Genomic DNA, 132,811 nt, shown 5'->3' on the forward strand with positions numbered 1-132,811 from the left:
GGCTCAACAGTTGGTGGAGGCTCTGCTGTGAACTGGTCTGCCTCCATCAAGACACCAAATTCTGTTCTCAGAGAATGGTCTGTGGATCATAAGATTCCTCTTTTCGGGAGCTCTGACTATCAATCTGCAATGGAAGTTGTCTGTAAGAGGATCGGTGTTACAGAAACTTGTACCGAGGAAGGATTTCAAAATCAAGTTCTTCGAAAAGGGTGTGAGAATCTTGGTCTAAAAGTCGAATTGGTGCCGAGGAATGCCTCAGCAGATCATTACTGTGGTTCTTGCAATTATGGTTGTAGAACAGGAGAAAAGAAAGGGACTGATAGTACTTGGCTTGTCGATGCTGTGGACAATGGTGCTGTGATTCTTACAGGATGCAAAGCTGAAAAATTCATATTGGTAAACAACAACAATGGCAGTAGAAGAAAAAAATGCTTGGGAGTGGTTGCAACAGCTTTGAATAAGAATATCACAAAGAAGCTGAAAATTAAGGCTAGAGTAACAGTTTCAGCTTGTGGGTCTCTCTTGACACCCCCTCTAATGATATCTAGTGGTTTAGTGAATCCAAATATCGGCAGGAACCTTCATCTCCATCCCGTCCTTATGGGCTGGGGATACTTTCCAGAGCAAATGACAGAACTAAAAGGCAAAAGTTACCAAGGAGGAATCATCACTTCGATCCATAAGGTGGTTTCAGAAGAATCCAACGTTCACGCAATCATAGAAACCCCGGCACTTGCACCGGCTTCTTTTGCAGCACTATTTCCCTGGACTTCAGGGCGTCAATTGAAGGAGACGATGGTTAAGTACGGAAGAATTGCTCACCTTTTTGCATTGGTTAGAGACCAAGGTTCGGGAGAAGTTAAGAGAGAGGGTACAATTAAATATCGGTTGAAGCAAGTTGATAAAGAAAATCTTAGAGTGGGGTTGAAGCAGGTTTTAAGAATTTTGATAGGGGCAGGAGCTGTAGAAGTGGGTACTCACCGGAGTGATGGCCAGAGCATTAAGTGTAAAGGAACGAAGGAGGAAGAGTTAGAGGAGTTTTTGGACACCGTTGATGCAGTTGGAGGACTGTCGTCTAAGGACGAGCTCTGGAGCTTATATTTTTCAGCCCATCAGATGGGAAGTTGCAGGATGGGTGTTAATGAGGAAGGGAGTGCTGTTGATTTGAACGGTGAAAGTTGGGAAGCTGAAGGCTTATTTGTGTGTGACGGCAGTGTTCTGCCAACCGCAGTCGGCGTCAATCCAATGATCACAATTCAATCCACTGCTTATTGCATTTCGACAAAGATTGCAGAGTCATTGCACAAAGATAGACCATTGGCACAGAGATGATTTGCTCTTGTAAATCATTCGCCTCTTTATTTTAAGTTATGCATTAAGAAAATAATAAAAATGATTATTATCATTATCATTATCCTTTTTCTCGTGCCATTTCCGCTGGATGAAAATACAATGCAAAAAACTATACAATCTCGCTAGAAAGATTTTCTCAAGTCTTTATTTCATTTCCGGGCAAGATAGTTCTTTACTCACAACTTTAAGAACTCCAATTTTGGAGACAAACTGGGAATTTAATACCAAAATGAAAAGAGAACTAAGTGAAAGCAAAAGATATTAGCAGAAATAATCGGAAGAATTTGATTGAGGTATAAAATATCCCAACAAACACAACTCTTTTCACCACGGAACAGTCAATTTTGAAAGGCAGCAGAAGAATGTTTTCTCCCTCCTGCTTTATCATCGCAAAAAGATTCAATGGGATTTTTTTCATCAAAATTCGTAAGAATTCTAAAAATTATGAAGAATAGGAACAACAGGCTTTGTATCTTTGATTTACTCATTTAGCAATTGATTTGACTGCCTTCTCAGCAGCATCATCCAGATCTTCGGCTGTTACTAGTGTCATACCACTTTCCTGTAGAGCCATTAGTTAAAATGAGTACCCATTAAAATTGTCAAGTCAAATTACTTTTGTTCATAAGTTTCATAGGAACAAATTTCTCCTTCAAAAGAGGTTTCATATCAGATAAATTCTACATTTACCTTCAGTATTCTCTTTCCCTGGTCAACATTGGTACCTTCGAGACGAACCACCACTGGTACTTTTAGGGCAACCTTGTATACAAGACCAAACAAAAATAATTCTGTTACTATAACTCCTGAAGATAATTGAAATATTCAATGTTGGCCATCACCAACAAATTCTCCATTGTTCTTTCCATTTTCATTTTATTGGAGAAAATAGGTCAAAATCTTTAATTCCTCCCCCTTCAATTTCATTACCACTTACTTCAAAATTAGAATTCATTGAAAAAGTAGGAAAAAAAAAAAAGGTGAGAATTGTAAGTGTTGTTACAGAATGAGTTGATGACCGAAAGTACAATTCACCTGTTGAAAAGGGGAGATAGTTTAAAAAGCAGAATTGTTTCTGTTTATTAATGAGATCTGAACCTAAAACCTGTCTGATATAATTTCAACCATTTAAAATGGTAGAAATTGGTTGGAATGAAATCCAAAATAATTTAATGCACTGCTCACCTGTTTGGCAGCATTGACAATTCCACTCGCAATTACATCACATTTCATTATTCCTCCAAAAATGTTCACCAAAATTGCTTTGACTTTATCATCGGAAGTTAATATTTTGAATGCCTCAACCACCTGTTCCACATAATTTGTGAATCAAATAATGAATTAGTTAGCAACAGATTGCACAGTGATGGGACAAAGAAAAAAAAAAACTGGTGGATGGTCAGACAAGCCTGCTTATTCAAAATCATTGTCTGAGCAGGATAGTGACATGACAAAAGCAGTAAAAACCGTCTTGAATAGTTACCTGCCCTTCAGAAGCATTCCCACCTACATCTAGAAAATTGGCAGGAGTTCCCCCATGTAATTTGATTATATCCATAGTAGCCATAGCTAATCCAGCACCATTCACCATGCAACCAATTTCACCATCTAAGCCTATGTAATTTAAATCCGCTTTGGCAGCAGCCACCTGTTTGGAGAAAAAGAGCACAACCAAAGAATGATGAATATAGCACCACAACACTGTTCAGTTACTCTTATGCACTTAAGAATCTTTGTAATTGACAAAAATTTCATCTTCTAATCAATTCTTAGGTTGCAAATCAATATCACAAGCAGTTAAGAATAATCATTCAATGTGAATAGTAAGATAAGCAATAAATGTATCCCAACCTCTCGAGGATCCTCCTGTGATGGATCACGCATAGCAAATATCTCTTTCTGCCGGAAGGCAGCATTATCATCAAAGTTCAACTTAGCATCAGCAGCTACCAACTGTTTGCCAGAAGTCTCTGCAAGGGGATTAATCTGTTCCAAGGAATAAAGATTCGCACTAAGATATCCATTGGTAAACATAAACAACTAATGAAGAGATTATATGTCACCCAGGCATATGACAAATAGCACTTGTAACCCACCAAACAAAAAATATACAGATAAGGACAGTTCAGATATAAAAATGTTTATGCTCACTTCCAGTAATGTGCAGTCAGACTTGCAAAAGAGTTCATACAATTTCTTCACTTGTTCAATAGCGTCCTTTCTATCAGCAACCTTGGGTGCCAAACCATCTACAACCTTACCAGCATCTTCATCTGTGATTCCTTTGAAAACATCAATAGGGACCTATCAGAAATAAAGATGCGTCAGCTATACCAATATAGAAACTTGATGGTCATGCTAAATCAGCAAAGATGAAGATGAGGATATAACCTTAACAATCATGTCAGGGTATTTCTCAGCAAGATCTTCAATGCTAGTTCCTCCCTTGCTACAGCCAATTATTAGCTGAAAGCAGGTATGGAAACATCTTTAATATAAAACAAAGTAAGAATTATCAATAAGAGGCTGACAGCATTGACTGAAATAGAGATGATTAATGTCCTTTCAAAAAGAATATAAAGGTAACACACTAAGTTTGGTAACATACTGGACCAGCAGTATTACGATCCAAAGTGATAGCAAAGTACATCTCATTGACAAGAGACAACTTTTCACAAAGATAAACCTGTAAGCAAAAAACATATATCTATTAAATGAGATTCAAATAAATAATAGTTACATATCCATTTAAAGATGAAAACTTCTATACGTAACTATGCTGTTCACAACAAAATCTAAAATAAAACCTTCATTCACTGTTAATTGATTTCATATATCTCAATGCTTGCTAAAGATACAATAAATAGTAATTCGCTTAAAACATAAATATCAATTATTGATCACAATCATCCTCAAGCACTAGATATAAGCCCAAGAAAATAAAAAGTAGAACTGCATGAAATATGAATATTTTGTTTCCTAGTAACACTGCTAATATGAGCCAAGAGTGTTTGCTGAAATGTAAGTGGGAAGCCAACCTTGCTGACAATTTTGCCTTGTGGACCAGTTTGTTTGGTAACAAGTATCTGCCCAAGCATCTTTCCTGTAAGCAACAAAACCATAAGATGCATATTGTACAATATGAAAAAAAGATATCAGCGTATAAAGTCAAAGAAGCACAATTGAAGTTTCTTACAATAGAATAAACAAAATATTATAAAAAAACTCCCAGAAGCAGAAATCTCAGAAAAGGAATATTTCTTACACAGAAAGGGGAAATAATAAACCTACAGCAAGTAATAACTGTAAATTAACATGTACGCATAAAAATAGTTTAGTCCCCAAACCAGAAAGCAATCTGAAATGACCAGTTGAGGCATTGAACCAAATTGGTCATCCAAAATTCTCTTGGGTTGATTCAAATTGATTAGTAAGGGTCTACTTTTCTAATCTTATAATGCATGAGCTGACGTGTTACAACATGAACCTGGGATCAACTGTTCCTTAAAAGGAGAAAGGAAATTTTATTTATAGTTGATATTTCCAAGTACAGGACATTAGGCAAAGAGCCAAAAGTACTCAACTTCAGTCCCAGTACAGTAAGATGAGAGTTCAAGAACTGATTACGGAAGGTCATGTAAGAATAGCATCTCATACAAGAACTTCTTTATAAATTGCAAACATCTCCTATATTATAGCCTCATCCAGTGCAAACAGGCTTACAATAGAGCATAAACAAACCCAAAAAGAAAAAAAATATGTTATAACTGAAGAAAATAGACATTACCCGCTATATCTTCAACCTGATCAGCCTTAACAATGTGAACTCCACCCTTAAGACCGGATTTAAATGTTCCCAAACCTCGCCCACCAGCCAAAATTTGGCTCTTAACCACCAGCTGCACCAACCCAACGTTAGCATTACTAACTTGTCATTACAGCTTACTTTTTAATAAATTCACAAAAATTAATAATCCACCATATTCATTATTTCAAGAGTTAAAAACTTTTCAAACAATTACCTCACTTTCATTAGGAAAAACATCCTGAATAGCCTTTCTGACTTCCTCAACAGAAGAAACAGCCACACCTTTCGGGACATTGACTCCATATTTGCCCATTAACTCGGCTCCCTGATTCAAAAGACTAAAAGCTATCACTTTTCACATTTGATCAGAACAAAAACCAACATTTCTAAACAGGAAAAATACCTAAATACTTAACGATCACAAAGATCTAAAAGAGGTGCGCCGTTTTGTATATTGTCAGAAAAGCTCCCATTTCTTGGTAGGGAGACCAAAATTTTAAAAAATAAAATAAAAAACAAAAACAGTAAAGAGAATATTATTTGAAGTGCGTAAGTATAATCTATATGAGGAAGGTAAGGGCGAGATAGGGAACCTGATACTCGTGGATGTTGAGACGGCGGAGCTGGTGGTGCTGCCATTTGCCAGCGACGGAGAGAGAACGAGAGACAAGCTTGTTCAACAATCCTCTCACCATCACGCTATAATTGAGAAGATTGCGGAAAGTGAGATCTACGCCTAAGGAAACCCTAACGGAGAGAAATAGAGTATGTCGCGTTTGCCGATCAAGTCAGCGAGCAGGAAAAAGAGGGGAAGGAGGTGAAAGGAAAGGACCCTAGAGATTTTTTTTAATATTTTCATTTATTCCCTTTCTTTTATGTTTTTATACGAATCTACCCTTTTTTTTTTTTTTCTTTTAATAGGTAATAACAATTTGGCTTTAAAAAACAATGTGTTATGAGAGTATGGTAATTAATTTAATATTATTGTTGTCAAGGAAAATTTTTTTAAATTACATTTGATGGGAGAATTTTTATAATAAATGTTATTTTTAATAATTCTCTTCCGTTAAAAAAAAAATAATAATAATACATATATATTTAAGGGTATCTCTCTATCTCACATGTTGGACACATGTTTTAGTTTTGTTGAGACAATTAAAGGCAGAAGCACTAACAAATGGAATAATCATATTCAAGGCAGAGTGTAAATAACATATATTTATTAATTATATTTTGAATAGTCATATAGATCTTTTCTTTAAGAAGTCTTATACCAAAATTGGGTGTTTTAAAGGAAAATCCATAAGCACGTATGGTGGTTATTCTTTTATTTTGAAATGGAATAAATGATAGAGAAGCTCAACCTTTTATGATAAAGATTAATTTATTGATTTTTGAAGAGCAAATTGATGGATCTATTTACATACAATCATAAGCGCATAAGCAGACGCTTCCAGTCTTGTCTTCTTGGCAGAATCCATAACCATTAGGATAATCACGATTGCACTGCTCCTTGCAAGCTTGAGTAGTACCAGGACAAGGCCATGATGTTACACACTTTTCACCCTCTTCTTCTTCACATACCACCACCCCATCTTCAACTATCACCATTACCAACACCATCAGGCCTGAACTTTGTTTTGCAATCAATATTAATATCAGTATTGAGATAGATAGAACACAGACCTGTTGCCAGCAATAGGAGCAGGAGAATACAGGAGATCGTACATAGCTTTTCCATTGCTTCTACAACTATCTTCCCTTCAACGCTTGCACTTCAACTTTCTGAATACTTTACATTTCTCAACCCAGTTTTTATTTATAGTACATTATTAGATATTAAAAATAGTAATTAATGAACTTTTTCATTTTATTTAAGGAAATACTTGAATTCTTTTAAAAAGAAAATTAACATTTATTACTTACCATTTGGATATCATGATATCATATCTTTATTACTGTATGTTGTTACCGAATTTGGATGAGGATCTGATTTTCAAATTATACATAAGATATCACACATTAATGATCATAATTGAATTCTTGATATGGTACACTCAACTGAATAGCCTCTTATGGTATTTGTGATTATCTTCGTACATTTCGTATGCCCAAACACTAGTTCAGCTGTTAAGAATAATCTGACAACTTTTGCATAGATGGCAAACAAGAGGGAGATTCAGGGTAGATTGAAAGAAAAATGTATAATTTATATGTGATAGAAACTGTTGAGTTAGTATTAGTTGAGCCAGCAGATAAATATGCCTTCAGTTCTGGTTAGTTAGTTTTGTGTTCCTCAACTCATTAGCAGATGGTTTTATCCTGGTATTGTTTCATTGCGGTGAACCTTGAAAACAAGTTTATCAGAAACAGAAAGTTAAATGACTGAAACAGTTAAGAATATAGCATGAATTTTCGATAAGAGAAGTCACCATTGCATTGGAATATGAACATTACAATTATCTAACCAAAATTGGTCAAATTTACATATAATAATGGATCTTAAATTCAAGATCCAGAACCATCCATAAATCATAAGTGGAACTGATTTTGCAAGAAAATACATTAACTTTTGGTCCTAAGGATATTTCTTTCGCCTCTAACCTTCGGTTTTGCACATTGTATTGTAGCCTCCAAACAAGACTGACGCCAAAGAGCCTAACTCAATTCAACCATCTAGCACTGTTTTAGAGCACATTGGATTCTACAGCATAAGCGACACTAGATCTGCCCAATAAGTCTTTAGTCAAACAGCTTCAATCTACCAAATCATGTTACTCTTAATTATTAAACCACACTTATTATATGCATGCCAAGGAACTACAATCACAATACATAAGAAAAACAATTATACAGGAAAAGCTGAACAAGTGAAGAAAATGATCAACTAAAAACAAGCACAACATAATTTTTTTCCTTGAAAGTTTAGATTGGATAACAGCTTTATACTAATAACGAGATACAGCTTCCTTATTGATCCATGAAGGCCTCTTTGCTTTGTAGTAGAAATGTGCAATCATTTGGACCAACTCATCTGCTGTGCGAAACTCTGCAAAGACCATCATCAAATGAAACTTACCAGAGAAGAAAAAAAAAAAAAACCCACTTAGGGCAAAATGAACAAAACCATGCTCCACATCACTCTAAAGAGAGCAAACTTTGTCTTACCTTTCTCTCTGTACATGATCCTGCTTCCCAATAAAAATAAAATTTGAGGGCATTCTTTAACTTTAATAGCATATGCCAAATCTCTCTCAATATTGATGTCTATCTTGACTGCCTGTTTCCAAGAAATTTCAAGGATGTTACAATCAGCATAGAGACAAGTGAAAACAATCCGAGGAAATCCAAGGCCAGCTAAGTTTTTAATGGCTAAGGTTACCAAGTACTATAAGTAAAAATATCAGGAAAATTTGACAAATAGAAGTACACAATACCCGAGGAGGTAGTCGATCTTTGGCATTCCAATATACTTTGATTGCCTTCTCCAGCTCTTTCAAAGTTTTCCAGTTATCAGTTGCCCTGTTAACGAAACCATGATGAAATGTTATCTCATATGCTATAAGAATTTGTTAAAGGAATGTAAAGTTCAGAAATTCTCAAGGGATAATTTCTTAATCAAATATATTTTTCTTCTCTTTCACTATTTTTTTCCATAAACAAATCAGAATATATAGATCACCTTGAGGTGGAAACAATTAAAAGCATATCCTCCAAGGACAAGTTCAACATAGATCAAATCTGCTAACAATCTACTGGCCAATTAGATGGAGCATAAGAATGCAACCTTCAAGACAATCAGTTTACTTATTTCGACCAACAAGAAATGAACAAGATGATTATACTGAAGCTAATAAGAGACAAACTACATGGGCACAAGCCTACAATCTACAATACCTATGAAAATTTTGCAGAAATTGCAATTAGGCATAGTAAATCATACAGACACGAACTAGCAGCACAATGCACTTTTAACCACTTGATTCTTTAAACACATATCTACCATCATCGGCAATTTTACACAAAAACTAAAACATAGATTTTACACATTCTGCCCACTTCTAATGGCTCATTTTGACATGAATTTCTTATACAACCACCATTCTAACTATTTCCAGTCAAAAAATACTTTTGGTTCCACATTGTTACCATTTGTGTTAAAACATATCCACCATTATCTTTCAGAATTAATATAAATGGTTTATTAAAAGGAAGTTACCTATTGTATCTCTCGAAAACAAGAACGACCAGCGGGCTTGGATGGAAAGCAAAGCTCTCCCACTCCAGACAGTTGATCTCCTTCACCCAGCTCTCATCAATTTCTCCTTCCCAATCAATCTCAAAACCATCTTCCCCAACAACATTCTTGATAGAATGTTGCTCAAAATACTCAGAAGCTCTAATTCCCCACCCAACATCAGCATCTAATGGCCAGTTTGGATCATCTTCCTCGACCACCATCTTCTTTTTCCTTCTCCCTTTACCAATACCTTCCTCCTCCTCTTCCTCTTCATCATCATCATCATCATCATCATTTTCATCATCACTGGTTTCCAAATCTACATCCTCTACAACTCTGTCTTTCAGCACATTCTCCTTATTCTCTAAAACTTCAGAGTTCTGCTGTCTAATAGATGCAAAGGTACGCTCAAGCGAGTCACGCACAAATTCTTCAACCGCAGCCGCTTCACTCTTACGACCCCGCCTTGGCTTTCTTGGGATAGTTGTTGGGAAAATTATTTCACCATCAGGATTTTCATCTTTGCCTTCAGAAAGTTCTGTTTTTCGTTTGATCCTTCTAGTTTTCGGTTTACTTCTGGGCTTGGAGCCAGGTTCAGGGTCAGGTTTTGAGTCAGAATTTCTTGAAACCGCAACACAACTAAGAGATTTACGAGTGTAACTACGATTTCCGAAAAAGGGGAACATGGGTCCAGAAAAAGAAACACGAAGAGTGGAGACCGAGTTTGGCATAACGAAACTCTGTAAGGTAAACATTTTTCCCAACACAAAAGTAGAATTCAATCGGCACAACACAGAGGTGAGTTGCAGATTATAAAAATCTATCACCCATAAAAATTTTCAGAATTTTGTTGTCTCATATCCAATTTAACCAGCTGCTAAAGCGGTTCACCTGAACCTGCTACCAACGAAAGTAAATACTACAATTTAATAAAACGGAACAGCGAGAAAAGCTTCATAATCATGGAAAATTCATGGCCATTAAGATTAAAAATAAAAAAAATAAAGTAATTTAAGCATTCAGTCTACTCAACTGGTAAGAAGTTATGTTTTTGGTTGTGTTTAGGTTGAGATGAAAATTATAACTGTGATTGAAGAAGCATGGTAAACAATAAACCTCTAAGGCTGGTAGTAAAGCTCGAGTGGTTCAGAAATGATTGTAAAAGAGAAACAAAGAGTGAGAGACTAAAGAGCGATACGGATTCTTCTCGTTCACCATGGCGAGGACTGAACCAGTGAACAAAAGAGAAAATTTAGCTGCCCGGTCCCCCCAAGTCTGCATTTAAGAAAATGGCCTTGATACTGTTCATAAAATATTTTATAATTTAGAGAAGATGACGTGGCATAGTTAGGATTAATTAAACACGTAAAATGGGTTAAAATGAAAAGATTAAAACATATGTGGGCCGAATCAGAAATAATGAAAGTTTTCAAAATTTGAAATTTCGCAAAACAAGCCCCACACTCTATTCACGTCGCTTAATCGAAATTCATCAGTTGAAAACGCGATTTCTTGAACGAAAGGGAGACGCGATTTTTTCCGATCCAACACCAATTGATTTGCACCCTAAATCAATTTCTTGACCCTAAACCGAATACAGTCGCGATTTTCGGCATATAGTCGCGTTTTCGATCGATTTGTTGAACCCTAAGAACGATTTCAACTATAAACAGATCTCTCGCGATTTCCGGCGATACAGCCCATATTTCCAATCCAAACTACAAATTTTCACACCAAATTCAATCCAAAACCATGGCTGCACCTCACAATGACGACGACAACCCAACGCCATTCGAATCCTAGATTCCGGTGGCTCAAGCAGTTCAATGGCTGCTCCGGTCGATCATCTGACCATTGAAGTGTCCACACGTAGAGGAGACGCCGGCGGCACAAGAAAGATGAAGAACCAGCACAGGGGTCTAGACGAGGAGTCGCGAGACTTCAGGCCAGAGGAGGATTCCGGAGAGAATGCAGGCCAGGAGGTGGATTCCGCATAATTCAGGGCAGGAGGAGTCCCGGAGGATCCAGGCGACGAGGAGAAGGCCGGCGAAATAGGTACGTAGTTTGGGATTTTGCTTGTAATTTCGCTTAAGCGATCATTAGTATCGCTTAAGCGATTATTCGTTTTTACCCATGATCGCAGCAATGATCGCTTAAGAATCATGAGTGTTTACTCTTGTTGGCTTAAGCGATCTTAGGTCTGGGCAGATCACATTAAGAGATTCTCAGTTAACTTTTGATCGCTTAAGCGATTTAAAATCGCTTAAGCGATCTTGCATGAGACAGTAAAGATCTCTTAGCGATCCATGATCGCTTAAGAGACTACATGGTTTTGGTTTATTTTTGTTGATGACATTTTATTTATATCGATGGGCAGATTGTGCGGACCGTAAGCTGTAGAGAGTACGAGTTGGAGCCTATAAGTGAGAAGGTACCCTACTTCCCTGCAAGGGTGACGGTGAGTCGAGCTGGGAGGTTTTTGACAGAATAGGGCCATTTTAGCTAGAATGAGGCATGGTGAAAGAGATTTTGGTGACACTTGTTTGGTCAGTTTTTAAGAATTGGAAAAAAGTGGAAAAAGTCATTTTGGGGCAGGAGTGCATTACATGTTGATGCACTCAGTAAAAAGCAAGAAAAAAATAATGTGTGGTTGTGGTGAGGGAAAGCCACTCGGTTTGGTATGATGGAGTATCGTTGGTGACGGGCTTAGGATGCGGGAAAGTGCCAACTAAGGCGGAGGCAGACGCAGTAAGGAGAGTGCGGGAGCCATAAACTTTTGTAAAAAGGTTTTGAAAGGGGCAAAGTCTATTACAGGAAAAGTTTAGAGAAGAGGCTATCTACAGTTCGGTTTATTGATGCAGAGAAGATAAAAGTGTGCTTGATATTGTTTTTGCATTCTATTTTATTGGCTGGTGACTCAACAAAAGCTATTGAGAAAGATTGGTTGCTGTTTGTAAGCGACTTGGAGTTCTTTATTCTTATCCGTGGGGACGGATATCATTTGAGCGAACCATCAAGAGCCTGAAAAAAACAACATGGCGTTAAGCATGCCGAATGGGGCGGGAAGGCTAAACCAAGCACGTATATTTTTTTTGGCTTCCCATGGGCAATGCAGGTAAATATTAATAGCTCTATGTTATATTTTTTATAATATGTGTGTTTGAATAATGACATGGACTGTTTTTTTACATGTAGGCTTGGATGTACGAGGCCATCCCTGTCTTCCCAAGGCGGGGGGAGGAGCAAGAATGTAATGTGCAACAGCGATTTCCTAGGATGTTGCGGTGGCATGTCGAGAGCTGTAACCATTGGGATTATGGCCAATTAGAGATTGAATTCAGCCTGGGGTAAATTGAAGGATTAAGCTTTTGAATATGCGTTGGTTTTTTATTTTGCTTCAATCTGATTGATTTTTTTTCTTATTGCAGGGAGTCGTCCGCCCTTTTTGACCCCTATTGGGGATGAAGCGGAGAGGACTATGTCACATCTTTCAAAGCAATGGAGGATGAAAGGGATAACAGATAGACCGCCTGATGCGGGACCTAAAGGGGTCCCGCATGTGATGGCAGTTGCAGGGCCATGGCTTGACAATGTCGTTGATGCTGAGGATAATGAAGCTCGGGGCCGAGGATGAGGAGAAGAGGGAGGAAGAGGTTCGATGCCTCAGCAAACCGGTACACAAGTACCGCTTTGCCGAGACATCGGCGTAGGGAGAATGAGTTGTTGACCTCTCACGGCCTTTTTGAGAGTTTTACAACAGCCGTTTATGCAAAGCTTGAGAAGATGGAAGAAACAATGAAAAGGGTGGAGAAGAAAGTGGATAAGGTGGGAGGGAAAGTACTAGAATGGAGGCGAAGTTGGTACAATGGGAGGAAGTTGGTGGAGAATTAAAGGCGGTTGAAGTGCAAACTGGCTTAAAAGAGAGAGCCGAAAGAGCAAGTTTGTGAAATCGCCTTACATGGTAGTGACACAGGTAAGAAAGAAAATGAAGAAACAAATGAGGAACAACCAGAAAGGGAGGAGGTTGAGGAGGTTGGTGGTGGAAGTGGGGCGGTGATAATGGAGGTTGAGGAGGTTGGTGGTGGAAGTGGGCGGTGATAATGGAGGAGGGAGTTGGGAGGCAAGGAGGGGATGTAAATTGGAGGAAGGGGGAGAAGTGGGGAAGGGAAATTGGACTCAATGTCGATTTGTATAGGCCAATAGAGGAAAGGAAAAAACTCTTTATGCCTATTACAATGGATCGGGAATTGATGGCCATATAAAGTGTAGACAGGGGATTATCCCCGGGAATGGTTTAAGAAGTTTTTGACGATGGGACGTGGCTTGAGGACTCGGTGAGTTATGTTCACTTAATTTTCCTTATTTTTTCCTGTGTTTTCCATACTTATCTTGTTTTTTTTATGTGATGTAGCACATCGATGAGATATTGGCGCTGATGAGGCTACGCAGACTAGTGATGGTGATCTGTTGTATCCTGACTGTGCTATCACCGATGTGGCGTTTGGGCAAACCTTGTTTCGGCATATCGGTCTTTAATTAAAAATGCCGTTGCTAGTGGTGTAGCAAAAGGACCGAAGCGAAAACGATTGGCTGACCAGAGTCGGATTGCATCCCTGATGATTTCCGTTTTGATGATAGATTATGCAGTACGTAAGGGGGGATCGGCCCAATATGGCCACGGTTGGCCTTTGTTAAAAGAGTGTACTGCATCATCCTCGTCAAACAGATGCACTGGATAGCAGTCGCTGCGCATCTAGAGGAGGGGTGTCTGAAGATCCTTGACGTGCAACCCAACCATTTGTCGAGACAAGCAGTTGGAGGTCGAGTTGGAGCCACTGTCCAGGTTGTTCCCGCGGCTGTTGCGTGACAGCGGGATGTTTGGGCAGTTGGGTGATCAGGTACTAACCGGAAAGTGGCGAATTCAGCGCTCTACCTGCCCAATAAATGAGTCAAGGTAAATTTTGTTTAAAACTAACTTACATAATACATGGTTCTATAAGTTTATTATAATGGTAATGTCTTCTTCCTATTGTAGCGCTGAATGGGGCATGCCCTGAAATTTATTCAGTTCGCATGACCACCAGCCCGATGGACAGCTTGAATGACGAAACATGATAGAATGTCGGACGCTGGGCTGTCGCCTGCTTCCATGGCGATGGGATCCGTTTTGTGATGCCCAGAACCCAATCAAGGGTATGAAAGTTGGACGCTGAATTGTGTAGTTTATGTGATGTTATGTTCATACTTGGGTTTTTTGAGTTGAGTTTATGTGATACCTGTTATAATTATCAATAGGGTGTATATACATGTTCATTTTCAATGGTGTTTTGATGTGTACTTCAGAACTGCTTATTTAATTTGTTCTCATTGGCTTGGCTATTTTCTAATTCATGCCTTTCTCATATTATGGTGTTTTACACTGCAGGTCACTAAGATGGAATGGTCAATCTCCACAGAAAGTCAACCGAGGCACCATATTAGCGCCCCTTGTATATATCATCTTGAATTTGTTGTAGATATCATGTAAAGAATTGGATCTGATATTTGGGATATATTTTTGTTTGTCCATATATAATTCATCAGCAGTTTCAATTTACTATGTATGGTTTGTCCATAAAAGATCATATGTCTTTTAGTAATATCGCTTAAGCGACACGAGAGGTCGCTTAAGCGATCATTCGTATTTAGTAAAACGCTTAAGCGATCGAGAGGTCGCTTAAGCGATCATAGCCTGGGCAGATGTCATTCTGCCTCGGAAAAGATCGCTTAAGCGATCATAAATCGCTTAGAGATCATGAGTCTTTTAGCAATTATCGCTTAAGCGATACAGGTGGTCGCTTAAGCGATCATAGTCTGGGCAGTGGCATTCTGCCTCGAAAAGGATCGCTTAAGCGATCAGAAACGCTTACGCGATCATTCGTATTTTAGTAATAATCGCTTAAGCGATACGTGGTCGTCGCTTAAGCGATCATAGTCTGGGCAGATGGCATTCTGCCTCGGAAAGGATCGCTTAAGCATCAGAAATCGCTTAAGCATCATGGGTCTTTTAGTAATAATCGCTTAACGATACAGGTGGTCGCTTAAGCGATCATAGCAGATGTCATTCTGCCTCGGAAAGGATCGCTTAAGCGATCATAAATCGCTAGCGATCATGCGTCTTTTAGTAATAACGCTTAAGCGATATGGTGGTCGCTTAAGCGATCATAGCAGATTTCATTCTGCCTCGGAAAGGTCGCTTAAGCGATCATAAATCGCTTAAGCGATCATGCGTTATTACATTATATCAAACATATAGTTCCTTTACACGTCAGAAGATCGCTTAAGGGTTTACGATTCGTTCAGAGCACTTGTTCCGTTATTACATTTATATCAAACATATAGTTCCTTTACACGTCAAAGATCGCTTAGGGGTTTACGATTCGTTCAGAGCACTTGTTCCGTTATTACATTATATCAAACATATAGTTCCTTTCCACGTCAAAAGATCGCTTAAGGGTTTACGATCGTTTCAGAGCACTTGTTCCGTTATTACATTTATATCAAACTATAGTTCCTTTACACTTCAAAAAGAGTCGCTTAAGGGTTTACGATTCGTTCAGAGCACTTGTTCCGTTATTACATTTATATCAAACATATAGTTTCCTTTACACGTCAGAAAGATCGCTTAAGGGTTTACGATTCGTTCAGAGCACTTGTTCCGTTATTACATTTATATCAAACATATAGTTCCTTTACACGTCAGAAAGATCGCTTAAGGGTTTACGATTCGTTCAGAGCACTTGTTCCGTTATTACATTTATATCAACATATAGTTCCTTTACACGTCAGAAGATCGCTTAAGGGTTTACGATTCGTTCAGAGCACTTGTTCCGTTATTACATTTATATCAAACTATAGTTCCTTTACACGTCAAAAGATCGCTAAGGGTTTACGATTCGTTCAGAGCACTTGTTCCGTTATCATTTATATCAAACTATAGTTCCTTTACACGTCATTCAGTATATTTTTATATTTGTTTGCTTAATTATTTAGAAATATCAGTATATTTTTAATTATTTTCGACCCATTAAGTGAATTAATTTCATTAATACCAAGAAAAGGTTCAAAAATTAACAAAACACCCCCACCCACCCAACTTCCCAGATTCTGCTACCGCCGACGCAACGAACGACCGGAAATGGCCGGTAAGGCCAGTTGTGACCTTTTCCGGCCAATACCACCTTCGATGTGCCGGAAAAGGCCACATCTTCCCGTCATGGACTTTCAATGAAATGTCCGACTTTGCCGGTCAACGACGGCCACTTTGGCCGTCGTTGACCGACAACGACGGCCATATATTTGGCTGTCACAGACGGCAACCTCTGGATTTTTCCGTTCCTCACGGCCAGTTCTGGCGGATCGTGGGCCCTTTTCCGCCACATCCGTGGTCGATCTGGCCGAAAGCCCATATAGAGCCCTATCGCCAGATCCGACCACTGTGCATCGAAACGCCCTTCCCCGTCAGATTCCGGCTCCGTGGCCGGGTAGTGGGGGGTGTATCTGTTAAATTTTAAAACCATTTGCAGAAGAATCGGTTAAGCGATACAATGATCGCTTAACCGATCATGTGATTGGCAGAAGCAGATCTGCCCATGTCATGATCGCTTAAGCGATCAGTGATATTGCTTAAGCGAATATTGCCTTTTTCCCCTGGTCGATTACGATCTGGGATCTCTTAAGCGTCATGCACCTGGCAGAATCAATCAGTCCAGGTGAAATCGCTTAAGCGATCCTTTATCGCTTAAGCGATCATGCACCTGGCAGAATCAATCAGTCCAGGTGAAGGATCCTTTAAGCGATCCTTTATCGCTTAAGCGATCATGCACCTGGGCAGAATCAATCAGTCCAGGTGAAGGATCGCTTAAAGCGATCCTTTTCGCTTAAGCGATCCATCTGCGAAAACACTTTGTCGCTTAAGCGATACACTTAGTCGCTTAAGCGATCGTGGGCAATATATACATTTGCATCTTTTCTCCTGAATTTTGACAAACTAAAATTACCAACACGTATTAATTCATACTTTTTCCTCATTTGACAGCCTAATTCCAAACTAAAATCACCAACAAATATTTAGACCATGTAATAGAATACACAATATAAAGGATATTTTATTAAAGGTAACAATAAAATTTAAACATCAATAATTTCATCCTTCTTCGAATCGACCCTAATTACTTCTGGCAACTGCTTCTCTGTGACCAGTTGCTTGCAAATTGAGCACTTATTCATCTTCCGGGGAACCTCAAGGCTGATGGAATACGCTTAACCCTTTTTCTCCCCTTTGGCGTCTTCTTCAATGGCGGCTGAGGATAATGTCAGCCACCTCTGGCGGCACTACCCCCTGCTCTCTGGAGGCACCGAGATATCGTTTCTGAATATGCTAGCATGTAGTGATCTGTCTATAGAAAGGGGAGCAAAGTTCCATGTAAATTCTTGAACCAAAATCCGCTTCCGTTGGTGTTCAGTGCTGCTAGTGCATGAGGACAAGGTAAAGGTTGAATGTCAAGCACTTTACACTGCAAGTTTTTGTAACAAGGTTAACTAGGCATCCGGACCATAGCCGCCACAGTAAACTCTTGAGCATTAAGAGTAGGCAACAGTGCATTTGACAGTTCCATATGTTCTCGCAATATTTTTTCAGCTGACGGAACAAGGTTGTAGAAAATTATCTGACTCCATACGACGCTCATGGAACCACCGCGCCAGTGTCCTTTGGATTGAATCAAAAAGTGCACCTATTGGAAACTCTCTTTCTATCTAACTTCGAATTTATGGACTCAGCTTGTTCGTGGTCATGACATCAACCTTCTCCGGGAAAGTAGCTCTACTCCATCTCTCGAAACCAACATCATCATGCTCAAGATACTTAGCAACTCTAACATCCTTGATTCGGATTTGCTGGAGTGTTCCTCGAACTCATCACCGGTAAGCTTTTGCTGCCATGTAGTATGTCTGAAGGAGGCCACACTTAAACTTTTGTTTATGTTCTCACCAAGGTGCCTCATACAGAATCCGTGATGTGCTTGACGGTAAATAGTGGCAATCCCCTTCTTTATAATTTGTGCCTATCGGATATTATGCACAACTCGTCACTGTCAGGCACTATCGTACGTAACTGCTGAAAAAACCAAGTCCACGACTCGCATTCCAAGTCAACCACACACCATGCAACAGGATATGTGTGATTCTCGCTGTCCTGTGCAGTGGCCACCAACAATGTACCTCCATACTTTCCCTTTAGAAAGCAACCATCAACAGCCAACACCTTCCTCATGTTTACAAAACCCCTTATACGCACCATAGCAACAAAAAAATATTTAAACATCATTCCTGTCCCACTTCAAAGCCGTCTTGCTACCTTGGTTTGTCAACTCAAGCATATAACGGTACGCTTCTAATACTGCGTACCCGTGCTCCGGCGTGCCCCTCACAAAATCTTGTGCATGTTTCTACCTTTCCAGCATTTCCAGTAACTAACACCACATCCCAACTCTGTGCGCACAAGTCTCTGAATGTCTTTAGGAGATGGACCTTTCCCTTCGACGAACCGACTTTTGACAAATTGTCCATAACATCAGCGGACCTTGTCGATGCTCACCTGAATATGTCCCAAACCACATGTGTGCTCACGGGTATATGTGCTAAGAATAACTTTTCCGACTCCGCCAACCTTCTACAATAAACCCGCCACTTGCAGTTTCGGTCACGACATGCAACCGTCACAGCCAATGAATTTGACTTTTGGTGATGAACTCAAAATTACCTTTCACAGCAACAAGTTTTAGCTTCCTCACCACTTCCCTTTGTTGTCAAATAATACCCTAGGCGCAAGTCCATCCATCCGTAAAGACATGAGCTGATCCACTACACCTCCAATTGCCCCCTTTGAACTTGCATAAACGACCATAGTGTTCTCTTCCTCACAATCTACCCTTCTGCATAATCTGTATTTAAAGGAATCTCTACATCTGTGGGAACATCTCCGGGGTCCTCCTCCTCAACATTTTCATTCTGCCCCCCATCACCAACCTCTTCTATAGTGTCCTCCTCACCACCCAATTGACCGTCTACTCTTGATTTTTCAGCTAACAAATCAATGGCCTCGTAGTTCAAATTACAACCAGGCAAATCTCCGCCTACATCCTCGTTATCCCCTTCCTTGGAACCAACTTCCAACGGTTTTTCTACTAAAAACCCTTAAATCGGCCTCGAACCACTACGGCCATATCAATCATAAATAAGTTCACCCTTTCTCCGACTTTAATACAGCAGGAGGTACCTTATAATTTTCAGGAGCTCTGCTTAAAACATACCTCACAACTATATCACTACGCACGCGAGCAACTCAATAACCTCTTCTAATTATTTCATCAATCAACTCATCAAAACTAACCTCTGTGCTCACAGCAATTGGTGTAACTTCTTTGCTCTTCCCATCCACTTCCACCTACTTTCTTCCTCCACCCACTCACCAAAATATTCAACACCCAAAACAATTTTTCCCATGTATAATAATAGCCACACCTGTATGCAAGAAAAACAATATTCTTAAATGCTGTACTAAGGGTTCAAATAGTTTAAAAAGAATCTGCACATTCGCATATTTGGTCTGATGTTCGCTTGAACGATCATGGTTATTTATACTGGATCGCTTAAGCGATACACCTGATCGCTTAAGCGATTAAGTATAAATAACCTTGATCGCTTAAGCGATCTATGCCATTTCTGATCGCGTAAGCGATCTGCTCCCATACAACAGACTTTAACCAGATCGCTTAAGCGATCTTATGCCACATACCTGATCGCTTAAGCGATCTATCTGCTGCATTACCAGACCTACCGGATCGCTTAAGCGATACACCGGATCGCTTAAGCGATCCTCGTGCCCAGACACTTTTTCAGTCATCTCCACCTACAATCGATCCATCATACCCAGAAATAAATACCCAGAACTAATTTTCAACAAATTTCACTCCTTTCAACCTACATTACATCAAACACAACCCAACAACCTAAACAACTAAATCAAAATCATAACCCAAACCCCATCCATTTAATCTTTGTAATCTAAATATAAAATGTAAAAAGGATACACATACTTAGGCGAAATGTCAGGAGAGGAGGAGAATCTTTGCCGGAGAAGATGTTAATGTGAGGAAGAAGAAAGTGTAATGCGGTAGGAGATGCGAAGAAGAAGATGTAGAGGAATGAGGAAGAAGAAGTGTACAGGAAGAAGAAGAAGATGCAGAGGAAAGAAGAGATGTTGACGACGCCAAGAAGAAGAGAAGAAGATGCAGTAGAGATGCGTTAATGGCGGGAGGAAGAAGAAGGTTTTTGGTTTTATTTGCAACAATTTCGGATTTGTGGAAATATAGATAATTTTGAAAAGATTACATTAATCCTAATTAAGCACTAATTACCCTTAATCAATATATGGCTATTTAGTTAACATTTCAAAACTTATACCTTTTAATTAAATGTAAACTTCAAATGTCTTTTTAATACTTCCCCCTGAACAAAACCCAGCCTAAATCTCTTTCCAAACGACACCGTTTGAATCGGTCGAGATTTTGTCCTCGAGGCAATCTAATCCATTCCTTTCAACGACGCCGTTCCAGGTTAACACGACCTTTTTTTTTTTTTTTTTTTGTTCAGATACTCGTTTTTTATTTAGAGAAATTAATTTTGTTGCATATTTTGTAAGGTTATTGGGTTATGTTTTTTAAGTCCCAAAAATGTTTAGTGTAAAGATTAAAGAGAAAATATTAAAAACTTAAGCTCCGTTTGATTCACTCTTCCAAATAACATTCTGCGTTTTCCCAATAAAGTTAAACACTAAAATTGACTTACTCTCAAAATATTATTCAATTTCTTTTAAACTCCCCTAAATTTATTAATTTAACTAAACACCCTCAAATTTTTTTTAGAAACTGCAAAAACACCCCAGCAACCCACATTTACCAGATTCCGGCCACCATTGCCGAAAACTGGCCGAAATCTAGTATAATGGCGTACTACCTACTGAATCTTGCCAGTAGTGCACCGATCTAGTCTTTTCCAGCCAGATCTATGACCAGATCTTTTGTCGTCGCCAGTCCATCAACGATGACCATATTTTGGCCGTCATTGACGACTAAATGCGGCCAGATCTAGCAATAGATTTGGTCTTTTTCAGTCAGATCTACGGCAAAAAAGGTCATATCGGCGCACGACCGACAAGATCTAGTCGGTCATGTGCCGATATGGCGACTCCAGCCACTCTCCGACGGTTGTGGCCGGCTGTTTGTATTTAATGGGTGTATTTAATGGGTGGGTTAGGAGTGTTTTTGTTAACTTTTAATATTTTATTATAAGGGTGTTTAGTAAATAAACAAACATAGAGGGTATTTTTGATAATTTCTAAATCTTAAATCATAATACCCACTCAATTTAACTTTTTTCAAAACATTATTCTTAAAAGTATCATAATAATGAACCAAACGGACCTTAATATATATATATTTAGATATACAGAGGAGTATAAAAGGCATAACATGTGCATCACCTAAATATTTTTCCAATTTTATATTACCGTTTGAAGAGCATGTTCAAATTAATTAATGTTTAGGAAAAACATAATATCATTTACCTATTTTTACAATAACAATAAAAATGTAAGGCTAAAAAGTGATGGAGATTTGACAAGTGAAACACAGCTTTCAGTCCTTCACTGGATTCATGTGTTGTAGTCTATATTCAAATCATAAGTGTTAATACACACTTTATATCTCCAATTTATAATATAATACATGATATTTACGACCTTTAAAATATTGTTTATGTAATTTTATTAGAGTTGACAATATTTTCTCACCAAAATAATGATTTAATAACAATTTTTTACCCACAAACTTTTAAAATACAATTTTACTATTTAAATTTATATTCCGACAACAAATAAAAAACACACTTAGTCTAGGTCATGGGAGTTTTTGAAGAGAGAAAGCCAATGAGTCTTTTGATGGTAGAAGGTTGAATTTTGGTAGTTAGGATTGATTAAAATTTGACTTGAGATGAGTGGAGCACAATAGCTTGATCTGTCTAGGTCGACCAGAGTAAGGTTTGAGGGGTTTTGGTGAGTGATGATCGAGGAAGAGAATGGTGATGGTGTGAGATTGCAACGATGCCGGAATCAGAAACATAATATAAATTTAGATAATAAAATGATATTTTAAAAGTGTAGATAGAAAAATGTTATTAGGCTATCATTTGGGTGGGAAATAGTTTTGTACTAAATTTTATTACACACAAATTGTATTTCAATATGATAAAGAATCAAGAGTTTTAAATTAACTCATATTCAATTTTGACCTAATTATACAACATGCACTGTTACTGAAAATGTAAAGGAAAAAAAAAATTAATTAATTACCTAAATTCGATATAAACGTCCTGTTGCTCCATTGATTGAGAGTATTAAAAGCATGCATGCATGTGATGAAATAATAATAATAATGATAAAATTAAATAGGAAAGAAAAAGCAATTTTAATTTTGATTGATGTTAACATTGATGATACATGAGATGAAATTTACTTTACATGCATGATTGACGCCTCCCTCATGCTCATCCTCTTATCTTATCACTCCAATATTAACACTCTAATCTCCTCTAATTACCTTTACCTATCTCCCTTAACAGTCTCTACCGCTTTACTACCACCACCAAGTCCAACGTCCTCCTTTCTTCTCCGCGAGAAAATTTTAATCCCCAACTTCACTGGAGAATATGACAACCAATCAGATTTCTCCACGTCCTCAACGCCACCAAAAAAAAAAAAAATGAATGAAAAAAGATAATACTAGGTAGTACATCACATGTGTAAGAAGCGCGCTAGCTGTGTAGGGTTGACAATGCCCGGGATGTGGGCCCCACCTGTCTTTAGCAAACTTGCTACTTCCACGTACGTTTTCAACTGCGGCTCGGCTTCATCCTTCTTTCCCAGCTTAACCTTCATCGGCTCCACAGCTGATACTTGACCCGAACCATGACCCGAACCCGCTTGATCTCCCGCTGCGTCAAAAGGTTTACCAAAGAGCGTGCCCTTGGTAAGGTATTCGTGAGCCAAGTACCCGGCTAGTAGCTGATTAGACGACGAAACCGGGTCGGGAGCTTTGTAAGATTCGGGTTGGGCGGGAGTCGGCTTGAGCGATTTTGTAGTTGGCGGTTTGTAGTCGTCTCTCTCTTTGCGCTTGGTTGGCGTCAAAACGCGCCGAGGGGGTAGACGCATCGTTTTGGTATTCATATCTCTTTTCTCGGTGCATGCCACGTCAGCACCAAATATACCATAAAATTGAAAAATCCCCTTTTATCGGGGAAGTATTTTTAAAATAAACCAATTAATAAAAAGTTTATTTAATCCAATAATGGATGGACAGTAAAAAAGTAAAAACCCAGAAAGGGTATAAAAGTAAAAAAAAAATCCCAGAGAAACCGTAGTCTAAAAAGAAAATAAAGAAAATATTTAATTTTCCCCAAAAATTAAAAAAAAAAAAAAAAAGATCAGAGAGATGGATGCAAATAAAATCTGGAAGATTAGTAGGAATTTAATAAGTTGGGAAAGAGATTAGAGAAAGAGAGAGACGGAGAAAGAGACGGGGAGAGAAAAGAGCGAGAGAAATTAGAAGAGGTGAAGGAATGAGAAGAGAAGCGGATTGTGAGTATATATAGAGGTTGGATCAATTAATAACCTCTTGTTTTCCTACTTATTTACAAAGACTACCTCGGAGATGTAGAGTGACGGATGTACCCTTTTTGTCTGGACCATGATTTTATAACCTTTATGTCAATAGGTTATGTTGAAAGATTCCAATAAATCAATTAAATTCTATACCTAAAAACTATATATAGAATTATTTTTATTATATTAATGTCAAAAGAGAGTAAATTTATATATGATATGGTATTGTAATGAATATAAGAATTATTTTATGTATTTGGCTTCAATTGAAATTTATGTCTCCTGTATATTATTCATGGAATTACCATTAACAAGTTTTATATTTTCTTTACTTGTTCTTAAATAAATTAGTTGACAAAATAAACTTGACACGTGATATAAACATGTCTTAAACTAATTAAATAATGTTGGTTTATTGAAAATTCGTCCAATTAATATGAGAGGCCAACACCCCTTTAATTAATGTGGACCGCCCTTTTTAAACACAAGTTGATTTAATTATAATTGCGACTACAACATTTTAAAATAGATTTAATTATATAAAAAATTGTATATATGTAACATCAAATCTCTTTTATAAATAATATATATCACCGGGTGATAAATAATAACGTAAGCTTAAACTTATTAACGACCTATTAATTGCTAATTATTTTTAAAGGATAGTTTGTATATTCATAATTAAAATATATATTTTTAACATATTTATCATAAGTTTTTTTCTTTTCTTTCTTTTTTTGTCATTTAAATTTTTCTCTAGATTGACGGTACCAGCAACAGAAGCCAGGAGTAGGTAGCTGTTGGGTTGTATACAGTTGTATGTATAATCATTTTAATGTCTAATTATTTATCTAAATGCATTCTATTATTTACTGTACTATTAATTGTCCTTTTTCTTAACTTGGAAATTTTGATGTTTAATTAGCTTTATTGTATTTGAAATACGACTGATCAATAATCAACTTCCTGCTTGCTCTTGGGCACAAAATGATGGAAGCAAGTCGGCATTTGTTATATTTTTCATCCTTCGAAAGTAAGTCTAAAACTATTGCCGCTATAGACGCATCGGGCCACTTTCTCCCTCCCATTTTGTGAAGTTGAACCACTTTTGAAGTCTCATTATTTGGTAAGGGACCATTCATAAGCGTATGAAATATGAATACATTCGGAGCAATTCCTTTTTGCTCCATATCTAATAACAGATCATTTGCCTTTTCTATGAGCCCTTCTTTACAAAGACAATCCATCATAGTGGTATATGTCACAGGAGTTTGAATCAAGCCTTTATTATGCAATCTGTGAAACACTTCCCAGGCAATTTCGAGTCTCACCGTTATGTAAATTTGCATCTCATTGAATAGGTTTTGTGCATGTCCAACTTTATAAATTTGAAAAAGATCAGTTAACAAGGTGTTATAAGTGAAAACATCTAGTCTAACTCCCTTTGAACTCGTTTCCTTAAAAAGACTCGTAACTTTACGATTCTTGTAATACCAATAGATCAAAGTAGTCTAGCTAACTGCATTAGGCCTGATCCCTTGCTCATCATAGATAGAAAATACTCCTTAACATTCTCAATTCTACTTGCCACTCAAAATTGTGTTATAAGTAATTGTGTTGGGATGAACACCTCTTTGAATCATTAGTTAGAGCAACGAATTAGCTTCGATCATCTTTCCATTCTTATAAAATTCATCCATTACGACATTAAATGTCACTACATCAGAGGTTGTACACCTTCACCCAACATCTCCATAAACAAAGTTTTAGCTTCCCCTCAATTACATGTACAACATAAACCATGAATTGGAGAGCTGTAAGTAACTAAAATTGGGTTAATTCCCCTTGTCTTCATTTATGAAAATAATTGTTTCGCCTTGTCTACTACCCCATGTTTTACAAAGCAATGATACTATTATAAACAACAATGGGTGCGATTGGTTCATTATTTTGGATAAGATTTTGGGAATAATATTGGGTAGTTGAATAAGAGAGTATTACGAGGTAAAATTTAAAAATTTATAAAAAAGCTCCTAGGTTTACTAATTTAATTAAACACCCTAACATATAAAATGACAAAAATACCCTTACCACCTGCAGTGCCAGATTCCAGCCACCACCGGAAAATCGCATTACGACATAGACCGGTCGGATCTATGTCGTAATGTGTCGTTATAGCCTTTTCCGGCCAGATCCACCACGAATCTGGCCAGAAAATGCAAGATCTACGGCCTGCTATGGTAGTCGACGGCCGAAAAAGGCCAAAATGATGGCCATCTTTGACCGTCAGTGACGGCCAAAGATATGGCCGTCGTTGATGGCCAGATCGGTGAATTACCGGCCAGTTCCGGTCGGTAATTCACCGTTGTGGCAGATTCCGGCTACCACCAATGGTGGTTGCTGAAATCTGTCAAGTATGGGTCATGGGGGTGTTTTTGTTATTTTTTAAACTTTTTATGGGTGTTTAATGAAATTAATAACCTTATGGGGTCTAAAATTAATTATAAAAAATTGGATAATATTTATGGAATAATGTGCCAAAGATTATTTACAGAATAGGATTAGGAATAATGAACTAAACACGGCCAATATTAGGCTTTCTTAACAATTGAGTTGCTTCCTTAATCTTACCCTGCTACATGTAGGACCTTTAATCAGACAACTAGAAGTCACAACATCTCGACAAAAACCCTTCCGAAAAATACTTCCAAAAACTACAAAACCATACAAACCCATTTCTCAGTTGAAAGAGCTATTAATCAAATGCTAAAGTAAAATGCTGAATGAACTTCGTGGACAGCACGATAACTTGATCAAGATGCTTTTTCTTAGCAAGAGCAGTAAACAAAATACTGATTGCCCACATAGGGGAGTGGGCTGCATATGAATCATGTATCAAAGAAATCAACAGCTTCATTAGGAGACAAGTAACATTATCTGCAGTTAACATGGAGAATTTATCAGTTGAGCTTGGTGTTGGGGTTTTATGAGTTGATTGGGTTAGTGAAATAGGTTCTGAAAAGGAGTGGACGAAGAAAAAGTTTTAAAGAAATGAATCTAATCCCATCTTTTATTTGACTAATCCCATTTAACAATTTTTTTTTTTTTTTTGGAGAAGTTCATCTTACATAAATATACCTATAAGTACATCTATAATTATATTTATATATTTATTATTGATCGTGTCATATAAAATAATTATCTAATTCTTTTCACCTACTAAACTGGTGGAGCAGGGTCATATTAACATGAAATCAATGAAATTAACCTAAATATATAAAAAAAAAAAAAAAAAACCTTTTTTTAATAAGCCCGCACCTGAATAAACATCATAAGTCCATAACGCATAGAGATAGAGATGTTAAAAGGCATGGCTTCGGTAGGCCCACTGGGCCCGGGGTAATATATGAAATTCTAAAAATTACGAGAACCTCCTGGAATTATTACAACTTACTAAAAAGTTCGACAGCCTCCAAACAAATTTCAGAAAGCCCCCAAATATTACACGGAGGCCCCCACACGTAAAGTAAATTCAATCCCCCCTCATCATTTCAATTCAACTCAGGTCTAGAGCCCCCTAATTTTACATTTTCTTAACTAAGAAACTAAAAATATTTCTAAAGCTATATTTTTATAAGCTCTATCTAATACATTAATATTCATAAACTTTACTGTAATAAGCTACATATCAACACAAACTCAATAACAAATTGAATAATAAAGACGAATGTTAAATAATTATTATATATAAACGAAAAATTACATCTTTACTAATACAAAACTAGCTTAATTTACAATATGAAATGCTTACTACAATATTTTTACTAAATATGTTATATATATCAAATTAGTAGACTTACTACAAAGGACCATATTCATATTATACAAATTAGTGTATTATTATCTTTTACTCGTTATTTTTTATTTCGAGTATGAAAATTGTTTATATATAATCTTAAAAGGCAAGAATAAATACATTTACTGTATCATTCATTTTAATAAGGTGAAACTTAAATATTAATCTAAATTTTACTTAAATAGTTTTAATTATTAAATAAAATAATTACTAAATAGAATCAAAGCTTAAGTTAATAAAGGTAAAGTGGGAACTTAACAAAAGTCAAAGGTAAATATATATTTTTTTTTTTTACATTTTTCAAAAAAAAATCTCACACAACCCACTTGCCAACTACTCATTTAAATAAATAAAATTTCACCATGCACAGCAGCACATGCAGAATGCTGTCATTTTTCCTTTTGACGAGTTCAATCGCCGTCATTCAAATGAAATGACTCTGGTTAACCGCCGTTAAAACGCCAGCACAAGAACGCATCGGCGCGGTAAAAACTTCCTCTCTGCCAACCGTAAACAGTAAAAAACATTCGTATTATGTTAATGGATTCTTGATTTTTTATTCTTTTAATTACATTAAATGATTTATTCTTTGAAACAAAATTCAATACTAATTTAATATTCCAATTAAAAATAATAATTCATGTAGGACCTAGAACAGGACAGAACAGAAGAGAGTTCTCTTGATTTTCTTTATTTTGATTCTAAAATCTTCTGGTTTACGATTCAATTCAAATTCTATCCTTTGTAATTTTTCACGGCCAGAATAACACTATGTTTGGATGTTCTTTTTGTATTGTATATCAAAGAAAGTTGTAAATTTGATAAAGGGGACAAAAGAGAAAAAAAAGAAAAAGAAAAGAAGACAGGAAAATATTTTAAGGGGATGATCTTGAAACAGTTTTGCTTTGGATGCTTTAATTCATTCTAAGAATAAGCGGAATGGGGATATGGGTATTGGTGTTGATGGTTGTGGGCTCGTTTTGTCTGCTTTTCTTTTTGGAAAAACAAAAGGTGGTCCTTTTTGATTGTTTTTTATGTTTGATTGGGATATCAGTTTTAGGGTTAGATGTTGCCATTTTGGTGAATTTTCACCACGTTTTGTTTGAAGCTTATTCTTTTATGGAATTATCACGAGGTATTGATAGAGGGATGTTTTAATTGAATTTGTGCAATTCTTGAAGTGGGGTTGGTGAAACATGTATGGTTTTTGGTTTGGATTATTAATTTCTTGTTGGATTTAGGTTTTGGGGATTGAATGTACTAAAGTTGCATTTTTTTGTTTGTTATTCTCTTGAGATTTCTAAGTCCCCTGTGTTTTAGGGTGTTGAAATTCATTCCCCATTTTGTTTCAGTACTTGGACAATTATAGTGCATGCAGGACATAACTCTTGATTAAGGTTTTGATTTGTGTAATTGTTGTTGTTGACGGCGTGATGTGCTTGTAGATTTTTGAGTGCTGTGGAACAAAATGAAGATTAAAAATAAGATAATTAAGCAGAAAAGAGGCAGAATCAACCGAAGTTTGAGAAGATTATGAAGTGCATCTTCTCAGGACAGCAACTAAAGCAGCGAGCAAATGGTACCATCTTCCGATCTCTGTAACCAAAAATTATTCACAAGTGGGTATTCTTCTAGACCTTGTGAGGCTGAGAAGCAGCCGATACGGGCAATATAGAAGAACGGAATGGTCTCTGCGTGAAAGTGTTCTTTGAATTATGAGGTTAGTTTTTCTCAAGCTTTTCAGCTTCTATCTTTTCTTGTCTCTTGGGTAAATTTGTTGTCTTTCTTTAGTCAAATCTGTGATATTTTTATTTTGTTTTTACTTTTAGTCTGAATGAAAACTTTTACAGGAATCACTGAGCATGTTTAGACCTAGTTTGAGGTTTTTACAAATTTCTAGCAATTTAGTTTTGTTTTCGTTGATTGTCTGATGCTTGTGAACTTTTCCCATCTTTCGGTACTGTACTGTCTCTGATTTCCCACATGTGCTCTAGTTTCTTCTTTTCCGTTAATGTTTGGCCCCTTATCCATCTTAACATTTCTATGTCAAAAAACTGAATCATACAGTTTTCTAAGTTGATTCATGAAACAGTGACGATAGATCTTCTTTTTTGGAATTAGCTTCAGTTTTTTCTTTTTCCCTGCTTTTCATGATAAAATTGTCTGCATTTTTCCAGGAAGCAGAGCATTGTTAGGGAGAATAGAATATCAGAAGGAAACATAGAAGCTGCACTACATGTATTTGAAGGAATAGATATTGCTGCAGCAACACCGAAATGAAAATCACACTTGCTAGTAAAAGAGGAGATTGGCATAAAGACGTTCCAAATATGCTTCGCCCACCATGTCGATGCATGCTGTCACTTGCTTTTAGAAGCAATCTTTCTTAAAGCAAAATCATTGCAGTTTCTTGGGAGATTTACAGGTACTTTTTGCATCGTTCTCTAATTTTTTGGGAGCTCTAAGTTTTAGTTGTACTTTCAATTCAATTGTTATCATAATCTGGTCTCCTTGGTCTATCATTGTCATGATTCCTCAGTACCCTTTATATTGTTTTTTAATTGGAATATGACAGTTTTTCATTACCAGTAGAATTTATTGAAATCAGGAGCTACTTCCATTTTTTAATTTAAATATGAGGAACGGTCTCGTTGTTTCAATGGCAGTAATTTCAGTATGTAAGAACCGATTTTTTTTTTTTTTTTTTTTTTTATTACAGTATAGTGGTTAAAACTTAAATGACCTTTTATTATTGTTATATTATTATTTTATGTTTCTCTAGGAAATTCAGTTGTTCAAAACATTTTCATTTTCCCCCAATCCAAAATGGAATTACACTTAAATATTTACTCTTATGGTCTAATCTAAATCTACGCATTGCTTCAAAGTGAAAACGGACTTCTTTTTTTAAGATCCTAACTTTTAATCCATATTTCTCCAACCACCACAGCTGTGGTCGTATAAATTTTTGATGACATATCACTCAATATCTTTTATATATAGCTCAATATCTTGGTGTTCTGCTTTTGCCAATGTTTTGCATTATGTTAATCTATAGGGACACTTCATATGGTTTTGGTTGTGTTCATTGCCTTAATATTGTCTTCATTGCTCAGTGCCCTCATTATACTCTCTCTTTTCGTCTCATTGACATGCGCACTTGTAATTAAGGGCCAAAAAGCAAAATAATATTTCTGAGATATACAGCTTCAATTGAATCCCATTGCATCTAAATTATATTATTTTCAATCATCTTGCAGAAGCTGCTCAAGCTTGCAAAGTTATTCTGGACATTATTGAATCTTCATTACCCGAAGGCTTTCCTGAAAACCTTGTTGCTGACTGTAAATTGCGGAGACAGTGAACAAGGCTGTTGAGTTGCTTCCACAATTATGGAAACTTGCTGATTCTCCCCGCGAGGCAATCTTGTCTTACCGACGAGCCCTCCTCCATCATTGGATTCTTGATACTGAAACTACTGCAAAGATTCAAAAAGAGTTTGCTGTTTTTTTGCTGTATATGGGTGAAACATCCCTCCAAACCTACGCCCCCAAAGGTAGTTCATTTGTACCCAGACAATATAGAAGAACTATACTTCTATTAATGATACTATTACGAAAAGTTTCTCTCAAAAGAGTTGTTTGGGATCCATCAATCTTGGATCACCTATCATTTGCTCTGTCCATTTCAGGTGACTTGAGGTCTTTAGCTAATCAATTCGAAGAACTGCTTCCTGGGATTATCAGTAGGAAAGAACTGTACACAATTTAGCTCTGTGTTATCATGGAGCAGGTGAGGACTTGGTTGCTTTGAATCTGTTGAGGAAATTGTTGAGTATAGAGAGGAGCCAAGGTGTGTTTCAGCTTTATTATTAGCGTCAAGATTTGTGGGGAAAACCCTGATCTTGCAGAGGAAGGGACAAGTTTTGCTTGCAGAGCCTTGAGTGCTTGGAGGGTGAATGTGATCAGTTTGAACAACTGCTAATTGTTTGTTAGGTATATCACTTTCAGCACAATGTAAATTAACCATCACTGATTCTGAGAGGATCACCAGCAGTCTAAGGCACTTCAGTTTCTGGAAAGCGCTGGAGAAGTACAGGTATGAGAGACCCAAATATCTTACACCACCTCAGCCTTGAAAATGCCGAGCAGAGGAAGTTGGACCTGCGCGTCATTATGCCAAATCTTTTCTAAAACTAGATGGTGGGGCTAATGTTAAAGGTTGGTTGCTGATGGCACGGATATTATCAGCTCAGAGACGTTTTGCAGATGCTGAAACATTATAAGTGCTGCTTTAGATCAACTGGGAAATGGGATAAAGGAACTTATTGCGAACTAAGCTAAGCTTCAAATTGCACAAGGTCGGTAAAGAGTGCTTTTGAAACATATACTCGCTTCTCGCTGTTCTTCAAGTTCAGAGTAAAACCTTCAGTTCTGGAGGAAGCTCCACAAGTCGTTTTGCTAATAATCCATTTCTTATTCAACTTATTGCTATAAATTCATTATTTTATCAATTGGAAAAATTTAATGCTTTAGAAACTACTTTACCCAAAATCTATTCACTTTGCATCGTTGTTGGTGGTTAAATGAGATTTTTGTTTGAGGAATCAATGTTCCTTTGAGGTCACTTGGTTTAGGGGGAAAACATAGAGCTTTATGGAATGCAATAAATGAGGTTACTGCAAAAGCTTAAATAGTGGATATCTTCCTTCTAGATTATCTGGCAAAAGCCCTCTGTTCTCCGTGGAACTCAATATAAAATGACGAATCGTTGTTGGTGGTGTAGTGGGCTGTGTAATCATATGTCAATATTAATTGGTTGGCTTTGTTTTCAATAATAGTGTCTGTTGGGCTATGATGTTTAATTAATTCGCCCTGGTGCTTATATTAAATTTAAATAACAATAAGACCTCTTCTACTTTGAAGATGCAATTGTTGGGGCTATATACCAAACCTTTATTTTTTTTTTTTAATTTGTTATGCTACATTTGGAGTACATTGCTTCAAGGTTATAAGTTTCTAAACTACTTTCTTTATTCTATTTATGATAGGGCTCTGAAAATCCAGCTAAAGTTTGGAATTGGATGTATGGCATGATCTTGCTTTTGTCTACTAAGACTGTCACAGTGGCGTGATGCGGAGGTGCCTTTCCAAATCCAAGGCCATTGGTTTTTCTCTTGCCACAAGATGTCATGCAACGGGTAGACTTTCATCCCCCAGTCTATATATCTTCACAAGTTATTTTAATTTGACTCCATGCTTTTGATTTGCAACAACTATAAACTCTGGACATTTGCTGACCGTTCAAATTTTTTGTTTGCAAATATTTTCTCCTATTGTCAAATTTTAAGTACAAATTTTTTATTTTCAAGTATTCTCACCTAGATATCTCAAAAATATACGTAAAAATTTTAGTATGTTTTTCAAATTTTTGCAAACTCATATGCTTTTTCATCTAGTCAAATTGCTTATTGTTCTTTTTCCCACTGGGATCAAATAAATCCATTGTTATTCAGAATTATTCATCTTCTTGTCGCTTCTGTTGTTTTAAAATGATTGAGGAGGATGAGAAGGGTTTGTCGTTCTGTGGAATAGACTCATTTTAATGTGGTTTTCGAGTGATATGAAATTTGTTGATTTCACAGGTCTACTTCATCAAAGAAAGGGTCTTCATAAAGACTTTACAAGCTTTTGGAATGCCTTGGATATTGATCCCACGCATGTACCAAGCTTGATATCAACAGCCTTAGTTCTTAGAAAGCTTAGTGAAAAATCAAACGCAGTCATCAGGAGCTTTTTGATGGCTGCTCTTCGGCTTGATAGAATGAATTCAACTGCATGGTAAAATCTTGGCCTGCTTTGCAAAGCCGAGGTACTGAATGTTCAGCGCTAGAAGCCGCTGAATGTTTTGAGGCTGCAGCCACTCTTGAAGAGTCAGACCCGGTTGAACCCTTCAGATGACCTGTCCCCGCAAACTTTGTGTCTGTAAACCTTACATTTTTTTTTCTTTCCACTAATATGTATTTCATATGATCCTCACACATTGTATTACGAACCGAAATAGCATAAGAAAAATCTCTTTTCTGATGTGTTCTAGATTTCATCCACGGGCTCTTTTGTAATTTTGTGATTGCCAATCTCTTGAAAAAAATAAGCTTTCTTGTCCATATCAAATTTGGAAGTGGTTAAGATACTGTCGATGACGCAGAAACAATCCCAAAAAAAAAAAAAAAAGTTGAATTTGGACAAATTGGAGTGAAGATGAAAGCAACTTTATGGAAATTTCCTTGTTTTTTTTTGATAGTGGATTCTTTATAGTAAAAATTAGATTAGATTTGATTCCATGAACAAAGTGCTTTGTTTATGTTCATCTATAAGAAAATAAAAAATGTGTTTTTTATTTATATTTCTTGGATTATTGGTGGGCCCAATTAGGTGATCCATATAAAATGATAAAACAAACTTATGTTGGATCCAATGCCCATTTCAATCAACATCAAGCTACCTATTTAATCCTTTGGATTAATGAATAAATAATTTGAGTGTGGTGGTTGTGGCTTTACATTTATAAACTGACCGTTCACGAGAAACACGGGCTACTATTAATGCCGGAAATGTAACGAACATGGGCTGAAGCGCCTGAGGCTTCAGTTATTCTGTGTTGTACCTATTGTCTGTGTTCTTCATTTTTATTTCTTGTCCTTTGTACATTTATTCTCAGTAACAAAGTTTTGCAGAAGAAGTTTTCGTTGTCTCCTCACTGTCACATTTTCTTATTCAAAACCTTCATATTTAATCTAATTACGTTATTTATAAATTGTTTTTTTTATTTACTTTTGGGATTGTTTTTGTATGAGGATAGGTACCTTCATATTTAATCTAATTACGTTATTTATAAATTGTTTTTTTATTTACTTTTGGGATTTTTTTTGTATGAGGATAGGTCGAGCGACTTACACCTACCCAAAGTTTGCCGTAATAATAGATTGGTATCCAAAAGGTTTAAAAACGACAAACAGATACCTTTTGTCATGTTCTGTTAGTGATTTCTGTTTATTAATGGTGAAAAGACTAGAATGCCCTTAAAAATTTGATATTTTAGTTTTTTATAAATTTAAAAATAAAAAAAAAACCCCCAGGTTTACTAATTTAACTAAATACCTAAATATATAAAAATTTTATAAAATGACAAAAACACACCTACCACCCACAGTGCTAGATTCTGACCACCACCGTCGAAATCTGGTCAAAAAATTATGGTACGACAGAGACCCGTTAAACCTGTGTCGTAACGCATCGATCTGGCTATCGAGGCTGTAAAACTCCATCTTTCACCGTCAGTAACAGTCAAATCTTGGCCATTGATAGACAACGACAACCACATCTTTTGAACACCAATTTATCATTATTAATAACACATGATAAAAGTTCCTATTTGTTGTTTCCAAATCTTTTGGATACCAATCTCATTATGACAAATTTTGGGTACATATAAGTTCCTTCGGCCCATGAGGATAATATATATTAGTATTCAGATACATTGTTGATTGTTCTAACACTAATATTATTTTAAAATTATAAGACCTCATTAATGTTGATGCGTCTGCTGTTTCACAATAAATATTTTAATAATTAATTATATATCACGAGAAATTCGTTAAAAATTAAAAAAATAAGAAAACCAAGCACAACATGTCATGTGTCATGCCGGTACTCACGACCATAGTCAAGACCACACACCTTTTGATTTTTTTGACCGCCTCACTTTTTCCCCAAGCCCTTACTTTTGTTGTCTTTTCTCCCACATAACACTCTTTCTTGTTTTCATTGCTGCCCCCTATATTTTAACATATTTGTATGATACTCCTCCAAATTTTTTACTTTCCATGAAAATTAATTGATAATAAAAAGGAAATTTCAATAGAGTTGGGTGGGAGGTGGGAAATTGGCAATGGGAAAGATTTGAACTTTGTGGTCTTCACTGTAGACTCTGACGCCGACACTATCCACTCATCATCAGTCACTTTAAGACAGCACATAGACAGACAAGCTCGCTTGTAAGAAAAAAGAGAATGTGTTGTCAGAGTCAGGGAGGGAAACATATACCATTTTCAGTTCTGTCTGTATTTTTACTGTATATTTATACGTTATTTATGTTTCTCTAGGAATTATTGTTCAAAAACATTTTCATTTTCCCCAATCCAAAATGGAATTACACTTAAATATATTATCTTATGGTTAATACTAAATTGCATTGTTAAAGTGAAAACGGACTTTTTTTTTTAAGATCCTAACTTTTAATCCATATTTCTCCAACCACCACAGCTGTGGTCGTATAAATTTTGATGACATATCACTAATATCTTTATATATAGTCAATATCTTGGTGTTCTGCTTTTGCCAATGTTTTGCATTATGTTAATCTATAGGGAACATCATATGGTTTTGGTTGTGTTCATTGCCTTAATAGTGTTTCATTGCTCAGTGCCCTCATTATAACTCTTCTTTTTTCTTGACATGCGACTTGTATATAAGGGCAAAAAGCAAAATAATATTTCTGAGATATACAGTTCAATTGAAACATTGCATCTAATATTATATATTTTCAATCATTCTTGCAGAAGCTGCTCAAGCTTGCAAAGTTATTCTGGACATTATTGAATCTTCATTACCGAAGGCTTTCCTGAAAACTTGTTGTGACTGTAAATTGCAGGGACAGTGACAAGCTGTTGAGTTGCTTCCACAATTATGGAAACTTGCTGATTCTCCGAGAATCTTGTCTTACCGAGACCTCCTATATTGGCATCTTGTACAACTTGAAAGATTCAAAAGAGTGTGTTTTTTTTTTATTATGGTCTGACAACCTCACGAATGTGCAATGTGTCTATCAGAACAATATGGAATCGTTTCTATAATATATTTGATAATTGAGAACTATAAAAATGCTATCGATCCATTGGCTTGTAGACTAAGCACATAGATCGATCATGTCATCGCACTCGCTCTGTCCATTTCAGGTGACGAGGTCTTTAGCTAATCAATTCGAAGAACTCTTCCTGGGATTATCAGTAGGAAAGAACTGTACCACAATTAGCTCTTGTTATCATGGAGCAGGTGAGGACTGGTGCTTTGATCTGTTGAGGAAATTGTTGAGTAGTAGAGAGGAGCCAAGGTGTGTTTCAGCTTTATTATTAGCGTCAAAGATTTGTGGGGAAAACCCTGATCTTGCAGAGGAAGGGACAAGTTTTGCTTGCAGGTCTTGAGTGCTTGGAGGGTGAATGTGATCAGTTTGAAAGCACGCTAATTGTGTTTAGGTATATCACTTTCAGCACAATGTAAATTAACCATCACTGATTCTGAGAGGATCACCAGGCAGTCTAAGGCACTCAGGTTCTGGAAGCGCTGGGAGAAGTACAGGTTGAGAGACCCAAATATTCTTTACCACCTCAGCCTTGAAAATGCCGAGCAGAGGAAGTGGACGCTGCGCGTCATTATGCCAAATCTTTTCTAAAACGATGGTGGGGCTAATGTTAAAGGATGGTTGCTGATGGCACGGATATATCAGCTCAGAGACGGTTTGCAGATGCTGAAACTATTATAAGTGCTGCTTAGATCGACTGGGAAATGGGATCAAGGAGACTTATTGCGAACTAAAGCTAAGCTTCAAATTGCCAAGGTCAGGTAAGAGTGCTATTGAAACATATACCAGCTTCTCGCTGTTCTTCAAGTTCAGAGTAAAACCTTCAGTTCTGGGAGGAAGCTCCCCAAGGTCTGTTTGCTAATAATCCATTTCTTATTCAACTTATTGCTATAAATTCATTATTTTATCAATTGGAAAAATTTAATGCTTTAGAACTACTTTACCCAAAATCTATTACTTTGCATCGTTGTTGGTGGTTAAATGAGATTTTTGTTTGAGGAACAAATGTTCCTTTGGGTCACTTGGTTTAGGGGGAAAACATAGTTTATGGAATGCAAGCATAAATGAAGGTTACTGCAAAAGCTTAAGATAGTGGAAGTATCTTCCTTCTAGATTATCTGGCAAAAGCCCTCTTGTCTCGTGGAACTCAATATCAGAAAATGAACGATTGTTGTTGGTGGTGTAGTGGGCTGTGTAATCATATGTCAATATTAATTGGTTGGCTTTGTTTTCAAATAAATAGTGTCTGTTGGGCTATGATGGTTAAATTCAGCCCTGGGTGCTATATTTAAAAAATAACAGATAAGACCTCTTCTACTTTGAAGATGCAATTGTTGGGGCTATATACCAAACCTTTATTTTTTTTTTTAATGATTATGCTACATTTGGAGTACATTTGCTTCAAGGTTATAAGTTCTAAACTACTTTCTTTATTCTATTTATGATAGGGCTTGAAAATCCAGCTAGAAGTTTGGAATTGGATGTATGGCATGATCTTGCTTTTGTCTAATAAGACTGTCACAGTGGCGTGATGCGGAGGTGTGCCTTTCCAAATCCAAGGCCATTGGTTGTTTCTCTGCACAAGATGTCATGCAACGGGTAGACTTTCATCCCCAGTCTATATTATCTTCACAAGTTATTTTTAATTTGACTCCATGCTTTTGATTTGCAACAACTATAAACTCTTGGACATTTGCTGACCGTGCAAATTTTTTGTTTGCAAATATTTTCTCCTAGATATGTCAATTTTAAGTACAAATTTTTTATTTTCAAGTATTCCACCTAGATATCTAAAAATATACGTAAAAAATTTTAGTATGTTTTTCAAAGTTTGCAAACTCATATGCTTTTCATCAGTCAAATTGCTTATTGTTCTTTTTCCCACTGGGATCAAATAAATCCATTGTTATAGAATTATTCATCTTCTTGTCAGCTTCTGTTGTTTTAAAATGATGAGGAGGATGAGAAGGGTTTGTCGTTCTGTGGAATAGATCATTTTAATGTGGTTTTCGAGGTGATATGAAATTTGTTGATTCACAGTCTACTTCATCAAAGAAAGGGTCTTCATAAAGAAGCTTTACAAGCTTTTGGGAATGCCTGGATATTGATCCCACGCATGTACCAAGCTTGATATCAACAGCCTTAGTTCTTAGAAAGCTTAGTGAAAAATCAAACGCAGTCATCAGGAGCTTTTTGATGGGGCTCTTCGGCTTGATAGATGAATTCAACTGCATGGTATAATCTTGGCTGCTTTGCAAAGCCGAGGGTACTGAATGTTCAGCGCTAGAAGCCGCTGAATGTTTTGAGGCTGCAGCCACTCTTGAAGAGTCAGACCCGGTTGAACCCTTCAGATGACCTGTCCCCGCAAACTTTGTGTCTGTAAACCTTACATTTTTTTTTCTTCCACTAATATGTATTTCATATGATCCTCACACATTGTATTACGAACCGAAATAGCAATAAGAAAAATCTTTTCTGATGTGTTCTAGATTTCATCCACGGGCTCTTTTGTAATTTTGTGATTGCCAATCTCTTGAAAAATAAGCTTTCTTGTCCATATCAAATTTGGAAGTGGTTAAGATACTGTCGATGACAGCAGAAACAATCCTCCAAAAAAAAAAAAAAAAGTTGAATTTGGACAAATTGGAGTGAAGATGAAAGCAACTTTATGGAAATTTCCTTGTTTGTTTGATAGTGGATTCTTTATAGTAAAAATTAGATTAGATTTGATTCCATGAACAAAGTGCTTTGTTTATGTTCATCTATAAGAAAATTAAAAAATGTGTTTTTTTATTTATTTCTTGGATTATTGGGTGGCCCAATTAGGTGATCCATATAAAATGATAAAGACAAACTTATGTTGGATCCAAGCCCATTTCAATCAACATCAAGCTACCTATTAATCCTTTGGATTAATGAATAATAATTTGAGTGGTGGGGGTTGTGGCTTTACATTTTATAAAACTGACGTTCACGAGAAACACTGGCTACTTAATGCCGGAAATGTAACGAACATGGGCTGAGAGCCTGAGGCTTCAGTTATTCTGTGTTGTACCTATTGTCTGTGTCTTCATTTTTATTTCTTGTCCTTTGTACATTTATTCTCAGTAACAAAGTTTTGCAGAAGAATGGTTCGTTGTCTCCTGTCACTGTCACATTTTCTTATTCAAAACCTCATATTTAATCTAATTACGTATTTATAAATTGTTTTTTAGCAGCAGCACATGCAGAATGCTGTCATTTTTCCTTTTGACGAGTTCAATCGCCGTCATTCAAATGAAATGACTCTGGTTAACCGCCGTTAAAACGCCAGCACAAGAACGCATCGGCGCGGTAAAAACTTCCTCTCTGCCAACCGTAAACAGTAAAAACAATTCGTATTATGTTAATGGATTCTTTCATTTTTTATTCTTGTAATTCATTAAATGAACATTATTCTTTGAAACAAAATTCAATACTAATTTAATATTCCGATTAAAAATAAATAAATTCAAGTAGGACCTAGAACAGGACAGAACAGAAGAGAGTTCTCTTGATTTTCTTTATTTTGATTCTAAAATCTTCTGGTTTACGATTCAATTCAAATTCTATCCTTTGTAATTTTTCACGGCCAGAATAACACTATGTTTGGATGTTCTTTTTGTATTGTATATCAAAGAAAGTTGTAAATTTGATAAAGGGGACAAAAGAGAAAAGAAAAGAAAAAGAAAAGAAGACAAGGGAAAATATTTTAAGGGGATGATTCTTGAAACAGTTTTGCTTTGGATGCTTTAATTCATTCTAAGAATAAGCGGAATTGGGGATATGGGTATTGGTGTTGATGTGTTGTGGGCTCGTTTTGTCTGCTTTTCTTTTTGGAAAAACAAAAGGTGAGTCCTTTTTTATTGGTTTATATGTTTGATTGGGATATCAGTTTTAGGGTTAGATGTTGCCATTTTGGTGAATTTTCACCACTGGTTTTGTTTGAAGCTTATTCTTTTTATGGAATTATCACGAGGTAGTTGATAGAGGGATGTTTTAATTGAATTTGGTGCAATTCTTGAAGTGTTGTTGGTGAAACATGTATGTTTTTTGGTTTTGATTATTAATTTCTTGTTGGATTTAGGTTTTGGGGATTGAATTGTACTAAAGTTGCATTTTTTTGTTTGTTATTCTCTTGAGATTTCTAAGTCTCCTGTGTTTTAGGGTGTTGAAATTCATTCCCCATTTTGTTTTCAGTACTTGGACAATTATAGTGCATGCAGGACATAAACATCTTAGATTAAGGTTTTGATTTGTTGTAATTGTTGTTGTTCACGGTGTGATGGTGCTTGTAGATTTTTGAGTGCTGTGGAACAAAATGAAGATTAAAAATAAGATAATTAAGCAGAAAAGAGGCAGAATCAAGCCGAAGTTTGAGAAGATTATGAAGTGCATCTTCTTAGGACAGCAACTAAAAGCAGCAGAGCAAATGGTACCATCTTCCGAATCTCTTGTAACCAAAAATTATTCAGCAAGTGGGTATTCTTCTAGACCTTGTGAGGCTGAGAAGCAGCCGGATACGGGCAATATAGAAGAAGCGGAATGGTCTCTGCGTGAAAGTAGTTCTTTGAATTATGAGGTTAGTTTCTTCAAGCTTTTCAGCTTCTATCTTTTCTTGTCTCTTGGGTAAAATTTGTTGTCTTTCTTTAGTCAAATCTGTGATATTTTTATTTTGTTTTTACTTTTAATCTGAATGAAAAGTTTTACAGGAATCACTGAGCATGTTTAGACCTAGTTTGAGGTTTTTACAAATTTCTAGCAATTTAGTTTTGTTTTCGTTGATTAGTGCTGATGCTTGTAGACTTTTCCCATCTTTTCGGTAATCTGTACTGTCTCTGATTTCCCACATGTGCTCTAGTTTCTTCTTTTACCGTTAATGTTTGGCCCCTTATCCATCTTAACATTTCTATGTCAAAAAACTGAATCATAACATGTTTCTAGAGTTGAAGTTCATGAAACAAGTGACAGAAATAGATCATTCTTTTTTGGAATTAGCTTCAGTTTTTTTTTTTTTCCCTGCTTTTCATGAATAAATTGTCTGCATTTTTCCAGGAAGCAAGAGCATTGTTAGGGAGAATAGAATATCAGAAAGGAAACATAGAAGCTGCTCTACATGTATTTGAAGGAATAGATATTGCTGCAGCAACACCGAAAATGAAAATCACACTTGCTAGTAAAAGAGGAGAACGGCATAAAAGACGTTCCCAAAATTATGCTTCACCACCAATGTCGATGCATGCTGTCAGCTTGCTTTTAGAAGCAATCTTTCTTAAAGCAAAATCATTGCAGGTTCTTGGGAGATTTACAGGTACTTTTTGCATCTGTTCTCTAATTTTTTGGGAGCTCTAAGTTTTAGTTGTACTTTCAATTCAATTGTTGTCATAATCTGGTCTCCTGTGTCTATCATTGTCATGGAATTCCTCAGTACCCTTTATATTGTTTTTTAATTGGAAATATGACAGTTTTTCATTACCAGTAGAATTTATTGAAATCAGGAGCTACTTCCATTTTTTAATTTAAATATGAGGAAACTGTCTCGTTGTTTCAATGGCAGTAATTTCAGTATGTAAGGAACCGATTTTTTTTTTTTTTTTTTTTTTTAATTACAGTATAGTGGTTGAAACTTAAATGACCTTTTTATTATTGTTATTATTATTATTTTATGTTTCTCTAGGAAATTCAGTTGTTCAAAACATTTTCATTTTCCCCCAATCCAAAATGGAATTACACTTAAATATATTACTCTTATGGTCTAATACTAAATCTACGCATTGCTTCAAAGTGAAAACGGACTTCTTTTTTTTAAGATCCTAACTTTTAATCCATATTTCTCCAACCACCACAGCTGTGGTCGTATAAATTTTTGATGACATATCACTCAATATCTTTTATATATAGCTCAATATCTTGGTGTTCTGCTTTTGCCAATGTTTTGCATTATGTTAATCTATAGGGACACTTCATATGGTTTTGGTTGTGTTCATTGCCTTAATAGTGTCTTCATTGCTCAGTGCCCTCATTATACTCTCTCTTTTCGTCTCATTGACATATGCACTTGTATATTAGGGGGCCAAAAAGCAAAATAAATATTTCTGAGATATACAGCTTCAATTGAATCAACATTGCATCTAATATTATATTATTTTCAATCATTCTTGCAGAAGCTGCTCAAGCTTGCAAAGTTATTCTGGACATTATTGAATCTTCATTACCCGAAGGCTTTCCTGAAAACCTTGTTGCTGACTGTAAATTGCAGGAGACAGTGAACAAGGCTGTTGAGTTGCTTCCACAATTATGGAAACTTGCTGATTCTCCCCGCGAGGCAATCTTGTCTTACCGACGAGCCCTCCTCCATCATTGGAATCTTGATACTGAAACTACTGCAAAGATTCAAAAAGAGTTTGCTGTTTTTTTGCTGTATTGTGGAGGTGAAACAATCCCTCCAAACCTACGCACCCAAATGGGTAGTTCATTTGTACCCAGAAACAATATAGAAGAAGCTATACTTCTATTAATGATACTATTACGAAAAGTTTCTCTCAAAAGAGTTGTTTGGGATCCATCAATCTTGGATCACCTATCATTTGCTCTGTCCATTTCAGGTGACTTGAGGTCTTTAGCTAATCAATTCGAAGAACTGCTTCCTGGGATTATCAATAGGAAAGAACTGTACCACAATTTAGCTCTGTGTTATCATGGAGCAGGTGAGGACTTGGTTGCTTTGAATCTGTTGAGGAAATTGTTGAGTAGTAGAGAGGAGCCGAGGTGTGTTTCAGCTTTATTATTAGCGTCAAAGATTTGTGGGGAAAACCCTGATCTTGCAGAGGAAGGGACAAGTTTTGCTTGCAGAGCTCTTGAGTGCTTGGAGGGTGAATGTGATCAGTTTGAAAGCACTGCTAATTGTTTGTTAGGTATATCACTTTCAGCACAATGTAAATTAACCATCACTGATTCTGAGAGGATCACCAGGCAGTCTAAGGCACTTCAGGTTCTGGAAAGCGCTGGGAGAAGTACAGGTATGAGAGACCCAAATATTCTTTACCACCTCAGCCTTGAAAATGCCGAGCAGAGGAAGTTGGACGCTGCGCGTCATTATGCCAAATCTTTTCTAAAACTAGATGGTGGGGCTAATGTTAAAGGATGGTTGCTGATGGCACGGATATTATCAGCTCAGAGACGGTTTGCAGATGCTGAAACTATTATAAGTGCTGCTTTAGATCAGACTGGGAAATGGGATCAAGGAGACTTATTGCGAACTAAAGCTAAGCTTCAAATTGCACAAGGTCAGGTTAAGAGTGCTATTGAAACATATACTCAGCTTCTCGCTGTTCTTCAAGTTCAGAGTAAAACCTTCAGTTCTGGGAGGAAGCTCCACAAGGTCTGTTTGCTAATAATCCATTTCTTATTCAACTTATTGCTATAAATTCATTATTTTATCAATTGGAAAAATTTATAGAAACTACTTTACCCAAAATCTATTCACTTTGCATCGTTGTTGGTGGTTAAATGAGATTTTTGTTTGAGGAATCAAATGTTCCTTTGAGGTCACTTGGTTTAGGGGGAAAACATAGTGCTTTATGGAATGCAAGACATAAATGAAGGTTACTGCAAAAGCTTAAGATAGTGGAAGTATCTTCCTTCTAGATTATCTGGCAAAAGCCCTCTTGTCTCCGTGGAACTCAATATCAGAAATGAACAGATCTGTTGTTGGTGGTGTAGTGGGCTGTGTAATCATATGTCAATATTAATTGGTTGGCTTTGTTTTCAAATAAATAGTGTCTGTTGGGCTATGATGTTTAATTAATTCAGCCCTGGGTGCTTGTGTTTAAATTTAAATAACAGATAAGACCTCTTCTACTTTGAAGATGCAATTGTTGGGGCTATATACCAAACCTTTATTTTTTTTTTTTTAATTTGATTATGCTACATTTGGAGTAAATTTGCTTCAAGGTTATAAGTTTCTAAACTACTTTCTTTATTCTATTTATGATAGGGCTCTGAAAATCCAGCTAGAAGTTTGGAATTGGATGTATGGCATGATCTTGCTTTTGTCTACATAAGACTGTCACAGTGGCGTGATGCGGAGGTGTGCCTTTCCAAATCCAAGGCCATTGGTTGTTTCTCTGCCACAAGATGTCATGCAACGGGTAGACTTTCATCCCCCAGTCTATATTATCTTCACAAGTTATTTTTAATTTGACTCCATGCTTTTTGATTTGCAACAACTATAAACTCTTGGACATTTGCTGACCGTGCAAATTTTTTGTTTGCAAATATTTTCTCCTAGATATGTCAAAATTTTAAGTACAAATTTTTTATTTTCAAGTATTCTCACCTAGATATCTCAAAAATATATGTAAAAAATTTTAGTATGTTTTTCAAATGTTTGCAAACTCATATGCTTTTTCATCTAGTCAAATTGCTTATTGTTCTTTTTCCCACTGGGATCAAATAAATCCATTGTTATTCAGAATTATTCATCTTCTTGTCAGCTTCTGTTGTTTTAAAATGATTGAGGAGGATGAGAAGGGTTTGTCGTTCTGTGGAATAGACTCATTTTAATGTGGTTTTCGAGTGATATGAAATTTGTTGATTTCACAGGTCTACTTCATCAAAGAAAGGGTCTTCATAAAGAAGCTTTACAAGCTTTTGGGAATGCCTTGGATATTGATCCCACGCATGTACCAAGCTTGATATCAACAGCCTTAGTTCTTAGAAAGCTTAGTGAAAAATCAAACGCAGTCATCAGGAGCTTTTTGATGGCTGCTCTTCGGCTTGATAGAATGAATTCAACTGCATGGTATAATCTTGGCCTGCTTTGCAAAGCCGAGGGTACTGAATGTTCAGCGCTAGAAGCCGCTGAATGTTTTGAGGCTGCAGCCACTCTTGAAGAGTCAGCCCCGGTTGAACCCTTCAGATGACCTGTCCCTGCAAACTTTGTGTCTGTAAACCTTACATTTTTTTTTTCTTCCACTAATATGTATTTCATATGATCCTCACACATTGTATTACGAACCGAAATAGCAATAAGAAAAATCTCTTTTCTGATGTGTTCTAGATTTCATCCACGGGCTCTTTTGTAATTTTGTGATTGCCAATCTCTTGAAAAAAATAAGCTTTCTTGTCCATATCAAATTTNTATGATCCTCACACATTGTATTACGAACCGAAATAGCAATAAGAAAAATCTCTTTTCTGATGTGTTCTAGATTTCATCCACGGGCTCTTTTGTAATTTTGTGATTGCCAATCTCTTGAAAAAAATAAGCTTTCTTGTCCATATCAAATTTGGAAGTGGTTAAGATACTGTCGATGACAGCAGAAACAATCCTCCAAAAAAAAAAAAAAAAAGTTGAATTTGGACAAATTGGAGTGAAGATGAAAGCAACTTTATGGAAATTTCCTTGTTTGTTTTGATAGTGGATTCTTTTATAGTAAAAATTAGATTAGATTTGATTCCATGAACAAAGTGCTTTGTTTATGTTCATCTATAAGAAAATTAAAAAATGTGTTTTTTATTTATATTTCTTGGATTATTGGGTGGCCCAATTAGGTGATCCATAATAAAATGATAAAGACAAACTTATGTTGGATCCAATGCCCATTTCAATCAACATCAAGCTACCTATTTAATCCTTTGGATTAATGAATAAATAATTTGAGTGGTGGATGGTTGTGGCTTTACATTTTATAAAACTGACCGTTCACGAGAAACACTGGCTACTATTAATGCCGGAAATGTAACGAACATGGGCTGAGAGCCTGAGGTTTCAGTTATTCTGTGTTGTACCTATTGTCTGTGTTCTTCATTTTTATTTCTTGTCCTTTGTACATTTATTCTCAGTAACAAAGTTTTGCAGAAGAATGGTTCGTTGTCTCCTGCCACTGTCACATTTTCTTAATCAAAACCTTTATATTTAATATAAGAATAATGCTAGTCTTACTTATTTCTCTTACTTACTCATGTTAATCTCTCTTCTTACTTCCTTCTCTCTTTTCTTATACCCACCTACCACATGAGTGAATAAGAGAAAGGAGTAAGAAGAGGGAGTAAGAGTAACATTACTCTTAATCTAATTACATTATTTATAAATTGTTTTTTTATTTACTTTTGGGATTGTTTTTGTATGAGGATAGGTCGAACAACTTACACCTACCCAAAATTTGTCGTAATAACAGATTGGTACTCAAAAGGTTTAAAAATGATAAACAAGTACCTTCTGTCATGTGTTGTTAGTGATTTCCATTTGCTAATGATGAAAAGACTAGAATGTCTTTTAAAGTTTGATATTTTAGTTTATTATAAATTTAAAAATTTCCAAAAAACCCCATAGGTTTACTAATTTAACTAAATACCCCAATATATAAAATTTTTATAAAATGACAAAAACACCCCCATTACTCGCAGTGTTAGATTCTAGCCACTACCGTTGGAATCTGGTCAAAAAATTGCGGTACGACACAGACCCATTGGATCTGTGTCGTAACGCATCGATCTGGCCGTCGAGGCTGCAAAACTCCATTTTGGTTGTCAGCAACGGCCAAATCTTGGTCATCATTGACGACCACATCTTTTGGGTACTAATTTGTCATTACTAACAATACATGACGAAAGTTCCTATTTATTATTTTCAAATCTTTTGAATACCAATCGTTATTATGATAAACCTTGGGTACGTGTAAGTTGTTCGGTCTGAGGATAATATATATTAGTATTCAGATCCATTGTTGATTGTCCTAACACTAATATTATTTTAAAATTATAAGACCTCATTAATGTTGATGCGTCTGCTGTTTCACAATAAATATTTAAATAATTAATTATATATCACAAGAAATTCGTTAAAAATTAAAAAAATAAGAAAACCAAGCACAACATGTCATGTGTCATGCCGATACTCACGACCATAGTCAAGACCACACACCCTTTCATTTTTTGACCGCCTCACTTTTTCCCCAAGCCCTTACTTTTGTTGTCTTTTCTCCCACATAACACTCTTTCTTGTTTTCATTGCTGCCCCCTATATTTTAACATATTTGTATGATACTCCTCCAAATTTTTTACTTTCCATGAAAATTAATTGATAATAAAAGGAAATTTAATAGAGTTGGTGGGAGGTGGGAAATTGGCAATGGGAAAGATTTGAACTTTGTGGTCTTCACTGTAGACTCTGACGCCACACTATCCATCTATCATCAGTCACTTTAAGACAGCACATAGAACAGACAAGCTGCCTGTAAGAAAAAAGAGAATGTGTTGTCAAGTCAGGGAGGGAAACATATACCTTTTCAGTTCTGTCTGTATTTTTACTGTATATTTATACGTTTTAATATATATATGCGTGGGTTTGATTTGTCATTATCATCCATTTGAGTACTAAAGTTTTTATTTTTGTGTTTTAGTGAAAAACTTTAAAAGGGTTAGTGCCCTTTTGCGGATTGTTAAGTTACTGTAGTAGAAGAGAGAGAGAGGGAGAGAGAGATGGAGGCTGGAAAGAGAACAGAAGCTGGGACATCAAGCGGTGGTGGTGAGAAGCAAGAAAAGCTAAGAGAAATGAAGAGTGAGAAACCATCAAGTGAAGTGTTTGATGATGGAGATGATCATGAATATGAAGATGAAGAAGATGGTAAGGAAGGTGCTGCAATTGCTACTGCTGGTTTTGTTCCTGGGCCTTTGCTTTCTCTCAAGGAACAGATTGAGAAAGACAAGGTTTTTTTCTTCTCTTTCATTTCTTTACTCTTTCAAGATTCCATAAATTTCTGGGTTTTTGCGTGGTTGTTCATATAATGTGTGAAAGGAGTTACCTTTCCGTTGTTCTCAATTTCACAGCCGGCTAAGTTCTGAACTTCGTGATTTTGTTGGTTTCAGTCTGATTGTTTTACGGGTTATTAAATGTCAAACTATATTTAAAAACTAAAACAATTTAAGAAAGTTGAACGTATGGATGTTGGATGAGCTCTAATATGGTTGAAATCTGAATTTTTCTTTGCAGGATGATGATAGCTTGAGGAGGTGGAAAGAGAAGTTGCTTGGTTGTGTGGAAGGCGATTTAAATGGTTTGTCTTACAGGGTTTTATGGGTTAATCTTTTACTTCCTAATTTCATTTCTCCTTCACGGATAATGCCTGTTTTCTGTTTTTCAGGCCAAATGGAACCTGAAGTCAAATTTCATTCAATTGGAATCATATCTGATGACATTGGGGAAATTAATACTCCTTTACCTGTAGCTGAAAATCAGAGTCGAGTTCTTTTCACTCTCAAGGAGGGATCGCGGTATCAGCTGAAGTTAACATTCACTGTTCTGCACAACATTGTTTCTGGTCTAACTTACTCCAACACAGTGTGGAAGGCGGGACTCCAAGGTGAAGCTCCTTCTCCTTAACATCTAAGGTTTAAATTAATGTCGGAGAAGGAATAATTGTGTTGAAATTGTGGAAGCCTTGATCTGATTGTAGTTAAAACTTGAAAATTATGGCCAATTTGAATGATGGTTTTTACTTTTAGGGAATTTGCCAACTTGTTTCCATTGAATTGAATGTTGTATCTTAATGTTTAATAGGGTTACTGATGATGAAGTGTTTGCCATTCTTCCTATTGCACAATTAACAAGTTAAGCCAAACTTTGAGTTAACCGGCAAACCTCAGGCTTTTTAGTTTTAAAGAAACTCTTGTTGATCATATTTTCTAATGTGATTATTTCCTTTGGCTGATAGTGTTTTGGTTTTCCTTTTTCATTGTTTGGTTATCAGTTGATCAAAGCAAAGGGATGTTGGGCACTTTTGCTCCTCAGCGAGAGCCATATGAGCATACTTTGGATGAGGAGACAACTCCATCTGGTGTGCTAGCTCGGGGCATTTATTCAGCAAAGCTTAAGGTTAGTCTAAGTGCCTGCAATTATTAATCGATATATGAAATAAATGGCTCTCCTACCAAGCCATTTTTGTGCTCTCTCTTTGGAAATAAACGTAATATGTTTTTGCGTTGGTTGCTGTTTAATGCAGTTCGAAGATGATGATAGAAGATGTCATATGGAACTCAAATATTCCTTCGAAATCAAAAAGAGCAGCTAGCCCAATTTTTTTTTGTGTTTTGCAGTCGTTTCCCATATACTGTCATATTACCTTCACACCTGTTTGTTAAACTATTGTTGAACATTGCTTTGTAGGCATTTAAATTACAGCTTAGTTCCTTTTACTGATTTGTGAATTTGAAAACACAGCTTTCATCGCTAACCATGTCTCCCTATTGCCATTTGCCATCGACTAATAAGTAATAACATCTGTGAATTTAACTTATTGTCTGAACAGATGAGCAACGGAAGATTTTAGGAACACAGTTTTGAGATTTTTGGTAATGGAACTAGATTTCACAAAGGACGATGAATTCGCTACACTTGCACAGTCTGCACACTTCAATGAAAATCGAGGCAAAATAGCCCATTAATTCAACTAAAAGAATCTAAGTTAGCTGAATTACTACACCTAATTTTTTGCAGTGAAAAAGAATCAATCATCATTAGCTTATAAAACGAGCTGAAGAAAAAGCGGATCGAATATTCCTCTATATAGCATCATTAAAAAACAAGAATTTGAAAAATGAATTACAAGAATCGTAAAAGACTACTCGGATATACAAACCTCAATGAATATCAGGGTATAACCCTATTTAATGAAGTTTTGACTGTCGACGGCTCTGCCCAGGCCTCGCAAATATGCTAACACATTTCTCAATTAATATCTGAATCTACACTATACTACGGTGAACATCTGAAATATACAAATCTACTTTTGTGCCCAAAAAAGGATCGGACCTAAGTTCAGTTTATCAGATCTTAGATGATTCAGCAACAACCAGACCAAAGATGAGGCTTACCTGGTTCCGTGTTATACCAAAAAATGACGTGCTACTCTTCATGTTACAGGAGACTAGATCCTTTTAGGCTTCATCATTCAAAGCAACAATAGTCAATGATGTGTACAGTACATATGACTTGTCTTGAGCGAAATAACCCCCTGAAAGAAACAACAATGTAAGGTATTCTAAATAGCATAAATTACGAACGCCAATATCCACTTGAAAACTGACAACGTGCTTTTTGTCCAAGAGTGATGACAAGACTGAAGGGGACCAGCCATCAAGTTACAATATTTAAAAAAAAAAATTGTATCTGTATTCCATGATTTGAAATTTCAGAGTAGGTATTTCATTTAGCTTTTGTAACGAGAAAGAGTCTAATTTGCATAAGCTTTTGAAGAATAAAATTATAATACAATGACAACAGACCATGGTGTATTACTTCAAAAGATAAAGGAGTGGTGGTGAAGTTATGGTAGGTTTTAGTTGTAAAAAAAAAATGACTTCAAGCTTAACAAAAAAGGAAGAAATATTGCACTGAAATCCAATATAAACCAAAATCATGATAAAAAATTACTTTTATATTAAGAGAGGTGCTTTCAACGGGTTTTTTAAGTACAAGCTCTCCACATGGTTAAAGCTTAATAGTTAAACTATATTTTAGACGGACAAAGAAGAAGAAAAGCAGAGTTACCTTCTCATTTTATATATAATGCAAGAGCAGATCAGCTGAGGAATTCTTTAACCTACAGCTCTGTCCTAGGTGAACATCTCCAAAAACATACCTGTCTCACCAAAAAAAAAAAAAAATATATATATATAACATGCTCTATAAAGCTCAGCTAAACAGGGAATAATTATAAAAAACTAATAACCTGTATTCACAGTGTTCGGGCCATGCACAGCGAGCTTTTGCATAATCCCAGTAACAGTCCTCATCCCTCAGAGGTCCCCGCTTAGCTGTTAAATATTATTTATCAGTTAACAATAATCAAGGTGAATCCCAAGAGAAGAAATAAAAACATGCAGCAAGATTCACCTTTTGTAACAAATTTTGATGTTGCATCAGGATGAATATCATGCCACATCTGGAGCCACAACTCCCGCATTAGAACTGGGGATCTAACAATGTTCCTGTGATTTGCTACATGAAGATAGTGCCAATTTGATGTGTAAGTCATAGTCAAAGATAAAGATAATGAGTATTATGTAACTATTCCATCTACCTTTATCAAGCTCCCAAACTGCTGTCCTCCTTCCTGGAATACTTTCAGAATCTTCATAGTACGTTATGTACTTAACCCTTGGGGATCTTGTCATGTTGGGAACTATATCTGCATCATGATGATGTTCTACATTCAGTTCAACTTGTACATCAGATCCATCATGCTCAGACTGCAATTTTAAGAAGAGACAAATAAATATTCTACTCTCACAAAGTCAACTCTCCGGCAAAGAAGTGTTTCTTCCCTCCCTACTCCCTAGTACTGAAAGTCATTAAAAGAAGAAAAGGCAAAGCCCACCCAAGCATGCACGCATGCATGCACACACACACACACAAAAATTATTTGCTGCACCGCCTTCAATACCTGAGGAGCCCTAGTTATGTTTACTTTTGGTCCAAGCCAACTCTTACACCAAGAGAGAGAATTGTATGGTACCTGTAACAGAAATATCTGTATTTACTGAAACTTAATGCATATATGCAGTTTGGAAAAGTATATAGCTAATCATAAAATGATGCCAGGAATCTTAGATAAAATTAATGATTGAAGGAACAATAAAGAGTTCAATTTCTTAGGCTTACCGTCTCATCTCCACTTGCTCTTCCTGGATTTCCTTCAACTTGATTCCCTGACCTGCCCCAGATCAATACAGAAATGTATGTTACCACTTACAGAGTGACTGATTCTAGTATGCTTTACATATTGGTACAACTCTGCTTAACCCACAAGCAACTTTCACAACAAGGCTGTTTTGAGTATTAAATATATAATGTATTATACATTCATATCTATTTCCAATATACAAGTTCAAGTTACTGAAATGGAAAATTGGTATGCTGTTTACTAATGGAAAAGTTACAGGTGATATCACCGATTCTACAAAGCAACTAAGCATAAATAGGAATGGATACAAAGAAAATAATACAGGCAGAAATTTTAGTAGTAAACAATTCACAGCACCAGATGTCTAGAAGAAAGTTCCATATTAAAAGAAGCAAGGAGAGTGGTGTATTTTCTACTCTCATAATCTAATATGACATTCATTTATACAAAAATTTTCAAAATTCATAATTGTTTGTGTAGAAGATGAAATCATGAGCACAGGTAGAATCATTGTCTAATCACTTGATTGAGCTTTCAAAAGCACATTGGCAGTTAAATTTAAAGCATAAATAATTAAGTATTAATCATGCAGCTGCAATTAGTATTAGTATTTCTTCCATGAGTTTCCTATTGGAAAAGGACATAGAACATTGTATTTCACATGAGATTTTATACATATGCTCAAGGATGTAGAGTATTTTGCTGGATAATAAAAATGTAAGAGTACTCTGGTCGATACTATCAAGAAATTCTTCTTTATGTTATGGTATGTGTATAGATCCTGTACGGATGATACTTACCTTGAGAACAGAGATCCTTCAATCTCATAAATGACATCTGTTATGATCCAATTATCAGGGTAAGGCTTGCCACTTGGTGCAAAGTAGTATCCCACCTGATTTCCCATTGCCAAGAATACAGAACTATCATTCACCACAAGAAGGCTATAATCTAAACATAGCATGGCAAGCAACATACTTGTCAGTCATAAAGGAAAATATAAAGAAATGGATTTGTAAATGATGTGCAAAAAATATGACCAATAATGACCACAAAACCTGTGGTCCAGTACACACTCTGTAACTCCTTCAGAACCAAACAAGTAGATAAATCCTTGATAGACTCCACAAAGCTACATATTGAAACTGGATATCCATTTTTAAATAACCAATCATAAGCAGAATGGCACATAGTATACAGAAAAATATATTCCTCACTGAAGCCTCGCCATCTTTTATGACTCAAAGATAAATTACTTTGCAACTTGTTTCAATTAAGGAAAATAATATGAAGGCCAAAACATATATATTATATCACAACCCATCATCCAAATTTTAAAGTTATAAACAATGAAGCGTCCAAGACAATTACAATATCATATCTATTTGGAAAATGCAGTTTACCTCAGTCTTTGAGTCTATTCCATAGATGCAAAAAATATTTTTTATAGGTGGTCTCTCCCAAGGTGTGAGAGGATTTAGAACAGGATCGCCATGATATGACCTGAAAAACAAAGCATTGCAAACACAGGTATGTTAGAAAGCAGAATAAAACACATCTTTTACATTCGATATCACTCCAAAAATGTCAAGAAAGAGAAGTAGTAGAAACAGAAATTTTTATTATAGAATTAAATCACCAAAATACGACCACAGATTGTGAATGAAACATTTGAAAATAGTTTCTTTGCCTGGATATATCTTTGTGCATGGCATAAATGCAAATCAATGTGAAACAGTTGTAATAAAACAACAACATAAAAGTTGTGGAAAGCTTCTATATGGCAACTATAAAATACAATTCAGGTCCTAGATAATTTTTTTCTTCCAGTACAAAATTCACGTAGCAGAATTGCACCTAGGGACTGCAACTCCAATGAGGGGTGTTAATCATGAATATCCTTCCTTCCAGAAAAGACAAAAAGGTATCCAACACCATTATAATCCTCTCTCCCATTAAGAAGCAGAGGGCACCTCAGAATTGGAGTGAGAGGAGCCAAAAACTATAGCTGATTACTAGCATGGATACTGAGCATCTGATATAGTAACCTCCAAAAAAGTAAGTAACAATGATTATAAAAATAAAATGAAGTTGTTGAGCTCAAGCAAAAGATGTAATCTTGGGGTTCACCAAAATGTTGCTCAGAAGATAAGTAGATTCTTCCGTGGCCAGGGTAAATAAAAGGGAAAATCTTATACTTTGATCTTTCACACTAGAGAGTTGACAAATAAAGTATAACAAACTGAATTAACTATTAGTAAGAGCACACCCACTTTTCTAATCGATACAAGAGCCTTTTGCTTTCTGGGTCATAATCCTGTATCGATTTGAAAAGGGTACCATCTGATACTTCACGAGCAGAGAAGGATAGTTGAGTAGGGAGTCCACATTCCATGCTCGACAAGTTGGTATCAGCGATTTCTGAAATTGATGGATAGGCATCAAATCCTGCTGATATAAGAGGTAAACAGAACATATAAGCAAGATAACAACATTCTACTCATAAATCATTCTTAAAAGAGCCCAAAGTCTTACCACGTACTGAAGGAATTTCAACATTGACTATATTAGTCGGCCATCCAGAGTAGTTTAACTGAAACTCCTGCACATCACACTGATATGTGTGATGACCCTTTCTGGTATTCCCAGAAAAATGCTTCCAGTAAGTGTTATCTCCTTTACAATGCTTTGAAAATGGCATCATCCATAATGTAGAACCAAATGAATTGGACATCAATCGAGCTGTTCCCTGATACCTTGCCGAATTTAATATTATCCATATGTTAATAGGCAACCAAACCAAGAGCACCAGATAAATATAAATTCCACCAACTTTGAACAAACTAGCAAAACTCACATTGGTTCAATTTAAATTAAACTAAACTGTAAATAACCTAATTTAATGCAAACAGAATAGTAAAATATTTCACAACATAGGGAGATAAACATTTGAACCCCCAAAAACATTTTGGTACTCAACCATAATGACAGTTCCACTTAACATCCAACAAAGCAAGTTAGGTTACTAAATCCCAGACAAGCTAGCTGCTATGTCAAGACACCTTAAACTACAGACTAAAGCAACTTTCCTTTCAAAAATTTCATGCTCAGGGGTACAATTAAAAGATAATGAAAAAGGTCAAGCTAGTAATTTGTTAAATCAAAAGCAAAACACAATTACATGTTGGAGAAGTAACTTTTTTTGTTTCCAATAAAAAAAAAAAATAATACATGTTGAAAAAGGAAAATAGACCATCAAGTTATCAAACAAAATTGAAACTAGTAGAAGTAAAATCTAAAAAGAAAACCTCAGAAACAGGAAGACCAAACGTAAGACCAGAGAGTGCTGCTTTAACTATCTCAGTTGCACCAAGAAAAGGAGATCCTGGACCTGAGGAGCCCTAGTTATGTTTACTTTTGGTCCAAGCCAACTCTTACACCAAGAGAGAGAATTGTATGGTACCTGTAACAGAAATATCTGTATTTACTGAAACTTAATGCATATATGCAGTTTGGAAAAGTATATAGCTAATCATAAAATGATGCCAGGAATCTTAGATAAAATTAATGATTGAAGGAACAATAAAGAGTTCAATTTCTTAGGCTTACCGTCTCATCTCCACTTGCTCTTCCTGGATTTCCTTCAACTTGATTCCCTGACCTGCCCCAGATCAATACAGAAATGTATGTTACCACTTACAGAGTGACTGATTCTAGTATGCTTTACATATTGGTACAACTCTGCTTAACCCACAAGCAACTTTCACAACAAGGCTGTTTTGAGTATTAAATATATAATGTATTATACATTCATATCTATTTCCAATATACAAGTTCAAGTTACTGAAATGGAAAATTGGTATGCTGTTTACTAATGGAAAAGTTACAGGTGATATCACCGATTCTACAAAGCAACTAAGCATAAATAGGAATGGATACAAAGAAAATAATACAGGCAGAAATTTTAGTAGTAAACAATTCACAGCACCAGATGTCTAGAAGAAAGTTCCATATTAAAAGAAGCAAGGAGAGTGGTGTATTTTCTACTCTCATAATCTAATATGACATTCATTTATACAAAAATTTTCAAAATTCATAATTGTTTGTGTAGAAGATGAAATCATGAGCACAGGTAGAATCATTGTCTAATCACTTGATTGAGCTTTCAAAAGCACATTGGCAGTTAAATTTAAAGCATAAATAATTAAGTATTAATCATGCAGCTGCAATTAGTATTAGTATTTCTTCCATGAGTTTCCTATTGGAAAAGGACATAGAACATTGTATTTCACATGAGATTTTATACATATGCTCAAGGATGTAGAGTATTTTGCTGGATAATAAAAATGTAAGAGTACTCTGGTCGATACTATCAAGAAATTCTTCTTTATGTTATGGTATGTGTATAGATCCTGTACGGATGATACTTACCTTGAGAACAGAGATCCTTCAATCTCATAAATGACATCTGTTATGATCCAATTATCAGGGTAAGGCTTGCCACTTGGTGCAAAGTAGTATCCCACCTGATTTCCCATTGCCAAGAATACAGAACTATCATTCACCACAAGAAGGCTATAATCTAAACATAGCATGGCAAGCAACATACTTGTCAGTCATAAAGGAAAATATAAAGAAATGGATTTGTAAATGATGTGCAAAAAATATGACCAATAATGACCACAAAACCTGTGGTCCAGTACACACTCTGTAACTCCTTCAGAACCAAACAAGTAGATAAATCCTTGATAGACTCCACAAAGCTACATATTGAAACTGGATATCCATTTTTAAATAACCAATCATAAGCAGAATGGCACATAGTATACAGAAAAATATATTCCTCACTGAAGCCTCGCCATCTTTTATGACTCAAAGATAAATTACTTTGCAACTTGTTTCAATTAAGGAAAATAATATGAAGGCCAAAACATATATATTATATCACAACCCATCATCCAAATTTTAAAGTTATAAACAATGAAGCGTCCAAGACAATTACAATATCATATCTATTTGGAAAATGCAGTTTACCTCAGTCTTTGAGTCTATTCCATAGATGCAAAAAATATTTTTTATAGGTGGTCTCTCCCAAGGTGTGAGAGGATTTAGAACAGGATCGCCATGATATGACCTGAAAAACAAAGCATTGCAAACACAGGTATGTTAGAAAGCAGAATAAAACACATCTTTTACATTCGATATCACTCCAAAAATGTCAAGAAAGAGAAGTAGTAGAAACAGAAATTTTTATTATAGAATTAAATCACCAAAATACGACCACAGATTGTGAATGAAACATTTGAAAATAGTTTCTTTGCCTGGATATATCTTTGTGCATGGCATAAATGCAAATCAATGTGAAACAGTTGTAATAAAACAACAACATAAAAGTTGTGGAAAGCTTCTATATGGCAACTATAAAATACAATTCAGGTCCTAGATAATTTTTTTCTTCCAGTACAAAATTCACGTAGCAGAATTGCACCTAGGGACTGCAACTCCAATGAGGGGTGTTAATCATGAATATCCTTCCTTCCAGAAAAGACAAAAAGGTATCCAACACCATTATAATCCTCTCTCCCATTAAGAAGCAGAGGGCACCTCAGAATTGGAGTGAGAGGAGCCAAAAACTATAGCTGATTACTAGCATGGATACTGAGCATCTGATATAGTAACCTCCCAAAAAGTAAGTAACAATGATTATAAAAATAAAATGAAGTTGTTGAGCTCAAGCAAAAGATGTAATCTTGGGGTTCACCAAAATGTTGCTCAGAAGATAAGTGGATTCTTCCGTGACCAGGGTAAATAAAAGGGAAAATCTTATACTTTGATCTTTCACACTAGAGAGTTGACAAATAAAGTATAACAAACTGAATTAACTATTAGTAAGAGCACACCCACTTGTCTAATCGATACAAGAGCCTTTCGCTTTCTGGGTCATAATCCTGTATCGATTTGAAAAAGGTACCATCTGATACTTCGCGAGCAGAGAAGGATAGTTGAGTAGGGAGTCCACATTCCATGCTCGACAAGTTGGTATCAGCAATTTCTGAAATTGATGGATAGGCACCAAATCCTGCTGATATAAGAGGTAAACAGAGCATATAAGCAAGATAACAACATTCTACTCATAAAATCATTCTTAAAAGAGCCCAAAGTCTTACCACGTACTGAAGGAATTTCAACATTGACTATATTAGTCGGCCATCCAGAGTAGTTTAACTGAAACTCCTGCACATCACACTGATACGTGTGATGACCCTTTCTGGTATTCCCAGAAAAATGCTTCCAGTAAGTGTTATCTCCTTTACAATGCTTTGAAAATGGCATCATCCATAATGTAGAACCAAATGAATTGGACATCAATCGAGCTGTTCCCTGATACCTTGCCAAATTTAATATCATCCATATGTTAATGGGCAACCAAACCAAGAGCACCAGATAAATATAAATTCCACCAACTTTGAACAAACTAGCAAAACTCACATTGGTTCAATTTAAATTAAACTAAACTGTAAATAACCTAATTTAATGCAAACAGAATAGTAAAATATTTCACAACATAGGGAGATAAACATTTGAACCCCCAAAAACATTTTGGTACTCAACCATAATGACAGTTCCACTTAACATCCAACAAAGCAAGTTAGGTTACTAAATCCCAGACAAGCTAGCTGCTATGTCAAGACACCTTAAACTACAGACTAAAGCAACTTTCTTTTCAAAAATTTCATGCTGAGGGGTATAATTAAAAGATAATGAAAAAGGTCAAGCTAGTAATTTGTTAAATCAAAAGCAAAACACAATTACATGTTGGAGAAGTAACTTTTTTTGTTTCCAATTAAAAAAAAATACATGTTGAAAAAGGAAAATAGACCATCAAGTTATCAAACAAAATTGAAACTAGTAGAAGTAAAATCTAAAAAGAAAACCTCAGAAATAGGAAGACCAAACGTAAGACCAGAGAGTGCTGCTTTAACTATCTCAGTTGCACCAAGAAAAGGAGATCCTGGAATCAAGAAAACAAAATATAGCCAAATAAATGGCATATATCATCACCCCAAGCAACTCTGCCTTCTCGGAAAATACATTTGATGTAAATCAATCATACCAACAGCAAAATAGGCATGAATATGTTCATCCAGCCACTGCACATAATGTTTTGGAGCAATTTCTAGCTTTAACCACTCCAGAAAGTAACGGAACACATTGTTACCCATTGAATGGGCAAACACTAATGAAGGGCCACCACGAAGTTTCAAGGCAGTTTCTAATGTCAACCTGTAATGACAACAAAATATTTGGAAACTCTAAGCATCTTCATTCAAACACTTGAAATCCACGTTTGTAACACAATTTAAGGACAGAAGATTAACATAATCAGGACTTTAGTATTCTTAAATTTATTCTTACAACAAAAAGTATTCGTTGACATCAGTATCAACGACATATACTTAAAACTTCAACTTAAGCATTTTCATTTCAGTAGAAAAACGCTGTTGTTCTTTTCTGTGTTTTAGAGATGTAACAACAATTAACCAGTGTCACCATAATCAACATTCAATTCAATTTCAATTCTCAGGAAACAACCATATGATGTATCATATCTTCTTGCATCAGGAGGAATTGGTCAAAATGTGGGACAAGGTAAATAAAAATATATAAACAAAAGCTTTATGGACAATTAGAACAAGTTCCGTTGCTCAAATCTTGTTTTTGGGTCCAAATGAGGAAAGACAATTGTTCGATTTGAACTAATTTCATAATCAGTGTCACATGTTTCAATTCAGTAGCAGAATGTACTTTGATTAGACTAACATATATGTTGTAGCAAACAAGCAAATATATCTTAAGGTGTTTCCTATAGCTACAAACAACAGTATGCATTAAAGATATATATGTAGGAATTATACAAACTTTAGCTTGTGAAAATATAGGTCTCGCTCTTCAAGCTTTGATGGTGACAATCTCCAATCATATGGAACAGCAATGATTGCATTAGCTTCGATACCAAACTCAATGCACCACTTAATCCATTCTTTCCATACAGAAGATAGAGGACCTGAAACCATGCAGCAAGTTTTAGTTAAACATGTCATCACACCAAAAATCTGAGGAAAAAAGAAAAAAAAAAAATCAAATTACCCCACACACATATTGCAAGCAGAAAAATTAGCAAAATGGAATGCAGAATAGAAGATTACCTGTTATATAGCCTGGATCAAGTTCTGTAATCGCTGAAAGACCACTATCTGGCCGAGATTTGCATTCAGGATGATCTGTTTGATTGTAAGGATCTAGTATCATGCACTTAAGCCAGCAGTTCACAGCAGATAGAAGCTGCGTGACACATGAAGAGAAACTGTCGGTTCACGCAGTACAATTTATCACCACCTCTTTTACTAAACAACTCTTCTAAGTTAATGTTGTTGAGAATTCATCATAACGTCTAAGTTACATCTGGCCTCACATCTACTCTCTACACAAACAGAATTATAGTGACAAACTTAAAACGTCTGCACTTATGCCTATCTGATTAACCTCACGTAAAATGTCTAAGAACAACACCATAACTAAAAAGGCGAAAAGAGGGAAATGCAAAAACAAAAAATTATTGAAGAATATGATCAATTAATTTCAAGTGACACAAACAATGGAAAGACAAAATAGGATTATGAATCTTTCTAAACTGTTCATCTTTACACGAGAGTTCTGACGAATGTGAACAAGCAACATAAAGTAGCAATACGCAAGCAAACCATATGATAAACACAATTAGAAAGAACAATACAAACAACAAAAGAGTGAACAGAGCAGTTATAATGGTGAAAATTTACTTTGGTTGAGTCAAGCCAGACGAGGTCGAGAGGATTGAAATCAAGAGGAGAGTAGGGACAGTCGAGGATCGACCATGCTCTAAGCTGAGTGGAGGCGAAACCTGGTATAATGATTCCTGATAACTTAGAGTAGTCTCCGCTGAACTCGCCTCCATCGTTTGCGGAGGTTTTACGGAGAGTTAAAAGGAGAATGAGGATGACGACAACGGAGACCGAGACTAAACGACGTGGTAGAACTCTCATTGGAAGAGCGGAGTTTGTTCTGACCATCAGTTGGGAGAGAGGAAGTTTGGTGGTTTCTGACCTCTGTGCCATGAAAAATCTTTTACTTCCTAGAATGCCCTTTCTTCGTTTCGTTCGTGGACAACATAATCATGATTCGCTTTTATGTGATCTGTAAAGACGGTACCGTTTAGGACTTTGGTTTTATTGATTTGGAGTTGGACCAGCGAAAAGTTGATAGAAAGGGGTAGCTCATTTAATACAAGATTTGATTGGATATCTAGAAGTGTTGAATTATGACATTATTTTATTTGATTTCCTTAATATACATGTTGTACTCAATTTTGGACTTCACATTGTTGATTGCCTTTTTTTCTTTTCCAACACCAAAAAGGCAAATCTTAAATTCTTTTGTTGGTAAAGATAATACAGGGGTTATGTCGTATTACCTATGTGGTAACATTTGAACATAGCTCTTAATTCATCAACATATAGTTTATTTGTTTGAAATTGATACCTATAATCACCTATTTTAGATGACACTTTCTTTTTACGCTTGTCAACAATCAGTAAACAACACATTTTAGCTGGGTGGCCTAGTTACACGGGTTTCTTGCCCCGAAATGGTTGGGTTCACTGCAAACAAATTTGAGATGGATAAATTAATCATGTATTATGCGACTTCTTTCTAAATAAATCAAACGAGAATAATATTTTAGTCGTAAACTACTTTTTTACACTCAAATAATAGTTTAATGACACTTTTTCACCCATATATTTTTAAAATACCATTTTATTACCAAAATTTATATTTCATTTTCGATTCTGATATCATTGCGATCCAATACCACTACTATTTTTTTTCCTAGTCATTATTCACTAAAACCCCTCAAACTTTACTCCCGTCGACCCCACTAATCACTAACAATTGAGCTATTAGGGTTTATATAGTTGTTATTTCAAGTCAAATTCTGATCAATCTTAACAATTAAAATATAACCTCTCACAACTAAAAAATTCATTATCTTCCCTTCTTCAAAAGCTCTAATAGCTTGAACTGAATTTACTCTGTTTGCTATCAAAATATATATTTAAATAATAAAATAATATTTAAAAAATTTGTTGATAAAAATATGTTATAAGCCATTATTTGGGTGGAGCAAGACGTTCTCTATAATCTAACAAAAGAATACATTCAAATCAAGTAAAGCCATTTCAATAAGGGAGTTGCTATTCTTACAAAGAAACCTACAAAGGAGGCATACAAAGTTAATCTTCACCCTTCATCTTCATCATTTCTCTCTCTCTCTTTCTTTTTTTCTGTTTTTCTTTTGTTTTTTTCTTCACTTTGTAAGTTACTTTGTAAACTTATTTGTAAGAAAGGATTTATCCTTTCAATAAAATAGTAACGGCGCCATTGGTACAACAGCGTAGAACAAAACGACGAGTGAGCGAAAACAAAACGTTGATTCTGATTGGCTTAGTTTTCAATTGAACGAAGAAACCAAAGTTTTCCGAAGGAAACAATAGCGCAAAAAGACGTCAGAGAGCTGAAACCGTACCTTTTCAGTTCAACTCTCCTCCATTGGATGTCGCTCGCAATCAATTTCCATGGAAAAGTCTTCCACGTCATCAAGATTCCGGTTCAGAGATCACCAACTATTGGAGAACTCGGAGCAGTCCAGCACCAGTTCCGATATTTCCTCCGATCCTGATGACGAATCTGAGCTCCAATCGATGACTGCAAAGGTAATTTTCTTTCTTTCTTTTGTTTTTCCTTGAGATGTATCTGTAGTAGATATGAGTTGATTTTGGTTTGTTGGTGCATTCTTGTTATGTGGTGTTGGTCATAGGGGATAAAACATCTTTGTTTAGAATTGCTTGAGTTAAAGGCGGAATCAGATGAAGATTTTCACAGGAATATCTTTTTAAACTATGCGGCTTTTGTTAGGTAATGTACCAATATTTTCTTCTTATTTATGTTTTGACTCTGTATAGTTAGCATCATCGATCTGCATCAGTTTATTAGAGTTTTCAACTGATATTTCTTCCCCTATTTTTCGGATATTGTTTTTGAATTATATCTAGAAACTCTAAGTGTCCATGTAAAATCATTTTGGTTTATAATCTAAAACATATAGAATGGATATGCCATTTTCTGTGCAGAGTATTTGAGGAAGTAGAAGGTGTGGAAGACCAACTGATGCAACTAAAATCCCAAGTTAATCATCAGAAAAGACTTGTAAATAACCTTATAGATGACATATATTTAAAGGCTTTGTCAAAAGAGTCAATTGAATCGATCATTGAGGAATCTGTAATTGCTGAGCCATCTGTCCCAAGCGAATTGGAGGCTCACATTGGTGATTTATCAGAAGCCATGGGCATTCTCCTGGCAGAAAATAGAATTGATGAAGCCATGAACATTTTAGAAATGGAGGATGAGAATTTTCAGAGACTACAGTATGATGACAATTATGATGAATCCGATGTGTTACTGTTATATGACTCTGCAATTTCTGAAAAGAGGGATATGCTCATGCTACAGTTGACATTGATGGCTGAAAATCCCAGAATATCTGCACCAGAACTTCAAAAGACACTAGTTCAAGTTTGTAGACTGGGTGATAGCCATCTTGCAACTCAGTTATTGCTTAAATATTATCATTCACGTATTGCAACTGGAATACATAATTTGCAGGGTTCAAAATCATATTTACATGGGGTATACATTAGGGAGCTAGCAAAGTTTGTATTTTCTATGATTTCTCAAGCTGCAAGGAGTTTTGCAATGCTATATGGGGAAACTTCACCTTATGCTTCAGAACTTATTCAGTGGGCCTGTGAGGAAACTGAAGTGTTTGTTGCTTATTTTAACAAGTATGTTAAGCCCATCTCAGAAATGAGTGGTGGATTGTCCACAGCAGTAGAAGCTGTACAGTTTGCAATGTCAATTTGCACTTTGTTAGAATCTCACCGATTAGTTTTGCGGCCATGTTTGATCAAGGAAATTCGGCCTTGTATGGAAGAAGTTGTACAGATACATATAGACCATTTTAAGAAAGTAATTGTTATCTTTACAGCAACTGATGCCTGGGTTTTGGGTAGATATATTGTGTCAAGAATCTTGAATGAAGAGGGATCTTCAGTTGTTGTTGGGCAACAACCAGAATATTGCTTGCTCACTAACAGTGGCCGGAAGTTTATAACGCTGTTGCAGGTTTGTTTGATTTGCTTTCAATTAATTGTGAGAACAAAGTCTCTTAATTTCTATAAGCAAAACGTAAATTCAAAATGTAAACTACTAGGCAGTGTTTACGTTCTTTCATGTAACTCACTTCTTTTCATATCCTTTCTTCTTCTTCAGACTATCACTGCTGATGTTATCCCTTTAGTTTCACTTCAAATGGAAGGTTCTATCCTCAGAGGACTCATGGACCTTTTTACAGAATATATTGGCATCCTTGAAAAAGTCATCACCTGTGAAACTAGTGACTCAGAGAAAGGAGGTGCCAGGATAAATTTGGCAGAGTCACTGCCACAACAGGTTTCTGTTCTGGCTAATCTATCAACATTACAACATTTCTTCTCTGGCACTGTTAGAAGCATCTTTAGGGACATCAATGAATTGGTTGGCTTTCAACAGAGAGAACTTAATAGTTGTTTAAAGTTCATCCAAGCAGCTAGCGATCAGCTCAGATTTCATTTCTGCCAGAAATCATTATATAGAATGATGTCTCTCCAAAGTGGTCTTGGAAGTATACCAGAAGCTTGCACTGATAATGCTGTTAATCATGACATGTTGCCTGATGTGATGCCCTCTCACGTCTTTCAGGTATCTGCTTCTTTTAGAGATCAGTACAAATTCCTTACTTTTGTAAAAGTCTTGCTGTGATCCTTAAACTCTTGATTAGAACTTAAAAGGAGGAAGAATTATACACAAATGGAAAATAAATATAAAAAATTAACATCGCTAAGTCAGAATGATGTATATCTTCATACTTGGAACTCTTGGGAAGCCTTCTTATAAAGTGTTTACATGTTTCATACTTATTCCAATAGAAAAGCTGCTGAAGTTGTCTTAATTTGATAATCTTCTGCACATGGTGATCAGAAAATTGTACTTAGAGATGAAAAAATGTTAATTTCCGTATTCAATGCATAATAAACATGTAAAATTAAGAGACAGATTCATTGATTTGTTAGATTGAAAGGGAAATAATGAAAAAGGAGTCCTAAGGCTTTATATGTATTAGTTTATGAACATCCACCAGTAGAGAGATACTTACTGCATTAATATTTGGGTAAAAAGCGGCTCATTGATTTGTTTGTGCAATGATCAGGTTTTGTTTTTAGAGCTAAGAGCATTAAACAAACTTGCCGAAGACAATGCTTTTGAACTGGATTGGTTCAACGAGCTGCTGAGGGAACTAATAGAGGCCATATTTGATTGGATTTCAAGCAACAAACAGATCTGGGCACCCATTGAAAAAAATTTGACTGGCCAAAATTCTTATGTTTTCAATCAGGTATATATTGTTATTATTGGCTTTAAGAATTTCTGGAACTAAATCTTGTTATATTTGTATTGGAATTGCTTTCTTCTGTTCATTCATATATTTTATGTTTGCTGCCTTATTCGTACTTTTCTTCTACCTGTTTACCCCTTTTATTGTTATATTTTAATTGTCCAACCTGCTGAGTGAGTATATTTACATGGAATCTGTAATTTAGACTCCGGAACTGGGCTGGAGAAGACACATCTGTGTTTCCAGTGAGCTTCTGGATAGGAAAATTGACCATAATTTTGTTTAAACATGCTTTTCTTTCATGAATTTGCTGAATATCCGATCTTAGTCAAAGAAGAATTCTATCTAGTAATGTGCCATTGCTTTCGTCAGAATAAAGCTTTATAACAAATCCATTTCCGTATTGGAGGCAAACTTCTATACTTAATCCTAATCTTTTTCAGTATATTCTACATAAATTTTAGTCACCTCGCATGTAAATATTAGTTAGGCGTAATAACTTTCAGTCGCATTTTAATGAGGCATGTGTTGCATCCATTATCTCATGTTCATTGTTATTGGGACAGTTTGTATTCGACATTCATTTCCTTGTCGAAATCGCAAAGCATGGAGGGTATTTCTCCAACAACCCCTCAGTCCTTGTGGATCTCATGAATTCAGCTTTTATTTCGGCAGGACTGGATCCTAGAAGGTAATATGCTATAATTTGCTTTATTGATGATTTGTTCTGATAAATCTTAAAAATAATGTTCTTTTATCAATATCTGAACCATCTTTAAGGAATTTGTAGATTGAAATTTTTGTTAGTTATAGTTCTGTAATTGTTTTTAACTTTTCATAGATAAGTCACAACTTACAAGCCTCTTTGGCTTCACATTCAATCATTTTATTATATAACTTTTGCCAAAATTTCATGCTTGCTTTTTAAATTGATTTGCTCCGAAGAAACCATTTATTTACTTAACAAGTCTTTTGTGCAGGGATGTTAATGATGATGGATGGATCAAGAATTCTGCAGAAGCAATTCAAAGGCTAATGGAGATTCGGGAACTGAAATCTCTTGATGATGGTACAGGAGAAAAACAAGATGATGATAGTGTAGATTTAGGAGATGAAAACCAAATAAATTATGTAACTGACTCTTTCCAGGATGATGATAGAGGTTCTTCAGAGGATTCTGAAGTGTCCACAGATGCATCAGAAGTTGCCAGTGATACAAAGTGACATTGGATACAGAATCCAACCCCCTTGAGGGCGTTGTTGAAGCTTCTGAAGTAAGGGAGGAAAAGGCAAGCAATGAACCTAATGCAACTGAATTTTTTATCAGCAAGCAAGGAGATGATGCAGAAATAGAATTGTTAGGATTTGAAGTCACTTAAACAGAAGATTATGCCCCACTACAAGACAAAGATGGAAGGATCTCTGAAGAGAGATGAATGCCTTGGTTTCATGGAAGATTGTGACACAGGCAAACAGAAATTCTAAAATTGCAAACAATTATCTGTGAACTACGACATACGATTATTTATTTGCATAAATTTGAGATCTTAATTTTTATTTTTAGTTCTTTTAATATAATATGAAAATTATAAAAACATGTGATCATAGAAAATAAAGTTACTTAAGACACAAAATCATGTCTTTTGAATTTCTTACCTCAATAACTGGTCACACATTCCTTTTGGCAGAAGTACTAGTTAATCATTATAAGTTCAATATGAAAAACTAACCAATTTTTAATATATAAAACAATAATACTATGCGTACTTACGATCTTACTAACCTTTGTAAATATATAGTATAATACGGATACCACAAGTATTGTACGAGTACCATATACAATTTTTAACAAAGGTTAGTAAGATGGTTAGTAAGATCGTGAGTACGCATAGCATTATTCTATGTAAAATAAAAAATTTCATCAACTTTGTAATAAATAATTTTAATATTTTATTTTTTTTATCTTTCTTATTGTTTGACCCTGTTACTCTTTCATATTTTTGGGTTCCGCAGTTGTATACTAATTGAAATTTTTTCAAGTGATTGTTTTTTTATTCTGAAACCGTATCCACTACGAGATTATGTACAACATATTCCGAAAATAATAAAATACCATATATATATATATATATATATAGATGAAAAAAATATAATGGCAAGTTTCTCTTTCATGGTATTTTTTAATGTAAAGTATAGATTAATACTACTTAAATACAAAATTTTAAATATTAATGATATAAATATAGTGAAATAATTTTGTTATGCCTAAAAAAGTAAGGTTGACGCGGAATCTTGTTAACATGGGGTGGTCAAAACTTAGGAAGGTTCCACGACCGTTCAGACGTAGCCACGCGCATTATGACGCAACCATGTCGCATGATGACGTGAGTGACATGCCTCTGTCAGTGCAGTGGGTAAATGTCAGGTTAGCGGATGGTTGAAAATCGTCCATGTGTCTAAACCCTGCACAAATCGAGGAAATCACTCAGGTAGGTGAACAATAGGATGCAGAGAAAGATTTACACAATACCCATCCATTTACAGATTTAGTAATCATTACCTTGATTCATCCCACTATAAATAGGGGACTCCTATTTCATTTGCAGGATTGACTAATTTCACTTTAAAATAGCTTACTCTCTCTCTCTCTCTATCTTTTATATCCTTTAAGCTGTAACTCAGCTCGTTGAACACTACTTGACCTTATTCTCATGAATACAACATCAGTGGACGTATGATTCATTTTTAAACATCCGAACCACTTTAAACATTACCTGTCACTCATTATTCAACTAAATATTCTCATATCGCGTGTGACTTCTAAGCCAGCTTAACATTTTTCACGTGCGAATAGTTGATGTCAAAATTAAGCATCAACAAATTTATTAAATTATGTATATGATTAAAGTTTTGTCTCCTAAGGAAATTAATCTAAAAAAGAAAAAATGTGTATGTTCACATTTTCGTTTGTTGTCTATGTTGGTTTTTATTTTTGTGAAAATAGTAAAATACAACATGATATATCCATATTCCTTTGGAATAACAAAAAAAAGCGTGCTGGCGGGAGTTCCTCACAACCATTAAATAAAACGCGCGCGAATTTCAAAATCAAGTTTTGGTTAATTGGTCCTTTTGGCTCCTTGAATCAAATCTCATTTACCGCTTTCCGCTTATTCCTCAAAACCAAATCCCACCCCTCCACGTGTCTCCATCTCACCTTTCTTCCAACCAGAAAACGGTCTCACTCACCACTCTATAATAATCTCCGTTCCCACTACACTCTAAACATTTTTTTTACTGTTTTCGTTTTCATTCCTCTTTCATTCGACTTCAGGCGCTTCCTAACAATGGCGGAGTCTACTAAGGCGGGCCGCCGAGCCTTAAATCCGTGGGTACTTCACGTTCAGAAGCTTGGTCTCGAACTCAAATGCCCTCTCTGGTTTGTATTTATCAATTTATTTATTTTCTTCTTAATTTTTTATTATTTCCGCCACGGTGCATGGTTAACAGATATTTTTTAGCCAAGAATTTTTGTGCTTTGATACGAGTTCATGATGCACTGATCTTAGTGGTGCCCTTACAGCATATGTCAATTAATTATGTCCCTTGTTTGTTTAGTTTTTCACTGTTTTAAGATCTAGTTACCGCTGATTTATTCACATTTAGGGTTTACATGGACGGTCTAGGGCAAATTCCTGAAATGTGGATATGGCAACCTTGGGTTTTGTATTTTGTTTGGATGTTTAAGGTTATGGAAATTATAAATCTTAAACTAAATAATGATGTTAATTCCTTGCAGCTTAAACCTATTTAATAGACCATTGTTGCTGCCTTGTGATCACGTATTTTGCAAGTATGTAACTTGCCCTTTGTCTTCATATGGAATTATTTTTATTCTAGATTTTTTATGGGAAAAATAAGTGTTGTATTTTGAATTATCTTTAATGAATTCCCTGCAGTTCATGTATGCCCAGATTAGCACGGTTTGGTTTAGAGTGCCCTTTATGTAAATTTGAATGTCGTGAAGCAGGTACTATTGTTTATTTGTGATCTTGATCAAATCCTTGGATACGATTGAAGTACAATTCAAAAAGAAAATAAGCACTAGTAACTTTTGTAATGTTGTAATATGTTTGGCAGATTTAAGGCCTTTGCATTTTGTGGAAAGTATAGTGACAATCTTTAAAGGATTAGATGCTTTTTCTGGGGCCAATCTGAATCATTCTCTTTCTTCTGGTAGGTTTAATTTTTATATCATTGTTTGTTTGATGCATTGTTTAATTTTTTTTTCCTCCTGTATTTTATGTTATTCTGTTCTGTGAATCAAATATTGCAGTTGCTGGGAGGGTTTTGGACCAATGCCCGTCTCAAGAGTATAATTCAAGTGACCAATCTGTGTCAGCAAATATGCTGGGTCAAGTTACATATAATCATGACGTTGGAGGTAGCAAAAGTAAAGGATTTGAGATGCTTGGTAAGGGACCAATTTTATGTTATAATGGTCAAGGTCCTGTATCATCACAGCCAAGTACCTGGATACAGAGTGAAGGCATTCAAGAGTGTGGAGCTGGGAAAATTGATATGAATCGTGTGGAACAGACATTGCTTGGCAGTCCTCCTTCATTTGATAATATTAAGGGTTCAGACAATGAAAGTAGTGACCAGGGAAGTGAGCATGTGAGTATCTGATGATTGTTGCCTTCCTATTGATGCCTTTTTGGTTGACCACGGCAGTGAGCATGTGCATTAATTGTATGGATTTTCTTTTCTCATTGTGTGGCTTGCACTTGTACAGGGTTAAATATTGTTGGCTTTTTCATTGCTTAGCTTGGGTATACTTCTGTTATCATGGACTAATCAGATCATTAATGTTAGATTTTGTAGTTGAGTAGCATGCTGCCTTTTGCCTATAGGATAAACATTTTGGATTTTTTTTTCTTAGTTATTTGAACTTAATGTGATTTATGATAACAGTGTCAAATATGAGTTTTTCTATGCTTTAGCTTATGGATAGACCTTATTGTTTTTACAGAGTCCTGAAACTTATCCAGCCAATAGGCCAATCAAGAAAAGTTTTAGTACAACACTGGAACATGGGTTTTCTGCTTCTGAAATTGAAGGTCATTTGAGGGACCCCAAGAGACAAAAGAAATTGAACTACAGTTGCAAGGATATGGGTGTGAAAAATGCTGGTAATATTCAATCAATGGTTTTGCCAAGTGAAAGCATGGTGGCTTCAACTACTGAATTGGAACCTAAATCTGGAGGACCCCTCGTGGGTGCAACACTGCCTACAATTTCAGATGGCTCTCATGCAATTAAATTTATTTGTGGATTTTGCCAGTCCAGTAGAATCTCAGAGGTAAATCACTAATAATGTTATGCTTGCATAATAAGCATAATTATTTTATTAACATTTTAATGAACGTTTCCAGGCAACTGGCTCCATGTTGCATTATGCTAATGGGAAGCAAGTAATGGGAGATGCAGCAGCCTGTTCTAATGTTATTCATGTTCATAGTAAATGCGTTGACTGGTATGTCATCTTGGCACTTCAAAGTTAAGGATGCTTAAGTGAGTCAATGATATCAGCTTATTATGTTTCTGTAGGCTTTAATTTAAAATACAGATCAGATCCACTTATCTTCAAAATAACTAGTCAAGGCTATTTAGAATGATTTGCATGACAATGATTCATTTCAACTGCATACTGCCAGTTTGTATTTGTTGTTAGAGGAAGACATGAACATTGTGACATTTAAAATTTCAGGGCACCACAAGTATATTATGATGGCGAGACAATTAAGAATCTGAAAGCAGAATTGGCAAGGGGTTCGAAGCTCAAATGCACTGCTTGTGGGAAAAAGGGTGCAGCACTAGGCTGCTACATGAAATCTTGTCGGAGAAGTTATCATTTTCCCTGTGCTCTGGAAATTCCCAAATGTCGATGGGATGATGTAAGTGCTTTGTGCTGATCTACATGGTATTTGTGTGTAGTGCTTGATTTGAAATCTAATTATTTTCTTTCTGTGATATGAATCAAGCTTTTTGTTAACAAAAATAAGTAATGCTTGTTATCCTTGGTTTCTTTCAGGAAGACTTTCTTCTGCTCTGTCCAGTGCACTCTTCAGTCAAATTTCCAAATGAGAAGTCTGGAAACTGTGTTGTAAAGAATGATCCTGCATTGCAAATGTATATTCTTGTTCCTTGTTCTTTCAATACTCATCAGACTTTGGCACATTTTACTGCTTGGATAGCTTTAAATAGTTGGTTATTATCTGGATTTACCAAGCAGTGAAACCCTATGGTTTCATGTTTTTTGGTATCTAGTGTCTAGCATTGGCAATTGGTGAAAGCATAATATAAATATGGTGAAAGAAATATTGAAAATTGCAAGTGCAACGATCTGAACTCTTATTTATAAGCACAAGTCTTACCTACTTGTTTTGAGTTAAATTTAGTCATCCACAAAAAATAATTATGCTTTGGTCTGCTTTAAGGTACTAAATTGGTATGTTTGTCTGCATGCAGAACCCCACAGCAGTGTAACTTTTGGGCTGCCTCACCTGACAAAGCGAAAAAATGGGTTTTATGTGGATCTGCTTTGTCTACTGATGAAAAGGTTAGTTCATGTAGCTTGATTTCTGTTATCTAAATTAGCTTGGGAAACATTTATTTCCATTTGTATTCCTCTAAAGCATAATCTAAATCAACTTGATCCCAGAAATGACTGCCAGTTACTGGTTGCAACATCAATCATTAATGCCACCTGATATATGTACGGGCAAAAAATCTTAGGATCACAGAAAATGTTTGCATTGTGGGTGCTATGTTGTCAATATTCTTGTGAAAAGTATTTCATAATTGTGTGGCTGGAAAGGCATGCTTCAATTAGTAATTGTGATGTATTCTGTTATTTAACCTGCTAATATGTAGTTTTGGTGCCCTTGCGCTGGTGCAGATTCTTTTGGTCAGGTTTGGGAGCATGGTTGGTGTAACTGTGTCCAAGTTCTGGAGGCCAGATGTCACACATGTGATTGCAGCCACAGATGAAAAGGGTGCATGCACAAGGACATTGAAAGTTCTCATGGCCATTGTGAATGGTTGTTGGGTTCTTAAGATCGACTGTAAGTTAGCCCGAGAATCTTGCATTGCTTCCTGTTGGATACCTTTTTTCCCTAAATTTTTTACTTTTCTTTACAACATTCATTGCATGGTTCCACAGATGTCTGGAGATTGCATGGAAGATAAACTATGTTTTATATTTTTGGAATATTAAGTTGCAATTCTTGATCCTCTACTCATGTGGGACACAGTTGCATGGCAGAACAAAATTTTGCCTTGATATGTTGATAAAAGTTTTCTTGTTGATCTTTTAGAAAGATTTATATATGACTGCTATGTTGTGTTTTTTACACTTTCTCTCAATATTTGCTGAGTTGATATATTATGTTTGTTTCATTGATCTGCAATTGTTAATAAAACTTTTAATTGCCCCTTGCAGGGATAAAAGCTTGCATGGAAGCCTTGCATCCTGTATATGAAGAGCCTTATGAAATTAGTCTTGACAATCATGGATGTCAAGATGGCCCAAGAACTGGCAGACTTACGCTGTTGGAAAAGGTAAGTCTCACAAAAAATTTTCATGCAATATGACAGGATCTGATCTCTTTCATCTACATGTTTTTTGCAATTGTACAGTTGCACTTAGCAGGAAATTCTGTTTCATCTATTTGCTGCTATATGCTTAATGACTTGTGTGGTCTCTTTGTAAGTCTTATTCCCTTTCCTTTTCAGGCATCAAAGCTCTTTGATGGCTTAAGTTTCTATTTTGCTGGTGACTTCATTTCGGGTTTTAAGGAAGATCTTCATAGTTTGGTTATTGGTGCGGGAGGATTTGTTTGGAAGAGTGAGGTAGAATTGCTGGCACAAGCAAAAGATGACAATGGAGCTTGTTCTAAGATACTAATTGTTTATAACCTTGATTCCCCACAAGGATGCCAATTAGGAGAAGAGGTTTCAATAATTTGGAAGAGACTAAACGAAGCAGAGGAATTGGCTAACAAAGTTGGTTCCCAGGTGATTGGTCACACATGGCTTTTGGAATCAATTGCTGCACATAAGTTGTGGCCTCTTGTCAGCTAAAAACTTTAGCATTCACAACTGATAGTTTTTGGTAAGTTATGATGCCAAATTGTCAGTTGCACTTGTTGAAGATCTCAAGTTTTGTATACAATTATGTCATTTGAGTTATGATCTTTAGTCTGCTGACCAGAATTCACAGCACAGATAGCATCTACTCTGTTAGCTTAGTTTGTAGGCTGTGCATGTTAAAGCCTTAGTGAAATAAGTTAAGTTTTCTTGTTAAAAAAGAAGAAATCCTGTATCTTTAGTTGATGTGTAACAATTATAAAACAATTATAATGCCTTGAGGGGGTTGTATTTGATATTACCTCAGTACCTCACCATATTTGCATGCCATTTCATATTTTCATATGTTCTGTTCTTTTTCACCTCTTACTAAATGTGTAAATGCATTAAGCTTGGACAGGTATTGTTTATATAATCACGTGTGGGAAGTGATAAGAGCTAGCAATGGTAAGTTGATTTGGTGCCAATACGTATATGTATACTGTAACAGATATAATTGGAGTACAGTACACTGTTCTATCAAAGTTTTTAAGATACAGGGAGTTTTATCTGTTGAGTTTCCATGGCTTCAGGTAAACCTTTATCCTGTGAAGTTTCCATGGCTTCCTGCAAATCCCTTCTGGAGTTGACATCCACATTATAAACAAAGAACTTTGCTACAAACAAATAGAAGAGGAAATTGATGAAGCTCAACCCAGCCAAGAATGCATAATAATAGTCGAAGTGAGAAGTATTTAGATTATCCAAAATCCACCCTTTGTGTCCATTCTTCTTGGTCATATCAGAAACTGTTTGTAGTAGAAAACTACTCAGGAAATGCCCAATTCCCAAGCTACTTGTAAAATAGGAAGTCCCCAAACTTTTCATATCTTCTGGAGCTTGGTCGTAGAAAAACTCAATCTTAGCAACTTCAACGAAGTTATCAGCAATTCCCATCAAAGCAAACTGAGGGAGAAGTATAAAAATAGTCAATGGCACAGTGTCATCTTTACCAAGAGTGCCATGTGTTCTTGCAACATCAAGTCTCCTCCTCTCAGCAAAGCAAGCAATAAGCATGATAACAACATGCATGAAAAGACCAGTTCCCATTCTTTGAAGCAATGTGATCCCTCTTGGGTTCTTTGTGTAACGCCTGAGCATTGGAACCATGTAGCGATCGTAGATGACAATGGTGATTAGCATGAAGATTGTGACGAAAGCTGTAAGACATGCCGGAGGGATTTCAAAGTGAGGACCCATGCTTCTATCCAGGGTGGTCCCTTGTTTGATGAAGAGGGTGCTCACTTGAGCTATAATGGTGCTTGGTATGAATGTGACTATCAGAATTGGGAGCATCTTCACCATTTGCTTCGTCTTTTCTACTTGAGTCACTGGACATAGCATCCATGGTGACCCTGATGCACACTTTATAGCCGCTTTGTCAAGGAATCTGCAGGTAACGTAATGTGTTTATTGCCTAGATTTCATTTCTTTATTCAGTTAATTTCGTCCTTCAGGTTTCAAATTAGGGTGTGATAATGATAAAAAAAAACAATTGTTTTAAAGCTGTATAAGTTAAAGAAAGTTAACCTCAATGAAGGGGTATGATCAATTCTGAATTTCCCAGATACTGAGTACTTCTCCAAGCTCAACTCATGGAGCTGTTTTGGGTCATTTGGAATGGGTTCCTTCCATTTCCTCCCTGCAGCCACAAGTACCTGTGCAATCGTTGTAAGAGGGCTCCCTGAAGGCAGTTTGTGCCTATAAAACTTGGAGCCCACCAGAAATACCAAAACAGAAACCAAGAGCCCAATAGTTGGGAGCCCATAACCAAGAGTCCAGCCCACATTGTCTTGTATATAAATCAAGAAAGTGTTTGAGAAAAGGGTTCCAAAGAAAATACTAAACATCCACCAATTAAAGAAAGAGAGCTTTTGCTTCCTCTCTTTAGGCTCAAAATCATCGAACTGATCGGCACCCATTGTTGAAATATTAGGTTTGGTTCCACCTGTTCCAGCTGCAATGATGTACAACGCACAGTAAAATATACCCACTTGCAGAGTTGAGGCTTTCTTGTTGCAGTCCTCATCTTTGATCCCTGGACACGATGGAGGCCTCAGGCCTGGCACTGAAACTGCTAAAGTTAACAGGGACATTCCCTGTTTACACATAATTTAAGTTTAATATTTAAGAATATTGAATTGAAGTGGCCAGTTAATTAAGCAGCTAGCTACCAAAACAGCGTTTAGCAAGAACCTTTGGATTTAGATCAGACAACGATAAGAATTAGAAGAACCTCATTAAGCTGTCTTATCAATATTAAATTATGTCAGGAAACTGTAGAACATATGTTTCCCCACAATTAGATAGAAATATCAGACCTCATGTGATGTCTGTTTCTTTTATGAATAATCACATACGTGTTCCATTTTGCTTGGTGCATGACGCACATGATCTAAGGAAGGTATACATGTCAATGAAATTTGAAGCCAAGAAAAAGAAAGAAAAAAAGTAGGAAAATTTTAGTTTGGTTTCATATGTAAAATAATTATTTACCGTCAAATAAATGGCAGATGCAATGACGAAAGTCCAGTAGCGGCCTAGAAAAGCATCTGCGATGTAAGCACCTAAAATGGGAGTCATCCAAACAGTTCCAACCCAATTAGTGACATTGTTAGAAGATTTAACAGTGCCTTCACGGAGCTTCCCTGTCAGATATAGCACTAAGTTTGATGCTATCCCATAATATGCCATCCTCTCGAACGCTTCATACCCTAAATTATATTCACTACAACTCATCAATATACTTGTTTAGAGTTATTTCTTTTCAGAGAACAAAAACATGTGAGAGTGAAAACTCATGCAAATTAAGCTTTCTTCAACAGAATATAAATCCCATGCATCAGTTTGGTAAGCGTTTCAGTGTCTGGTAGCAATCAACTGTGGAGTTTCTACTTTCACTTTCAATCTATAAGTTAACACTGCTTCTCTTTCTTTCTTTCTTCTCTTTACGTTATTTATCTATGGCTTTGGTGCCCTTACTTACAGAGACAATTTATATAAATATATATTGACATACTGATTCAGCAATAGTCATCATATTCTTAGTTTAAAACTCCTGTTTATTGTATGCTCACACGTTCTCTGTTAGCTTCAAAGTTCTTTATAAGATTAAGTCAGTGTGGTAAGTGAGAAATGAAATTTATTAAGCATATATACATATACATGTAGCTAATAACTTTTCTTACCTACAATGAAGGAACAAGCTCTCCATCTCCCAGTCTTTGATCTGAGAACTGGTCTTCCCTTGAGATCCACAGTCCCATCTTCTGTAAAATCTTCACTCCCATCTGCAGGGCCCTTTTCTTCAACCTTTGCCATAATTTTGGAGAGAGGGAGAGGTAATAGGGACTTGGGTTGTGTTTCTAGTTGAAGATCATGTGATATATGTTATCTTTTTATAAAGTTCTTATTGGCAAAATCCTCACACCTCAAGTAATTAGGACATTTTAACCTCTAAAATTATATATAGATATATTATGTGTTAAGTAATTAATAGTTCTACTGTTGCTTCATTTTTGTTGTGTACTAATGATATATGACTCATTTTCGCAAGCTGAGATTTGTCTCAAGATTATCGACGAACAAAGCTGCAGACATGTCGACAAAAGCCATAGGCCAAGTATTGTGCCACAAGCTATGCCCGTATAGGAAAAGAGAAAACTCCCCTTGGAATAAAGCCATAAGCTATGGTTTCTTATTGCATAAGCTGTCTTATAAAAACCAAGTAAAAAATATTAATAGTTCATTCTATCTTAATCACTTATACTAAGGTGTCTTCATTATGAGATATGCAATCAAACATGAATAGATCATAATTATATTTTACATTACAATTGAAAATGATTAAGTTGTCACTAGTTTTTATATTTAGGAAAGAGTTAATTAAAGAAGTTATCTAGGTCGAGTTAAGATTAACCCAAAATGGAGCATCTTTTATTCAGCACTAAGGGTTCGTTTTCCATCTCTGGTATCATCTTTAACTTCTTTTTTCTTTTTTTTATTCTTTTTTCACAATCACATCTCTTTATCAAGATGCTCTCTGCTCTCTTAATTCTTATCGAATGCTTAACTAATGAGATTACTTATAGAATAATGTTTTTAGGAAACTCATGCAAATTATTTTGTCCTCTTTCAGATTCATTACGAAGTGAATAAGAAAATTGCACATAGAAAATTGAGAAGAGAGTGATTGAAACAAGGATTATAGGATAAGACAACTAGATAACAATCAAGACAATTAACTTCATATTGTTAGATACAACCAATGGAATTAAGGATATACAGAAAGCTGAAGCCTTAGTTAAAGTCCACCTACAGGCCACATATCCTGTTTTTGGATTATGGTAAGGATGGTTTTCCACCATAACAAACCAATCATCTTTCATTAAAGTCCATGGCGATGTCTGCTTTCACTTTCAACAAATGGAAAGGCATATACACTGTCTGGGGCTAAAATGAATGCTAACCCACATATGTTACCACAATTACACCTTTTCTGAAACAAGAGTTAGAATTAGAAGCGCAATTTTCAATCTGGTGGGGGCTTGGGATCATTTTAAAATGACATTATCGTGCAAGATGCTCGAGGGTTCATTTTGGCCATGTCTTCTTCTATGCGCCATTTGAACCATGAAAGGAGATTCTAATATCATGTCTCTATCACAAGTGGCAATTTAACAACTTGACGCAATGGCTAAAGTTAAAGCACGAAATATATCGAATGAAAAGAAAATGGAGAAAGACTTGTTATTGAAACATTCCATGTTAATTTCTTACTTCTAAAATAAAGCGAGCTTCCTCTCAATCAAACACTTGGCTATCTATAATGTCTATTATTGCAAGTATTCAACTTTTTTCATTTCAAAATTGCATTAGATAGATCCGTCACCTTCTGCCCTGTAGCAGAGTATAAAAGCAATCAACACTCTGTACAGAAAACAATGTTACTTCTGATGCTCCTGAAAGAGACCAAATAGCACCCAAAGTGACCATGACCACCTAATAAAAAATTACATTCACAGTTTCATATAGGCATGGTCCAATTACCTTCACATATTTACTCTTGCTGAGTTGATAATGGAATGCTTGAACATTCGAAGGTGAATTGCCAATAACACAGATATGGATAATAGAAAAAAAAGATACAAATGAAAACCACCATCACAAGAATCATAATCAAGAGTGATCTAAAATGGTGCAAACCATAAAGAGGAAGAAAAATGCTGTGATAGACCCCTCTTGCCAGGTAATGCATTAGGTCGATACCACTGGTTAGAGATTGATCTGCTTGCATGCATTCAACATTGAAGCACAGAAACATTGTTAGGATTACATACCAAGGTCATAATGCCATATCTAAGAGTAAAGAGGGATGTTAACCAGAGGGCCAAGACTTTCATAAATCCTCTTTCACTGAAATTGCATAAGCTTATTTACTTTTATATTAAAAATTCTCTGTAATGAATTGGCAGTGCTGGAGAGTAATTATAAATTTTAAATCATGCAGAAGAAACAAATAGAAGAAGATTATAAAAGGAAAAACAAAAAAGGCCAGCTACCCTTAAATTGACACATACCATGACCTGGTCAGAGACTTGGAAGACTCCAGCCACATTCATCTGCCGATAAATCATGTGAACAAACCATCATTGAGCAAGCCCACTTTAATTTCCTGTCAACGCCAGAAACCCAATTAATTATCAGAGTTCCTTGACTTCCAACTTACAGTATGGTATTATCTTCAACTCCCATACAAAAGGGGCAAATACAGGAGTAAAATAGTTATGCCTTTATAATGTCAAATACCACTATGGTTTACTTCCACTCACTAGGAAGTGATCAACGCTAGTGGCATAGAGATCCAATCAACCAAGCATCACCAGATTTCACTGTTTCAGCATCTCTAATCTTCAAGGATCAATCTCTATGATACCAAATTAAGCAGATACTGAAATGCTGATATTAAAGCAATGGCTTAAAAAAATGTATAATTACAGAACAACACGATTAAATTACTATACTAGCATACCACCAGAGATGACTGCTAATAAAGTGCATTAACCAAACATTAATATCATCAACCCCCACAACAATAAAGAAAGCCCATTCAACTACACTGGCCTTCAATAAAGTAACTCCACATAAAAAAACAGACAAAACAATAAATAACTTCAAGTTAAACACTAGGACTTGAAAACAAATACCACTAGATAAAATATCGCTACTACTTGGAACTACAGGTCATTGTATACTAGCAGAATGACTACTGGTAACTAAAACTGAAATTCAAGCAATCCAACCATTCCCAAAATCTCTTGTCACCATAAATTAGGTCTCCACCAGGGAAAGCAGTGGTATGTTGAAGGATCTCTGATCATTGCTGTTGACCCTGTCTGGAATGTGCACCACCATACCCGCCATTAAAACCACTAGAGCTCTGAGAAGAATCAGACCTCCAAGCCGCATTTGCATACCCTGAATTTCCATTGGTGTCACTATAGCTATTATCTCCTCCAGCACCACTTCCAGCACGCCCACTAGCAGCCCCATAACCACCCAAATAAGGACCACCGCTTCCACCATAATTACCATAACCATAGCCTTGGTTCCCATACCCACAAGCCCCACTTGGAGACTGACCCATAGGAGCAGAACCAGCGTTTGAATCATAACTTGAAGGAGTTTGGCTTCCCCAAGAACTTTTCATGGCCCCAGGTGGTGCATTCATATAACCAGCATTTGGATTTCCGTATGCCCCTGTGAGAGCACCAAACCCAGTAGCAGCACTTCCATAACCACCAATACCATAACTGCCATAACCACCATATCCAACTCCACTACTTGCTGCTCCATAGCCATACCCCGGTCCCCCATAACCAGAATAAGATGGGAAACCACCTGCAGTACTTTGGGGTTGCATATATCTGTTTCCATCCATTCGGCCATCAAATGAACTACTATTGGCACCAGAGGCACTGTAACCCTGGTAGCCCCCACCACGACCCCCACCACCTGGATTGGCATCTTTAGGGAGGGCTCGTTTTACCTCCACTAGCTTACCATTCAACTCATGGAATACCTTGTGTAGAACCCTATCAACTGCATCTTCTGTGTCAAAGGTGATAAAACCAAAACCACGAGGACGCTGCGTATTCTGGTCATACATAACCACAACGTCAGTTACATGACCATAATTTTCAAAATACTCACGGAATCCATCCTCTGTCAAAGTAGGTGGTAGACCTCCAACAAATATCTTTTTAGTTCTAAAATTTCCCCCTTCAGCGCCTCTACCAGAATTAAAATTTCCTGATCTAGAGCTGTGTTGTTCTTCTCTTGATAAAGCCTTTTTTGCCTCCACCTAAGCAGTAAAGTCAATTAAATTGCTAAAAAGATACAACTATAACTACATATATTTACATGTGTCTGCATGTCAACCTAGGACTAGACTAGCAGCTTTATGATCGTAATTGTATACAAGCCACAGAAAATACAGTTACAGGGAAACAAATAATACAGGATTGATCAATCAGAAAACGAACAGCTTTTATTTGGTTCCAAGACAGAATCCAAACCAAAGGGTTTAGCTATTAGATGGATGATAGCATAAAAAGTACTTACACAAGCCATGCAGGATATTCTACCACTGGTCTTAATACATAGCAAGAAAAATTCCAATGCAATAATGACAGAATTAGTTATAAAACTATCAATTAGCAAGCTTGTGATCTTAAAAAAAGAAATAAAGAGACAGAGAACTAAAATTTCTAGAATAGTATACGGGGAATCAAATAAGAGGCAACGCCGTCTGATAATTAATTTAAGATTATTGGTGGAAAAGCCAGGTAGTTCGATAAAAAGGAAAATAATTTCACAACAAAAGAATCAATAAATCTCAAATTGACAGCTGACAAAACCAAGGGAAAAAAAGCTCAACTATTTTAAGCCGGAATAAGGTGCATCATAAAGGCACACTGAGTGGGGCTCCTTGTTACCCAGGATCCTGAACAGAAGAAAGCTAATAATTCAAAATCAAAGTTTCTTCCCATTATCCCCATTAATCTCTCCAACTTAGTTATCCCAGCATAACGAATCTCCACAAATCAAAACACTTGCACCAACGCAGAAACGACCAAACCTCATAAAAATAACATCAAGTAACTAAAAGCAAAAAGAAACTTGATTATAAATCAAATAGAAAACCCCCACCCAAAGTATGCTCATTATTATAATCCTAAGCAACCAAACAAAACCAAGAACAGTCATCATCTGACACCAGTTAAACCACGCACGACGAATAAAGAACGTTAAATTGAATGCAGTAATCCAATTCTTATAAATAAAAAATTAAAGAAAAGCCGAAGCCTTAGTTAAAGTCCACCTACAGGCCACATATCCTGTTTTTGGATTATGGTAAGGATGGTTTTCCACCATAACAAACCAATCATCTTTCATTAAAGTCCATGGCGATGTCTGCTTTCACTTTCAACAAATGGAAAGGCATATACACTGTCTGGGGCTAAAATGAATGCTAACCGACATATGTTACCACAATTACACCTTTTCTGAAACAAGAGTTAGAATTAGAAGCGCAATTTTCAATCTGGTGGGGGCTTGGGATCATTTTAAAATGACATTATCGTGCAAGATGCTCGAGGGTTCATTTTGGCCGTGTCTTCTTCTATGCGCCATTTGAACCATGAAAGGAGATTCTAATATCATGTCTCTATCACAAGTGGCAATTTAACAACTTGACGCAATGGCTAAAGTTAAAGCACGAAATATATCGAATGAAAAGAAAATGGAGAAAGACTTGTTATTGAAACATTCCATGTTAATTTCTTACTTCTAAAATAAAGCGAGCTTCCTCTCAATCAAACACTTGGCTATCTATAATGTCTATTATTGCAAGTATTCAACTTTTTTCATTTCAAAATTGCATTAGATAGATCCGTCACCTTCTGCCCTGTAGCAGAGTATAAAAGCAATCAACACTCTGTACAGAAAACAATGTTACTTCTGATGCTCCTGAAAGAGACCAAATAGCACCCAAAGTGACCATGACCACCTAATAAAAAATTACATTCACAGTTTCATATAGGCATGGTCCAATTACCTTCACATATTTACTCTTGCTGAGTTGATAATGGAATGCTTGAACATTCGAAGGTGAATTGCCAATAACACAGATATGGATAATAGAAAAAAAAGATACAAATGAAAACCACCATCACAAGAATCATAATCAAGAGTGATCTAAAATGGTGCAAACCATAAAGAGGAAGAAAAATGCTGTGATAGACCCCTCTTGCCAGGTAATGCATTAGGTCGATACCACTGGTTAGAGATTGATCTGCTTGCATGCATTCAACATTGAAGCACAGAAACATTGTTAGGATTACATACCAAGGTCATAATGCCATATCTAAGAGTAAAGAGGGATGTTAACCAGAGGGCCAAGACTTTCATAAATCCTCTTTCACTGAAATTGCATAAGCTTATTTACTTTTATATTAAAAATTCTCTGTAATGAATTGGCAGTGCTGGAGAGTAATTATAAATTTTAAATCATGCAGAAGAAACAAATAGAAGAAGATTATAAAAGGAAAAACAAAAAAGGCCAGCTACCCTTAAATTGACACATACCATGACCTGGTCAGAGACTTGGAAGACTCCAGCCACATTCATCTGCCGATAAATCATGTGAACAAACCATCATTGAGCAAGCCCACTTTAATTTCCTGTCAACGCCAGAAACCCAATTAATTATCAGAGTTCCTTGACTTCCAACTTACAGTATGGTATTATCTTCAACTCCCATACAAAAGGGGCAAATACAGGAGTAAAATAGTTATGCCTTTATAATGTCAAATACCACTATGGTTTACTTCCACTCACTAGGAAGTGATCAACGCTAGTGGCATAGAGATCCAATCAACCAAGCATCACCAGATTTCACTGTTTCAGCATCTCTAATCTTCAAGGATCAATCTCTATGATACCAAATTAAGCAGATACTGAAATGCTGATATTAAAGCAATGGCTTAAAAAAATGTATAATTACAGAACAACACGATTAAATTACTATACTAGCATACCACCAGAGATGACTGCTAATAAAGTGCATTAACCAAACATTAATATCATCAACCCCCACAACAATAAAGAAAGCCCATTCAACTACACTGGCCTTCAATAAAGTAACTCCACATAAAAAAACAGACAAAACAATAAATAACTTCAAGTTAAACACTAGGACTTGAAAACAAATACCACTAGATAAAATATCGCTACTACTTGGAACTACAGGTCATTGTATACAAGCAGAATGACTACTGGTAACTAAAACTGAAATTCAAGCAATCCAACCATTCCCAAAATCTCTTGTCACCATAAATTAGGTCTCCACCAGGGAAAGCAGTGGTATGTTGAAGGATCTCTGATCATTGCTGTTGACCCTGTCTGGAATGTGCACCACCATACCCGCCATTAAAACCACTAGAGCTCTGAGAAGAATCAGACCTCCAAGCCGCATTTGCATACCCTGAATTTCCATTGGTGTCACTATAGCTATTATCTCCTCCAGCACCACTTCCAGCACGCCCACTAGCAGCCCCATAACCACCCAAATAAGGACCACCGCTTCCACCATAATTACCATAACCATAGCCTTGGTTCCCATACCCACAAGCCCCACTTGGAGACTGACCCATAGGAGCAGAACCAGCGTTTGAATCATAACTTGAAGGAGTTTGGCTTCCCCAAGAACTTTTCAAGGCCCCAGGTGGTGCATTCATATAACCAGCATTTGGATTTCCGTATGCCCCTGTGAGAGCACCAAACCCAGTAGCAGCACTTCCATAACCACCAATACCATAACTGCCATAACCACCATATCCAACTCCACTACTTGCTGCTCCATAGCCATACCCTGGTCCCCCATAACCAGAATAAGATGGGAAACCACCTGCAGTACTTTGGGGTTGCATATATCTGTTTCCATCCATTCGGCCATCAAATGAACTACTATTGGCACCAGAGGCACCGTAACCCTGGTAGCCCCCACCACGACCCCCACCACCTGGATTGGCATCTTTAGGGAGGGCTCGTTTGACCTCCACTAGCTTACCATTCAACTCATGGAATACCTTGTGTAGAACCCTATCAACTGCATCTTCTGTGTCAAAGGTGATAAAACCAAAACCACGAGGACGCTGCGTATTCTGGTCATACATAACCACAACGTCAGTTACATGACCATAATTTTCAAAATACTCACGGAATCCATCCTCTGTCAAAGTAGGTGGTAGACCTCCAACAAATATCTTTTTAGTTCTAAAATTTCCCCCTTCAGCGCCTCTACCAGAATTAAAATTTCCTGATCTAGAGCTGTGTTGTTCTTCTCTTGATAAAGCCTTTTTTGCCTCCACCTAAGCAGTAAAGTCAATTAAATTGCTAAAAAGATACAACTATAACTACATATATTTACATGTGTCTGCATGTCAACCTAGGACTAGACTAGCAGCTTTATGATCGTAATTGTATACAAGCCACAGAAAATACAGTTACAGGGAAACAAATAATACAGGATTGATCAATCAGAAAACGAACAGCTTTTATTTGGTTCCAAGACAGAATCCAAACCAAAGGGTTTAGCTATTAGATGGATGATAGCATAAAAAGTACTTACACAAGCCATGCAGGATATTCTACCACTGGTCTTAATACATAGCAAGAAAAATTCCAATGCAATAATGACAGAATTAGTTATAAAACTATCAATTAGCAAGCTTGTGATCTTAAAAAAAGAAATAAAGAGACAGAGAACTAAAATTTCTAGAATAGTATACGGGGAATCAAATAAGAGGCAACGCCGTCTGATAATTAATTTAAGATTATTGGTGGAAAAGCCAGGTAGTTCGATAAAAAGGAAAATAATTTCACAACAAAAGAATCAATAAATCTCAAATTGACAGCTGACAAAACCAAGGGAAAAAAAGCTCAACTATTTTAAGCCGGAATAAGGTGCATCATAAAGGCACACTGACTGGGGCTCCTTGTTACCCAGGATCCTGAACATAAGAAAGCTAATAATTCAAAATCAAAGTTTCTTCCCATTATCCCCATTAATCTCTCCAACTTAGTTATCCCAGCATAACGAATCTCCACAAATCAAAACACTTGCACCAACGCAGAAACGACCAAACCTCATAAAAATAACATCAAGTAACTAAAAGCAAAAAGAAACTTGATTATAAATCAAATAGAAAACCCCCACCCAAAGTATGCTCATTATTATAATCCTAAGCAACCAAACAAAACCAAGAACAGTCATCATCTGACACCAGTTAGACCACGCACGACGAATAAAGAACGTTAAATTGAATGCAGTAATCCAATTTTTATAAATAAAAAATTAAAGAAAAAATCCATGAGACCTGCCCTCTCACATCAATAGAATTTAGTTATCGTTCCCTTCTAACACGAATTTCACTTTCATTCCAGAAATGAAAAAAAAAATCAGCAAGAAATAACTTTACAGCTCAAAAACAACCTAAGTGTACAAACTATAGATATAATAGAAAGGGAGACTCACAGTACGGCCATCGATGGTGTGCTTATCCTGGAGGACTTGATCGAGAATGGAAGGATCGGTGAAGACAACAAAGCCAAAGCCACGGGGACGACCGGTGGTCTTGTCACGCATAATGACGGCCTGAGAAACGTCACCGTATTGGTTGAAGTAATCTCTGAGCTTGTCTTCAGTGGTGTCCCAAGCTATTCCTCCAATGAATAGCTTTCCGTCGTCTGAGTCCATTTCTGTGGTGGCTTGGTTTAGCTAGTTTTTGTTTTGGTTTTAGTTGTATCTCTAATAAAGGAGGGAAGGGTTAGGGTTTGTTTTCAGTTAGTAATGTTTAGCTGTAGAGCAACCGTGTCGCTACTATTTTTTCTTTCAATTTTCCAATTCCCAACTGCTACGACTCTACCCGTGCAAAGGAAAGTAGGAAACATAATTAAACGGCTGCGTTTTTACCTTTTTTTATAGAAGAATTAATTAAAAAATTAATTATCATTATTTTGGGGTGGTGGCGCAGTTGGCTAGCGCGTAGGTCTCATAGCTTAGAGTAATCCTGAGGTCGAGAGTTCGAGCCTCTCTCACCCCAATTAACTATTTTTATTTTTCATTTTTCATTTTACTGAACTTGTAATCTCTTTAAATCTACAAACACAGCTTTCCATATGGACATATCCAGTGGATTCAGGAGAACAAAAGCTTTTTATAGTTACTTTTCATAAGGCATATTTATTGCAAGAAAAATGATATCCTTATAAAGATTTATACAAAAAGGATTACAAAATGACATTATCCAGAAGAAAAAAACAAAGAAAAAACGGGAAAAGAGAAAGAGAGAGAGAAATCATAAAAATTAAGGGTGGAGATTGTCTTTGTATACCCTCTTTGTATGTGTCTTTGTAAAACTAGCATTGCTCTTATTGCAAATTAAGAGAAACGGTAATTATAGACCCAATTGAAACTTAAAAATAGTGCACAAGTAAATAACAAATGAATTTCATTACTTATCAGTCAAACCAACAAAAGAATTACAACAATCAAACAAATGTCACACACTACTACTATACTAAAATTCACAGATGTGATGAACACACAGAAAGAAAACTCCAAATCATCTCAATCTTTCTGTCTAAAATACATTAAGACTTCTGAGTTGAGCAACCAGCAGAACCTCTATTCAAAGCTCTCTCCAGCCTCGTCTCAAATGGGGTAGAATACCAATTTACTGTCTTATCCTGCACACCCACAAAACTAAAATCAGAACCCAGAAACTCCTTATGCAAAAATTCCATGAAAGCTCACTTCATGTAGTGTACCTCTGTGTACTTGCTGGTTGTGTTCGGTATCCCTTTATAAGAAGACACTGAGCCTGAACCCTTAGCATTGCTTGTGGGACTCCAATAGCTCCCAACACTTCCTATTATGGGCATCTCATCAGGGCTTCGACTTGGTGACTTCCTTGGTGAAGAAGAAGCTGAAAACTGTTTGATTTCTTCCAGAGTTAGAGCACCTAAAATAGGTCTATCTTCTTGGCTCCTCAATGAGTTTGATCCTTGTGACATGGTTTTCTCAGGTGTAGCGTTCAAAGAAATTGAGCTACTCTTGTTTATTGGTGTAGTTTCTGATGAAGACAACCAGTTTGAGAGGCTAGCATCCACTGCAACAACTTGGTTTGGCTTATTGGATTCATTGTCAGATTTTGTTTTGAAGCTGAAAGATAATTCCTTGAAACTTGGCTCCAAACTAAACGAAGCCCGGGGTTCTTGATCCACTGTGAAATTCTCTTTCTGTTGCTTCAATTTTGGTTTCCCCTTCGCTTTCACAGCTTTCCATTGAGTGAGATTTTCAACTGGGTTTAAAACAGAATGGACATAAGCACTTCTATCTCTTACACTTCGATTATCCCGAATTGGCTTCAAGCCTCCCTTATCCAAACCACTTGTCACCAAAGAACTTTCAACAACCTCCTCTCTATCAGCTTTGCCCACAGCTATTCTTGATTCAGCATAATCATTATCATTATCATCATCCTCATATACATTATCATAATCCACCACCCCGTCATCCTCCTCGTCTTCATCATCATCATCAAGATCACTATCCAATACCAGTTCATCATCTTCATCATCACTTTCTCTGCAGTTTTGGTATCTATAATTAGAAGGATAAGACCCCGAGCTTGATGTGATGGAACTAGCTTCAGAAGAAGACTGAGATTGGTTTGATTTCACTAAATTCTCCTCCTTCTCCTTCTCCTTCTCCTTCTCTTGCTTTCCAACTTCACTGATCTCAGGTAAATCACTAGTGACCTCCTCAGACAAAACAGGCTCATAGGTTTTGACATTAGAGTCAAAAGTAACTTTTTTTCGAGTACCCGAGCTCAACTGCTCCTCATCAGCCTTAATCCTACACCCGCAACCACGACACATTACACAACAACAATTAAGAATGCATAAAAAACACAAAATCTAAAACAGAATGCAACGAAAATCAGAACAATCCTTTCAGTTTTTATTACTCACCCCACTCTTAAAACAGGGGTCACAGGCTTTTCAGAGTATTGCTCTGCTGAATAAACCGTAGACTGCACAGGAGGATTATAACTTGTAACTCTTTGCTGCAATTCAACAAACAAGTAAGCTATAATAAGTATTTTAAGTCGGTTTTGTCTCCTAAAACAAACAGGAAATTCAGTTATTAAAAAACTAGCAAGGTTATGAAACCATGAAAATCTGGAAAAAAATAAAATAAAAAAAGAGGAAAGAAAAAAGAGAGATCAAGAAAACGCGTAATTCTTACACGGTCGGGAGAGTGAACCCTGTGTCTGAGTTTGCGGTGTTTGGCATCTTTGGATGAACCAAAACAAGCGAGAAAGCAACCCATTAAAGATGAAGTTGGTTTCGGCAGTTACTTGAGTTTTTCTTGGTTTCTCTGTAGACACCAGAGGAATGTGTTTGTCTGGTTAATGAGATTCCATTTGTTTAGAGTGAGAGAGTGGAGCGGAAGAGAAGAAAGGCTGTAGGGACAAAATGGTCAAGGAATTTGAAGTTTTGGAGAGTCTAGGGCTTTTAAGAATTAAAAATTGACGAAGATGACCGTTGGGAGTTCATGATTGTTGAACACGAACTCTAAAGTGGGACCTTTTTTTTATTTATTAGTTATTTTAATTCTTTGATCANGCTGTAGGCCCTTGGGGAGGCTTCTTGAGTGGATTAACGAAAGAAGAAGAGTGCAAATATTTCTGAAGGTTTGTTCAAAGCTGAAGTGGTTTAAAGGGTTTTGCGGGCGTTTATGAATGGGGCTGCTACAGGGAGGTAGTGACGGTGATGGGAGCATAAGCATTTGATGTTCGTAGAGTCTTCGTCTTCGATTGAACTGGGGGCTTTAAATGTTATTCTCGTTTCCTAAGCGTCAGGGACTCAGGGCCTTAGCTGCTTTACAAATATGTATAGTTGCTTCCCCTTCCCACCGTGCTTAAGAAACCCAGCTTTAAAAATAAGGGAAAAACGAGCTTACCGGTTTAAGCTTTTGTTTCTCTGAATACGGAAGAAAGGTTAACCCTCGTCACTTTCAAGAAGTATGGAAGAAAATATTTTTATTGCTAACCATTTTGAAGAAACCGATCAAATTGTAGATCTTTGAAACTTGGGAAGCAATAGATCAATTTTTTTCAATTGATTTCCACAAGAGTATGAAGGAAATCAAATACCTGTTCAAATGCAATGGCGGCGCCACTGTCACTGACGCCCATACAGAATACAAACATAAATATAAAGTCTAATACCATGTTTGCCAAATCTCCCACGACTACTACTTCAAAACCAAATTAGACGAAAATGAGCCATAAAGTAAATTTGTATTATTCCATAATGTTTTAGAACATCCTCAGGAATATAAATGCATCAGTTGGAAAGGAGATATTGCCGCAGACGATAGTGAAAAAAGGGGATGGCAACACCACCCCAGTTCTTGAAACTATAATATTTCGAGCGCAATGCATAAACCCGTATCAAATTAATATCCAAAACAGACAACAATTTCAATTCCTAGAGCATAATGGAATGACTTCCTTTGTGTGGGGTTTTCAAACATATATTTACAAGTCACCTTTCTGTTTACATCTGCAATTGACAACTTCTTTGATGTTGGGAGGTTCTGAAGATAAATTGGCAAATTTTGTAGGACTATTTGAGTATATTCTCTTTTCTTATTTTACCTTTTTCATTTAATCCCATCAGCTGTCCTGTACAGAAGTGTAAAATTTATGTTGAATTCTAGAAATGCTGAGGGATGTTAAATAAGTAACCATATGTAATGTTAGAGCATTCGATGATCAGTTGAGAGAATCAAGGAAATCAGATCACTCAAGCAATTGTGCTGCAGTTGAAGAGCAGTTAAGAGAATCAAGGGAGAAAACATTGGATCAGATCAGAAGTGGTGCAGCAAACGATCCATCTCCAGACTTTCCTCATTTTGTTTTGATTCAAACAATAAGATAAAGTTAGCTGTAAAATGTATTTTGAACTCCTTAATTTTCTATAGTTTGTTATATGTAATCTGCTATAAATACAACGGAATGAAATACAAACGGCAAGCAAGCTCGTCTCTGTTTTACTTCCTCTGCTTATAATTCTTACATGGTATCAGAGCTTACAAAGGCACACGCCTGATCCTGATATAGCTTCCGCATTCACCATAATGGCTTCCAACTCAAATGACAATACCCCACTTCCTCAACCTAATATCCAAGCCAATGCTCAACCTGTGTCCCAAAAATTGGTCGATTCCAACTATTTGCCATGGAGTGTCCAATTTATGGTCTTTATAAAGAGTCATGATCTTGCTGATCTTGTGGATGGGGTTGTTCCTCCTCCATCCAAAACTCTTTCCGATGGCACCACTAACCTAGCTTACACAATGTGGTTAAAGAAAGACACATGTGTTCTAAGTTGGCTATTAGCTTTTATTACTGAGAAGCTAGTCTCTACTGTTTATGGAATGCAGACTTCCAAACAAGTGTGGGATGTCCTTCACACTAGGTTCTCATTTACTTCTCGGTCGAGGATTGCTCTTTTAAGAAGACAACTCCAGACCATTACTCAAGGCAATCGGTCTTGTAGTGAATTTATGGAGGAAGCCAAGAATCTCGTTGATCAACTTGCAGCTGCAGGGAAGACTACTGATGATCAAGATCTGATTAGCTTTCTCTTAGGAGGACTCCGGCCAGCATTTACTCCGTTCATCACTACGTTCAACCTTGCATGCCGAGACAAAGATCTTTCCTTCGATGACTTCCAAGCTGAACTCCTCAACTTTGAAACTCTCATTGAAGCACAACACAACTCGGCACCTGATCAACACTATGCATTTGCAGCAAACCAAAAAGGAAAATCACCCTTCTTCCCAAGGAAGCCGAAACAGCAAAGCACAACTCTAAGGCCATTACTTCCGAACAAAGGTCATCAGGTTCCTCCTACAACTCATACGAATCAGCAAGCTTATGATAGGTAACTTGTCAAATTTGTGGTAAAAGGGGACATGTTGCCCTTGATTGCTATCATTGCTTTGACTTCTCTTTTCAGGGACGCATGCCACCTGTTGATCTTGCTGCAATGGCTATCGAAGCCAATGATTCCTATGACCAAAATGTCTAGTATGCGAATAGTGGCGCCAATGCTCATATCACCGCCAATGCAGCAAATTTAACGAACCAAGCTTCCTACGAGGGTGCTGATACTGTCCAAGTTGGCAATGGCTCAGGTTTGGTTATTAAAAATACTGGAAATACAACTCTAAAATTTACTCATAGTTCTTTCAAACTCAACAATATTCTTCATTGCCCCAACGCCTCAGCCAATCTTTTATCCATCAATCAGTTATGCTTAGACAATGACTGTTATTTTGTGCTAATTGGAACTTATTTTTGTGTGAAGGACAACAAGACGGATCGCATCCTGCTTCAAGGACTGGTTGAAAACAGACTTTATCCTTTTGTTGGTCACAAGAGCTCCTCAAATAAAATGCGTTGTTTCACCGCAAAGTTAGGAATAACAACATCCTTGGAACATTGGCATAATTGCCTAGGGCACCCTGCCAAGTCCACCTTAGATTGTTTGCGCAATTATTTGCCTCTCTCTAAGTCCTTAAATACGTTAGATTTTTGCAATTCTTGTCAACTAGGAAAAACTGCTAAATTGCCTTTTGTTGATTCTACCCGAGTCTCTGCCAAGCCTTTACAACTCATTCATACCGATGTATGGGTATCTCCAATAACTTTAACTAGTGGTTATTGCTATTATGTTATTTTTGTCGATGATTTTGGTAGGTTTACATGGATGTATCCCATGTGTTTTAAATCTGAAGTCTTTATTATTTTTCAGCAATATAAAGCTCTTGTGGAAAATTTGTTCTCTTCTAAAATTCAACCACTACAATCCGACAATGGAGGAGAATATATTTCCAATGATTTCAAATCTTTTTTAACGAAACATGGGATATATCATAGATTAACCTGCCCCTACACTTCATAGCAAAATAGAATTACCGAAAGAAAACATCGACGTATTCAAGAAACTGGTTTAACATTATTAGCTAAAGCACAACTACCAAATAAATATTGGATTGATGCCTTTCTTACAGCGGTTTTCCTAATAAATCGGCTTCTCACAAAAGTCCTCAAAAATATATCCCCTTACTTCCTGCTTCATAAACCATGCCCTCCTATACTTCGATAAGAACGTTTGGATGTGCATGCTACCCATATCTAAGACCATATGAGAACAACAAGCTTTCATTTAGAAGCAAAAAATGTCTCTTTCTTGGGTATGCCTCTCAACACAAGGGGTATAGATGCTTAGATTTGGACTCAGGAAAAATATATATTTCCAGGCATGCAGTGTTTGATGAGAACTCATTTCTAGCAAGGGATAAAAGCTGCACTTCACCAGACCATGAAAGCAGGATGTCGACAGGTTTGTTTCCTATCTCACGTTCAATTCCACTCCATGAAATCCCAAGATTGAACCCCTCCAACACTGCTTGTGAAAACAATGCAATACCCGAAATTCAATCTGAAACCATATTGCCTGATAATGAGTCCCCAACCTTTCTAATGTCTGAGAACCCAGCTGACTTACATACAGAACTACTCTTTTCACATGAGCAGACCATTCCCGACCCTCAATCAACTCAAAAAACACCTCAAGACCCACCAGAAAATATTACCATCACTCGGTCCAAAACAGGAAATTCGAAACCAAAAGAATTTCCTGGGTTCAAAATGTTTTATTCCACTCGTCATCCTTTCCGTTGTTTAACTAGTATTTTAATTGAATCTAAGCCAACTTGCTATACACAAGCAGTAGCAAAACCAGAGTGGAGACAAGCTATGGGACGTGAATTTGATGCTTTGATGGAAAATGGGACATGGTCTCTCTGTCCAAGGCCACACGACAAACATATAGTCAGAAATAAATGGGTATTCAAAATTAAAAGACACCCGGATGGTAGCATCGAACGCTACAAAGCAAGGCTTGTGGCAAAGGGATTTGATAAAAAATCTAGAATTGATTACTTTGATACCTTCTCTCCAGTAGTTAAACCGACTACGGTTAGATTGGTTTTATCTATTGCCGTTCAATTTAATTGGCCTATCAAACAATTGGATGTGTCCAATGCATTCTTACATGGCATTCTTGATGAAGAGGTGTATATGGAACAACCTCAAGGCTTCATTGATGAGACCCAACCAGATTTCGTGTGTCGACTACATAAATCTCTTTATGGACTTAAACAAGCCCTAAGAGCTTGGTTTCGAAGGCTCTCTGAACAATTGCTAGAACTTGGATTTGAGGAATCAAAAGTTGGTTATTCGTTGTTTACTCTTTGTACTAACACATTCAAACTTTTTGTGTTGGTCTACGTAGATGACATTATCATAACCGGATCAAGCAGTTCGGCTATTATATCTTTCATTGACAGCTTGAAGGAAAATTTCCATATTAGAGATCTTGGACAGCTAAGTTATTTCCTTGGAGTTGAAGCAAAACGTAGCAATGAAGGTCTTCATCTTCGGCAAGCTAAATATATATCCGACCTTTTTGAAAGCACCAAAATGCAAGGAACAAAGCCACTAGCTTGTCCGACTACTTCAGGTATGAAATTATCTTCTAAGGCTGGCACACTACTATCAGATCCGACAGAATATAGGCGCGTAGTGGGAGCTCTACAATATTGCACCATTACACATCCTGATATTTCATATGCAGTAAATCAGTTATGCCAATTTATGCATAACCCGAGAGACTCACATTGGATAGCGGCAAAAAGGGTGCTTCAATATTTAAAAGGAACGACCTTTTTATTCACCTTCAACAATTGACATTCATGTTTACCGTGACTCGGATTGGGCTGGTAACCTAGATGACAGAAGAAGCACAAGTGGATTTAGTATTTTTCTTGGAAAAAATTTAATATCATGGTGTGCCAAGAAACAAGGAGTTGTCTTGCGTTCAAGCACGAAAGCAGAATACCAAAGCATGGCTTTGGCTACATCTGAAGCTTATTGGATCCGAATGTTGATAAAAGAATTCAAATTATATCTTTCATCACCTCCAATTATCTGGTATGACAACATAGGAGCCTTGGCATTAGCTTCAAATCCCGTCTTTCATGTTATGACAAAACATGTGGAAATTAACTATCATTTCATTAGAGAAAGAGTAATACTACACTTATAAAGAAATTTTACAAAGATCTCCATATAAAGTGATATGATAAAAAATGAATGGAATAGTGAATTTAATGAGTTTGACTTTTTATTTCATTTTTCTATTTATTTTTTGACATCTCACTTTGTATGGAAATTTTTGTAAGATTTCTTTGTAAGTATATAATCATTGTTTGAGAAAAAGTGGTTAACAAATATATTTTGGGGAAGCATATATCCACAAAAGATCGAATAGCCAACGTGTTTACAAAGGGCCAAACAGCAGCTCTATTCCAGTTTTTAAGGACCAAACTCATGATTCGCCAACTTCCCATTTGTGGGGGGTGGGGGGGTGGTGTTAGAGCATTTGATGATCAGTTGAGAGAATCAAGGAAATCAGATCACTCAAGCAATTGTGCTGCAGCTGAAGAGAATCAAGGGAGAAAACATCGGATCAGATCAGAAGTGGTGCAGCAAACGATCCATCCCCAGACTTTCCTCATTCTGTTTTGATTCAAACAATAGGATAAAGTTAGCTGTAAAATGTATTTTGAACTCCTTAATTTTCTATAGTTTGTTATATGTAATCTGCTATAAATACAACGGAATGAAATACAAAAGGCACGCAAGCCAATCAGTTCAAACTCTCTCGTCTCTGTTTTACTTCCTCTGTTTATAATTCTTACATGTAATAATCTGTTAGATCAATTATAATTAACATAACTCAGTTTTGCATTGCAGTTGTAAAATTTACTTAAGTATGCTGCAGGAAGCAGAGTGATTAAGATACAAGTGAAGTTAGCGCCAACACTTGATGAATTAGTGCAGGTGCTGCTGGCGTAGAAACTGGAGAGGGATTCGTTTAAGAAGAATAAACAAGCCTTTACATAACGCAACACAACTTTTATGTTTTGTCCAATCAAATCTTTCTCCATTAAAAAGATCCTTAGGCAAATAAAAGATCACAGTACTTTCAACAGTGGTAAGGACTAAAGATCCCAAGTTACAAACATAAGTCAGCTTAATAATTTAGTTCTTTGTTTATGTTCAATGTTGATATGTACTGTTAAACAGCAAAAAAACTGCATTTGTTCTCTGCTAATAATATGAATTGTGACTTGTGTTTTGAGTGGCCACAGGAACCACTTTGGCATTTCAACTACAACAGAGTAACTATTCAGAAAGGTTCTTCTCTTTTTCTCTAAAACTATTAATTATAAAGGGGAAAAAATGCTTTGCCATCTAGCAAAATTCTTAAAAAATTCACACCCCTTAAATGTTGATTCCACTTCCACACTTCTGTCTTCACCCACTAGAGATGTTGGGGCAATGAGACCTTATACAGTTGAGAGATAATGAGATATAATACTGTAACTTGCCCCTCCAGTGTGATGAAGAAATGCTCTCCATTATGATTCCACAGGTGAAAAAACTGTACTATAATATATAGGGGTGGCAAGGCATCACATCATTTTTAATGGAGGAGTTTCTGCCTGCGCCTAGCCTCTCCTTATTTTACATATCTAATCCTGACCATTATACAGAGCACATTAAGGGGTCACAATTCATAGATTTTGATGGAGTCTGCTCTCATCTTTTAGAATTCCCCTACCTTAATTATTAAAAAATGACACCAAGTTGTGTCACTTTGTTTGTTTGTTTAATTTTATTTTATTTTTAAATTTGGGGTATAGTTCATTACGTCCCTCGAATATTAATATAAAAAATAAAAATAAAACCTAGGATGAGAAGATCAATTGAATATTATAAAACATTATTTTGTGTATTGGTTTTTCTGCAGTTAAAAAATAAGTAAAAAGTAAAAACAATGCTATGTTAAATGTTTTGTTCTGGCATTGCTTCAAGGAGTAAATAACAGACAAAAAAGGAGGACATTTTTATAAGGAAGTAATCTAGAAATATGCTCAAAATTTATGCCCATTTGGCCAATATAGACATGCAACCAGCTCCAAGAAGAAGAGAAAGATTAGCACCTATCTGAAGCCTAACATTACTTTGCAATATTGGACTCATAAAATCTGCAGCAAGCAAATCAACAAGTGCCATATAAATCAAAATCCCAGCTGAGGCTGAATTAAAAGTCCCCTGTACAACCAGAGCTGTTGGGCTGTTTTCATTGTAAAAACTTGAAATTCCAATGCCAATTGCAATCCCAACTGGGGTTGTAAGGGAGAAAAATGTTGCCATTATTGCCATAGATCTTGACTTGAACTCTGCCTACAAAAAGCACCCAGAAAGTTCGTGCAACTGTTAGTAAAATAATTTCAATTGGTTAAGGAAATGACAAGTGTGGGCCCTTTTTGAGTCATTAAAGTTGATTAGAATATTAGAATAATTGTTAAACTGTTGATTAGTGGGTTTTTATTGAAGGGTGTTGACAGGATGACAACATTCTCCATCAACTAGTTTCATCTTTTCAACTGTAGGCCAGTCTACTTTTGCTTAAACTTAGATATATTTTGACTTAAAAGATTAGGAATGAGCACATAATGTGACATATATTTTGGCTTAAAAAGTATTTGATTACTTACCTGAGAGATGCAGCCGCCAAGTCCCATGCCTTCAAAAAATTGGTGAAATGACAAGGCTGCTAGAAGAGGTTTGATTGTATCTGGGTTCTCAGAAGCACCCAGAGATATGCCAATAATCACTGAATGTACTACAATTCCCAGCTCCAATACCTACACAAATTCAACCCAAAATACCACAAAAATGTCAACATATATGTGCACTGTGCATGAGCTTTGAAAATAGTTATCTTATTGTGTGCGTCTCTCGTCTCCGCGACAGATCTTGCGTGAGTCAGTCGGGACACAGGATTATCCTCTCCGAACTCACGTTTTGAGTCGGGGGAGAGCTTTATTCCGGCGGTGTATATATATAAATATGAGGTAATGTTACCTTCTAGTACTCTAGTACAATGAAAAAAAAATGAAATCTTGTAACTAATTCATCATCAACCTGAAGTTCAGTAATACCTAATAGGTAAGCTTACCTGCAGTACTCTACTATGAACTAATATTCATCGTCAACATAAAATTGGGTGATACCAAACAAATTACAGAAACAATGAACAAACGTGTACTACTCAAGCTTACTTGTGAAACAACGCGTTGGCGGATGAGCTCAAGGAGAGCCAAATCATGAGATGAATGGTCTACAGAGCCGCCATGAGCGTGGCCATGTGTAGCATGTGTATGAACATGAACATGACCTGCATGTTCATCGGCTCTCTCTTCATCATGATCAACACCCACCAGCTTATTCTTATTGAAATGCTGCCGCTTATAGTACCCTGTCGCGAACGAATCAACCATTAATGTTCCTATGGAGGACATCATGGCAACAAAGCCTGTGAAGGGAAACTTCCCCCATGGATTTTCACCAAGACAAGGCGAAGTTAACCTGTCAAATGCTTCAGGAAGGATGTGAATGAACCCAGTTGCTAAAATAACTCCGGCTGCGAAGGCTTTAACCATGAAGAAAATATCCTTCTCTGGCCTTAAAGATGGAACTTTCTTGCTCAACAATGGAAGACTCACACCAAGAGCACCAGCAACGAGAATAGTAGCAATTGCAGCTAGTTTATACTTAAGTGCTTCACCGCTATATTCTTCGAAGGCTTCAACTTCACAAGAACACTCACCAGAGACAAGAACAATAGGAAAAAGAAGAAAGCAAAGACAAACTAGGTTAAGGGAGTTGGAAGAATCAGAACAAGGTTGAAGAACAGTCATGGTGTGTTTGCTTGAGAGAATTATTAAAGGGCGATGAGCAAATTATAAAGAGAGAAAGAAGGTAGCTTTTGGGTTTGTGGGTTTGTAGTAATACACACACACATATATATAAAGGAAAAGAATGATCAGCATTGGTGGTGACAGTGCAGACACTGGGTGGCTAAAAATATAAGAGCATCTAATACAGTCAACAAACATATATAACATAATATAAAAGAGAAATGAAGTGAAGACCATCGGTTCTAATCAAGAACTTAATTCTTTATACTGTTAGCTGGCAATGGTGTATTCATTACTCTCTTCGGGACACAAAAAGCCAAAGCACGTGAAAATAAGTTTATCGTTAAATGTTACATAATCTAGATTTTAATTATTATATATTATTGTATAAATACTTATAACAACTTTTACTTTGTAAGTTTATAAACTTTATATTGATATATACAAATACAACGTTGTTGTACTGGATGAACCCAATAAGTTTTTCTATATAGATTTGAAGGTGATTAATTGTTAACCTTTTATTTACTTTGCATATTCTTAGCAAAATAGGGTAGTTGGAGTCTCTTTTAATTAAGTGTATCGAGAGTGCTTTGCATATGTGCTACTATAAACTTTAGCAAAGAAAATTTTCCATTTTTAATTCAATAAAATCTTGGAATATATAGCAGACTATTAAATAGTCTTACTATCTTAGCACCTTCAACCTTATATATAATTATAAAATCAGCCCTTTTAAGGGAAAAATTCAGTCAGCCTTTTCAGAACAAAGATTAATTGGAATGGTTATCTATATATAGGTCTTTTTTTTTTTAAATTACTTATTTCTTAATTTGTTAAATTGTTAGCTTCTAAGAGAAAGNAGTAATTAGTATTAAGAATTGTTGTTTGTTTAAATGATTTTGGTGAAGTTATTTTATGTGAATTGTGATGAATAATTGTTTGTGTTTTGGTTTTGATTGACGAATTTTATGTGAATTGTGATGAATTGATTGAATTCAAGCGTTGCTTAGAGATTACAGGTTATGAGTTACATTGGACACAAATGAATGAATAACGAAAATTTGTTAGGGGTGTATTTGTAAACTTATAAGGTGTTTTTGTTATTTTTTAAACTAATAGGGGGGTAATTGATTTTTTATAGGGTACCCTGGAAAGGAACCGGAACCTGCATTTTAGGTTCCGGTTCCTTGAATTGAAGAACCTGTACTGTGCGGTTCCAGTTTCGGTTCCTTTTTTTGGGAACCTGTACTGTGCGGTTCTGGTTCCGATTCCCCGGAAAAGTGCAGGGTACCTGGAACCGCTCACCCCTATCAAAACCCAATTAGGGTACAAAACCACAAATTAAGCTTCAAGACTTCATTTTAAGCCCAAATGATTGTTTCTTTAGACCTCGACTCAAGCCCATGATATTATCCAAAGATAAGCCCATGAGATTCTCAAAGCCCATCACACAATGGCACACATACTAAAAGCACATCATACGATGACATTCTTTTATTTTAATTAGGTCCACTCTAGTCCCAGGATCCAGACATATCTTCTCACAAGCCTTTTTCACAACACAAAGGCTCAAAAATACATTCGAACACTAGATTTTAGCAACACCTTACAACAAAACACTATGGTAAACAATAGTAAGTTCTCTTTCTTTTTTCCGAAAGCGGGTGAACCCGAACCACTTTAATGGGGCATTCTTGATGGGTTATTGTGTGAAGGTACTAAAGTATCCAAAGAGGTTTATTAGTTCGGGATGTTTCTTTGAATTAGGCTCCCTCGGGGCTGCCTAATTAAACATATCATGTTAATAAGTGTGAAAGCCAATTCCTAAAAAATCCATAAGAGAAAATACTTTAGTTATTCGTAATAGTATTTTTAAAATATTATTGTTAGGTATAGTTAGATGATTATTTTGAGATAAAATTTGAAAATTAAAAATTAAAAAAATCTCCTCAAAATCATTTTAGTCCTAAAACACTAAGGCTTCGTCTGACTCAAGTTTGGGAATACTACTTTTAGTATTCCCAATAAAGTTAAATAGTCAAATGCCCCAAAACTCACAATATTATTCAACTTTTTTTAAACCCCCTAAATTTGTTAATTTAATTAAATATCCCTAAATTTTTTTTTGAAATTGCAAAAACACCCCTAAACCCACATTATACCAGATTCCGGCCATCACTGCCGAAAGTTGGTTGGAATCTGGTAGGATGACATACTACTGGCTGGATCTTGTCGGTAGTGCGCCGATCTAGCCTTTTTCGGCTAGATCCAGGGTGAATCTGACCAGAAACGACGGCCAACATATGGTCGTCGTTGACCATCAATGACGGCCAACATATGGTCGTCGTTGACCATCAACGACGGCCGTATCTTTGGCCGTCGTTGACGAAGATCTACGGTGGATCTGGCCAGAAAAGGCCATATCGGCACACGACCGACAAGATCCAGTTGGTCATGCACCGATACGGCGACTCCGGCCACCCTCCGATGATGGTGGCCGGCTATCCGTATTTGATGGGTGGGTTAGAGGTGTTTTTGTTAACTTTTAATATTTTATTATAGGGGTGTTTTGTAAAAAAAAAATCATAGGGGGTATTTTATTAATCTGTAAATCCTACATCGTAATACCTGCCCAACTAAACTTTTTTTTTAACTTTTTTCAAAAAGCTTTTCCCAAAAACGTAAAAATGTAAACCAAACGGAGCCTAATATTTGCTGATTTTGGGCAGCAAAATGATGGTTTTACCCTCTCAAGGCCAAAAATCCTAAAATGACTTGAATAACCTCGAGCTTATTATGACCTCAATACCCCTAAGCTTGTTATGACCTCTTACAATGTCTTTTTTTTTTTTTTTTAGGTTTCGTATTTTTTCCAAGCAGTAAAACACATCCATAGCAATGGGTTCAAATTTCATATTTCAATCATGCATATTCTATTTCATATGAATTTTTTTTACGACTTATATTTTTCGTAAATTCCGATTTCAAATTTTCTGAGGCAAGAGTATAGTCTTCCAAACCACCAAAAAAAACCCTCTCAAAGGTTTTATTTGCAATAAAGCGACTTTGATTCACTCAGTTTTGCATAAAAACCCGCAAAGGGCATTCCTATTAAATCATCTCTCCTGCTTTAATAATTTTATTTCATTTTCCATAAAGAGATAAATAGTTTTCAGGTTTATCTCTCACATAATCAATCAAACTATTTAAATCCTGAATTTTTTATATTATTTTTATTTTTGGCATTTATCCTTGATAAAATATTATTTTGTGTATTTATCTCAATTTTATAATTATTTATTAATTATAAATTATTTTCCAGGGATATTTAACGTTCCAAATCCTTTTGAGATAAATCATTTTGATTATCAGACATGTCTATGTATATGCAATTTTATTATTTCAATTATTTCTCTTTTATTAACTCTTTGGATATTCACCATTTATTTATCTATTTTCTAAAATAATTGTTTTTTCTCAAATTAATGTATCTAGACTTACTTGAGTCTACAATATTTCCTTATAAATGTTTAATTATTATATAAATCTTATTTTTCATTTATCTCTTATTTTTAAATTAATTATTAATTCATATATCCCTTTATCAAAATTCTATCACTTATCTCCAAGCCTTAAGGCGGGAGCTAGGGGTGTCAACCGAGCCGAGCCGCTCACGAGTCGACTCGGCTCGACTCATTAAATACTCAAACTCGACTCGAATAAGACTCGAATTAGGTACCGAGCCGAGTTCGAGTCTACCCCGGCTCGGCTCGATTCGGCTCGGGAGTCAATAGTGGCTCGTTTAGGGTTTTTTTGCAAAAAATAAAAGTTTTAGATATGTTTTTTAATTTGACATGTAAAAGTTTTAAAATGTTGCAAATTAACCCAAACCCCAATTAAAGTTTTAGGATTTTATAATTTGTTGTGTAATACATTGTTGATGTGTTTATTTGGATGTCATTTATCTTGATTTGGATGCAAATTTACCAAAAATTGAATCTGATTTGTATAAAACAAGATCTGCAGGTTATATAAAAAATGGGCCAAACGAGCCATAATCGAGCCAGTTTGAGCTCGAGTTAATCGAGTCATAATCGAGCTTTTTTAATCGAGTCATAATCAAGCTTTTCGAGTCGAGTCACGAGTCGACTTGATTATAAACAAGTCGAATGTTCCTAACTCGATTGACTCGTGACTCGACTCGAACTTGTTTAAGACTTAACAAAGTCAGGCTCATTTAGGGTGATACTCGGCTCGACTCGGCTTGTTTATAGCCCTAGTTGGAGCCTTTTCATTCAAGGCATGATGAAATCTTGATTCACCGATCCTTAGCTGATTCTTGGAATCAAAGCATTATTCATTCACTACCGTGTTGTTGGTGTTTTGGAATTAAAAATAATAAATAAAATACAACTGTTAAATTAAATTACAAATGATTGGATGAAAATTAAAATATTGTCTTTCGGTTAGATGCACCATCATATGCACTTGCTTCAGGAATGACAAAAGCCTTGTTGTTTTAATTCTCCATCGCATATTCTAATAAGTCTGGAGAGTCAGCCTGCAGTCTTCCTTTACAGATTGGCTCAAAGAAGAATCTCGTTGTAGAGTTGCATAGTTAATACCAAATAAAGGAAGCCAAGAGCAAGTTTGGAAAAGATTTTGGTGTGGGAGTCGAGTTAATCCAATAATTCACGAAAGGTTTGTAAAAAATGATTACAAAATATTGATTTTAAGCCAAAACCCCAAAGATATGAGCTGAAAAAGCTAAGTAAAAATAATTTAGCTTTTATTAAAAATCCGTCAAACATAGGAAATTATTTGAAATGCGTAAGACAGTCAAACGCAAAGGTTTGTGCTACTGTTTCAATGGAAAGCACAGGTTTTGCAATTTGGCTTTAAAATCAGTTTTTGAAAATATTTCTTAAACACTCTAAAACATGCCAAGAGATGTAAGGGTTTTTAAAACATGAAATACCTTCCAAAAAGCAATTAAACATGTACAAAAAGGGAGTAATATTCCAACTAATGCATAAAACAAATAATGAAGATGGGAGATGCATTTTGATGCTTCAAGGTATCATATTTCATGCTAAACAGATATAATATGACATGTGAATGATTCCTAGATACTTTTAATGAATTCCCAAAATCAGTGTATGTGTTCTACTTGGCATTATATTTTTATCAATAACTTCAAACTCAATAGATCCAGGATAAAGTACAAAACATTTCTAACCGACTTAATCAACTTATTAACCTTTCTGTGCACGAGTGGAAGAGCAGTTATCCACTCAGTACCAGCTTTAAACCTATACTACAAACTCTTCATCACCCTTCTTCTATAAAGCTCTAATAGACTCAAAATGGGAAGTTTTCCGTCCTCACCCAACCATACATTGAAACACTCACTCATGTTGTTGGTAATGTGGTCTGACTTAATGTATGGTCAAAGGCATGCCTTGACCATTGGTCAGGTTTATTCTCAAGTATCTACTTGTATGCATCTTCATCAACATCCTTTACCTTACCCATGACCTAAACAAAATCTACCTTGTTTGAAGCTCTACTCATTGCCCAAAACATTTTTCTAAAGTGTATCCCTAGAATTTTTTTCCCCCCTAAAATTAGCATATACATGCCTAGCATAGCACCTACTTCTTATAGTTGGCCAATGAACTTCTAACCCATTTATAATACCTTTTTGTCTATCACTCATGAATGTGACATGATCTACATCCCAAGGAAAATCATGCAATAAGCTAAGGAAAAACCCCCCAACATTGCTTATTCTCTACCTCACAAATACATATGGCAAAAGGGAAAATCCTACTGTTAGCATCCATTGAGACGACAAAAAGAAGAACCCCACCATAGTGACCTTTGAGATGACACCCATCAATCCCTGTGAAATTTTTACACCTATCTAAAAATCCTTTTTTCTAAGCTACAAAACTTAAAAAATATCTTTTGAACTTAAGAGTTTATGGTACTCGTTCTCTAATCAACCTACCTCTTGTCATTGAAGCAAGATTGGTGACTTGAATAATGTGGTTGAACTTGTACGACCATGCAATTCTCTTAGCTCTGTACAACTTATGTTTAGGCACCTCTAAATAATATACCCTTCCTAATTCAGCATCTAAGGGCTTTACACAACTCTCCTTATGTGACCTAATAAAGTCAACCATTTTTTTAGCAACCCATGGGGTAGTAGTATCAGGATTGTTATAGACTCTTAGGCAAGTGTGTGTGTTCATATTTTCTAAGTTGATACAATTTCTTATCTATGATTAAAGTTGCATAAATATGGAATGGACACCCCTCTTGTTTACAAATTGTTTAATCCTCCTCTTCTCATTAGACACCTTCTTAATGGTAAAGCCTCTTTGAATTATATAATCCTTTAATACCTTTCTAAAATGCTCAACATCGTTAAACACTTGCCCTACCTCAAAATAAATCTTTCCATCAGCCCCATACTTAAACTCATTACACTTCATGTACCTACTCATTCTACTTACTACATCATCATCTCTACTAGACCTTGATCCTATGATATCCCCACTGCTAAACTCATCATCAGACAACATGCCCCCACTTTTGCCCCTTACTCATCTCCATTATCACCAAAAACATCACCCTTAGTACCTACATTACCCTTATCATCTACATTCCCATCACCATTCCCATTAACATTCTGATTTTCATTCTCATCATCATAATTAGATGCATCACTCTAGTAGAACTCATACTTACAACACTTTTCTAGGGGAATTTTGGATTGCTCATCAGTAGGTTCCCTCGGGTAATGTTCTGGCAAAACTAGTTAGAGTTCAGTACTTTCTACAAGTACTACTTCAATAAACAACTTAATGTACATTAACCCTTTCAACCGATATTGCTGGAAAATAAAGGCTGCATCCTCATCACTATCTATTAATAAATATATCTCCTAAGAAAAAGGTAACCCAACTTCTACACTAAACTTCTTATCAGGATAAAGGTATACTTCTTGATTCTCCTTGGCCACACATTTATTCATGTCCTTAATCAACAATATATAACTAAATTCACCAAGGTCTATATTCTTAATCTCACACTCAATTCCAAATAACTGAAATTTCAAATTAAACTTTTGTGGCTTCATCCTACAGAACACAAATATATAATGAATTTGATAACATCTCACTATTTCATACAATACAAAACTTAACATATAAGAAAGATATTTATTAAATCAAACATAAACAAGTTTCCAAAAATCTCCTTAGATGCAAAAATCATTATCAAACTTGGTTACTTAGATATTTATTAAATCCCGATGGCTGAATCAGAGAATTGACTCAGCCACTAGGATTGGCTTAAAGACATACAAATTTCCACATTTGGGGATCTACTATCATAGCATACGTAGATAGGCATTGATTGCATTTGAAGAAGACAGCTCCTGCTACTTAAGAAATTCTTACCCTACTTTTCCATTTATAGTTTGCCACTAGAATCACCTCACCATAATTTATAAATTAATTCTCTCATTAACAAAATGTAAAATCAGCATGCACAAACAACACATAGGTTTTGATTTCTCCTTAGAACCCAAATTTTCATTATAGTAGAGCAAAAAAGTAATGTTGTGTGACCCAGTGTTATATTGTGAATCAAAAACAAGATTTGCATATACTACTAGTGTTTTACAAACATGAATGTTTTTAAGGATTCCTTTATATGAATATTTTTGCAACTACTTTGATGCAAATGGATTTGTTTATGCTGTCGAAGAAAAAGGGAGGGAGAAAGTGAGGAGTCAATAACATAGAGTTAAGAGAAGCAAGAGAAGAAGTAGATGAGAATTTTGATTGTTGCCAATGTCATCCATTGTCGCCAGTGTTCCTTCAATCATCGTTGTAAACAGTTGCCTCTTTCTGCCTATATTGCTTAAGCTTCAATTACAGAAAACAATGGAGAAAAGGAAGAATGACTTTTCTCTCTCCTTTATGTCTCGTTAGGTCAACTTTAGTGGGACATACGGCAAGCATGCAAGCGAAGCTTTGCTACACGGATTTAGAGAGAAAAATTTAAATCATTGATTTTTCAGCTTCCAATGAATTTATCATCCTATCTTTCTTCAGTTAAAGTTAACAGATAGATCTTAACGATGGGTGGGAAATTTTCTAAAACTTTTTGCGTGGGAAACTTAATTACGCCAAACCTTGGGTGGGAAATTGTCGTTTTCTCATTACTGATATAACAAAAATTTCTTTACTGTTAACCATTAGTGAGTTATTGAAATTTATATTGTTATACTAAACAAATATCACCAAATTGCTCTCCTATAATTTATTTTAATACCTTAAACTTAATAGCAGGGGATTTTATTATTTTTGAAACCTTACATGGTTTTTTGTTATTTTATCATACGGATATTGTCAATTTGAGGACACTGTTTCTTGAATTTGAAAGAAAAAAGACAGAAGTTTTAGAATAGCCTAAAAAGGGACAAAATACTTTAAAAGGAATGAATTTAACATTTGAAAGGGGTAAAAATGACATTTATCAAGTTTATAATATTTGATAATTTCATGTAGTTTTAAAATTTGTATAATTAGAAAAATGAATTTATATTAAAATTATATTAATTTATTATTTTTATAATAACTATATAATAAAAAAGAGTAGGTGGCTCGCAGCCAAGGCTAGTGTCATTGGCCATGTTGTGGCTTGGCTTGGCCTGAGCGGAGCCAGGCCAAGTTGCAACCTTTGCTAGTCACTGAACTAGCCACTCATAGCTAGCCTAGCCAAGCCAAGTTGCCACCCTTTGCTAGTCATTGAACTGACCCCACATTTTAAAACCCTATTGCAATTGGTTGGTTGGGCAGGGGGGTGGGGGATGGGTGGTAGTTGGGGTGTTGGACAATAACTAGAAATAAATACAAGCATTCAATTTCAATAAATTAAATGAGATAAGGGAAGAGAGATGCTCAAAGAATTTATAGTGGTTCCGAGTTTTGATCAAGAGCCTCCTATATCCACTTCTTCAAGGCAATATCCTTGAAGTTTCACTAGAATCAAAATTTGCCAATACAATAGTTTTAATAAGATTTTGCCTCTAGATGTGTATAAAAGGTTTGTTGTAAAGTTTGCCTCTAGGCTAGGCTAATACACACAATGAGTTACAAATTTGTCTCTAAAAATGTAAAGGATGAGTTTAAAGAGAGAGTAAAAATGATGTTCAAGATTTTTGATCTTTTTGCTTGCAAGATTGATTGAATGTTGTTTGCACTATTCCCTTATACTTTTTCTTTCAAAAATCTTGTCCTAATATATCTTGAACCTATGAGAAGTCAAATACAACAATTTAACCATTTTCTAGAAAATCTAAGGAGATCTACAAACTTTTGCAAAAGTCGACTACTATTGCAGAACATAGAGGAACAAGCGTTCCAATATCCCGAACGATCGTTCTTGACTCCAACAGTGATATTTTTTTGAAATCTAGATTTGATACTGGTCGTTTCTCTTCTGGCAACAAGCTTCATTTCATTTGAACAGGTGTTCCTATATCATGAACGATCGTTCCTTCTTGAATCACTTAATATCCAAAAATTTCAGAGAAGTGAACGACTTGTTGGAATAATATTTTTCCTTCTTGGAATGGCTTGATCATACATGGAAACGAGCATTCTTCCATTGCGAACATGTGTTCACATATGACATTTCAATATTCAAAAAACTTGACTTGGGCTCGAGCATTCGGTCGTTCCTATGAGCGGTCGTTTTGCTTAAGATCTTAAAATGTGTCAAAATTCTAGAGACGTGAACAACCTAGTGCAACGGTCACGTTCCTGATGGAATAGCTAGGAGAACGATCGTTCGTTATGATGGAACGGTCGTTTCGCTTCAGTTCTTCAAGATGTATCACCCTTTCAATATTGACTTCAAATATTCACAAAACAACTTGGTGGAACGGGAGTTCGTGTTGGAACGACTTGACTGAAAGTTGTCAATTTGGGCAGAGCCATGAGCAACTTAAGGGAACGAGGTCGCTCAAGTGAAACGGTCTCAATATGAAGTGGAATGGGCGTTCCTTTAACACGAATGGTCGTTCTTACCTTGGAAATCTGCATGTTCATTTTATGGTTATGACTTGTGTAATACCTTTGCAATTTGTTAGTTCTTCAAACACACTTTTGATTAATTTTGGCATATCAAAACACATAAGGGTTCAACACACATGGCCAGATCGGTGGCTAACATGGCTTGGCATGGCGACCAATTGTTGGGATATTGTGGCTCGATCGTTTTCCTATTTATTCCCATGTAAAATTGTGTGTCTTTAGGAAAACTCTTTAATAAAGAATACAATTCTAAATATGAATAGAATTATAAGAGTCCAATTAGGAATTGAAATATGAATCCTAGTACAAATAGAATATCCCATATACTACCTATAAATATAAGGGTGAGAACCAATTCAAGATTATGAGAGAATGTGAGAATACAAGGTATTTGTATTAAACACCATGGGGAGAGTGTCTCAGAAACTAGGATTATTTTCACTCTAGGTATTGGGTTGAGCGTGGTTAGAAACTAAGATGTTTCCACTCTATTTTATGTATCGGGTTTATGGTGTTGTGTACTCTTGTATATCGTGTTTAGGAAACTGTAGTGGATTTCTCTCATCCGTGGATGTATGTAGGTTATGCCGAACCACGTAAATATCGTGTCTCTTTGTGTGGTGTGATTTTGTTCATATGTTATTTATCTCGAATATAGGTTTTCCGCTACGCGTTCTCCTAACAAGTGGTATTAGAGCTCCAAGTTGCGACCGGGGAGATGAGTTCTTTCGAGATGGTGGATGCACATAAGAGACGGATGACAACAGGTTTAAGTTGTAGGTGGAGTGGTTCTCTAATCTTGGCGGCAAAATTCAACATGGTTATTATGCGATTTGGATGCTAGCAAAATTCAACATGGTTAACCTGAATGTTGTAATGATGAAGAATCTTCATCATGTTCATCGTTCTGATGGAAAACTCGCCAAGGTGGAGATTGTTGGGATATTGTGGCTCATTTTCCTATTTGTTCCCATGTAAAATTGTATGTCTTTAGGAAAACTCTTTAGTAAAGAATACAATTCTAAATAGGAATAGAATTATGAGAGTCTAATTAGGAATTGAAATATGAATCATATTAGGAATAAAATATCCTACACTACCTATAAATATAGGGGTGAGAACCAATTCAAGGTTCTGAGAGAATAAGACGAGAACACAGGGTATTTGATGTAAGTGTTATTAAACACCATGGCGAGAGTGTCTAAGAAACTGGGATCATTTCCACTCTAGGTACTGGGTTGAGCGTGGTTAGAAACTAGGATGTTTCCACTCTATTTTATGTACCGAGTTTATGGTGTTGTGTACTTTTATATATTGTATTCATGAAACTATAGTGGATTTCTCTCATTCGTGGATGTAGGCAGGTTATGCCGAACTACGTAAATATCGTGTCTCTTTGTGTGATGTGATTTTATTCTTATGTTATTTATCTCGAATGTATGTTCTCCGTTGCACAGTCTCCTAACACCAATATGGTTACATTGGCAACCGATCTAGCTATACATGGCTAGCTTGTCGGCTAGCAGAAGGCAACGGCCTAACTTGGCATTAATCCGATGGAATCTCTAACTCGATCTCATCTCTATGTTGTTTGATGATCTCAACTTGCTCATTCACCCATTTACAAGTGTAGTGTTTTCTCTCTTCAATAGTAATACCAAGTAACATATTCTTTTTAGTTTCATCGCCATATTATGATTCTAATAATTAGTTTCCAACTTCATTCCCGTAACCCTTATTTTACCATATGATCAACCTGTTTGACAATATACTTATACAAAGAAAGGTGATGAAATCAGGGAAAGAGCCAAAAAAAATTTATTTTGGGAGCCACATGTAAATGTTCAATGAATGACGGGTCGAAGAAACTATCAAGAAGTTACATCTATGGGCGCCAAAGTGCTAAATTCAAAAACTGATCATTAGGAGCAAAAAAGAAAACTAATTTATGGGACTAAATTGATAGTTTTCTTTATAAGTTATAAAAAGATTTTATAGGGCTCTGGGTACCCTTAAAGTAACTCCACCCCTAAATTAAATGTCTATCCAAAAAAACAATATTAATAAATTTTTTTCTAAGTTGTATACTTGAATTCTCGACAAGAGCTTTGATATAGTTGTTCGAACCGTTCACAAGGAATAAGATTAATCCTTTTTGTGTAATACAATGACAATCATTAAGGTATGATGAAAACTTTTAGCAATGAAATCTTCATCAGAATACAAAAGCAAGTGGTAAAGCACACCATGAATACAAATTCTTCATAACATATATGCCAATTGCCAAGAGTGTGGGACAACAATACAAATGGCATTTGCATGGTCATGAAATCGAGCTAATATGTTAATTGTTTAAATTTTAGTTTACCTGATATTTTTGGTCTCCCTGTTTACATTTCTACTATTAGATTAATATGTGCTAGGCAGACCTAGAGTGAAATTGTCTGATACAGTAATTAGCATGTGATTTTGAGGATTTACAAATATTGTTTTGATGATCTTAAAATGGTTTTATAAACTTATAATCAATTAATACTTTTCAATAACAAGCGATCTCAAAGAGTGTAAATGAAATAAAAACCGTTCAACATGTCAAACTAAACTTGGTAATAGCGATCATGATAATTCTAAATCTTCCACAAGTCATTCAAAGCCACTATAATACAAATCTAATTTCCCTCTAGATAGAACCGAATTTCTTACACTGCAGCATGCGCAAAAAAGAAACCATGCAGAACTCCATCTGTTTAATAAAGATAAAAGAGTAAGAAAACCAATAGAAGAATTCTCATATTATTGATATCTATCATATTCAAGTTTCTCTGACAACTCACAATGATGGACAACTTGTTTTTCGAAAAAGTTACCTTATGGAAGAGCAGATCAAGCTGGTTTTGTATATTTTCCTCCCAATTCTCTTCTAACCAACTTCAGAGTCTCAATAATCTGTAGGAAGCAAGCCATCATAAGAAACATGATTAAAAAAAGAAAAAAATTAGTGTTCGAACCTGAACAGTAAGTATTAATACATCATGTAAGTTGTTCTCCCACCGATAGCTACATAAAGTGACTTAAAAAGTCTAATATAATGGGAAACTACATAGGAAGCATATCAACTTCATTCCATGCAAACTATGAATTATTCAGAGTGCAAATAGAAGAATTCATTTTATCTTCTAGGTTTTTTTTTTTTTTTTTGCAAAAAAAAAATAGACAATGTTAAGGATAAAATATTCAAGTATCACTCGTCACACGAGTAATGATTTTTATAATTGGAGAACTTGCCAACTAAAATGCAAGCTACTGTACATTACCAATAGAAAACGCAGCCATGCGCATAAATTGTGCGCATATATTTCAAAACATGAAAGTAGCATAAATGATGGAAACGAAAAGCAACTTACCCCAGGATAATGTTGCAATACTGGAGAATAATGATCAAGTGCTATGTATATTTTCTCAAGAAGGCTCGAAAGAGCATCCACCTTATCCCCCAGAAGATCAACCTGAACTCCAAAGAGAGAATTCAGTGAGACAGATAGTACAATATAAGGTCATCTCAAGACATATTTGCAAGACAAAAAAATGAATGCAAGTATCTTTTCTCAATGGTCTTCACTAGGCATCTCGAATGAAGTTTCTACTTGAATCTATTTACATTTTACTAGTTCCACAAACTTTCATGTACTGTTTAAATCTTAATAACTTCTGTAAACCAGAGATATAATCAGCAATTTTGAAGTTCTTGTTGCTATTTGAAAGACAATGATACGAAAATGAGGAAAGAACAACAGAATAACAGAGGCAGCAAACAGCTACTGCATTTTTTTGATACCAAATGCCAACATGATGCAGCGCATAGCCCTTCATTCTTTGACATCTATAAGTACACACTACGCTTTTACATCAGCACCACTTTTATCAACTAAGTTTTATAATTTTTATATTTAATCTATCATCTATTAAGGTATTGGGATGACCTTAATAGACACAGGAAGAACCTACAGTCTTCCACAATTTAAACCAACTCATCTTTCTTTTTCTAAATTTATTTCAACCAAATTTGAGAAGCCCCCAACTAAAAGATAAAGAGAAAAATCAAATAAGAAAACAGAGAACTGAGAGAAGGTTGCAGAAAATTTCTATACAACTCATAAACTGCAAAGTTAGTAATTTTAGAAAAATGTTATCTTTACAAAGACTCATACAAAGAAGGATATAAAGTGACATCATCAAGAAGAAAAAAAGAAAGAAAAAACGGAAAAAGAGAGAGAGAGAAATTATAAAAATCAAGTGTAGGGATTGTCTTTGTATACCCATTTATACGAGTCTTTATAAAACTAGCATTGCTCATGATTTTAATAGGGAGATGACAATTTCCCACGCAAGGTCTGGCGTAAGTTTGTTTGCCCACCCAAAAACGTTTAAAAAAAAAAAAAAAAAATTCCCACCCATCATTAACATCCATTAGTGAAATCTGTTAAATGACACCTATAAAAACAAAAATACCCTCTACTATTTGAATCCAAACCCAAACCCAAACCCTACTCCATCATGAATTTCTTCAAATCTAGCTTCTCTCCCTCTTTTTTCCACCACTGGCTCCACCTCCAACCTCACTTCCTCTCCCCAATTCCCACACCGGCTTCCTCCATTTCCTCTCCCCAATTCCCACACCCGCTTCCTCCATTTCCTCTCCCCAATTCCCACACCCACTTCCTCCATTTCCTCGCCCCCATCCCCACATCCACTTCCTCCATGTTCGCTCTCCCACTGGTCAAAGCCGTCAATGGCCTTGCAAGGTTGCGATTGTGGCCTTTTAAAGCCACTATTGTGGCCACGATGGTGACCTTATGAGGCCATTGTTGTGGCCATGATGATTGCTAAGCAGGGCCATCATTACCAGTCCCTATAGCCCCAGCCCACCGGCCTCCATATTACTACTAGATGAACAAAACCCAGATCCCAACACTCTTCCCAAACCCCAACCTAGCAATGGCGGTGGTTGTGATGGTCAAGCTTCCAAACGAGGCCCGATCTGGTCTAAATCGCAGCCAACTAGGCGAACGAGCAAGCTGAGGCCATGACAATATTATGGGATTGAAACCCATACACCACCGTAGTGTGGTGGCTCACCGGTAGTCTAGATTAACGACGAAAAACCCCGAATCAACGGCCAAGCCGTGAGTTGTTTTGCCCAAAAACACAAGCCAAACTTCAATTTTTCTCAACCCAATCAATCAGAAACAATCATCAAACATTAAAGAATCAAACAGTCTAAAATCAAATTAAAAAAAAAAAAACTTTGTTAATTTTACACCTCCTCCAACACTGATCGCTTAAATTATCAATAATTGTGTTGGTGGTGGTGGAGGAGGAGGCGTTGGAGGTGGTTCAGGTAAAGGTGAAGGTGAAGGCTTTGGAGTTGGGGGCGATGTTGGTGGCGGGACTGGAGGTGGTATTGGCAGGAAGAGGAGAAGGTGGAGTTGGTGGTGGTGTGGTTCTGGCCCGCGGAGGAGGTAATCTTTGTAATCTGTTGGTTATATATGTGATAATACGAATATAACCATTATTCTATGATTATTTGATGTTTTTATTTATGTTACCATTTACAAGAATAATCATTTACTATTTTATTCTTATACGCAAAACTTTTGGACGACATTGTCCTTGTATTAAAAACAATTTACCAGAAGGCTAGACCTGGCCACCATTGTCTTATTGTGATCGTTTTTTACTAGATCCAACAATGGTTAGATCTATCTGACCGATTTTTGGCTGTCAACAACTATATCTCCAATCGCAGATTTGACCATTTCTAGTCAAATCGATGAATGATTGGGAAGATTCGGCCATTCGTGCACCATTATGGTGACTATTGGCTGTCAACCAACGATGGTAGCCAACGACTGGCAATCCTTTTGGGTGATTGGGATGTTTTTTTGTTCATTTTTAAACTTTTAGGATAAGGGTGTTTAGCTAAATTCTCAAATGTAGGGGGTTAATAAAACAATCTAAATAATAATACTATAATAATATTAAAAAAGAAAAGTAATTTAGTAACTATATAACATACCTACTAATTTATTCTAATCAAATCAAACATATTTTATATAACAATTTTAGTAATTTTTAAAGTAATTTATATTTCTATGAATATAATATTTTTAATAATACAATATTCCTTGACACAGGGAGAAGTAACCTCCAGTCTTCCACAATTTAAACCAACTCATCTTTCTTTTTCTAAATTGATTTCAACCAAAATTGAGAAGCCCCCAACTGAAAGAAAACAGAGAACTGAGAGAAGGCTGCAGAAAATTTCTATGCAACTGGTAAACACCAAAGTTAGTAATTTGTAGTATTCAATCAGACAATATTTAGTTTTAACTTTTTCTGGGTGAATCATTGCTGAGAAGTATATACAATTTAGGTAATATAACACATAATCAGTATCCCAAAACTGGCATCTAAGCAACCATTCTACGATTTAGAATTATTACAAAATNCCTGGCCACCATTGTCTTATTGTGATCGTTTTTTACTAGATCCAACAATGGTTAGATCTATCTGACCGATTTTTGGCTGTCAACAACTATATCTCCAATCGCAGATTTGACCATTTCTAGTCAAATCGATGAATGATTGGGAAGATTCGGCCATTCGTGCACCATTATGGTGACTATTGGCTGTCAACCAACGATGGTAGCCAACGACTGGCAATCCTTTTGGGTGATTGGGATGTTTTTTTGTTCATTTTTAAACTTTTAGGATAAGGGTGTTTAGCTAAATTCTCAAATGTAGGGGGTTAATAAAACAATCTAAATAATAATACTATAATAATATTAAAAAAGAAAAGTAATTTAGTAACTATATAACATACCTACTAATTTATTCTAATCAAATCAAACATATTTTATATAACAATTTTAGTAATTTTTAAAGTAATTTATATTTCTATGAATATAATATTTTTAATAATACAATATTCCTTGACACAGGGAGAAGTAACCTCCAGTCTTCCACAATTTAAACCAACTCATCTTTCTTTTTCTAAATTGATTTCAACCAAAATTGAGAAGCCCCCAACTGAAAGAAAACAGAGAACTGAGAGAAGGCTGCAGAAAATTTCTATGCAACTGGTAAACACCAAAGTTAGTAATTTGTAGTATTCAATCAGACAATATTTAGTTTTAACTTTTTCTGGGTGAATCATTGCTGAGAAGTATATACAATTTAGGTAATATAACACATAATCAGTATCCCAACACTGGCATCCAAGCAACCATTTTATGATTTAGAATTATTACAAAATAAATACACTGATTTAGACAACCTGAATTCTCAACTGTGAGTGATTGCACATAGCCCTTTCTTAACTAATGGAAGTACACACAAATTCAGTCTCCAATATTTTCAAGCCCTCATTCCTAGGGATGTATTCGAGCCGAGCCGAGTATCTCGGTATTCGAGCTCGGCTCGTGATGAACAGTAGCAAACTCGAGCTCAATCGAGCTTTAATATTCCTGTTCGAGCTCGAGCTCGCGAGTCTGAAGTGGTACTCGAGCTTGCTCAAACGAGCTCGAGCCTAACCGAGCTCAATAATTTATTGTATTTTCTCTTTCTTCCCACATTTTCTCTTTCTTCTTTTCGCCTATCAATATCATCTCATTTTTTTTGCTCTTTCTTCTTTTCACCTATTACCTCATTTTGTCACCTCAACTTTTTTTTTTCTCTCTTTCTTCCCGTCTCTTCTCTTCTCTTTTCTTACTTTTTAGATCTTCTCCTTCGTCTGTTTTTTTTTTTCTTTCTCCCCATTCTTTTCTCTTTCTTCTTTACTTCTTCTATATTCTCTTCTCTATTCTCACCTCCTCTTCTCTTTCTTCTTTTGCTCCTTCAGATTTTCTCCTTCATTAATTTTCTTTCACATTCTAAGCTCGAATGGAACCGAGGATTAATGAAGGTGAAAGAGATGAGTTTTTGTTTGAGCTTTGAAATGGGTTTTGAGTTTTTATCTGTGAATGGGTCATGGGTGTTGTTTGTAATTTTGACAACTTAAAAATAAAACTTTTGAAATCTTGCAAATTGCCCCCTAAGCTCGTTTAAGCTCGCGAGCCTGACGAGTCGAGCTCTGCCAGGATCGAACTCGGCTCATCACTATTCACAAGCTGCTCGAGCTCGAGATCGAGTCAACTGATTTCGAGTCGAGCTCGAGCTTAGGACGAGCCGAGCTTGTGTAGCTCGCAAGCTACCCGGCTCGTCTACTCATACCAATTAGCAACAAATACGGCTCTATGCCTTGTACAACAAAATATGAATTAAAAGAACACAAACTCAAATTAAAAAAATCAATGTGCACTACTTCTGACAAATGTAAACTTTTCATCATACCTCAGCTTCAGCCTTTTGAAGGTCAGAACTCCTCCTTTCAAGCCTCTGTTTGTACATCAACTCCGTGCCTTTGATTACTTTAGCTTTCCGAATAAGAGCTCTCAATTGAGAACTCAAATTGTCCAATCTAAAAGAAATGCCATATGCATATCAATACACTAATTCACAATTCATCTAAACTCAATGAGTGCTTATAAATGGAATGACAACTGAAGCCTGAAGATTAGAAGAGAATCAAATTCAATTATAGCCATACTCAACAGTACAAAAATTTCAGACAGAATACAAAATTTACTCTTTCTTATTGAAGCAAAACGTCTCTGACCAGTAACCCATTTTTTTCTTAGACTAAAAGCATCAACATCATCAGTCATTTAGTAAGTCATAAATAGATGCATATGTGATTTATGCATACCTATAAGACCAAACCAAACATCTACAATCGGGAAAACCATGCAAAAAACAGAATCAGCCAAGGCCATAATTTTAGTTGATAGCTCCATACAGATTATAAATACAAAAAAGTAAAAGACAAATATAACTATGTACCTCATATTATTTTTTGTAATATCTTCCATTACTCTGCATTCAAAATCAGCAATACTCGTGTATAAACACTGAACAAGAATGGTCAAGGATTGTATTTGCCGCTTATGCTTCCTTTCTTTCTCTTGACTAACAGATACAAGCATCCTAATTTCTTCATCAATTTCTCCAATCTCATTCATTTTCAGTGTAAATTTGTCCCTTAGGTCACGCAACTCCAACTTGTGTCCTTCAATCATTTCCAATGCTATGCTCAATTCACGTTTCATGGCATCAGATTCTTTACTTCTTTCAGAAATTAACATTTCTTGTCGACTTGTCTCATTTCTTAAATTTTTCAGCTCTNTATATAATAGTTAAAGTAGGTCAAGTTGAACTACCTAGTCTTTATAGACTCTTATTCATCTTTTGGCTCTAGAAGGTTTGAAATCCTTGGCTGCTTGAGAATTCTTCAACTGGTTTTGCTTTCACAATTTAACTCCAAGAACTTTCTTGTCAACTACTCATCTAATATATGTATATATATATATATATATATTTTTCGAGTAACGAGATTTTCTAACAACAAAATAGGCTTTATTCAGCGCCATTTTTAAGGTGTACATTTACCGAACTTGATCAATTCAATCATATTATTTTGACACACATAATTTTTTTAAGTTATTATTAATGGTTGAGAGAGTCCTAGAATCAATGCAAGAAAGTCGCAAAACTTTCTAAGGAACTAAACAAAAAATATAACAGAGAAGAATATCTTTCAAGAACTTGATTAATTCCAAAATGGTTTTTCAATACAACTTGTAAAAGAGTAAAGTCTTTTATACTTATACAAGTGCCACATTGGCAATCTTTGTTAAAAAAGAAAAATTAGATCACAATTGTTGATTAGAAACACAGCCTTGCAAGAACCTTTGTAGTTGTAGTTCTGTTGATTGTTACAACATCCTCTAGCAGAACAACTTAGAACTTAGTGCTTCTAGAATCTCAATATTGAACTTAGAATATCAATGCTGCTATGCTGACTTGTGAATCCAAACTTGTTAATTCAAAACCACATCGTCCCTCAAGCTGAGCAATTAGATCTTGCTGCAAAAGCTTGCTAATACACAATATCATAGTAGGATAACTGCACGAATAACAATCGTCCACACTTTGTATTGTCAGTGCTCACCTTTTTCAAAAAATTCAACAATTGGCAGAAGATCAGACTGTTCACTTTGAGAAATAGAGTTAGATTTCACATCCTCCTTGAAACTGACAAGGGAACTCAGTTGAAGTTTATTACCCAACATTTGAAACCTTATGATGGGCAAAGGTTTGGTAAGTATATCAAATACTTGAAACTCAGAAGCAGTATACTGAACAACCAATCACTTGGAAATCACTAAGTCTTGAACATAATGCACATCCATTTTGATGTGTTTAGTTCGAGCACGAAAAATAGGATTAGCAACTAGTGCACCTGCACTTTTGTTATCACACCACAAAACAGATTGAGTAGAAATAGAAACCTGTAACTCTTGAAGTAATTGTTGAATCCAAACAAGCTCTGTAGAGGCTTGAGTAATTGTATATATTTTGCCTCTATAGAAATTAAGGCCACAACCTTTTATTTTCAAGAAGTCCAACTAATTAGATTACCAAAAGGACAAATACAGAAGCCAGTAGTAGACTTTCTATCATTGAGATCATTAGCCCAATCGGCATCTGCAAAACCTTCTAGCACAAAGGTTGTAGAAGGTTGAAACTTAAAACCAACATCAAGAGTACCCTTGATATATATTAGCACCCTTTTACAATCAACCCAATGTGCAACTGATAGACCTTAAAGAAATTGACTTAGTATATTCACAACAAAAGACAATCTGGTCGAGTCATAGTCAGATATTAAAGACTTCCAATGACACTTTTGTATGAAGTTGGATTGTCAAATAAAGCACTACCATCTTTAACCAATTTAGTATTGGCAGCTATAGGTGTTGAGATAGTATTTGCATCAAACATTCTAAACTTTTTGAGAAAATTAGTAGCACACTTAGATTGAGTTAATAAAATGCTAGTAATGGTTCTTATTACCTCAAACCCAAGGAAATGGCTTAGTTCACCTAAATCTTCAAAAGCAAAAGTTTGATTTAACTCTTGAACTAACTATTGAATGTAAGAGAAATCATTACTTGTAAGCAATATATCATCAACGTAGACCAATAGGTAAACAACTTTTGTAGAAGAATAATAAATGAACAAGCTACTATCAGAAGAAGAATTTTGAAATTTTTTATCCGATAGAGCTCTTTTTAGTTTTTCAAACTAGGCTCGAGGAGCCTTCTTAAGACCATATAAAGCTTTGTTCAATTTACACACATGGGCAAGTTTGATGGAGTTAATGAATCCAATAGGTTGTGTCATGTAAACCACTTCTGTAAGTTCTCCATTCAGTAAGGCATTATTGATATCCACTTGCTTAATCTTCCAGTTGTATGGGACATTTAAAGTCAAGATGATTTTGATAGTACAAGGCTTGACTATACAAGGGAAAAGGTCTTAAAATAATTAACCCTAGAAGTTTGCTGGAACCCCTTAGCAACCAGCCTAGCCTTATACCTCTGAATACTTCCATCCATATTATATTTGATTCTGAAAACACACTTGTTATCAACCAAAGTACTATCATATGGAACCATTTCCCATGTGTCGTTTAGTTTCAAGGCATCATATTCCTTTTGCATAGCTGAAAACCATTCTAAAGAACCTAATGCCTCATGCATATTTGAAAGCTCACAGGTAGATGTGGTTGGTTTCAACAAGGATATTATTTGTGTTCCAATAGTAGTCTTTGATCTAGTAACCATAGGATGAAGGTTATGAGAAGAATTGTTGGTAATTGCAAGACTGGTTGATATTGATCCAGAAGAAGCTGAACTTCTAAGTTAATACCAGGGACTGATGCAACATCTTGTACAACTTTATAAACTCCTTGAAGTCGATCCTCAGCTGATACTATGTTACTGTCAAAGGCAACAACATCTTGATCTAAAGTATGTTTATCAGCATCTTAAAAAGATGAAATATCTTGAATCTTTGAACCAGTGGATAAGTTACATGGAATTTTCCATTTGGAAGAGTGCATAATAGAATCATTCTCCTCCCCAATATGTTTAACAACACTTCATCTAAGTCTCAAACTATCTTTCCACAAACATATGAAACTGTGTAAAAATAGTAAAGGCTTTTGACTTCTATTTTAATGGATAGATCCAAGAGTATCGACTGAAATCATCCAAGAAAACAATATAATACTTGTAACCTTCCTTTGAAACAACTGGTGAAGGACCCCATAAATCAGAAAAGACTAACTCCAATGGTTTTGTACTAACAGTCTCAGAATGAGGAAAAGGTTGCTGATGTAACTTTCCAAACTTACAAGCAGAGAAACTTTGTAGGATAGAGACAGAAGTGGCAATCCTTTTATTTGAGATTTTATTTACAACAGCCTATAACACCTTATAATGAGGATGGCCAAGCTCATATAACATACAACTGATTCTAAATTCTATCTGATGGCAATAGCAACATTTGTCAAATGAAAGTTTTTTGCTCTAGAACTTATTGGTGACAAGGAAAAAGTTTTACATCCTGATGAAACAGGAGCATTTATTCTTGGAATTGAATTGACTAAACTAGTTGTTGATAGTCTTGAAGTATTATTCTTGGAGGCAAAAGATCCCAAGGTCAACTGATACAATCCATCTCTAAGCATGCCTTGCAACATAATTGCTTGTGTCACCTTGTCCTTAATAACACACAAATCCACAAAGAATTCAACAGTAAGTTCATTGTCTTAAGTGAGTTTTGAAATCCTGATTATATTTTGTTGTGTTTTGAGGGACCACTAAAACCTAGGTTATTCACAACTTTTGTGAAGATAACAAAGTAGAAAAATAAATGTCACCAACATGAGATAGGCACTGACCACTTCCAACTTGTAGTTTTTTCAGCTCCACATAAGGATTACCATTGTCAAGTGTTTGAACAGTTGAGCTAATGTGACTGTTGGCTCTAAAGTCAAGATACCATTGAGGGTCTGCTACTAAAATTGGTTGAGCGAAATAGGACATTAGAGCTATAAACTAATGAGCTTGCTGTGATGAATTGAGCTGAGATAATTCATGTGTTGATCTGATTTCTTTGGTGTTATCTATAGAACCAAAATCCTTTTGCAAGTAATAAGCTTGATTTGCTTGTTGTGAAAAATTAGTTTGATTTGATGGCTAAACTGATTGCTGGTACTGAGGTTGTTGCTAAATTGTTTGTTGGGATTGAAGCTATTGTTGAATGGTTTGTTGGTAATGAAGCTATTGAGATTGATTTTGTGGACCATTGTAAGTCAAATCAAGTCTATGGTAGCATTGCACAACTATATGACTAGGCTTTTTACACACTTGACAGAAGATCCTAAGCTTAAAGAAATTTTTGCCATTTCCTCTTCCAAAATTTGGATCAAATCTTCTAACATCTTATGCCATCAAAGCATTATGAGAGTAAAAAGAAGAAGCTGATAGATGATCTGAGCTTTGAGTGTAGTGTTGAACTGGAAAAGTATTGGTTGTACCTAGGATTGAAAATTGGTGTTGTTGTAGGATATTGCACTAATGGTGCAGGGTATTGTATTGGTATAGGATATTTTGTTGATACTAGTGTGAAGATTGGTGTTAATGTTGAATATTGTGCTGGTGTTGGTGTTGGTGTGAGTGTAGGATATAATATTGAGTTATTGTATGAGGATTGTCCAGAATTGAAACTATGATAGGAGTGAACAAGAATTTGTCTTTGTGCTACTAAGTGATAGCTTTCCAAAGCTCAAAAAGAAAAATGAAGCACGGCTCTTGAAGAAGAGAAATGGAATTTGATTAATTGATTTAGTAATAGAATTCATGTTGTTATATACCCATCCATTACAAGAATGATGAATGAAACACAATGTTTTAAATAAAGAAAACAACATTTCAAACTTTACAAATGCATCCATGTTGACTTTTACTTTTCATTTTTACAAAACAAGCTTAGTTTAAGCTTATATTGGAGACACTCCAACAACCTTGTTCTACTTAATATCTTCCCATAAACTCTCTGGCAAGCTTCTTCTCTGCTCAATACTAAGGCAGAGTTATCGTGATAAAGACTATGTACACTATTGTACCTTTCCAATCTAATATCATGTTTATGAAGAAAAAACTGAGCTTCTTGCAATGCAAGATCATCTTCTCTAATTGACAAAAGTACTGACACTACATCATATTCAGGACCTAGTCCATCTAATATGTAAGCCACTAACTCCTCAGTACTAAAAATTACTCCACTAGCTGAAAGAGAGTTCGCATAGCTTTTCACCTTAAACCCAAATTCACTAATACTTAGGGTCTGCAATAAATTCCTCAGATGCATAGTTCTAGCTTTTGATTCAATAACAAAATGATTCTCTAGAGTTTTCTAGATTTCAAAAGAACTCGAACATTTAGCAACATATCCAAACATTGACTCAGAAATTGATGACTACAGCCAACTCATAAGAAATTGATCAATTCTTTTCCAAAAGAAATAGTCTGTAACACCCCACTTGAGGTACGTAGTTAAGATTTGTTGTATTACTTAAATGTTCATTGATCCAGTTTCAATTGAGTTTGTATGTTGTTATTTTTGGTTGGTTGGTCTTTGGTTGAAATGGTATACTGAGTTGGTTGAGTGTTTACCTTGAAATTGGTTGAGATTTGAGGAATCTTGGTATTACAATCTTCGCCGCGGCGACGTCAACTCTGTGTTGCGATGTCGGTTCTGTAATTTTTGGCCGGGGCGATGGAACATTCTTCGCCGTGGCGACGGGACGACAGAAAAGTTTCTTAAGGTTTCTAGAGAATTCTCCATAGGGGTCAAATGACCTTTCTACCCTTAATTAGCAAGAAAAGTGGGAAGTAAAATGCAAGAGAATTTTATGGAGAATATGTTAGAGTGGGGGTGTGATTGTAATGATTTAAAGGACAATGATGGAATTTCCAAGGAAAAGCAAGGGCAATATGAGAATGAATGAAGAAAGTTGAGCTAAAAAGGGGATAAGCCTCATAAACCCTTCATTCATTCTTCTTCCACCGCCATACTCTTCACCATTTCCTCTCAACTCTTCCCTCCATCTTTGAAGGATCTTTGAGGGCTTTTTGGAGTAGTTTGGGGTAGAAAATCAATCTAAGGCATCCTAAGGTAAGGATTCTTGCTTTAGATGTGAAGTTTTGTATATATTTGTACATTGAAGGCTTATGGTTTTATTATGTAAAGTTGTAGAAAAGGGACAAGCATTTTAAAGGAAAGGAAAGGGCTTTACAATGTAAGTAAATCAAACCTAAGTTAAAATTTGAGAAATCTTTTGAGTAGGGACTAAGTAGAGATTTATATATGCATGGGTATGTTATGCTATTGAGAAATTGGGTTGAGATGAGTATTTGTTTTATGGTTGTTGGTTACACTTCATTGATGAGAAGTGTTAATATGTGATGAATATGTAGTGCTGAGAGGATGTAGTTTGAAATGAAGTTGGAGGAGATTGAGTATTTCTTTGGGAATGCTCTTTTATGACAAGAATCATAGTTATGTGAGGGAGTTTCCTCCCATTTTGGATGGTTCAAGAGAGGGATAGAACCATAGATAAAGTAGAGTGTATGTATGCACACTAGATGTTTGATGAAATCCCATGAGTAGTAAACCTTAATTTTTGCAATAGTGCATGTTGGCATTTCATAAGTGTATTAGTGGAGAAGATTAATTGTGCATTGAGAAGTGGCTTGAGAAAGAGTAGAGAGCTTTGTGGATGAACTACTCTAAGAGTAGAGAGAATGAGAAAAATACTAAAAACGAGTTGGTGCTTTGTGATCTCCACCCGGTAGATAGTTAAAACGGGTTGGTGCTTTGTGATCTCCACCCGAAAGTTATGAAAAGCGGGTTGGTGCTTTGTGATCTCCACCCGAACATCACGAAGAGTGGGCTGGTGCTGTGTGATCTCCACCCGGCCGTGACATATAGCAGAAATTAAGTAAGAGAACTGTGTGAAAGAGAAAATAAATGAGATGAGAAAAAGTGTAAGGAAAGAGTTAAGAGAAAGAATTACGGGGACAGTCGAGTAGAGGATTTACTTACTAAGCATTATTTTGTGCTCACCCGGTTGTTTTCTTTGTGGTTGCAAGATCTAGGTGAGAACGCGGTCGGATGGGTGTCAGCACGCGAAGAGAAATGGTTACACTGTCCATCATGTTTTGATAATTTATGTATGTAATCCAAACTTTGTATAAAGAATGTATATGTTTAATAAAAGAAAATTTTGGACCCAACTCTTTTACTATCTTATATATGTAATTTCATTATGTATATTTTATGAATACTTGATTAGAAAGCAGATATTACATAGTCAAAGTTAGGTTTTCTCCCCAGATCTCCAGTTTCATCATTACATAGTCAAAGTTAGGTTTTCTCCCCAGATCTCCAGTTTCATCATTCTTACTTGAAACAAAAGGTTCAAGACAAGGTCACTCACCATTAATGAAGCCTTCGAGTTGAAATGATGTGAGAGCTGTTAGTACTAGAGACCTCCAGTAGTTATGATTCTTCTCTCCCAATTTTACAACAACAATAGGTAAGGAACTTAGAAAGCTAAAATTCTTCAATTGATTATCACTTCGAATCATCAATTCAAGCTCTATGGTTTTGAATTTGCTCTTAGAGTTGGAAAGATTATCAAATTCATCCATGACTTTACTAATCTATAGGCTCTAATACCATGAAAGAGTCCTAGAATCAATGCAAGAAAGTCAGCAAAACTTTCTAAGGAACCAAAAAGAAAATATAATAGAGAAGAAGAACTTGATTAATTCCAAAATGATTTTTCAATACAACTTGTAGAATAAGTAAAGTCTTTTATACTTACACAAGTGACACATTCGCAATCTTTGTAAAAAAGAAAAATTAGATCTCAACCGTTGGTTAGAAACATGTACAGCCTTGTAAGAACCTTTGTAGTTGTAGTTCTGCTGATTGCCACAACAATGGTCGATCAAAATCCTCTTTTAATCTGATATTTATAGAACAAAATATAAAATTGTGATTGATAGTTGATTAAAAAGATAAAAACAGAAAACACGACTATACAATATGTATGGAGATAAAAGTTAAAGTGAAATAATGTTAAACTCAGCATCTAGAATGCAACAATATTGAATGAAAAGAAAGCTACAATGTCAGGATCTTGTTGAAAAAATGGCATATCAATTTCATCCAAGCATATCCATGCTTCAATTCCATCACCATCCTTAGTGTCCATCAACAAAATAATTTCTTCAGGAAAAGATTGTACCCTCATCACTTTGACAAGCTTTCCCCATCCAAAATTGGGATAAAATGGTATCCTGCAAGTGCTTGTATTAACTGCTTTCCAAATAGGTGTTGCCACTAGTTTCACCCTGGGGTTACAATCCCCTTTGTCAAGCATTGATCTTAGATTTGATATGGAAAGATTATCAAAAACAAACGTTGTACATGCAATCTTTAACTCGGGACGATTTGGAAAAACATGCTTCATCTCAGGCATTGCTTCTCTTGGGGTTAAAGGAAACCCAAATATCAATGCTTGGTTTATTTTCCACTTTATCAAACCCTAATTTGCATGAAGTGCACTCCATGCATCAATGAATTTTGAGTACACAATCCATCAACTAGCAACATGTTTGGGGTGGGGTTAAAAAAATAATATACTATACAATTTTTTCTTTTCTAATATTGAATCTTTAGTATTTTTAGATGTTTTGAGATTGACATTTAAAAGTTACACATATATGTTTGGTAAATTTAGCTTTTAATTGTGGTTATATGTATAATGACCAAAATNTTTGATATGGAAAGATTATCAAAAACAAACGTTGTACATGCAATCTTTAACTCGGGACGATTTGGAAAAACATGCTTCATCTCAGGCATTGCTTCTCTTGGGGTTAAAGGAAACCCAAATATCAATGCTTGGTTTATTTTCCACTTTATCAAACCCTAATTTGCATGAAGTGCACTCCATGCATCAATGAATTTTGAGTACACAAATCCATCAACTAGCAACATGTTTGGGGTGGGGTTAAAAAAATAATATACTATACAATTTTTTCTTTTCTAATATTGAATCTTTAGTATTTTTAGATGTTTTGAGATTGACATTTAAAAGTTACACATATATGTTTGGTAAATTTAGCTTTTAATTGTGGTTATATGTATAATGACCAAAATGGTTTATGTTTTCACTTTTTTTTCAATGTTTTTAATTATAATGTCTTATTTTATTAGTTATTAAAATAATTTATAAATAACAAAATAATTTTTTTATTTTTAAATTAAAATTAAAAAATTTTGCACAGTTGTTGTTGTCGATCAGCCACCACCATCAACCAATTTCTGCCACTAACGAACGCCAAAGGTGGCACGTCTAGCAACACCTCTTGGCTTGCCAGGATCAGTGTGCGCCAATCTAAATAATCTCACGCATATCCAAACCCACCGTCGGCGGCCGACAACAATTGTTGGTAGCGGAAGCCCAACCATTGTGTTGTCCTTTTATTTTTAATTTTGCAAGAAAAAAAAAATATATTTAAACAAAATGATTCGATCAATTAATTTTAATATCATAATATAAAGACATTTTTGTCATTGTCATTTACAAAATCAACCTAAAGAAATAATCTAATTTTCAATAGCTACACTAAGTATATTTTGAAATTCTTTTATAAAACTATTTACAAAATATCTAATGGTGGCAGTGGTTTGACCAAATTAAGCTGTTTGTATGTCGTTTGTGATCCAATCAATGTCAACACTTATGCTGATGTATACATAGTTTATTATTGTTAGTTAAGCAACAAGAATGAGGGATGAGTGTTGGTTTAGGTAGTTGAAAATAAGTTCAAGGATGTTTAGTGATCCAACTATAAAATTTGACTTCACTACAGGATCTGACTCTACATAGTTGTTTGCATGAACGAGAGATCGATCAATTGAGATGTAGTAACGCAATGTGTTTAAAACTTAATTTTAGTACGGAATCATTGATGACTTGACTCATAAACGTGATAGCGCAATAAGTCTACAATTTTTCTTACAAAATAACATTTTACATGGTTACCAAAGTATTCTATATAGGAGAAACTAAAACTTAGCATTTAGAACGCAAAAATATTGACTGATCATCATTATGGTGGTCTCTCTGGGAAGTGAAGGCCATAATGTCAGGATCTTCTTGAAAAATTGGCATATCATTTTCTTCCAAGCTTATCCATGTCTCAATTCCATCACCATCTCTAGTGTCCATCAACACAATTATTTCTTCAGCAAAAGATTCTTTCCTTGTAACTCTAACAGGCTTTCCCCATCCAAAATCTGGATAAAATGGCATCCCACAAGTGCTTGTAAAGAAATAGGACACTACTTCATTTCTCTTGCTTTCTTCAGCTGCCTTTTTCCAAGCACTATCCACCATCAAGAAAAGATCTTCACCATTTTTTGGCTTTGCACAATCTTTTACACAATTCGTGATTGCATCACAGACAAGACTCACTAATTCGTCAAACTCAACTTTGTTTCCCATTTTCTCCGGCGTGAACCGCACCGAAGCAGGCATAATGATGTTCCCACAAGAGTCCTTTGAAATTGGTAGAGATGTTGATGTTCTTCCTCTCATGTTTATCAAATGAGTTATTATAGATGGCCTCAATTGTCCATGTTTAGCTTCTGCCACTCTAATAAGCGCTTTCCAAATAAGCGCTGTCACCAACTGCACCCTTGAAAATTGCCCAGCTCCTTGGGCAAGCCTTCTCAGATTTGATATGGCAAGATTACTGAAAACGAACGTCGCGGACGCAACCTATTTCAGGATGAGGTTGAGAGATAGGAGTGACTTTAGGCCTCACTTCCTTGTGCGGAAATTGACTAAATCAAAGCTGGGTTGATGATGCACTACTTTGTCAAACCCTAATCTGCAGAAGTACTCCACGCATCAATGAATTTTGAATACACAAATCATCAACTATTCTATGTGAAATGCACAAGCCAATGGCTACTCCACCACACTCAAACATGTTCCATTGAACAGCAACTAAAGGCGTTGAGGGTGATTCAGATTGATGTGGAAAAAACTGATGTAAATTCTTGCAATCAAGATCCCTCCTAAGAAATGGGGCGAGGTGGCAAACTACTTCAGCTTCGACATTACTACTCCATGATCATTACAATCGATCATGAGCTTGTCCTCGATATACCTTCCAGCTAGAGGGTAGAAGAGTGTTAAAATTTGGGATAGAGACGTTTCCAAGAGCTTACTTCTTTCGAAAGTCTTGGTTTTTCATTGAGAGGGTAACAAAAAAGGTAGGGAACATAAATTGGAAGTTGACATTGATCTAAAGATGATATCTTTAATTTGCGAAGGTTATAAGGAGTTGGAGATGCTGGTTTTACGAATTTTTGGAGAGGATGTGAGAAGGAAATTGGGCTGCATTGTTAATTTCTAGCTAGTCTTTTGGATGAAGAAGGGGACTGCATAGGAGAATTTATTACAAAATAAATATGGATGTTGTCAGCAAAGCCATGTGAGTTTATAGAATAAATATGGATAGATTGTCGACGGAAGTGGTTCATTGGAAGACCAAAAAATATAATTAGTTGTCAATGGATGGTATCAAAATATGTTTAAGAGACTTGTTCTAATTAGTCTAAATAAATATTATATTTTTTTAGTTGACATCCAGATATAATTAAGCAACTTGATCTAAGTTTCCTAATATTATATTTTTTTGAGATAATTTCAAAATAAATGCAACTTATCTAATCCTCAACCTTAATATTATATTACTGAGATTTATAAGGTACCTTGTGATCTCAAGTTAAATTAATTAATGGTTAGTTAGTGGTGGGGTGAGCACGGGTAGCGGGTAGAACGGAACCGGGGTAAGAACGGAACCGGAACCGGAACCGGAACCTACCCAGAACCTGCACTGTGCGGGGTAGTTTCGGTTCCAATTTTTTGGAACCGCTACTGTGGGTTCCGGTTCTGGTTCTGCATGTGGAGGAATCGGAACCGGAACCGGAACCTGTAAAAAGGGTACCCTGTTTGGAACCTGTAAGGGTACCCAGTTTGGAACCTGTTTGGAACCTGTTTGGAACTTGTTTTGAAACCTGTTTGGAACCTATTTTGGAACCTATTTAGAACGCTTTGGAACCTGTTTGGAACTATTTTGGAACCTGTTTGGAACCTGTTTTGAAACCGTTTTTGGAACTGTTTAGAACCTATATTGGAAACTGGACTATAATGAAATATTTGTAATGTAAATAATGGGGGAGTTTCTATTATTTTACATATAAAAAAATTTAAAATAGAAAAAGTTAAATTTTTGAATAACCTAATTAAATAAATATACGAATACAATTATACTTATACATATAAATTACACCATATTTAAAAGCTTTAATATATTATAACATTAATATTAAAGTTTTGATCAATTAAGTGAATAATTGGAATTATGATCCAATTAAAAGTGTTTTACATTTTTAGTTATTAAAAGAATTATTTTTGATAAAATAGTATATTTGATTGAGTAATAATATATTAGTTATTACTTCAATTATCAGGTTCTAAGTATATATATAATAAATTAGTAATTAATAATTATATATGATAAATTGATAAAACATTAATAAATATTACTATTAAATATCATACTTAATCAATTTAACATTACATTATAGTTAAATGATTACTTAATTAATTATAATTTTATAAACATTACTTAATTGATTTATAGTATAATTAATTATAGCATTACATTAATTGATTACCACTTAATTAATTGACTTATAAGTTATAACATAATTATAGTTAATAATGACTTATAATTAGAAATTTAATTAATTATGGCATTACGTTATAGATTATATTATTATTCTTAATCAATATAAAATTCCATTATAAACATAGTACAAACTTAATTAAATGATTAAAAATTTAATTAATTAATATTACACAAAAATTTATAGTATGATTACTTAATAGTTAATTCACTATAATATTACATATAGTATGATTATAATTAATTATAACATTACATAATTAAATAATTATTAATTGATTATGTCATTATATTATAAATATTAGTAATTACTAATTTACTACATAAACATTAGCATAATACTTAATTAATGATAAGAAATTTAATTAATTATAATATTATCTTATAAACATTTCATTATAAACATAATTAAGCATTACATTATAGTTAAATAATTACTTAAAAAATTAATATTATTAAATTACATTATATTTATGATCACTTACTTAATTATAGCATTACATAGTTAAATAATTACATAATTAGTTATGAATTATAACATTAATTATTAAACATTAGTAATTTACTAATTTACTATATTATACATTACTTAATTAAACGATTAAAAATTTATTAATTATAACATATCTTTATATTTTATATATGATTACTTAATCAATTATAACATTTCATTATAAACATTAGTATATTAATCAAATGATTTGAAATTTAATTAATATAATATAAATTATGAATTTATAGTATGATTACTTAATCATTTAACATACATTATACATTATTGTATGTCTATCTATTAATAATATAAACATATAAATTAAATAATAATTAATGATTAGAGTTATGATATTTTGTTTTAAACATAGTAATTACTAATTTACTATATAAACATTAGCACAATACTTAATAAATGATAAGAAATTAATTACTTATAACATTACTTTATAAACATTTCATTATAAACATTAATTAAACATTACATTATAGTTAAATAATTACCAATTAAATTATAATATTATTATATTACATTATAATTGATCACTTACTTAATTATAGCATTACTAGTTAAATGATTACATAATTACTAATTAGTTATGAATTTATAACATTACATATAAACATAATAATTTACTATATTATTACATTACTAATTAAACGATTAAAAATTTAATAATTATAACATACCTTATATATTTATAATATGATTACTTAATCAATTATAACATTCCTTATAACATTAGTATATTAATCAAATGATTTGAAATTTAATAATATAATATTAAATTATAGATTATAGTTGATTACTTAATCATTATAACATTACATATACTATAAGTTGATCATATAATTAATAAACATTACAAATTAAATGATTACTTAA

The 132,811-nt window shown here is 35.6% G+C and overlaps 16 protein-coding genes, 1 long non-coding RNA gene, 1 other non-coding gene and 2 pseudogenes across 25 annotated transcripts in view; 8 read left to right on the top strand and 12 right to left on the bottom strand.

The window, feature by feature from the left end:
- The window catches only part of LOC116135383 (long-chain-alcohol oxidase FAO2-like), a 2,757-nt gene extending 1,349 nt beyond the window's left edge, over positions 1 to 1,408 (top strand). Inside the window, exon 3 of the mRNA XM_031421081.1 lies at positions 1 to 1,408. This exon is cut by the window's left edge and continues 417 nt beyond it. Coding sequence (XP_031276941.1) covers positions 1 to 1,332 — 1,332 coding nt within the window. The 3' untranslated portion in view covers positions 1,333 to 1,408.
- Positions 1,409 to 1,614: 206 nt separating this feature from the next.
- On the bottom strand, positions 1,615 to 5,856 carry LOC116135384 (succinate--CoA ligase [ADP-forming] subunit beta, mitochondrial). Its single transcript, XM_031421082.1, has 12 exons — positions 5,755 to 5,856; positions 5,376 to 5,486; positions 5,141 to 5,252; positions 4,392 to 4,456; positions 3,962 to 4,039; positions 3,745 to 3,819; positions 3,505 to 3,657; positions 3,205 to 3,339; positions 2,837 to 3,001; positions 2,539 to 2,661; positions 2,044 to 2,115; positions 1,615 to 1,915 (listed from the first exon to the last, which is right to left on the bottom strand). The coding sequence occupies exons 1-12, from the start codon at positions 5,854 to 5,856 to the stop codon at positions 1,838 to 1,840; spliced, it is 1,269 nt and encodes a 422-aa protein (XP_031276942.1). The 3' UTR covers positions 1,615 to 1,837.
- A 1,738-nt stretch (positions 5,857 to 7,594) lies between these two features.
- LOC116135387 (thioredoxin-like fold domain-containing protein MRL7, chloroplastic) lies at positions 7,595 to 10,639 on the bottom strand. 3 transcript variants are annotated; one of them, XM_031421087.1, is made up of 5 exons: positions 10,518 to 10,639; positions 9,381 to 10,298; positions 8,599 to 8,683; positions 8,330 to 8,441; positions 7,595 to 8,210 (listed from the first exon to the last, which is right to left on the bottom strand). In XM_031421087.1, the coding sequence occupies exons 2-5, from the start codon at positions 10,154 to 10,156 to the stop codon at positions 8,110 to 8,112; spliced, it is 1,074 nt and encodes a 357-aa protein (XP_031276947.1). In that variant the 5' UTR covers positions 10,157 to 10,298; positions 10,518 to 10,639; the 3' UTR covers positions 7,595 to 8,109. The 3 variants fall into 3 exon arrangements, with proteins under 3 accessions (XP_031276947.1, XP_031276944.1, XP_031276945.1); XM_031421084.1 differs by having other exon boundaries at positions 10,435 to 10,639; XM_031421085.1 differs by having other exon boundaries at positions 9,381 to 10,301; positions 10,435 to 10,639.
- A 12,303-nt stretch (positions 10,640 to 22,942) lies between these two features.
- On the bottom strand, positions 22,943 to 24,101 carry LOC116135398. Of its 2 annotated transcripts, none has more exons than XM_031421099.1 (2): positions 23,297 to 24,101; positions 22,943 to 23,198 (listed from the first exon to the last, which is right to left on the bottom strand). In XM_031421099.1, exons 1-2 carry the CDS (start codon positions 23,722 to 23,724, stop codon positions 23,183 to 23,185), a joined length of 444 nt encoding a protein of 147 aa, XP_031276959.1. In that variant the 5' UTR covers positions 23,725 to 24,101; the 3' UTR covers positions 22,943 to 23,182. The 2 variants fall into 2 exon arrangements, with proteins under 2 accessions (XP_031276959.1, XP_031276960.1); XM_031421100.1 differs by having other exon boundaries at positions 23,292 to 24,101.
- Positions 24,102 to 29,591: 5,490 nt separating this feature from the next.
- Positions 29,592 to 34,027, top strand: LOC116135416 (annotated as a pseudogene).
- Positions 34,028 to 35,718: 1,691 nt separating this feature from the next.
- LOC116135417 lies at positions 35,719 to 39,377 on the top strand (annotated as a pseudogene).
- A 1,066-nt stretch (positions 39,378 to 40,443) lies between these two features.
- LOC116135381 (protein NPGR2) lies at positions 40,444 to 46,019 on the top strand. 3 transcript variants are annotated; one of them, XM_031421077.1, is made up of 6 exons: positions 40,444 to 40,803; positions 41,251 to 41,534; positions 42,008 to 42,263; positions 43,117 to 44,333; positions 44,949 to 45,102; positions 45,557 to 46,019. In XM_031421077.1, exons 2-6 carry the CDS (start codon positions 41,274 to 41,276, stop codon positions 45,874 to 45,876), a joined length of 2,208 nt encoding a protein of 735 aa, XP_031276937.1. In that variant the 5' UTR covers positions 40,444 to 40,803; positions 41,251 to 41,273; the 3' UTR covers positions 45,877 to 46,019. The 3 variants fall into 3 exon arrangements, with proteins under 3 accessions (XP_031276937.1, XP_031276938.1, XP_031276939.1); XM_031421078.1 differs by lacking the exon at positions 40,444 to 40,803 and adding an exon at positions 40,858 to 40,996; XM_031421079.1 differs by lacking the exon at positions 40,444 to 40,803 and adding an exon at positions 40,867 to 40,931.
- A 2,293-nt stretch (positions 46,020 to 48,312) lies between these two features.
- On the top strand, positions 48,313 to 50,187 carry LOC116135382 (rho GDP-dissociation inhibitor 1-like). Its single transcript, XM_031421080.1, has 5 exons — positions 48,313 to 48,664; positions 48,948 to 49,011; positions 49,099 to 49,317; positions 49,705 to 49,829; positions 49,957 to 50,187. Exons 1-5 carry the CDS (start codon positions 48,437 to 48,439, stop codon positions 50,023 to 50,025), a joined length of 705 nt encoding a protein of 234 aa, XP_031276940.1. The 5' UTR covers positions 48,313 to 48,436; the 3' UTR covers positions 50,026 to 50,187.
- A 472-nt stretch (positions 50,188 to 50,659) lies between these two features.
- Positions 50,660 to 61,788, bottom strand: LOC116135394 (phospholipid--sterol O-acyltransferase). Its single transcript, XM_031421095.1, has 16 exons — positions 61,479 to 61,788; positions 60,846 to 60,981; positions 60,559 to 60,703; positions 59,753 to 59,922; positions 59,572 to 59,650; positions 55,174 to 55,427; positions 54,912 to 55,086; positions 54,042 to 54,141; positions 53,439 to 53,533; positions 52,617 to 52,668; positions 52,399 to 52,470; positions 52,036 to 52,204; positions 51,849 to 51,953; positions 51,685 to 51,769; positions 51,504 to 51,594; positions 50,660 to 50,967 (listed from the first exon to the last, which is right to left on the bottom strand). The coding sequence occupies exons 1-15, from the start codon at positions 61,746 to 61,748 to the stop codon at positions 51,513 to 51,515; spliced, it is 1,989 nt and encodes a 662-aa protein (XP_031276955.1). The 5' UTR covers positions 61,749 to 61,788; the 3' UTR covers positions 50,660 to 50,967; positions 51,504 to 51,512.
- LOC116135395 lies at positions 56,029 to 58,314 on the bottom strand. The gene is made up of 5 exons (XR_004128887.1): positions 58,127 to 58,314; positions 57,673 to 57,772; positions 57,070 to 57,164; positions 56,248 to 56,299; positions 56,029 to 56,101 (listed from the first exon to the last, which is right to left on the bottom strand). It is a non-coding gene; the product is annotated as an uncharacterized LOC116135395 (long non-coding RNA).
- Positions 61,789 to 63,105: 1,317 nt separating the features above from the next.
- On the top strand, positions 63,106 to 67,807 carry LOC116135373 (exocyst complex component EXO84B-like). Its single transcript, XM_031421066.1, has 7 exons — positions 63,106 to 63,449; positions 63,554 to 63,651; positions 63,867 to 64,920; positions 65,068 to 65,535; positions 66,044 to 66,229; positions 66,796 to 66,920; positions 67,210 to 67,807. Exons 1-7 carry the CDS (start codon positions 63,312 to 63,314, stop codon positions 67,451 to 67,453), a joined length of 2,313 nt encoding a protein of 770 aa, XP_031276926.1. The 5' UTR covers positions 63,106 to 63,311; the 3' UTR covers positions 67,454 to 67,807.
- A 1,735-nt stretch (positions 67,808 to 69,542) lies between these two features.
- LOC116135403 (BRCA1-associated RING domain protein 1) lies at positions 69,543 to 74,660 on the top strand. Its single transcript, XM_031421106.1, has 13 exons — positions 69,543 to 69,668; positions 70,029 to 70,082; positions 70,189 to 70,259; positions 70,370 to 70,465; positions 70,566 to 70,906; positions 71,262 to 71,591; positions 71,665 to 71,765; positions 72,000 to 72,186; positions 72,324 to 72,421; positions 72,761 to 72,851; positions 73,191 to 73,356; positions 73,734 to 73,852; positions 74,027 to 74,660. The coding sequence occupies exons 1-13, from the start codon at positions 69,577 to 69,579 to the stop codon at positions 74,372 to 74,374; spliced, it is 2,094 nt and encodes a 697-aa protein (XP_031276966.1). The 5' UTR covers positions 69,543 to 69,576; the 3' UTR covers positions 74,375 to 74,660.
- Positions 74,661 to 74,807: 147 nt separating this feature from the next.
- On the bottom strand, positions 74,808 to 77,812 carry LOC116135401 (protein NRT1/ PTR FAMILY 5.2-like). 3 transcript variants are annotated; one of them, XM_031421103.1, is made up of 4 exons: positions 77,608 to 77,812; positions 76,916 to 77,133; positions 75,950 to 76,518; positions 74,808 to 75,809 (listed from the first exon to the last, which is right to left on the bottom strand). In XM_031421103.1, the coding sequence occupies exons 1-4, from the start codon at positions 77,738 to 77,740 to the stop codon at positions 74,909 to 74,911; spliced, it is 1,821 nt and encodes a 606-aa protein (XP_031276963.1). In that variant the 5' UTR covers positions 77,741 to 77,812; the 3' UTR covers positions 74,808 to 74,908. The 3 variants fall into 3 exon arrangements, with proteins under 3 accessions (XP_031276963.1, XP_031276964.1, XP_031276965.1); XM_031421104.1 differs by lacking the exon at positions 76,916 to 77,133 and having other exon boundaries at positions 77,612 to 77,812; XM_031421105.1 differs by lacking the exon at positions 76,916 to 77,133 and having other exon boundaries at positions 77,608 to 77,726.
- A 2,546-nt stretch (positions 77,813 to 80,358) lies between these two features.
- LOC116135391 (heterogeneous nuclear ribonucleoprotein 1-like) lies at positions 80,359 to 81,810 on the bottom strand. The gene has a single exon (XM_031421092.1). The coding sequence runs from the start codon at positions 81,585 to 81,587 to the stop codon at positions 80,796 to 80,798; it is 792 nt and encodes a 263-aa protein (XP_031276952.1). The 5' UTR covers positions 81,588 to 81,810; the 3' UTR covers positions 80,359 to 80,795.
- Positions 81,811 to 84,427: 2,617 nt separating this feature from the next.
- Positions 84,428 to 87,393, bottom strand: LOC116135388 (heterogeneous nuclear ribonucleoprotein 1-like). Its single transcript, XM_031421088.1, has 2 exons — positions 87,018 to 87,393; positions 84,428 to 85,851 (listed from the first exon to the last, which is right to left on the bottom strand). The coding sequence occupies exons 1-2, from the start codon at positions 87,237 to 87,239 to the stop codon at positions 84,865 to 84,867; spliced, it is 1,209 nt and encodes a 402-aa protein (XP_031276948.1). The 5' UTR covers positions 87,240 to 87,393; the 3' UTR covers positions 84,428 to 84,864.
- A 108-nt stretch (positions 87,394 to 87,501) lies between these two features.
- TRNAM-CAU lies at positions 87,502 to 87,585 on the top strand. Its single transcript is given in 2 exon segments — positions 87,502 to 87,539; positions 87,550 to 87,585. It is a non-coding gene; the product is annotated as a tRNA-Met (tRNA).
- A 395-nt stretch (positions 87,586 to 87,980) lies between these two features.
- Positions 87,981 to 90,033, bottom strand: LOC116135397 (eisosome protein SEG2). The gene is made up of 4 exons (XM_031421098.1): positions 89,796 to 90,033; positions 89,519 to 89,613; positions 88,313 to 89,402; positions 87,981 to 88,231 (listed from the first exon to the last, which is right to left on the bottom strand). Exons 1-4 carry the CDS (start codon positions 89,877 to 89,879, stop codon positions 88,136 to 88,138), a joined length of 1,365 nt encoding a protein of 454 aa, XP_031276958.1. The 5' UTR covers positions 89,880 to 90,033; the 3' UTR covers positions 87,981 to 88,135.
- Positions 90,034 to 97,502: 7,469 nt separating this feature from the next.
- On the bottom strand, positions 97,503 to 99,476 carry LOC116135396 (zinc transporter 1-like). Its single transcript, XM_031421096.1, has 3 exons — positions 98,823 to 99,476; positions 98,256 to 98,405; positions 97,503 to 97,941 (listed from the first exon to the last, which is right to left on the bottom strand). Exons 1-3 carry the CDS (start codon positions 99,459 to 99,461, stop codon positions 97,636 to 97,638), a joined length of 1,095 nt encoding a protein of 364 aa, XP_031276956.1. The 5' UTR covers positions 99,462 to 99,476; the 3' UTR covers positions 97,503 to 97,635.
- A 12,973-nt stretch (positions 99,477 to 112,449) lies between these two features.
- On the bottom strand, positions 112,450 to 118,835 carry LOC116135370 (WPP domain-associated protein-like). Its single transcript, XM_031421064.1, has 4 exons — positions 118,523 to 118,835; positions 117,974 to 118,100; positions 112,987 to 113,088; positions 112,450 to 112,528 (listed from the first exon to the last, which is right to left on the bottom strand). Exons 1-4 carry the CDS (start codon positions 118,822 to 118,824, stop codon positions 112,466 to 112,468), a joined length of 594 nt encoding a protein of 197 aa, XP_031276924.1. The 5' UTR covers positions 118,825 to 118,835; the 3' UTR covers positions 112,450 to 112,465.
- A 9,909-nt stretch (positions 118,836 to 128,744) lies between these two features.
- On the bottom strand, positions 128,745 to 129,666 carry LOC116135419 (pelargonidin 3-O-(6-caffeoylglucoside) 5-O-(6-O-malonylglucoside) 4'''-malonyltransferase-like). The gene is made up of 2 exons (XM_031421123.1): positions 129,559 to 129,666; positions 128,745 to 129,452 (listed from the first exon to the last, which is right to left on the bottom strand). Exons 1-2 carry the CDS (start codon positions 129,664 to 129,666, stop codon positions 128,745 to 128,747), a joined length of 816 nt encoding a protein of 271 aa, XP_031276983.1.
- Positions 129,667 to 132,811: the final 3,145 nt, after the last annotated feature.

This window comes from Pistacia vera, unplaced genomic scaffold, assembly GCF_008641045.1.
Source record: "Pistacia vera cultivar Batoury unplaced genomic scaffold, PisVer_v2 Contig3, whole genome shotgun sequence".
NCBI classification, from domain to species: Eukaryota; Viridiplantae; Streptophyta; class Magnoliopsida; order Sapindales; family Anacardiaceae; genus Pistacia; species Pistacia vera.

Excerpts from the sequence above, each read along its gene's own strand:
- LOC116135384 (XM_031421082.1), bottom strand. The coding sequence starts at position 5,856 with ATGGTGAGAGGATTGTTGAACAAGCTTGTCTCTCGTTCTCTCTCCGTC. Across the intron at positions 4,457-5,140 it reads TCAGGTTGAAGATATAGCGG|GAAAGATGCTTGGGCAGATA; the intron begins GTAATGTCTATT and ends TGTTGCTTACAG. Across the intron at positions 3,658-3,744 it reads ACCCTGACATGATTGTTAAG|GTCCCTATTGATGTTTTCAA; the intron begins GTTATATCCTCA and ends TATTTCTGATAG.
- LOC116135387 (XM_031421087.1), bottom strand. The coding sequence starts at position 10,156 with ATGTTTACCTTACAGAGTTTCGTTATGCCAAACTCGGTCTCCACTCTT. Across the intron at positions 8,442-8,598 it reads AAGATCGACTACCTCCTCGG|GCAGTCAAGATAGACATCAA; the intron begins GTATTGTGTACT and ends TCTTGGAAACAG. Across the intron at positions 8,211-8,329 it reads GATCATGTACAGAGAGAAAG|AGTTTCGCACAGCAGATGAG; the intron begins GTAAGACAAAGT and ends TGGTCTTTGCAG.
- LOC116135398 (XM_031421099.1), bottom strand. The coding sequence starts at position 23,724 with ATGAATACCAAAACGATGCGTCTACCCCCTCGGCGCGTTTTGACGCCA.
- LOC116135381 (XM_031421077.1), top strand. The coding sequence starts at position 41,274 with ATGAAGATTAAAAATAAGATAATTAAGCAGAAAAGAGGCAGAATCAAG. Across the intron at positions 44,334-44,948 it reads CTGGGAGGAAGCTCCACAAG|GGCTCTGAAAATCCAGCTAG; the intron begins GTCTGTTTGCTA and ends TATTTATGATAG. Across the intron at positions 45,103-45,556 it reads CACAAGATGTCATGCAACGG|GTCTACTTCATCAAAGAAAG; the intron begins GTAGACTTTCAT and ends TTGATTTCACAG.
- LOC116135382 (XM_031421080.1), top strand. The coding sequence starts at position 48,437 with ATGGAGGCTGGAAAGAGAACAGAAGCTGGGACATCAAGCGGTGGTGGT. Across the intron at positions 49,012-49,098 it reads TGTGGAAGGCGATTTAAATG|GCCAAATGGAACCTGAAGTC; the intron begins GTTTGTCTTACA and ends TCTGTTTTTCAG. Across the intron at positions 49,830-49,956 it reads TTTATTCAGCAAAGCTTAAG|TTCGAAGATGATGATAGAAG; the intron begins GTTAGTCTAAGT and ends TGTTTAATGCAG.
- LOC116135394 (XM_031421095.1), bottom strand. The coding sequence starts at position 61,748 with ATGGTCAGAACAAACTCCGCTCTTCCAATGAGAGTTCTACCACGTCGT. Across the intron at positions 55,428-59,571 it reads GGTCTTCCTATTTCTGAGGT|TATTAACATATGGATAATAT; the intron begins TTTCTTTTTAGA and ends GGTTTGGTTGCC. Across the intron at positions 54,142-54,911 it reads CTCTTGTATCGATTAGAAAA|GTCATATCATGGCGATCCTG; the intron begins GTGGGTGTGCTC and ends TTTGTTTTTCAG.
- LOC116135373 (XM_031421066.1), top strand. The coding sequence starts at position 63,312 with ATGGAAAAGTCTTCCACGTCATCAAGATTCCGGTTCAGAGATCACCAA. Across the intron at positions 63,450-63,553 it reads TCCAATCGATGACTGCAAAG|GGGATAAAACATCTTTGTTT; the intron begins GTAATTTTCTTT and ends TGTTGGTCATAG. Across the intron at positions 66,230-66,795 it reads ATTCTTATGTTTTCAATCAG|TTTGTATTCGACATTCATTT; the intron begins GTATATATTGTT and ends TTATTGGGACAG.
- LOC116135403 (XM_031421106.1), top strand. The coding sequence starts at position 69,577 with ATGGCGGAGTCTACTAAGGCGGGCCGCCGAGCCTTAAATCCGTGGGTA. Across the intron at positions 70,907-71,261 it reads GTGACCAGGGAAGTGAGCAT|AGTCCTGAAACTTATCCAGC; the intron begins GTGAGTATCTGA and ends TTGTTTTTACAG. Across the intron at positions 71,766-71,999 it reads CATAGTAAATGCGTTGACTG|GGCACCACAAGTATATTATG; the intron begins GTATGTCATCTT and ends TTAAAATTTCAG.
- LOC116135401 (XM_031421103.1), bottom strand. The coding sequence starts at position 77,740 with ATGGCAAAGGTTGAAGAAAAGGGCCCTGCAGATGGGAGTGAAGATTTT. Across the intron at positions 77,134-77,607 it reads AGCTTGTTCCTTCATTGTAG|GGTATGAAGCGTTCGAGAGG; the intron begins GTAAGAAAAGTT and ends AATATAATTTAG. Across the intron at positions 76,519-76,915 it reads CATCTGCCATTTATTTGACG|GGAATGTCCCTGTTAACTTT; the intron begins GTAAATAATTAT and ends ATGTGTAAACAG.
- LOC116135391 (XM_031421092.1), bottom strand. The coding sequence starts at position 81,587 with ATGTATGACCAGAATACGCAGCGTCCTCGTGGTTTTGGTTTTATCACC.
- LOC116135388 (XM_031421088.1), bottom strand. The coding sequence starts at position 87,239 with ATGGACTCAGACGACGGAAAGCTATTCATTGGAGGAATAGCTTGGGAC. Across the intron at positions 85,852-87,017 it reads ACACCATCGATGGCCGTACT|GTGGAGGCAAAAAAGGCTTT; the intron begins GTGAGTCTCCCT and ends TTTACTGCTTAG.
- LOC116135397 (XM_031421098.1), bottom strand. The coding sequence starts at position 89,879 with ATGGGTTGCTTTCTCGCTTGTTTTGGTTCATCCAAAGATGCCAAACAC. Across the intron at positions 89,614-89,795 it reads GGGTTCACTCTCCCGACCGT|CAAAGAGTTACAAGTTATAA; the intron begins GTAAGAATTACG and ends GTTGAATTGCAG. Across the intron at positions 88,232-88,312 it reads CAACCAGCAAGTACACAGAG|GATAAGACAGTAAATTGGTA; the intron begins GTACACTACATG and ends GTGGGTGTGCAG.
- LOC116135396 (XM_031421096.1), bottom strand. The coding sequence starts at position 99,461 with ATGACTGTTCTTCAACCTTGTTCTGATTCTTCCAACTCCCTTAACCTA. Across the intron at positions 98,406-98,822 it reads GCCAACGCGTTGTTTCACAA|GTATTGGAGCTGGGAATTGT; the intron begins GTAAGCTTGAGT and ends GAATTTGTGTAG. Across the intron at positions 97,942-98,255 it reads TTGGCGGCTGCATCTCTCAG|GCAGAGTTCAAGTCAAGATC; the intron begins GTAAGTAATCAA and ends TGCTTTTTGTAG.
- LOC116135370 (XM_031421064.1), bottom strand. The coding sequence starts at position 118,824 with ATGTTAATTTCTGAAAGAAGTAAAGAATCTGATGCCATGAAACGTGAA. Across the intron at positions 118,101-118,522 it reads ATTACAAAAAATAATATGAG|ATTGGACAATTTGAGTTCTC; the intron begins GTACATAGTTAT and ends CATTTCTTTTAG. Across the intron at positions 113,089-117,973 it reads TTCAAAAGGCTGAAGCTGAG|GTTGATCTTCTGGGGGATAA; the intron begins GTATGATGAAAA and ends TTTGGAGTTCAG.
- LOC116135419 (XM_031421123.1), bottom strand. The coding sequence starts at position 129,666 with ATGTTTGAGTGTGGTGGAGTAGCCATTGGCTTGTGCATTTCACATAGA. Across the intron at positions 129,453-129,558 it reads GAGTACTTCTGCAGATTAGG|GTTGCGTCCGCGACGTTCGT; the intron begins GTTTGACAAAGT and ends ATCCTGAAATAG.